Below are 144,179 nucleotides of genomic sequence, written 5' to 3'. Positions count from 1 at the left end.
AACACCCACAGATCAAAAGAAAATTTAGAAATTGTCTCCTTCATTAGTAAGTTAACTATCTTACATTAAATATCTTACTATTAAACATGGACCTTCACTGTCACCTACACTTGGTAACTACATGAAGTCAGATATTGATCCTTCCCCAGAGAGATGTTAAGTAGTCAATGTTAATCTGGAAAGAATCCTAGCAATTATCAATTCCAACACCTGACATTTTCAGATAAATAAACTGAGGAGCAGTTGATGGACACATGCACTAGGCTATGCAGATGGTGATGGATGGAGCAGGGGTCTCCTTGCTTTCTTCATACCACATTACTCTTTGTTAATATATTTTACTCTAGGCCCAGTGAAGGGTAATCCAGAGGGAAACATTGAAAAGACACTGAAAATTGCTGACTTGGGGAAACTTTTGAAGCCATGAATTGACACGAAGACACTAGACCCTGGGGAGCAGCTTTCAGGAAGGTAGTTAATTCCATATTGGGCACATCTGGTATGTTTCCCAAAGGATGGAAGTGAATATGTCTTTTTTTTCTGTAGGATTTACGAGTCTGGAGCTTGAGAGAAGTGGAAATTGAAGATACAGCTTGAAGAACAATCAGCTCATAGAAGATCTGCAAAGCCACAAGAGTGGAACGGATCCCTCAAAATCCACATCTCTTTTCTCATCATAATAATCTTGCAAATCAGGTATACAAACATTAGTTTTACTAGGTGTACAGTTGTGGGTGGGAAATTGTTGCTAAAATAATTTCAGAGTACTGGTAAGGATGCCTTTACGAACAAAGATTAAATTCAATAATTATTTTTTAAAAAATCAGTAGGATGCATTTAGAGCAATATTCAAAATAAAGTCGGGTTCCAGGGCTCCCATAAAAACATGACTTCCTTGACCAACAACCACTGACATTTGATGGTACCTTTCTATTTTAATTTTATAGTTTCTGGTTCACCTTCTCAAGGAAAGCAGGTCAGAAGCTTCATTCAATAAGCTTTCATTGACTTCCTAGTATGTGCTAGGTAATGGAGCTACAAAGATATAAACTATAGTACTTAAATGTAAGTCTTCTTTGTTTTTTTCAGCTAATTTTATTGAGTGCCTCCTGGTTTCCTAGACATTGTCCTGGCACTAATGTTACAATGGTAAATAAGAGAAACCCAACCCTCAAGTGTTTACGTTCCAGTAAGTTCCCAGTCTTGTTTGTTTAATGTATGTTCAATCAGCACAGAAAGATGGGTGCTCTTATGCAATATATAATTTTTAGGCAAGAGTAATAATTAATTAGGCAATAAGACAGTCTTGAGTTAAATAACCCTTATTCCTTAAAGAGTACATTGTTTAGTGATTTTGAGCATTTGTGTCCTCCAAATATAGGAAGAAGACTGTTGTTGAGTCAGCTTTACATAATGCTGACAAATTCTTGGTAAACATTTATGTACTTACAGACCATATGAAAATGACTCTTTGACTGCCTTTGGAAATATCATGTTGAAATTTCCAATATATTATATCCACAGTCACTTATTATTTTCAACCTAGATTTTTATCTTCCTCTTGAAATACGAGTATCTTTCAGACCTGTGCCCCTGAAACAAATAAGACATTATATGTTAATAATAAAAAAAGAAAAAGAAAAGAAAATGTATTAAAAAAAACAAAACAAAAACAAAAAAATAAACATGAGTATCTTTCAAATTTTAGTAGTAGCACAATTTTCTAAATTCCCTTAGGTAAAAATACTCCCAGTCTATTTTATGTAAAACCCTATCTTCAGTTGTGTCATATTTCCTCTTTTAGTTCTTGATTTTGGTCCAGGATCAAAGTCTTCTCCAGCCATTTATTTAATATTTTGACCAGATTTTCAGTGGGGAAAAATGACATCACTGTTAGAAAATATTTACTATTTAGTGCCTAATTATAATGACATATGTTCTTCCCACCTTGCCCTAAAGCCCAACATAGTCAAACATAATTCTTTTTGGGGTGCCTGGGTGGCTCAGTCGTTAAGCATCTGCCTTCGGCTCAGGTCATGATCCCAGGGTCCTGGGATCGAGCCCCGCTTCGGGCTCTCTGCTCAGCGGAAAGCCTGCTTCTCCCTCTCCCACTCCTGCTTGTGTTCCCTCTCTTGCTGTGTCTCCCTCTGTCAAATAAATAAATAAAATCTTAAAAAAAAACACATAATTCTTTTCCCAGAAAATATGATATAACACATATTGTATTACTTTGACGTAATAGCCAATGGAAAATTAGGAAATAATGTATGTAAAAAGTACTTAAAGGAATAAATACTAAAGCCAGTATTAAAATTAAACAACAACAACAACAACAACAACAAAAACACTTTCCAGTTGGGACAAACTTTATTGGCAGTTGTTAAGAATACAAAATAGTTACAAACCCCTCCCCCACATAAGGTCCATGTAACCAGGCCAGTGGAATGGGAACCCTTGACTTGATGGTGGCCACCTTGGGCCCAGCACTCTCTAAAGAACATAAGCAGCTCCTCATAACATGGAGGGAAGGAGAAACACCTGAACAGAGGCTTTGGCTACATCCCATTCCAAGCCATTTGGCTTCTATCCAAAGCACACCCCAATCTTTCAAGAAGAAGGCTTCACAGCTTGGGGTAGGGTTAATAGGGGACTGGGCCAAATCTGTCCCTCTCCAAACCCGGGTGTCTGCCTCAAGCCTCAGTTTCCCCCCTCCCAGTAACTAGCTAGCTTGGATCACCAGTGTCTGTTAGTGGCCTATCCTGACCCAATGTAAGTAGTTACCAGAACATACCATAGTTTAGCCATTGTGGGAGCTGTAGGCCCTCACAGGCTGCTGGAATCGCTGTGGGCCGGCCCTAGCCAGAAAGACATTTTCTAGTCTGTCCAGGCTGCTATAATAAAATACCACAGACTGGGCAGCTTATAAGCAACAGAAATTTGTTTCGCCTAGTTCTGGACAATGGAATTCCAAGATCAGGGCGCCAGCACAGTTGGGATGAGGACACTTTGCCAGGTCACAGCCATCTTGTAGCCTCTCATAGTGGGAAGGGCCCCTCCCAAAGTCCTCATCTACTAATACCATTACCTTTGGGAGTTAGGATTTCAACATATAAATTTGGGGGAAAGAGACACAAACATTCAGATCATAGTAGAACTAAATAGTAAAACCCTTTCAATCTGCAAATTATACAGTAAACTATTTGAGGGATTATCATCTGATTCTGCTTCATGGGTTTGTTTTTTGGAGGGGGGTGTTTTCTGAGGGGAGGATTTTTCACTGGTCAAAGCATGTTGGAATTCATTTTCTAATTTTTCATAAGAATTATAAAAACTCTGAATGGATATATGCCTTTTCTTCTGTTCATGTTTTTGGTATTGGGGAGCTTTATAAGATTCTTACGTCAATGGCACTAACTTCATTCCATATAGCAAAATCTAGATTCTTCAGTGGGTTATTTTTTTTATTATTATTTTTTCTGGTGGTGGGGGAGAAGGGATTGTTTGTTTCCTGATATTTTACCTGTTTTTTTCTTGCAGAATTTCTCCAAAATTTCTCCCTTTGCTTCTTCTGTCCTTCACCATCGAATTGCCACATGCCACTTCTTTCTCGTCTACCAGAACACTCCTTTTTGTTTTATATTATTGTTGGTTTGTTGTATTTAGATGCAGGGTGGACTTACTCCTTTCAGGAGCCACTACTTTCTCCCTTCTCTCCTCACAGTATTTCTCAGCTTGCTTTTTCTTGCCCCAAAGCCTGGCAGTAAGACAGAGAATCACGGATTGCTCACTAACATTTTATGCTTTTGCTTTTAAATTTTCTAGCTATTTTGAGATATGAACATTCTCTATCTTTGAATTTCGTGAAGGCATCATTTTGGGGTAGGTTTTTTTGTTTTGTTTTGTTTTTAAACTTCCTTGTTGTTCTGTAGTACTGGGGGAGGAAGTATTGGGAGACAGGAACCAAAGCAGCTCCTGTTATCTTCAGCTATTCTGAAATCCCAGGAAATTCTTATCAACAGTGTTGAAACAATAGGATATCCTCTAGGAAAAGAAATGAACTTCAACTTCCTACCTCATACCATGTGCAAAAAAATTAATTCAGGGTGGATCATAGACCTAAACATAAAGCCTAAGGCCATGAATCTTCTGGAAGAAACCATAGGATATTATCTTCTTGATCTATGGGGAAAGATTGTTTAAGTATGACATAGAAAGTAACAACTATAACAGAAAAAAATATTAAGACTTCATCAAAATTAAAAGCTTCTCACAAAAGACTCAATTGATAAAAATGATCAAGCAAGCCACAGAATGTGTAAACACATTCATAATATCTCAAACTGAAAAAAAAAATTGTATCTAGACTAGATAAAGAAATCCTAAAACCAAATAATTAAAAAGACAGTTCCATTTTTTAAAATAGACTAACAGATATTTCAAAACAGATATATGAATGTCTGAAAGGCATTTTAAGCAGCACTCAACATCATTAGTTATCAGGGAAATATAAATTGAAACCACAATGAAATACTATAACACAAACATGAGAATTGCTAAAAATAAAACAGGGGTACTACCTTATGCTATGTTGAGGAACAACCAGAACACTCCTACATTGCTGGTAGGAATGTAAAAACAGTACAATCAACTTGAGAAAAGGTTTACCAGTTTCTTACATGATTAAATATACACTTACAATATGACCCAGCTATTGCACCCCTTCACATTTACCCAAGAGAGATGAAAGCATACGACCACAATAACTTGGAAAGGGCTGTTCATAGCAGCTTTATTCATAATGGCCAAAAACTGTAAACAACCCCAATGCCCATCAATGAGACAATGCACACATTTTGGTATGTTCATTCAATGGAAAATTTTTCAACAATAAAAAGAAATGAACTACTGTTAGCGTCAACAGCATAGAAGACTCTCCCAGACATTACATTAAGTGAAAGGTAGACAAAAAAAGTGTACATACTGTATGAGTCCATTGATTTGCAGCTCTAGGATAAGCAAAATTAATCTGTGGTAAACAGCAACAGCAGCAACAACAACAACAACATAACATTGTTTGCCTCTGCTTGTGAGGAGGGGTGGTAGCTCTCTGAGAACAGGTATGGGGGAATTTTCCAGCAATAGGGTTGCTGGGGCCGCTTGGTAGGGCTGTGGTTGCATGGGTGTAAACATTTGTCAAAACTCATGAAATTGTATGCTTTTATGTTTGGGGACTTTCTTCCCCTGAAGAGATAGATGGGAACTGACAATAAGTGTTATGGTGTACAATTTGCACACACAGCTCGTGGGGTGACCGTAAAACACCAAAAATACTTTAATTATGTCTCAAGCATGTTTTTTATGCAGCAAGCTCTTGTGCTAGCATGCATTCTATCGAACGATTACAAGAAAGCTGGTTGGAATAGTGAAAGGAATGTCAGCAGAGACCACCAAACTTGCTGCAACAAAAAGCGATTTCCCTAAAATCTCATTTCATGCTTTCAAGTTGTGACTGCTCAAGTTATCAGATGGAGCTTAGGAGTTACTCACAAAATTGATTCTTTTTACTTACACATCTCTCATCCACGGGGAGAGAACGGGAGGAACTGGGACGGGGCCTAGAATTCCAGTATCCACTTTAGTTTGGTTGGCACTTGCTTGATACTAAATGCTCTAAACTTGTTTCTGATGAACAATGGTGCATAGTACAAAACCCAACCGTAATTGGCAGAGAAAGGCAAGAAAGCCTAAAAGAAAAAAAAAAAAAGAAAGAGCCTAAGGCATTTATATTTTCACTACGCTGCCTAAGCAATTCAGAAAGGAAGGAATGAAGCCAGTATCTTGCTTTGAACAGCCCTATCATATCATCATTTCATGAGAACTTGGCATCATGTTATGAAAAAGCCAATGTCTACAGTCGTAACTTGTTTTAGTAGGTAATAATGTTCATGTATTTTTAAAGATAGAATTGCTCTGTTTCCTATGAATTGACTACTTCTGTTTTGACTACTTCTCTTTTCTCACATAACATAACTTAAGAGGGAAATCTGAGATTGCCCAAGGCCCTGCCGTACCTGAAGGAGGGTAGCTCAGCACAAAAGCAGGTCTTGAACGGCAACAACATGTGGTTGGATCAGTGTCTTAAGTCTGGCTCCCCAGAAGCCGATGCTGAGATCAGGATTCACTTGCAAATGATTCAGTAAGGCAGGATTCTGAGGGGAGAGGGTAAGGAAATGGAGGAGGTGGGTCAGAGAATAATGGGGAAGCCAACCCAAGATGTGACCACAGGCATGAGTCCCACAGCTGGATAAACTGCAGCCTCTTCCCATTGACAACCTGTGACGTAAGTTATACCTCAGAGATAGTCCAACCCCTGAGGTAAGGAAGTAAGAGGTGAGGAAGCCAGGCTTTCATACTCTTTCACCCGACAGTCATGGTCGGACTGCAGGCAGGGACCTGAGTAGTAAACTTCCAGGCACTTCTGCTCCCTGCCTCTGCGGGCACCTCAGTCCCAGTGGCCCCAGGGCAGTTCTCTGAAGAGGAGCCATGGCCAAAGCACATCTCAGGGCGTGCGGCCACCCCTCGGAGAAAATACGAAAGGGTATCCAAGGAGTCTGGGTGGAGCCTCAACGTTACCCACGAAATCCAGGATATTTTCTACAAAGACTGGCCAGGACAAGTGGTGACTAAGATGGGTGTGCAACTTCTTTTATTCTTAAGGAGTACTTCCAGCATTTACCGCACAGAAAAAAAGAATATATTTTATATATGTACATGTGTGTAAATTTAAGTACATCTAGATCTACTTTATTTTTTTTTCTTTTTAATGATTGGAAAGGGATGCCTGGTGGCTCAGTGGGGTAAGCGTCTGCCTTCGGCTCAGGTCGTGATCCCAGAGTCCTGGGATCGAGTCTCGCATCGGGCTCCCTGCTCAGTGGGGAGCATGCTTCTCCCTCTGCCACTCCTCCTGCTTGTGCGCTCTCTTAAATAAATAAAATCTTAAAAAAAAAAAAAAAAAAAAAACGACGGGAAAGCATTCTATTACATGTATTGATTAAATTTATTTTCCAATTCACCACTGACGGACGTTTCTGTTTATCATTTTAATTACTTTTTAAAAATAAACTATGTTCCACAAATACCTTTTATATGTGCATTTGAAAACGTCTCCACATACATGCACAGGAAAAATTGCTAATAATGACTACTTGCAACTTTTTTTCAGCGATACTGACGTAGACATATCAAATTGTTGGTGCCCTTTTTCGGTCTCAAGAAAAAATTCTTATGGTAAATTTAAAAACTTAAGCACTAGAGATTAAATTAAAGGTCTTTGTGTGTTTTGAAAACGTCTTTGAATGGCAATATCGTTAGCACGATCATCCCATAATAACTAAAAGTGGGCCTTGATTAAATTTTCATCTTTTAATCTCTCACTGCTTCTTATTTCATAGTGTTTAAAAAAACCTAAGGTGTGGTAGGCAAGGCTAAGCCCAAAGAACTCAGCACTAAGTCTGATTTGGATCAAATGAAGCAAGTCTCTCTACCTTGGTCACGACGGAGCTGTTGGCTAATCATTATGGAAGGCAGCCAGCCTTCAAGATATAATCAGTCCTTTATGGGAATTTTCATAGATTGATTATGTCCCCAGGTTAGTGGCAATTTTTTTTTTTTTTAACAAACATATGAAACTGCTAAACACAAATGTTCTTGCTCTGGGTGTATCAAAAGCTTTTAAAAGGTGTGTTCCTCTTGAACAGTATTAGACTCAGCTATTTCACTTACAGTAATTTTTTTTCTAAGGAAATAAGTATTAAGTAGGCAAAGATGTACTTACAGGAATGTTCATCCTGACATTGTTTATAACAATGAAAAAAAGAAATAAGTGTCCATTATTAATTATTATTAAATATTAATGATTAAATAAAGATGCAACCAGGCAATGCAAAATAAAAAAAACCTGCTAATAGTGAGATTGCTGAATGAAAGGGAACATACACTTTTATTTTTGAAGCTATTGCCCAAATGTCCACCAGAAATACTGCAAACCCTTTCACATCCCATCAACAACGTATTAAGAAAACCCGTTGACCAACATCCTCACCAAGATTCCTGATTAGATAGATCATCAATCTCCATAATTTTTGGTTTCTGAAATTTTTTAAAAGGTAAATTATTGTTTTAATTTACATTTATTAATGGAGTGGTTGGACATTTTTCTATATGTTTATCAGCCATTTGTCTTTCTTTTCCTTTGAAATGTTTCATCATATCCTTTGATCACTTTCTATTAGTTTTCAATCTCTCATTGATTATGCGTATTTATAGACTTTTTATTTTGCTCAACTCTTCTGTATTCTCTACAAATAAACCACTTTGATCTCTGTAATTTCATAATATCTTTTTCATTTCTGATACCTACTCAATACTTAACTGCCTCAAAAATTTTCTGGATATTTTCATAAGTTTATGTTTCTAGAGAAAAACTTGGTATTATTTTGAGATTTTATCTATGCAAGCTTGTCCCCATCTTAATTATATTTTTTAATCATAGGTTAATTTATGGATAATTGTCATGTTTAACATACCAGATTTTCCTTTTGAAGAGCACTGTGTCTCTGCATTTACTGAAGTATTTTTCAATTTTATAACTCTCAGTAGAGTTTTAAAGTTTTATTCATAGCCATGCCCATTCGTGTGAAATATGTACCAATGTATAATCATTTGATTTGCCTTTCAGAATAAGATATTTTCTTTTTTTACTGAAGTATAATTAACATTCAGTGTTATATTAGTTTCAGGTGTACAATATAGTGATTCAACAACTCTACACATTACTTAGTGCTCATCATGATAAGTGTACTCTTAATCCCCTTCACCTATTTCCCCCACCCCCTACCCACCTCCCCTCTGTTAACCTCCTGTTCTCTGCTCTTTCGTCTTTTTTTGTTGTTGTTGATTTGTTTTGTTTCTTAAATTCCACATATGAGTGAAATCATATGGTATGTGTCTTTCTGTGACTGACTTATTTCACTTAGCATTATACCCTCTAGGTCTACGCATGTTGTTGCATATGGCAAGATTTCATTATTTTTATGGCTGAGTAATATTCCATTGTATATATATTCCACATCTTCTTTATCCATTCATCTATGAACGGACAGTTGGATTGCTTACATATCTTGGCTATTGTAAATAATACTGCAATAAATGTAAGGGTGTATATACTGGTTTGAATTAGTGTTTTCATTTTCTTTGGATAAATACCCAGCAGTGGAATTACTGGATCATATGATAATTCTATTTTTAAATTTGAGAAACCTCCATACTGCTTTCCATAGTGGCTACACCAATTTGCATTCCTACTACAGTGCACAGGGTTCCTTTTTCTCCACATCTTCACCAATACTTGCTATCTCTTGTTTTGTTTTTTTTTTTTTTTATTTTAGCCATTCTGACAGATGTAAAGTGATATTTCATTGTGGTTTTAATTTTCATTTCCCTGATAATTAGTGATGTTGGGCTTCTTTTCATGTGTCCAGTAAGGAAGAAGTAAAACTTACTCTTTGCAGATGATATGATAGTGTATATATAGAAAACCCTAAAGGGGCGCCTGGGTGGCTCAGTTGTTAAGTGTCTGCCTTTGGCTCAGGTCATGATCCTAGGGTCCTGGGATCGAGCCCCACAACAGGCTCCTTGCTCAGCGGGGAGTCTGCTTCTCCCTCTCCCACTCCCCCTGCTTGTGTTCCCTCTCTTGCTGTCTCTCTCTCTGTCAAATAAATAAATAAAAACCTTAAAAAAAGAACCCTAAAGACTCCACCAAAAAACTATTAGAACTGATAAATTCATTAAAGTTGTAGGACACAAAATTAATATACAGAAATCTGTTGCATTTCTATGCACTAATAATGAAGTAAGTAGAAAGAGAAATTAAGAAAACAATCCCATTTATAATTGCACCAAAAGAATAAAATACCTAAGAATAAATGTAACCAAGGAGCTGTAAGACCTGTACTCTGAAAATTATAAAATGTTGATAAAAGAAACTGGAGATGACACAAATAGAAAGATATTCCATGCTCATGAATTGGAAGAACAGATATTGTTAAAATATCCACACCATCCAAAGCAATCTACAGATTTAATGCAATCCCTATCAAAATACTAACATTTTTCACAAAACTAGAACAAATAATCCTAAAAATTGTATGGAACCACAAAGGACCCTGAATAGCCAAAGCAGCCTTGAAAAAGAACAAAGCCAGGAGTATCACAATTCCAGATTTCAAGATATACTACAAAGGTGGAGTAATCGAACCAGGATGATACTGGCACAAAAATAGACATATAGATCAATGGGACAAAATAGAGAATAGAAAGCCACGCTTATATGGTCATTAATCTACCACAAAGGAGGCAAGAGCATACAATGGGGAAAAGACAGTCTCTTCAGTAAATGGTGTTAGGAAAACTGGACAACAACATAAAGAATGAAACCAGACCACTTTCTTACACCATACACAAAAATAAGCTCAAAATGAATTAAAGACCCATGAGACCTAAAACCATAGAACTCCTAGAGGAAAACATAAGCAGTAATTTCTCTGATATCAGCCATAGAAACATTTTTCTAGGTATGTTTCCTCAGGCAAGGGAAACAAAAGTAAAATTAAACTATTGGGAGTACACCAAAATAAAAAACTTTTGCACAGCGAAGGAAACCATCAACAAAACTAAAAGGCAACCTACCGAATGGGAGAAGATATTTGCAAATGATATATGCAACAAGGGGTTAATATCTAAAATATATGAAGGACTTATAAAACTCAACATCAAAAACCCCACTAATAATCCAATTAAAAATGGTCAGTAGGACCTGAATAGACATTGTTAATTTCTCTGAGTGTAAATGACAACACTTCTTCTTAACTTTGGCAATATCTACAAAGGTTTTTGTATTTTGTTTTTTGTTTGTTTTGGTTTTTTTGGCCATGCCAGCTAAGACCAAAAAAAAAAAAAAACCCAACACTTTTCATCTCACATATACCACCTCAGTAATGTAGAAAAGAAATGATTGGAAGATTCCACCCTAACAATCCCATTGTGCCATCAGCACTGAGTTATAGCTCAGTCGTCGTTCAACATTTCAATCATAATTTATTTAAGATAATAACGGGTATTCGTGTATTTACTAAAAAAATGAGTTTACTTGTCATTTCCTATGAATTGACTTCCTTTGTTCTCTGTTATTAAAACATCAAACAGTCAACGATTATGTAAATCCTTGCTCATTTTAAGCAGGAGTACTATATTGTAGAGATTCATAAAGCAGCTAATGAATGTTTATAACGGCATACAGTTAGTTGGTAAAAGATTTGTTAAGGTGGTCCACAAGAAATTTAAGAGAGACGATTCAGATAGGAGCTATCAATCATCTCACTCTGTTCTCTTTTTGGGGACATGCCCCTCCTCTTTCTATTGTGAACATGGCCTTTTCATCTGAAAGTCCTAACTTCTTTTTTTTTCCTGTAATTTATTCCTTCAGTTCATTTTTATTAAGAACCTAGTATATGCCAAGCACTATTGGAAACATAACAAAATAGATATGTTTTCTTCCTTCAAGTTACTCAGTGTAATGAGGGAAACAAACAGGGAATTAATATTTAAATATGTTGTGGTGTAATTAATCCTATACACAATACTATGAAAGCAGTTAGGGGGACAGAGCAAGGAGGGATGTAGGAATGTAAATTGGTGCAGCCACTGTGAAAAACAGTGTGGAGGCTCCTCAAAAAATTTAAAAAAGAACTACCATATGATCTGGTAATTCTGCCGCAGGTATATATCTGAAAGAAATAAAATCACTATCTCAAAGAGATACTGGCACCCCACGTTCACTGCAGTTTTTTTCATAATAGCCAAGACATAGAAACAACCTAAGTGCCCATCAATGGATGAATGGAGAAAGAAAATATGGTAAATGCATACACACACGTGCACACACACAATGGAGTATTATTTAACCATAAAAAGAACAGGAGAAAAAAAAAGAGAGAAGGAACCCCTGCTTTTTGTGATAACATGGATAAGCCATGGGGGCATTATACTAGGTGAAGTAAGTCAGACAGACAGAAAGACAAATCCTGTAAAAGCTCACTTAGTTGGGGAATCTAAAAAAGTCAAACCAGTAGACAGAGTACATTGGTGGATACCAGGGGCTGGGGGTGGAGGGGGAGCTGTTAGTTAAAGGTACAAATTTCCAGTTATAAGATGAATAAGTTCTGAGGATCCAATGTATAAAATGGTGACTATAGTTAATAATACTGTATTCTGTACTCGAAAGTCCCTAAGAGAGCAAATCTTAAAAGTTCTCAACACACAATAAAACTAGATGAGGTGTTGGAGGTGATAACTAAACTGATTGTGGTAATAATTTTATAATATATACTTGCATCAAATGATCATGTTGTACATCTTAAACTTACACAATGTTATATGTCAATTATATTTCAATAAAGCTTGGGGAAAAGAAGAAAAAGAAGGCTTTCCAGGAGAAGTCATGCTTGCGAATGAGTGGGTGCTATCCAGAGGAAAGGAAAAGCATCTTTACAGGCAGAAGAGGCAAAGGCCCAGAAAACGAGGGGCAACACACAATCATGAGTAGCTGGACATAGTACAAGGTAGAAAATGTGAAGTTATGGGGCTGGACAGAGACATACCAAATTTTTATTTTGAAAAGATCACATTTTGCCAATTAAAAACCAAACAAACATGAACAATATTCAGCTATCCAGTGTAAACATGACTCTCAAAAATCTACTGAGGAAGGAGATTCAGATTTCTATATATTGGTGTTTTGTCTCTGCAAGATAAGCCATGTGTATGGTCACTGCATTTCTGTAAGAAATGGATTACAGAGACTACAGTGCATTTTTCATGGACTTACTTTTTCATAAAATACATGTGAGCCTAGGGATGCTTAAGATTGAGAGAAATGGGGCGCCTGGGTGGCTCAGTTGTTAAGCGTCTGCCTTTGGCTCAGGTCATGATCCCAGGGTTCCGATCGAGCCCCGCAGCGGGCTCCCTGCTCAGCGGGAAGCCTGCTTCTCCCTCTCCCATTCCCGCTGTTTGTGTTCCCTTTCTTGCTGTGTCTCTCTCTGTCAAATGAATAAATAAAATCTTAAAAAAAAAAAAAAAAAGACTGAGAGAAATGTTGGGCAAGGGGCACCTGGGTGGCTTGGTCGGTTAAGCAGCTGCCTTCAGCTCAGGTCATGATCCCGGGGTCCTGGGATCGAGTCCCTCATGGGGCTCTCTGCTCAGCAGGGAGTCTGCTTCTCCCTCTACCCTTCCCCCTGCTCATGATCTCTCTCTCTCTCTCCCTCTCTCAAATAAATAAATTTTAAAAATCTTAAAAAAAAAAAAAGAAATGTTGGGCAAAATCATCCACCCTAACTTGAATATTGGTCCCTAGAGCTATTTCCGTTTTTTTTTTTTTTTTTTTTTTGGTTATTGGAATGAGGGTACAAAATGTGCTCATGTTTAAGATCTATGCCCTGGGAGCTTGTTCCTTCTCTTTTGAGTGCTCATAGTCAATCAGCTGAGGCAAAGCATCTGACAAGAAACTGCTGCCATACTCCATCAACGCCGCTCCTGATTACAAGCTTTCTTGGCAGTGCCCTTTTCCCTAGAAGGCACACCCAAGCTGCACGGTGACTCACTGGAGGGCTAGCTGGAGCTCCTCTAACACGACAACTAACGTGACACAAGTAAAAGGGTAGCAGGAAATGTGGCAGAAATGGATATTTTTGAGCTGTTGAAGTCTATCTACATCACCTATTTAATCCACTCCAAATGTTTGGTGAGTTCCACAAGCTGACCCAACAGGGAACAGTATTGTGGATTCTCCTGGGTGATTGATAGCTGTGGCTACAAATCTTCCTTTTTACATTGCCTTGGGACATTTTCTCCCGAAGTGATAACTACCTGGGAGGCATTACCAGAAATCTTTGCCACCAGGTACATGAAGTACAATTTTGGATCAGAGCATAAGAAACTGAGATGACATTGGGGCGCCTGGGTGGCTCAGTGGGTTAAGTGTGTGCCTTTGGCTCAGGGTCATGATCCCAGGGTCCTGGGATCGAGCCCCGAATCAGGCTCCCTGCCCAGTGGAGAGTCTGCTTCTTCCTGTGCCCCTCCTCCCCGTTCATGTGCTCTCTCTCTCTCTCATTCTATCTCAAATAAATAAATAAAACTTTTTTTTTTCCCTAGGCAAAGAACTTTATTAACCTTGTTTCAAACTTTATTCCCAGGCTTCTTCAGCTTAATTAGCTGCAAAGAATGAATTGTGTATAAGCAAAAACTGAAAAGAGCTGCAGTGTCCAAGGGGCTTGGGCTTAAAAATATTAGAGATCTAGATTTTATCAGATCCATGAACAAAATTTTAAAAAGCAGTCATAATATAAAATAGCAGCTCCCAGTAACTTCTTCAAGTTTTATCTTCTTCAGAAGCTGACTCAATTCAGTTCGCTTCATTCTTGGAAGCTTCATCAAAATTCTCCACAAGATCTGGAACTTCATCATCATCTTCCTCTCCGGTAGCAAGTGGTGCTTTTCCATCCACAGATTGTTTGGGCAGAGCTTCAGCCAGTCTTCTTAAACTAGTCAGACTGTCTGCACGGAGTTGGTTTAAGATACTGGGTGGCATTTCTGTCAGCTGCTTTGTCTCGGCGTGGCCTGGAATGGTGGAAGTGTTCGCTGCCAGCCACGCCTGAACTTTGGGGTTGTTAAAGTGGATCACTGGTCCTTGGTTTGTGAACATATTCCCTTCTTCAATACCAGAGATATTGTTTACCTCTAACTTCTTTAAGGAGAACTGAAGTTTTTTATCATCTGCTGTAGCCGTTCTATGAACCACCTCCTTCTTTCGGCGAGCAGTTCCTTTCCCACCAGTACGCACTTGTGCTTGCAGTTTGGCGAGTTTCTCCTGGTTCATGATAGTTTCTTTCATCTTGTTGGAGCGGAAATGGGACCGCATGGGGGAATAGGGTTGGTGCTCAGGGGGTCTCGGGCGGACCAGCTGAGATTAGGTGCACACATGCGGGGATGCAAGATGACAGCTAGAGGGAGGCCGGAAGTGATCAATATATAAATCTTTTTAAAAAGAAAGGAAGAAAGAAACTGAGATGATGAATGATAGTCCTGACTTACTTAAAATGTTGCAGCAGTTTATTTAGGTCACTGAGGACACCGTGACCATGGAATCTCTGCTTTCAAGACTGGCTCCAGAATATATGAGCGGAAAATTTACACACAAAGGAATGAAAGTAGTAAATAAATACATAGATAAATGTCCATTTTCATTAACAATTAAAATAATATAAATTAGGGGGCAACTTGGTGGCTCAGTGGATTAAGCATCTGCCTTGGCTCGGGTCATGATCTCAGGGTCCTGGGACTGAGTCTCCCGTCAGGCTCCCTGCTCAGCAGGGAGTCTGCTTCTCTCTTTCCCTCTGTCCTCCCCCACGCACTCTCTCTCTCTAAAAAAATAAATAAAACAAAGCAATTTTTTTAGAAACTGTATTAGGAAAAATGAAAATTATCTTCACTATGATCTAGTAACTTTTCTCCTGGAAATTTATTTTTGAAAAAGCAAAAGCTTTATGAATGAAGCTGCTAATCCTAACAGTACCCATTAGAGCAAAATCTTACCAAAAACTTACATGTCTGACTCCATAGGAGTGTTCAAATAAATTATGGCTCATCAGTTAGGTAAAATATTATACAGACGGAAATAATAATTATAAACTTATAGAATAAGGAAACATGCATTACTTGGTTACAATTATATGTCATATTTATGCATAAACATTTGTGAATATTCATGAATAAATGATGAAAATAAAAATTTAGTTAGGATACTTTGATTTATTGATAAAATTATTTTTAAATAAAACTGTATTTTGTTGTTTTACATTATATTTTAGAGATAAATGAGAATTGATAGCCTTTTGATTTCTATTTTTATGTGTTAGGTTCAAAATTTTCAGTCTCCTTCTCTTATGCAGTTGGTGAGGGGTGGGGGAAAGAATCTCAATTGTGATATGGCCATGAAGGACCCATGTGTGTATACATGGCCAGATACTTCAAATGGAGTAAAGCCTGAAAACGTAGGAAGGAAAAATTATATTCTCTTTACCTGCCAAATATAAGTCACAAAGAGTGCCTGAGGTCTTACTAGATTATCTGTGTCCTTCTTTTATGCCACAACACATACACTGAAAAAAAAAAAGTTCTCCCACCTGCCCAAATCGAAATGATATAAGTAAACTGTTTGTCAGTAGACAGAGTGTGTACAACCTGTTCTCCCTTTCCCTGATTTGCTGACAATGAGTCAACTTAGACAAATATGGAGGTCTTCATAAGAGCCTCGAAGAGACCATAAGCTTTCCATATTGCTCCTGATGGTTTCAACAAAGCCCTCTAAGATATGGACCTCATACTTGTGACTTTATGAATTCTGATTTGACAGTATGCACATAACTAGCTTTTCATGTGGTGGGACCTTGAGAAAAGTATTTTCAGAGCATTGAGGGTATCATTCCTGACCAAATGAAGCACTAAAAAAAAAAAATGTGTTAAATGAGAATATTTTCAGAATTTTGAGCAATAAAGTAATGAAACCTTTTTGGTCAAGGTCATGGGGCACCTGGGTGGTGCAGTAGGTTAAGCATGGGACCCTGGTTTCCGCTCAGGTCATGATCTCGGGGTCCTGAGATGGAGCCCTGGGTTGGGCTCTGTGCTCAGCGGGGAGTCCGCTTGGATTCTCTCTCCCTCTTCCCTCCACCCCTCTCCCCACCCCTCAAATAAATAAATAAATCTTTAAAAAAAAAAAAAAGAATTATAGTGTCTGTATTATTTGGAGAATAATACAGGCATTTTATTACAAGCTTTTATATACAAATGCCAGTCTTTTTTAGGGGCTTAAGGTATACAAAAGCAAATGTCATTGACTATAACAGATGACTTAGTCAATCTGGAAGCTATTCTTAATCAGTATTAATATGATGATTTTTTTTTTAAAGATTTTATTTATTTATTTGACAGAGAGAGACATAGTGAGAGAGGGAACACAAGCAGGGGGAGTGGGAGAGGGAGAAGCAGGCTTCCCGCCGAGCAGGGAGCCTGATGCGGGGCTCAATCCCAGGTTCCTGAGATCATGACCTGAGCCGAAGGCAGATGTTTAACGACTGAGCCACCCAGGCGCCCCTATGATGACTTAATATTACATATGGCCAAACATAAAAGGTCTTAATGTCTTTAAAAAATCAGTGCTTCGTTTTTTTTTTAAGATTTTATTTATTTATTTGTCAGAGAGAGAGCACAAGCAGGGTTAGCAACAGGCAGAGGGAGAGGCAGCCTCCTCACTGAGCAGGACCCAGGGATGATGACCTGAACCAAAGACAGACGCTCAACCAACTGAGCTACTCAGGCATCCCTAAAAAAAATCAGTGCTTCTATTTTAGAGGCACCAGAGTGAAGAAAAGTGTCTTAAGTAATACAGTTTTTCTTATGAAAAAATCTGAACAACCTTTCAAAAAATATAATGCCCCTTAATATAAACGAGAAAATAATTTACGATGGCCAACTTAGACAGCAAGGAGGCAATCTAGATATTGGCCACAAACTGAGGCTCAACATTTTGCAACTAAGAAAAAGACTGAGAATGCCACATGTCTGCTTGTCTCAAACTGCCCATGCTTTATCAGATGAGAACATTTTAGTACTCTGGAGAGTACTTCTTCTCTCGTTAATCCACATAAATGCTGAGCTTTAACTGGGAGCTCATTCCTTTAATTCTTGGGACCTTTGAGCACTCTAATTTTGACATTTGCAAGATGGAAAGTTCCAGCAATGAAATGACTATGGGCTAATGAACCATGACTCACCCAGGCTTACAGCATAGCTCTGTGGCTCCAGTCAGTGCTGAAACTAAAAATTGGAAGCTGATATGGTGGTAGCCACAGCCCCTGATCCAGGCTTATCCTGTTTATTATGAAGAATGCCCCTGGATTATTCTCCCAAACTGGGGAGGATAATGCCACTGTCTGCCAGGATTCCTTTAACTAGCTTGTAGTTAGTTAATGGATTACAAAAAAAAAAAAAATATGGTACTATTCATTCTTATTCTTAATAATATGGGAACTTGACAAATCCCCCCAAAATGGGAATAATAAAGAAGATATTAATGAGTCATCATCTTATCATCTTACTGGTAATCCTCTTGCATCCAGCTTTTAGATGTATGCCTGTATGCTCCTTCTCACCTGTCTTAAGCTTTAGAAGAGTTTAATTACTGTGGAGTTTGAAGTACTGAAATGCGACTAAAGACATAAATGTTTTCTCTCTATGAGATCTAACCATATGTTTTTTCTTTAATTTGGTAACAATAGAAATGAAATAAAATGAGTTTTTCCATTTAATCGGGGTTTTTTTCACCATTTAAATGACTGTGTGTTATTTAACTTTTCCCCTCTATTTTCCTACACACCCTCTTCTCTAATTTAACTTTACCTAATTAGGGAGTGATTGCAACAAAATGCTTAATTTCTCTGTATCACAATTTCCTTTTGAAGCAAAGATAATCATAAAACTATGTACTTCTGCTGCAACAACAATTACAAATATTAATGAAGAAATGTATGTAAATCCTTGAAAACAAATCCCAAAGTTCTTCACCCAAGATAAGATAGCATATTATTCTTACAAAAGCACACCAAAATGCATTGGCTGCATGCTCTTATAACAGTTGTTATGCTTTGGGATGCAAGTAATCGAAAAGTATCAGGTCTAGTCAACCCAGGTTATTTATTAATTCATGCACTGAAGGCCCAGAAGGATAAACTTGAGGGATGATTTGGTCAAGGTTCACGCCCTACTTCTTTGTGATTGATTCTCTAGGTTCTGTCCTCCACATGCTGGCTTTATCCTCAGCATCCCCTCCTATATGGAAGAGTATAGCACTCCTGGGTGTATTCTACCTTGTTCACGTGCAGGGTGAAAGAAGGCATCTCTTCTCATAGGCATCAAAAAGAAAGTTCTGAGTTCAATTCCAATTGGTTTCTTCTTCGTGACATGTTTGCTTCTGATCCAATGCCGGGAGCCGTGTGTGGATTAGTTTCTGTCCGGATTCCGTAGCCATCCGAGAAAGTGTACTGTGGCCGAGGGATAAGGGATTGTTCTGAGTGCCTCAGAACAACCAGGGCTCACCCCGAGAGTTGGAGAGAGAATGACACAACTCAAATCACACTACAGCCGCACGATAAAGGAAGGGCAAGGTGGATACTGAAACAGCAAACGACTCTCTGCTATAACTCGGTTATAGCCATCAGTTCACATAAGTCACCTGAGTAAAAGGACTACTTAAGTCCGAAATCTGCTGTACCTACAGGGTAGCCCACTGATGTCACCAGATGGGAGATTAAGTAATAGCGTTACTCATGTTCTTGCTCTACTCTTCTATTAAGAAAGAAAAAAAAAAGGATTCAGGGAAATTCTATTAACCGAAAGCTGACCCATGTATTTTATATCATTCCTTTCATGCTACCTGTGAAATATTTAAATTTAAATCTTCTGTATCACAATAAATGACTCAGATAAATTTTGACAAACTTCGAAATATTTGCTACTCCCACTAATTTGGGAAAGAACTGTCGAGGCCTTAAGTGTGGAGTGTGTGAGGCAGCCTTCACAAAGCCAACTCAAATCGATAGAACATGTAAGTAAAAGCAATGTGCTTTCTAGGCAAACATCGTACCAAGATAAACCACCTGGTCCCTGCCTTCAAACAAGATCGCTGCCCTCAGCCTCTGTTACATAGAAAGTCTGGAATTGTGCCAGGCTGGGGCAGAGGCACGACACTAAATGCTTTAGCTACATTATCACAGACATGAGTCTTAAAAGAGAAGGCTTGAGAAGTTGGCCCAGATCAAGGGAACGTCACAGTCCCAGGAAATGATGAAGATGGACAAAGAGGGGCAGCCATGTACAGTTAGCTAGGAAATCTGGAGGGAAGAAGGGAGTCACTCAAAGATAAGTGGAAATGCCTTCCCAGTTGGTCAGGAGTGTTTGCAGTTTTCTCATGTATCATGAGATACATGAGAGTGTCATGTATCATGAGATACATGAGAGTGTCATGTATCGTGTCCAAAAATGGAGGGACCCGGTATTCTATAGTCTATATTTAAAGAGATAGACTTTAAAGATTATTTCTAAATTTAAAATTATTTCTTTCTCAAATGATACAAGTTTCATATATCCTAAGGGTTCTTACTGTGCTTGGATATTCATTTAATCTGAGCCCAACATATTTCTAATTTATATTATAAAAGGGTCTCTAAGAACTCAAATGTCCTTAGACTACTCAAGCGTGTAGATACAAATGGGGCACAGTAACATTAATACTGAAATTTGACTAAGTATTTGCAGCCATTTACTATGAGATTTCAGTCGAAGTCGTCCCACGTTTGATGGGGAGTCTCCAGGAGAGTTTCATACATGTTCTCCTCCTTCCTCTAACACACTGGTGTCTGTTAATGCAAAGCCACATACGGATGATGGCTTGCTTGCCAATGTTACCAGCATCCTTGTGGAAAATATCACTCTTCCAGGGTTAATGACATCCATTACATACAGTCTTTCTTGTGCCAGATCTATTGTGGAAAAGTTTGGTACCATTACTTTGTACAGAAAGCACAAGCCCCAGACTCAAACAGCCTGGCGTTCAAATCCAACAAACAAAGAAGAGGACTGTTATTTCATGGAGAAGAAGGAGGAAATTGGAAGGGTTTGTTTTGAAGGAAAGTGCATTGAAGAGTTCAGGGTGATGAGGGTTTCTCCATGGCTGAGTTGTAAGGTAGTCAATTTCATGTAGGAGATGCAATGTACATCTTTTTCTTTGGGGGCTTGTAATTGATGATTATTTCCTGTTGAGGATTCTTCTGTTGGGGATGTAGCTGACATCTCTGTAGGAGCCTGTAATTGACAAGTCTTTCAGTAATTGATGTTAAGTGGTAGGGCTCCCCTTTCTAGCCTCCCCACTCTATTTTGGTGAGGTTTCCCTTTATTAATTTTCACAATATATTTGGATCTGTTTTGTTTTGACAAGGAGAATAGAATTTGTAAGATGTTAGAATTTACCATAATAACAGATAGTATTTATTATTTGCCTACTGTGTGTCAGGAACTTTATGTACCCTGTATTTAATCCTTATAACTGCAAGGTAGGTAATATTTTACTACCTGCTAGCTGTGCGAGAGTTGGTGAATTGCATAACTCCCTGCACCTCTTCTGTCTCATCTATAAATTGCAAACAATATTGATGAAATGATACCTTACAATCAAAGTGTTTAGTACAATGTATGGCACTTAGCAATTACTGATAATTAGCTACCATTCCACTAAGAACCAGGGAAGATATTCCTTTGACGATAGGGCTGGGTCACAAATAAGATACCACATTTATCTCCTCATTTGCTCTTCTTAACTCTAGCTCCTTAAGTTACCTTGTGTATAATAATTTCTTGAGGAATGTACGGTTTCCAGACATTCTCAGATATATCATGCTTTCTGCTTAAGAGATTGAACCAGTCTTTATAAATAAAGCCTAGAGTTTTAAATTCTCGAAAACCACAAATAGAAAAATCAAGGTTATTTTAAAATTTCTGTTTGTGGCTCAGTTGGTTAAGCATCTGCCTTCGGCTCGGGTCAGGATCCCGGGGTCCTGGGATCGAGCCCCGCATCGGGCTCCCCCTGCTGTGCGGGGAGCCTGATTCTCCCTCTCCCTCTGCCTGCCACTCCCCCTGCTTGTGCTCTCTCTCTCTGTCAAATAAATAAAATCTTTTAAAAAATAAATAAAATTAAAAAAAATTTTTTGTTTGTGACAGAGGGACAAATTACCAAAGATCATCATAGCATGTTAGGTTAGAACCTGACTAATTGGGGTTGCATTTCCATTCTGTGTGACCTTGAGCAAGTTACTTAAACTTCTTTAAGCTGAGCTTCAGATGTCTCATCTACAAAGTGGGGTAATAATGCACCACACCTAGGTTCAGATGATGTACTTTGTTGATGCTGCTTGATACACAATAAATGTTGTTGCATAAATGTTAGCTACTTACAATAGATACTGTCACCATCGAAATTTGATACCTATAGGTTAAATGAGTGTATATAGTAACATTATCCAATGTCTGAGATGGTGACCTGGTTATATCTGGGAAGATACAACAAATTTAAAAGATATCCCCTATCCGTGCCTCCCCACTGTCCCTTAAAAAACACACTCTTGCTCATAATTTTATCCCATCATTGAAGGAAGAAAAAACCAAAAGCATGTAACCTTACTTCAGGGAATGACTCCACCCTGGCTGTTGACTTGCCATCAGTAAAACAGCATGGAGGATGAGTATCCAAATCACTGAGCAGTCCACTCCTGTGAGCACCCCAAGTGCCAGAGCTTGGACAAGGAGGTTTCATGCAGCATAATGGCAATCTGCTCCTTGCAGTTGCAGGAGAGATGGGGGAACAAATTAAAACCAACTCAAAAGGCATAACAATCAAGGGGCTTTCTTGTATGAATCAAATAAAATTTGTAGGGGTCCATTGAGTTAGCTTAAAAATGCCCTTTCTACATCATCAATTGAATAAAAAGATTCTTGTTAGATTTTTCTCAATTCCAGTCAAAGCTCCATTTAGGTAACAAATGATATTACTTAGAATCATATTAAATAATACCAATTTAATCAGAATAAAAATTGTAAAAGAAGAATGAGGAGGAGGGGGGAGGGGGAGGAGAAGGGGGAGGAGGGGCGGGAGGATGAGGCACACGAAAATTGTCCGTTAGAGCACCAAACACCATATGAGAGCTTAAGGTTTATCTGATGCTGATGCTAAAGATACAGCTAAACTCTGGAATGCTCCATTCAAAATCAGTTTTCCATGGCAGCTGTTTATTGAATGTTTTATTTGTGATAATATAATTTAGTTTTGGAATACATAGTACACACCATGGTACAAGAGGTCAAGCTAAGTTTCAATTTTTGTTTTGGAAAGAGTCAAGAGAGGATCAGGAAGAATATCTTAATAATGTCCTATTTTTGTGGGCACATTTAAGTTTATTTTCAAAAAATCCATGGAAACCCTTCTTGGAAAAATTTAGTCAACAAGTTCAACTTATCTTAAAAATATGTTCAGGGCCTGGAAGATTTTTAAAAATTTATGTGGGCCATATGTATACTATAAGTAAGACCAAATTGAGGTTAAATGAATTTATATGTCTATATTTAACCTGAAGTTGAAACTGACCAATAAAATCCATTAAAATAATATTTTGGCAGCTTGATTCAAATTGAGCTAATGATAAACTGGCAAAAACAGATTTTGTTGGTCCCAGGTCACTACGAAGTAGCCAAATGTCTGTTTTAAATAGTCCCAACTGGGGCGCCTGGGTGGCTCAGATGGTTAAGCGTCTGCCTTCGGCTCAGGTCATGATCTCAGGGTCCTGGGATCGAGTCCTGCATCGGGTTCCCTGCTCAGTGCAGAGCCTGCTTCTCCCTCTCCCTCTGCCACTCCCTCTGCTTGTGCTCTTCTGTCTATCTCTCTGTCAAATAAATAAATAAATAAATAAATAAATAGTCCCAACTGAATCAAAATTAATTTTTCTTAGACTCAGACAAAATACACTTCCTCTCCTCACTCTGAATACTTGAATGGCAGTTGGGGATGCTAAAATGTAACCAAAGTCTTCTTTTCTTCCTTTGACTTCCTTTCACAGCATTTTGGTCATGAAATCTAAGAGCCTCTGAAGAAAAACTTAATAACATTTGTTTTTCTTACCTCAGGCTCTCACTATCTTCACTGGAATTTCTTGATTTTTGTTTGTTTATATTTTCCTTTCCCGCTCACATTGAGCTCATCCAATGAGCCCACCAATATCCTGCCTCAAAAGTCCATTTATTTCAGAGCTTACGACTGCCCTGGTTTCATTTTCCACAGTGGTCAGTCACCACATTTACCCAGGGGTCTCCAATCAGGCAAAGGAGAAATGATCTAGAGTCAGAAATTGAAGACGGGAAGTAAAACCACCCTGAAGTGCCTCCTGCTCTTTTCTCATAATTTTCTGAAGGTCGTATTAAAGAAAACACCAACTTAGCTAATGAAGAATACGTTAGTAAGTCTGGTTAATTTACCATGGCTAACCATTGCTGTATTAATGAGTTTCAAGCTATAGACTTGACTCTCATTATTGGCTTTTATCTTTGCTGTGTTTGGTAAGACTTAAAAACTGTAAACCCAAAAGTTGTGTACATAAAGGTATTCATAGAATCATCGTTTCTAATAAAAAAATAATCAGAAACCTTGTTTTCTAACAAAATGTTTAAATTACAGTATATAATTTTTATAAAATATATATTATATTGTATACAAAATATATAGTTATGGGATATGTTATATTTACATGGGATTTTTATTCAATAAATTTCATTCAATAAATTTTAAGATATTAAAATAAAAAAATGTATTTCACTAAGATTAAAATTATGTACTATATTATATACATGTGTATATGTGTGTGTGTGTATATATATGTATGTATATATATATATGTAAATATATGTATATATTTAAGTGACCTGAAGGGAATAAACAAAAGAATAGTAGGTTACTTTCTGGAATTGCAGGTGACTTTTCCCTCAATTTTAAGCATCCCTTTGTGTTATTTTACTATAAATAAGAAAATAAAGAAATTGGGAGAAGCACAACTCACTTTATATATATATATAGTTAATATCATTTAAGAGGAATAATAAGTCACAAAAGTTTTCAGTAAGTAGATTGCATTTTCCTTACTTGCTTCAGATAAGCAATTGGTGATCAGGCCTGACGTTCATATTCTTGTATTTATTTATACATTCCATGATTTAGGTAATCCTGCCCTCCTACTTCAGGCTACCGTGATCCTGAGGATTTCTAAAACCTGGGTAGTTTCTTGATAATTTCCATCTGGAAACCAGCTCTTTTGAATTATTGACAGTTTAGCAACTGGAATATGCAAATGTAGAAGGAAGGCTCAGATCCTCCTTAGTCACTCATTCTCTTTTGACTCTAGGATTTGTTCTTTCCCTCCATCCGGTCTTGGTAGAGTGATACATTGTCCAGTCATGGAAGATGCTAGGCACAGTCTAAATCTCAAGTAGTATAGGGCCCTTCATTTTTGTGTGTGGTACTAAGGAATGGATAATATCCATACTTTTGAATCTGTTAGTCATTTAAAATAAAATTATTAACAATTCACTCAGCCAAACAACTGCTACACAATTGCTACAGAAATATTTATATCCTGTATGCCAAGTTCCAACTAACAACATCACAGATTAGGGAGAACTGAGAAAGATTTAATAAGAAAAAGATTGTCTTATAAAACTCCAAAAATAATTTTAAGCTCTTGTGAAGCAATTGTGTTACTATAGAAATAGCTTTGTTATTTCTGCATTATATTATTTCTATATTTCTCCATCTCCGTATTTGTGAAGTAATAGCTCTAGATGCAGCCCTCTTAGAAATGAAAAAAAAAAAGTAGGAAACTACCTGATTTAGCTCAGATGAAAGAAAAAAATTATAGTATTACAGATTATACTTATTTTTACTCTTTACAGGGATTTAAATATAAAAATTAAAATCCAAGATGGATAATCACAACTGCAAATTCACATTCTGTCTCTTTGTTCTGCCCTCTCCCCAAACCAACACTGCAAAACCAAAAGACTCTTCTCAGAAGACCTCATGCTACATCAGCTCTTTTCTAGTAGCTAGATATGCCACAAATCTAAATGTGTGCTAACAAGTGTTTGCTCACTTATTATTGTGCATCTCTCATTTACATGTTATTTTCCTTTAATGAAACATTTTATCCTATCCTAGTTCCTATTCTCACCTCAAGACCTGCTTTGTCATGTTTCTCCTGTCAGTGGGTTTGCATGGGTTTGGAAGCCTTATTCCTATATTGTTGAGTAGGTAATAAAGTTTCTGGGTAACAGTAACTCTAGGAATACTTCTTTTGGCTTTCAGAGTGCTCTATTTCCTGACATTTCTTTAATGGATAGTGTTTTATACCAACTGCCAGAATAAAAGGGCATTTTAACCTGCCTCTCAATGCTCTCTGACTTAAATTCCTTGGGGGCAAGTGTCTGCCCCAAGAAATGTGGGTACCCAAATACTGTGAATTAAGGTTAAAATACTTGGGCCAGGTAGGGTACAATGCTAAAGAAGCTCTAGTTGCACTTTCGGTCAGGTGCTGACCAAAATCACTCTTTTCCATTTGTCTATCAATATCTTGGTCACTAAGGTGGTTCGTACAAGAAAGGAAGATGATCTGGGAAAGTTTCACGCTACCCTGGAAGACTATATCACAAGGTGGGTTTTATACGTGAATAACGTATCATGATGTTTTAAATGAATGAGTCATAAGAGTCACTTAGGTTTTTGGCATTCCAGATAATAGAATTTCTCTGATCCAATGAGCATGGCAAACATTTCTTCTCCTTTGGATTTCTCCCTAAAAATGTTTTCATTCATTACTTAATTCACAAACCATTACATTTTAATAATTTCTTTCAAATGGAATAGAAACTATTACATGGGGTGGAAACAGACTATTGTACTATTGTAATAGTCTGTTTAGGCTGCCTTAACAAATACCATGGACAAGGTGGCTTAAACCATCGAAATTTATTCTCTCAGAGTTCTAGAAGCTGGGAAGTCTAAGATCAGAGTACCAGCATTGCTGGTTTCTGGTGATAGCTCTCTTGCTTTACAGATAGATGCCTTCTCGATGTGTCTTCACATGGCAGGGAGAGAAAATGCTCTGATATCTCTTCTTAAAAAGGCACTAATCTCAGGCACCTGGCTGGCTCAGTGGTAAAGCACGTGACTCTCAATCTTAGGGTTATGAGTTCAAGCCCCATGTTGGTCATGAAGCCTACTTAAAAAAACAAAACAAAACAAATAAAAACACTAATCTCATCCTGAGGACCCCACTCCTAAACCTAACCACCTCCCAAAGTCCCGATCTCCAAACCCCCATCATACTGGGGGCTAAGGCCTCAATATATGAATTTGGGGAGGAAACTATTCAGTCCATAGCACCTATCAAAAACCATAATTTTTACTTATGCCATCTTCATCTTCTCAACTTTATGAGGCGTTATTCTCATAATTTTACATGTTTCATGTCTCTCAATATTTTACATGTTTCATTCTATGAAATCCAAATCTAACTCAAACGTTCTTATACATGAATAAATGTCAACCATCTGGCCCTTTTTCATAGTAGACATCCGGCTCTTTATTTTATTTTTTAAAGATTTTATTTATTTGTCAGAGAGAGAGAGAGCACAAGCAGGGGGAGCAGCAGGCAGAGGGAGAAGCAGGCTCCCCACTGAGCAAGGAGCCCAATGCAATGACCTGAGCTGAAGGCAGACACTTAACCAACGGAGACACCCAGGTGTCCCTGGCTCTTTATTTTTAAGCAAGAGTATATGTCCATATTTTCTCCTACTGTCTTTTTTCTGAATATCTCAGTCAGAGTCCAGGCCGATAGAGTAATCTCACCAGTTATTTAAAGGAAAAATAATTTAACACACGGAATGGCTGACTAGATAGAAAGTTGTTAACTAGTTAACAGAAGGGTAAAAAGAGAATTGGAAGGTACCAGGGGGGTACAAAGGCAGGCAACAGCTCATATCCTTAGGCTGTTGAAACAAAGAAGAAAGGTTGAGATTATTAAAACTTAGAAACTTGGAGGAGGACCCCCGTGAAGATGAAACTTGTGAGGAAGAGGAGCTTGCAGCTCGACTGACGGCCATGCCTGTGAGCTGGGAGAAAGCTTCCTTGGGCCTGATTTTCCGACGTCTACAGAGTGGCCTTCTGAGTTCCCGGTGCCCAGAGCACTGAGGTACGAGGTGAGGGAGCTGGTTCTGTAAGTGTTGGAGAAGCTGCAATGCAAACCGATTGCAGTTGCCTGCAAAAGGAAGCCTTGGAGCCACCAGGGTGAGTTGACCCTGCCTGGAACTGATACACGTTGTGCTCAAAGTGGGGCCAGAACTGAATTGAGAAGAGACTTTAGTGCTCCCTTGCACACAGAATACAGAAAAAGTCAAAGCCCCAGAGTTTTAGAACATAAGCCAAAGGTGACATGATTTGGGCCCAGATTTCCAGAGTTACCGATCTACCCTAAGGGCCAAAAAAATTGTTTAAAAAAAAGAAAAAACTACTAGAAAATATTCCCATTAAATATTTCATTTTGAGTAAGGCAGCTTCAGATGGAGCATTCCCAATGACTCAGATTTTTATGTGCTGTAAATGGAAGCCACTTAAAAGGCATGATTATCAGAGAATAAAAACACTGCTAATAAAATACCATTTTCATGTGTGAAAGTATTGAAATTTAAAAAGCAATACTCAATCTAGTAGGGTTAGGTAATAATAGTACTCATACACTGCTGGTAGAATCTAAAAAGTAAATTATATATATATTTTTTCAGAAGCTCAAAATGTTCAAACCCTTTGATCTTTGATTCAGTCAGTGTGGTATGCACCCTAAAGTAATGATAAGAATTATATACATTGACGTATGTATAAAGAAATATCTTGGTGTGCTTTATAATAAAACCTGAGAACTGTAAGAATGTTCAGTAAGAAAGATGTGATAAAATATGACCCTACAATTATATGATAGATTTTTCTTCAGCCCTTAAAATAGATTTGTGGGGCCCCTGGGTGGCTCAGTTGGTTAAGTGTCTGCCTTTGGCTCAGGTCATGATCTCAGGGCCTTGGGATTGAGCCCCACGTCTGGCTCCCTACTTAGCACAGAGTCTGCTTCTCCCTCTCTCTCTGCCCCTCCACCCCACTCATGCTCTCTCTCTCTCTCTCTCAAATAAATAAATAAAATCTTTAAAATATACATGTATATATTTGTTATATCCTATATTCCTATATATTAATGCTAATGTACAGTATTGAATTAAAAGGTAGGATAAACAGCATACGCACAATGTGATCTCATTAATAGAAACAAAATATGCACTGTGAAAGTAGAAACTAGAAGACTATAAATCAAAATTTAAAAGAAACTGTCCTTGATTTTCTGAATTCTTGGTGATTTCAATCTTCTCATTATGAATTTAACATTTTTCAATTTTCTACATAAGCTTTCTATTTTTATAATTAAATCTATTTAAGTGTTAGTACAAATTACTTTGAAGTGATATTTTTTATTTTTTTAAAAGATTTTATTTATTTATTTGACAGAGAGAGACACAGTGAGAGAGGGAACACAAGCAGGGGGAGTGGGAGAGGGAGAAGCAGGCTTCCCGCTGAGCAGGGAGCCCGATGCGGGGCTCGATCCCAGGACCCTGGGTCACGACCTGAGCCGAAGGCAGACGCTTAACGACTGAGCCACCCAGGCGCCCTGAAGTGATATTTTTATACTGTTCAAGAATGAGTGTTCTGATTGATAACTACAGCTCGTATAGAAACCTTGTCTTATTACTTTTTATTCCATTACAGAAGACAATGATGAGCTATCCACATAAGTATGGTCACATTAATAGAAAGAAAGGATTTTCAAACTTCTAAAAAGAGAGAAAAAACAGTATGGCTAACATTTAATTGATGTACCGTTGCATGCTTTATATTAGTACCATAAACTACAATACTCCCATTATTAAATTTCAACTATATTATGATTAATGTTTTACCTGTCAGAAATTTGTTATAAGAACTTTCTACCATGCATGGCACACAGTTTTGTTATATGTACAATATATTTTCCTTGTCTTTTTTTTTAAGATTTTATTTATTTATTTATTTAAGAGAGAGCACAGGAGAACACAGAAGAGAGTGTATTAGTAAGTTCCATGTAAATGTCAGAACTTCTCTTTAGGCTGTGTGGATCTTTGAAATCCTTTATTTTCTGTTGTGGAGGCTCTGCTGAGATTAAGACAAGAAAAATAAGGGCGCCTAGGTGGCTCAGTCAGTTGAGCATCTGCCTTCGGCTCAGGTCATGATCCCAGGGTCCTGAGATTGAGCCCCACGTTGGGCTCTCTGCTCAGCGGGGAGTCTGCTTCTCCCTCTGCCCTTCCCCGCTTGTGCTCTCTGTCTCTCTCTCTCTCTCTCTTAAATAAATACATAAAATCTTTAAAAAAAGAAGTCCCATGATCCCTAATGCATTGTTATTGTTGTCTCAAGTGTATATAAAAAGAGGCTTGAAAATTGAGACAGCCGAGCATGGATTTTTTGAGAGAAAGTGTTTACAGCATGAGAGCCCCTCATAGCTGCTCCCCTTCCCACCCCCAGCCCCAAAGCACCATGCTAAGTGAGAAGGGTTAATTGGGGATGATCTGTTGACCTTGGGGGAATTGAGGGATGCAGCGTCTTGACCCAACTCCTGCTTGAGAAATCTAGAGAGAAGAGGCTTACCGAGCCATCTGCGGCAAAGAGCAAAGGGGTGGGGGAGGGCTTGGAGCATGGTCTGCTCTTCCAGAGCTGCAAGTCCTGTTTTTCATAGACCAGATGAGAGCTATATTTATAGAAACTGAGCTTGTGTCACCTTGAAAAGGAGTTATACAAGAGCACTCTCTAGAACTGACCAAACAGATGGAGTCAGCGTGGAGTGGCTACCAGAAGCGGGGGGCTGAGGCAAGCATCAAAAGGGGCCAGCTGAGATATATGACCCACCTCAGGAATCTGCTGATGGGGTTTCCAACCGGGGAACTTCAAAGAACCCACCACAGATTGCTCAGGGGTGAAATAATCAGCATTTGGAATCTGCCACACCCAAGGACTCCAACACAAGATTATAACTGCACCAGTCAAGTAGAATCTATGTGCCCTTTAACCTCCTGATGACCCAACCCTTGAGTCAAGGTGGCTTGGTGAATGCAGGGGAAGAAGTAAAAAAGACAGACAGGAAGGAGGAAGGAAGGAAGGAAGGAAGGGAGGAAGATAGGTGGCAGACCAGTACACAAATCAACAGCACCTTCCTTCTACTGCAGGTTTTCCTGAGGCAGGACTGAGCTGGGGAAAAAGAGAAGGTTTAAATCTGGTAAGAGATTGACGATAATATATTGGATTGGATTATACTTTCTACTCACTGAAAAATGACACCGTTCATTAATTCTGGAGCGTTGCTGGGAAAACTATGTAATTTCCATCCAAGGATTGAAGTGAACGATTTGAGAGATGAAGTCAAAAGGGGCATTTAGGGAGAAGGAATAAAGTCGCTTTATGTTTGTCCTATTCCCATTCTGCTGAAGTCACAAACTGGTTACATAAGCATTGTCAACGAAGCGTTTAAAAAATTATGGAAATGATTTTTTTTAAGGGAAAAGAAGCTTCTACTACAAAATATTGGAGTTTATTTCAGAAACTTTTTTTTTGTCGAACACAACAGGAAATGTTATCAGGGGAGACATATTTTTAAGAAAATGTAGCTCTTTGCTTTCAGAAATATTTGCTTACAATACCACAGCTATTATTGAATTTATACCCATATATGTGATGGGAGATGAGGCTCAGCCATAAACCAAGCTAAGTTACAGAAACAAACTATAACCTCCTCACACAAAATGAACCACATAGACATCTGATTTAAATAGCCCAGGGGAATTTTCTGTTGGATGGCAGAATAGACCCGCCAGTGTATCCTATTTTCATTTGGAGTTTGAAGAGTATGTGGATTATTTAAATCCAGTAAAATTCATTAAGCCATGGATACAAACACTGAATATAGAAGAACTAAAGTTGTTGGTTTTTTTTCCCCCAGTTCTCCAGAGAAGAAAACTGAGGTGATCATGTAACTCCTGAAGACTTAGAAGGAGGGAGGCTGTGATTCCAAGGGCTCTCATCTTGGAAAAAGTCAGCAAATCAGGACCCTTGAAAGCAATGAAGGAGCATGTGTCTCTGAAGAGTAACCTAGTATCATGTTGGAATTCAAGCCTGGGGTCTCTGATGCTTTTAAATAGAAGAAGAAAGGATTGGGACACCTAGGTGGCTCAGTCGGTTAAGCGTCTGCCTTCAGCTCAAGTCATGATCCCGGGGTCCTGGGATTGAGCCCCACATTGGGCTCCCCGCTCAGCGGGGAGTCTGCTTCTCCCTCTGCCGCTCCCCCCTGCTTGTGCTCTCTCTCTCTCTCTGACAAATAAATAAATCTTAAAAAAAAAAAAAGAAGAAGAAAGGATTTGTATTTGACACTGAGACGTGAAATGGTCAAGACACATAACAGAAGTGCTGATTATAGTGGCAGTAAGATTAGTAATAAAAATTATTGAGTAATGTGCCACGAACCTTATAAACGTCATCTTAATCCTCTCCACAGTTGTACAAAATAGATATTATTCTCTCCATTTGGCAGTTAGTAACAGAATCTTGGGCAAAGTAACTGAATTAAATTTTCCAATAGCACATGGCTAGTGAGTGGTGAATCATGGATTTAGGATTATTTTTTCTTGTACCAAAATTCATACCCTTTATACACTGTACTGGCTTTTACTGCATTCATTTATGTAACTCATTCAACAAAGAAGTATCTCTAACCTTTTCATTTGTCATGGAGAGGGAGCAAAAGGAGAATATTTGGGGAAAGCGAAATTATAGTTTAGGAATTTTGGTCCATACTATATTAGAAAGATTAACAAGAAGACTTAAAAAGGAATGTGCTGTTTTACCCTCTTGATATTACCCTGCTCACGGTTTAGGTTGTTCTCCCTTCTCTCCCCCACCCTAATGTGTCCTCATCTGTGAGGGGATCTGTCTTTCTACAACTTCTCTCATCACTTTATTCAGCTGCAATTCGCTTATGTTTCATGCATGGGGTTCAATAAATATATTCCAAGATTATCATTTGAAGACATTCCTATAGGAAAGGAATGTTCGAGCAACTATGTACATGATGATGTTGTTCTGATCACACAATTAATAGATATTTGTGCCTTTGATCAACTAACTTAAGGAAAGACCTACTAAGCAATGAGCGCAAGTATAGGAAGGGAAGGGAAAGGATGAAGGGCAGGAAATAAGACTTAAAAAAAAAAAATCTGTTGTGGGGCACCAGGATGGCTCAGTCCCTTAAGTGTCTGACTTCGGCTTTCAGCTCAGGTCATGATCTCAGGGTCCTAGGATTGAGCCCTGCAGGTGGGCTCCATGCTCAGCAGCAGGTAGGGGGAGGTGTCTGCCATCCCTCTCCCTTCACCCCTCCCCTGCTTGCTCACGTGCTCTCTCTCTCTTTCACATAAATAAAATTTTTTAAAAAAAGAAAAATAAAAAAATCTGTTGAATTCTAAACAAAGTGATAAGTGCTTTACACTTCATTTCATCAAACTCTGTGCTCTTAATATCAATATCATCTTTAACATCAGAGTAAACGGAGGCTCAGAGAGGAACTTGCTTAAGTTCACATAGTTAGTAAGCAGGGGAGGCCGGGTACAAAGCTGAGTCTGTCTGACTCCAAAGCATTCTTTCCACTACGTGAGAAATGTGTATTCCAAAGGATCTGTACTCAACTTTATAGAAGGTCAGGAAAGGGTCATGGAGAGCATATAAAGCTAAGAGTTGTTTCTAATTTAAAACATAATAATAAAATTTGGGGAGGTTTAGGAAGAGTCAGTAGGAGACTAGGAATCTGTCTTCAGCTAAATAAAGGACCAGGACCACATACCAGGAGCAATGACACAAAGCGTTCTCCTCCTCCTCCTCCTTTTTCTTCTCATTATTATTAATCATTAGAGTTTGTGATAATGATAAGTGGTTGAGTCACAACGGTCACTTCTTGCTTTCCTGTTCTAACATAAAGGAACCCCATAGTTATATAACTGGATAGTAATGCCCCTTCTTTATACTACAATGCTTTTAGTTTTATCAGCATCCTAGAGGAATAGAATCCCAAGGCCCGGGATGGAAGGAGGACATGGGTATTGATTCAGATCATCCTAAGTGTTAATAAGCATAAAGCCTGAAGGTGAGGTATACGACGAGAAAACATCGAAACTTTAAAGCAAAGTCAAATCCCAGCTATTGCTAGGAAGATGAACAAAGGACACAAACTAGACAGAGCACACCAGAGAGGGAATGTTTAAAATAGAGTGAAGGACACGGATTTTAGTACACTGAACTGAGCCTGCAAAACAGTTGTTTTCAACAAGGCTGAGATGTGCAACTGACAGAGTTTGCTGGAACAGTCACTTTTGGTCCCCTGCCCCGCCCCCCCAGGTGACACAGGAGGAATGCCAGGACCCACTGCTCCCAAGCTACTGACAGCACCGCACCTTGAATGTGTCCTCATGACTCAGCAGTTGAAATCAGCTGTCACATGTACCACAAGTAATTTTTTTAGGACTAAAAACAAATTACTAGAATTTTTTTTTTTTTAAGATTTTTATTTATTTATTTGACAGAGAGAGAGACAGCGAGAGAGGGAACACAAGCAGGGGGAGCGGGAGAGGGAAAAGCAGGCTTCCGGCAGAGCGGGGAGCCCGATGCGGGGCTCGATCCCAGGACCCTGGGATCATGACCTGAGCCGAAGGCAGACGCCTAACGACTGAGCCGCCCAGGTGCCCCCAAATTACTAAATTTTTGAATAATTTAGTTTTTTTCTCGAGAAGACGTTTTACTGACATAGAACCTGCACAAAGAAATGTATGCAAATCAAAAGGCTCTACAGCATGATGGTTTCCAAAATGAACGTACCCAAGTAACCAATACCCAAATCAAGAAATAAATGTTATCAAATCTCCCACTTGTGCCTCCTCCCAGTCACTGCCTTCCTCCTGGTAACCACTATGTTGATTTCTTTCCTTTTTTTTTTTTTAGAGAGAGAGAAAGAGAGTGTGTGCGCACAAGCCAGTGGCAGAGGGAGAGGGAATGAGAATCTTAAGCCGGCTCCATGTCCAGCACAGAGCCCCATGCGGGGCTTGATCTCACAACCCTGAGATCGTGACCTGAGCTGAAAACCAGAGTCCTATGCTTAACCGACTGAGTCACCTAGGCGTCCCCGCTATGTTGTTTCCTAACACTGTGATTAATTCTGCTTTGTACTTGAACTTTATACAGATGCAACCATCTAAAATGATTAATTTGTGTTTGTCTTTTTTCATTCAACATTGTTTTAGAATATTATTAATGTCCTGAGTGTAGCAACAGTTTGTTCTTTCTTATTGTTTTTCGATATTTCATTGTATGATTATACTAGTTTGTTACATTATTAATAGATACTGGTTTTCTTTTGCTTTTTTTTTAATAGTTTTAATACCAAGAGTGCTGTGGTCAACATTAGTGTACGTGTCTTGTGGTATATTCTTTAGAGAGGCATTGCTGAGTCCTAAGATTTACTGGGTTTGACTTTAATAGTCCCAAAGAGTTCTCCTAAAGTGGTTATGTACTGATTCCTGCTCCACACTGCAGTGCTTGAAAATTCCAGTTGCAGAGGCACCTGGCTGGCTCAGTTGGTTGGGTGTCTGCCTTCAGCTCAGGTCATGATCCCAGGATCCTGGGATTGAGCCCCACATTGGGCTCCCTGCTCCTTGGAGAGCCTGCTTCTCCCTGTCTCTTTACCCCTTCCCCTGCTCATGATCTTGCTCTCGCGCTCACGCTCTCAAATAAATAAATAAAATCTTTAAAAAAAATTCCAGTTGTTCCACATTACCAGAAATGCTTAATATTGCTAGTCATTTCCATTTTAGCCTTTCTGTTTAGTATTGCCAGATAAAATACAGGACTTCCATTTATCTGAAATATTTGGAAAATACTTATACTAAAAGATTATTCATTATCTGAAATTCAAATATATCTAGGAATTCCATATTTTTCTTTGTTAAATTTGGCAAATCTATCCTGATGCACGTATCGTGGTTTCTCACTGGTGTTAATCTGCATTTCCCTGATGATTAATAGGTTGAACGTTTTTTCCCAAGTATTTTGGCCATTTGGGTATCCTCTCTTGTGATGTTCCTGTTTGACTCTTGCCCATTTTTCTATTAGGGGGCTCAGCTTTTTCTTATTAAAGTTCTTTCAATATTCTCTATTCATATTCCTTATAAAATAAATAAGTTGTAAGTGTTTTCTCCCACTCTGTCTATTGCCTATCCAGTCTCATAATGGTATCTTTTAATAAACAAAGTTTTTGGTTTCAATATAGTCCAATTTCCTCAAAAGTTTTTCTTCTCAGATAGTGGCTTTTATGTCCTGTTTAGGAAATCTTTTTCATCTCCAAAGGACATGAAAAAATTATTTTAATTTTTTTCCAGAATTTTTGTTGTGTTACCTTTCATATTTAGATCAATAATCCATCTGAAATTGATTTTGTGCTTTGATTTGGGGTAGGTAGTCAATTTTTTCCCAAACAGGTAACTTTTTTAATCTAAGACACAAATTTTACTACAGTAAATTTGTTAATAATGTTATCCACATTTATATTTAATTATACTTTTTTGGATGAGAGAGAAAGGGGTAAAGTTGCTGCTATTTGCAGGATATTACAAATAACTCTAGATTTGCCCAATGGAATATTCTGTACATGTCTATTTTATTAATCACATGTTGAGACAAAGGGGGCTTAAACAGCATATGGATCTTCAGCATTTTTTCAAAGTACTAGAAAATTTCTCTCGCATTTCCTTTCAAATTAATCACGGACTAGTTGTTTACAAAGACTTTTATGTCTAACGCATCTTTATTTCAATAAATCCTGAAAAATCTAGAAAAAAAATATTTTTACCTGAAATTCTAAAATGTATAGAGATGACTCTCCATTCTAGAGATTACATTCAGGGGTTGCTTCAAGTTAGATGATCCTGGTATACAGTTAGAAATGGTGTGTTGCACTCCTTGTAGTCCAAAGTTAAAACGAAAATGGCAGTAAAGTACCAAAGAAGGCATTATCCACATGGCCAAAGACAAATGGAAAAAGAGATAATAAAGGATAAGTGATTTGAATAAATATTTACAAATTAAAAGTAGATAGAGGATTGGTCACTGACGTGGGAAAAATGAGGAAGTTACGACCTCAAAACTAATGAATTTGCCCCACAGACATGCTAAAGACTAGCACTCATGGCAGCAGATACTACAAGAGTGTGACAGACAAAGAACCATATCCATTTAACAAGAACAATTGGAGAATAAGAAAGAGCACTTGGGATTAAAAATAAATAGAAGTAAACTTGATAGATGAATGGAGGTAAATTCAGGGAAACCTCATAAGGGCATAAAGTAGACAAATGGAAGGAAAATAGGAGAGAAAGGTAAAATTAGAGGGTCAGTCCAGGAGGGACAACATCTACCTAAAGGAAGCTCCAGAAACAGAGCAGACAAGCTAGCAGGGGGAAATGACCAAATGATTACCACCACAACATCTCCATCCTGTGATGTTGGGGTTAACGTAGAGCATGAGATCATCCATAATACCTGGCTTGCGAAAATATAAACTGAGGCCACTGGGGGCTAGGGAAGGTTTCAGAGAAAGGCGCAGGCCTTTGGAATGCCAAGACCTACATGACCACTCTGCCATAGAAATGTTGTGGGGAGTTGCCTTCCCTGAAGCTTTCTTAGCCCAAACAGCTGCCCTGTGATCTAAGAGATGTATGCATTGTCCCCTAGGCTATGTTGAGCAGAACTCTGTAGAACACGCAGATTAGCACAGCAGATTAGCATATTGTACCTTTCCTGTAAACACATCCTCCTAGTTCCAGTAAGACCCCTTGTCACACATCATGTGCTTGCAAAACAGTGATAAAGACTTGTGATTATCCTGAAAGACCAATAAAGGGGGAAGCAAAGAAGGGCAAAGGGTCTTCGTCTCTGAGCATCGACCCACTTACCTTCTCCTCTCGTTCACAGCAAAGTCTGGAGTCATCCTTCATCCGTCAGTATGGGGATTGCTGGCCATTCCTGGCAAGTGGTGACCAGGACGTGACCATCTTGCAACGGACACCATATTGACCACCCGAAAAGGAAAAGTCTACACGCAATAAGTTGGCATCGGCTCAAGGCCAAGTTCTGGGAAGTTTCAGGCTTGGGTATTTTTATGGAATTAAAAGTTCTCTAAGAACTCCCAATATGGGGAAAAGCCTCTCCCTCGAACAGAGACACTATATTAAGGTTTTAAGCCAACTTTTAAAGGCTAACGGGGCTACTGTAAATGAGAAACAGCTCCTTGAGGGGAGCAGGGCCTCCGTAATTTCAGGGTTTATTAGAGGTTGTTACTGAACAGAGCCCCTGGTTCCCTGACGGAGGAACTATAGAAGTATGGGAGAGAATTGGAAAGAACTTGAAACGTTGCCATAAACAAGGTAAAAAGGTGTCCCTTCCTCTCCTTACAAATGTGGGATCTAGTCAGGTCTGCCCTGGCCCTTTTACATCCTGAGGACACCTCAAACATCTCTAAAGAAGAGGGGAATGTACAACTCCTTCAGCTCCCTAAATTAGCCCTTTAACTTCTCAAGTTAGATCCAACAAAGAGGAAGAGCTCCCTTCCCCCACCCACTAGGAAATTCCACCACCTTCCTCCCTTTTGGCCCCCACTTATTCGATCCTTACTGGGGGCTACTTACAGGGGACCATTTCCTAGGGAAGTTGGCTGTAAAGACTACATGTGTTGGAATGTTGCTTAAACCATGATGGATTTTATCTTTACTATTTTCCGTCAACGTCCTCTACTATTTAAGCTACAATATTGGATAATTTCCCCTTGTAAGACTTCTAGTGTTTTCCATGGGTTAAAAAACGGCGGGTCTTCAAGGCAAGGTAAAATAAGGCATGACCTTCAAGGCACGGTATTTTGGTCCATACACTGGCACTCATCGTAGGCTAGAATGTGACGGGGAAGCGGCGGGAAGGGCAGTCCTCCCTCCTACCAGGGCCTAATATCAGTGGCAGTGGTCATATTGATTTTGTTTGGGGGGGGACACCTCAGGTCACTTTGACACCAGGAACCTCTGACATATCCCGCTTGGAACGTCACCCAGGAGTCAGAGGGATTTTCTAGGTAATAGGCCTTCCCTTTTCTTCAATTCCCAAGGACTCTGTCTTGGGTGCCTTTTAACCCATTGGAAACAATTCAGATTGCAAAATTTAGAAAAGGATTGATCTCCTGTAACACTGCATGGCCTCTCTTCAGTAGGAAAAGGTAAATGGACTAGGGTACCCATTGCTCATGCCTAGGCCTTCATTGCTCTACACCAGGACCCCAACCTAAGGGCCTTGCAGAATGTGTTCGTCCTACTGTAAACTCCCTCCTGACATATTGGATAATTATCTGAATAGGCCTCCTGAGTAAACACAGGTTACTGGAGGAAACACAGACCCTCCCAGACAAAGGGACTCTTGACTCCCTTCTCTCACTGTTCTTAAGAGATGTGGGGGCTTCCCCCTCATTCCCCAGATTAATGGCTATAATTGGAGCCAGCTGTGATTAAGTCTACCTCGGGACAGGGACTTTAAGGAATATTCTCAAGCAGCTGCCAAAACTCCCTTTGTTTTAGGGAAATTCCCTGTCTTCTCTGGCCAGACATGAACTACCTATTCCCCCTTGTTGGCAGGAAAACATGGCATCTTCTCCTCTGGAGCTGATGAGCTTTAGAACCAGGAACCTTTTCTCTGCCTTCTGGCAGCACTTTGCCTCTTCTGCCTCCCTCCCCTTTCTGTTTCTGGACCACCTTGGGTGTGACCTTCATAACTGGCTTCTAGACCATCCTTGGTGCCTCAGGGACCATGGCTCCTTCTCCCTGCACCTAACACCACCCACTACATTTCCCCACCAGTGTCTCAGGCAAAAATTGACAATGGGGAGGATCCAGGTGGAAGATAAGTCGATATTTGAACTAAGTTAACTTTGTCAGTTTAATTAAGATAGACATGTCTCTGAGCATTGACCCCCTTGCCTTCTCTTTCACAGCAAAGTTTGGAGGACTCTTTCAGCCATCGGTACAGGGATTGCTGGCCATTCCTGGCACTAGTCTCCAAGACTGAAACCCACCCTCCCCAACACATTCACTCCAAGACTTTTCACTGGGAAAGTTTAAAACCTCAGGGATCAAAAGAAGATTCTAATCGCTTGAGGAAAGTATAGAGTGGGTAACCATTCAAAAAGGAGTATTCAAATATTGATGAAGAATAACTGGAAGGCAGGCAGGGAGAAGGGGCACCCCCTGCCCTAAGAGGAAACCATCCTTAAAAGGATTTTACACCACCCTGGAAGGAGCCCTCCACCCTTTCCCATGCAGTAGATGGGTGACAAAAGCCTGATTGGATGACAGGTGCAGGGAAGGTAAATCAGATTAAAACAGCCCTCCAGCAAGTCCATAAAAACCCCTAGACTTAGAAACAAACTCCAGGGGCAGCGCTCTCGGGTCCCCTCCCTCCTCAGGAGCTTTGTACTCTATCATTCAATAAAAACTCTCACCCAATAAGCCTTGCTAACCCTTGCTTTGCTCCCCTTCACTGTATCTGCTACTTCTTCATTCTTTCGAAGTTGTGTGAACCATGGGCACCACCAAAGGAAAAGAAATCCTGTAACCATATCAACTGATGTTTTTTCTACCAGTAACATTGGATGCTGGAAGACTGTGAGGCAGTCTTCAACATTCCAGGGGATGATGATTTTTTTTTTACTGTAATTGTATACTAAGCTAAACTATAAGTCAATGTGAGGATATAATAAGAATTTTACATAGACAAAGCTTAAAAAATCTAGAAACTCTTAGACAATATTTTTTACTAAAGTGAGTCAATTAGAAATAAGGAAAGCATGAAATTAAAAAAGGTGAGAGATTCAAAACAGGAAAATGAAGGGCAAGTCCGGCAATGACACCAATGTATCAGGCCTAGAAACAAGTGGAAGGGGAAATCCAAGGGGGCACATGTAACTAAGATAATTTGATGTGTTTGAACTTCTGGTAAATCTACTGATAGGTGTTACATCTGGTGCAACATTTGGAAAAATATTACATTGTTATATTGAAAACTAACCAGGAGATAAAGCCAGGCAGTTAAGTCCAAGGCACACAAAATGTACAAGATTGGAAAATCAACATGAAGAGTTTAGATTTAGATCTAAGTGGAAGGGGAAATCCAAGGGGACACATGTAACTAAGATAATTTGATGTGTTTGAACTTCTGGTAAATCTACTGATAGGTGTTACATCTGGTGCAACATTTGGAAAAATATTACATTGTTATGTTGAAAACTAACCAGGAGATAAAGCCAGGCAGTTAAGTCTGTCTCTTACTCTTATGAAAGTCTAATACTATTGCTTATATTTATGTACAACTATATTATGTACTACCTCTATGTATTATACTACTACTGTTATTACTTGGTTATGATAAATCAAATAATACAGTAGTATATGTATAAATATAGAAGAAAATGCTTTAAAAATACCTGAAAAAATACCTGAAAGCAACACGCCCGGGTGGCTCAGTTGGTTAAGCATCTGCCTTCAGCTCAAGTCATGATCCCAGGGTCCTGGGATCGAGTCTTGCATCGGGCTCCTTGCTCAGCAGAGAGCCTGCTTCTCCCTCTGCCTCCAGCTCCCCCTGCCTGTGCTCTCTCTCCAACAAATTCTTTAAAAAAATTCCGGAGAGATTTGCCAGTGTGTTCCTCTGATATATGTAACTGATGAATCACTGAACACTACATCAAAAACTAACAATGTACGAACATAATAAATAAAAGAAACTTGGCTGAGAATATTGGGGCAAGAAATTTTACTCAGTACTTAATTTTTTGTGCATATGTCAATTTAAAACATTAGATTAACATTAAAAAAAAAATCCTAGCTGTTCTTCTATAGCATTTCTTCCAAAAAATTAAAGCTAAATAATGTTACCTTTGCCTTTTCCCTAAAACCTGCTGCATTGCATTCTATCTGGTTCATCTTGGTTAAAAAACAAAGCAAAGAAACCCACTTTTTTCCCTAGGTTTTAAATTAAGTATTTTGGGAGTACTATTCAAATAATAACCTACATTTCCTCAAAATGCATGTTGGCGGAGACCAAGAGTGGGGGGAAGATAGAGGATTATCCTGATCTCAGCTGCTTTTCATCTATCATGTTTTAAAATGCATAGTGACATGTGTAAATCAAAGTTAACATATCTATCTTAAGAGCAATAAATTGAAAAGTAATAGTATCTGAAAATTTCAGGGAGACAGGGATGTTATTGTGAAATAGTTAAATGTTTTTAATCTAAATGCCTAGAAGGGAAAAGTTAATGGCTTATTGAGATCAAAGCATGAAACAAAGGCAGAAAAAGCTTATACCCTTTGCCTTGAATGGTTTGACACAACGTCTTTCCCAACATTTCCTCAGTTATTTTCAAGAAATTGTTAATTGTTCAAAATTTGAAAAAACTTTTAAAAAGGAGTTTTGATCTTATACAAAAACATAAAGGCAATATAAATCAAATTGTTGCTATTCCATGCCAAGTAGTACTCAGTGGCCTAAGGAGTTATTTTCACTTATCATTGGCTCAAACTCATATTGGTTGACTTGGCTTGGTTTCTAGAATTTCCTGGATTTATGTGGAGGCGCCACAAATCCATTTCCGTTAACTGAGCCATACTCTTGAACTTTTGTAGCAAAATGTCATCTGTGGTCAGTTTGGTTAGCTACAATTCAATGGCGCTAAGGCTAGTAAAAACTCCACCAGAAGAGAAAACATTAAGATATGATCAAATCTATAACAAGTCTCAAAGTATTATAATCCCTGGTTCTATCCAAGGACAAGAGAATCTGCAAAAAGAAGTTAAAACATACAGCTACACGTGAACAGCACAGGGCATTTCCTCACCATTTGACCTGGCATCCCTTTGAGCTGAAATGCCCATTGCATTCTTAGTTTTGGAAATGCCAAATGTATGGACGTGTAAACAAAAGTTGGCATCTCTTATACAAAGGAATTTGACCATCTCTACCTCACTTTGACCTATCTTTTTGCTACAACCCCGTCTTTTCTTTCCCCTGACCTATGCCTATTGTCTCATTTGTAGTCCACACACTGATCAGTTGTTTATCTAAAGTGTCTGGGAACCCACATTGGTTCCAAACATTGTCTGCAGATGAACAAGAAGTGTATTTCACACATTTGTATTTGTATATCACTTCAGGTGTAGGAGGGTACTGCTATGATTCATAAAATATCGATGTATTTAAAATGGTTTTTGGATTCATGGTAAAAAATTGTCATGGTTTGTTCATCTTTTAAGCAATTGATTCAAATGTTTTTCATGCTTCAAAAGATTCTTAAACTTCTCTTACTATTTTCAGACTGTGCCACCATAAGAATTACCTGTTTAAATGTAATGAGAGAAAGGTCAATATAATATCAGGAAGCACGTAATCAAGAGAAAAAAGGCTGATTTATTACTCACAAGGGTGGTTTTAGTCTCAAGTAGAACTATATTTGATTCTGTATTTTAGTCTGTCTCAGTCAAAAATTTCAACAAATATCATATTGCTCTAATTATGAACCCACACTAAACTAAGCAATCTAGCTCAACTTTTATCCAGAATACCCTGAGGAAAAGAACCCTTAACTACTCACCACCTTTATACACATCTCCATATTTCTCAGTCTTACAACAACTGATCATAATACAAGCAAAAGAGTACTTTAGACCCAAATCATTCAAGAAGTCATATTAGAAAATTAGTTTCAAAAGACTGGAATTTTTGTCAAGTACAGAATGACTTTCATGAACAATATCTTAAATGTAAGTAGGTAAGCAAGTTAATAAATAAAACATTCTAATTATCAAGACACAGTGCAGTAATACACTAAGTAAATCCAAGTTTCTATACTTGAAAAACAGGGGCGCCTGGGTGGCTCAGTTGGTTAAGCATCTGCCTTCGGCTCAGGTCATGATCCCAGGGATTGAACTCCACATCGGGTTCCCTGCTCCGCCGGAAGCCTGCTTCTCCCCCTCCTTGCCACTCACCCTGTTTGTGTTCTCTCTCAATCTGTCAAAGAAATAAAAATCTTAAAAAGAAAGATAGGGCAATACTTAAGATAAAGCGGGCATATACTATTCTAGGCATGAAGATACTGCCAATCAAAGACCAGAGTCAACAATGTTTAGAAGATTAAAGAGGATAAGCAAAGTTTACCAGGAAGATTTGGAATTTGGTAATTTGACCCCCACTGCTTAGCTCAGGGACATGTGTTCTAAGATCCCACAGTGACTTCTAAGAAGCATAGAAGCATTGTACTTGAAGTACCTGGGTAAACAGAGGAGTTAATGTTCAATCCGAAATATCCTTTCACCTTCAGGGTATACAAACAAAGCTAAGGTGGGGAAGAGGGTTGTTTGTCTTTAGGTTAATGAGGAACCTACTCAACCTAGAAAACCAGATGTTCAAAGTTGGAGAAGGAAAGATAGTCATCAACGAAAATAGATTATATGAGGGGAGGAAAAATATTAATATTTAACTAGAAAAAAAGTTTTCTTCAAAACAAAAATTTTGAAAACTGAAAGTGAAAAAGAAATATGATTGGAAATTTAGGAGGCTAGATTTTACCGTCTCTATACACTTACTCAATTGTTCACCCCTAATACGTGTGTTATCTACCTTGTCAACATTCTTGATGTGACTGAACAAAATGTTGATAGCGTGGCAATTTTTAAAGAGGTACACAGGAATTCAAGGAAACATTAAGCCAAGCCTTGCATACTTAGATTATAGTAAAGGAGGAAGTAGGTCAAAGAGCAAATGAATGTTGCCCCGCTAAAGTGAAAAGCTTAAGAAGAAAAGCAACTGAATTAGTTATACGAAGAGAGTTTAATTAACAAGACATAATGTAATAGAAAACCGTAACTATTTAGACAGGACATTGTGAAAATGACATCTTTGGTGGCAGTGTTGAGTATGGGCAAGCATTACTGATAAGGAGTGCATAAAGAGATATTTAAGTTACTAAGTGTACAAGGGAGTTTATAACTGAGCATGAGAAAAACAGTAATAAAAGAAAAACAAGGGGGCATCTGGCTGACTCAGGAGAGTGTGCGACTCTAGATCTCAGGGTTGTGAGTTCGAGTCCCACATTTGGTGTAGAGATTACTTAAAAGTAAAATCTTTAAAAAGAAAGGAAAGAAAAATCTTTTTGTATAGTTAAATGAAGATGAGAGAATATGCTGAAAAGAACTGAAACCATAGAAGATACAGATACCATTAGAATCAGGTACAGAGTTGGGAGTTAAACTTGCTCACCAAAGTCCAATATCCATAAAACTAATACGTATTTTGTAATGCTAAAAAAGAGATAAATTTAAGTCAAAAACAAATAGTGTTCATATAGTATAAATGTACTGATACTCCATAAATATGGAGAATTTTCCCCCAGGAGTTTAAACAGGTTTAAGTATAAATATCTTCAAAAATGTTTAAACAAGGGGTGCCTGGGTGGCTCAGTTGTTTAAGCATCTGCCTTCAGCTCGGGTCATGATCCCAGGGTCCTAGGACTGAGCCCTGCATCAGGCTCTGTGCTCAGTGGGGAGTCTGCTTCTCCCTCTGACTCTCTTCCCCACCCCCAGCTTGTGCTCTCTACCTCGCTTGCTCTCTCTCTCAAGTAAATAAATTTTTAAAAATCTTAAAAAAATGTTTAAACAAGTCAACTTTCAGAGTGATCTTTTAAATATGCTTGTTACTTCTCCATTAAAATGCTTCACTAGCCCCCATTGCTCACAGGAAAAAGAACAATTATCTTCAAGGAGAACATAAGACAAGGATCCAGCCTCATATCTCCCTTCATATCCCCCCATATGTATCAATGGTTTCAAATATGTCAAACTATAACTATGTACAGATCTTTAAATGTTTATTCCTGTCACATCCCAGGGCTTTTGTGCTTTTCTCTCTAAGCTCACTTGTTCACCTGATGATCACCTATTTACTACGAGAGTCTGAAGAAACTCACCTTCTCAAAAATTTCTGATACTGCAGGCAGAATTTTGTAGCGTTCCCTTTGTAGGCTCATGGTTCTGTTATAATGATTAGTTTGTAGATTTGTTATATGTGTGTAAATTTAATTAAGTCCCAAATAAATAATAGAATTAGAGAGTCATGTCTCATTCATGGGTTGGAGTCTCAATATAGGTAGGATGTCAGTTGTCCTCAAATTGATATATGGATTCAAGGTAATCACAATCAAAATTCAGACAAAAAAATGTTTTTTGGAAATTATTTCTAAAATTCTTAGGAAAATGCAAAAGATTTAGAATAGCCAAAGCAACTTTGAAAAGGCAAAATAAAATTGGAGGGTAAATACTACTGGATTTTAAGACACATTAATCTTTATAATTAAAACATACTATGTTGGGGCACCTGGGTGTCTCAGTTGGTTAAGCCTCAGGTCGTGATCCCAGAGTCCTGGGATAGAGCCCCGCATCGGGCTCCCTGCTCCACAGGAAGCCTGCTTCTCCCTCTCCCACTCCCCCTGCTTGTGTTCCCTCTCTCGCTGTGTCTCTCTCTGTCAAATAAATAAAAATCTTTTAAAAAATAAAACATACTGTAGAAGTAAATAGAAATAACTGTATCAATAGTACATAATAGAAAGTCCAGAATAGACTGACCTGTATATAGACAACTGAGCTTTGACAAAGGCATTTCAGTGGACAAAGAATAGCTTTTTTTTTTTTTAATTACTTCTCTCACTAGTCAAGCCTGACCAGTTAGAAGAGGTTTCTTTTCTTTTTTTTTTAAGATTTTATTTATTTATTTGACAAAGAGAGCACAAGCAGGGAGAGCGGCAGACAGAGGGAGAAGCAGACTCCCCGCAAAGAGCAAGTAGTCTCCGAGCAAGGAGCCCGATTTGGGACTTGATCCCAGGATGCTGGGATCATGACCTGAGCTGAAGGCAGATGCTTAACCGACTGAGACAGCCAGGCACCCCAAAGAATATTTTTTATTTTTTAAAAAATAGTGTTATCGCTCCCCGCCTCCTGGGTCCGCCAGCCACCACCATGTCCGCCTTGGCTGTCTTCATCCTTGACGTCAAGGGCAAGCCCCTGATCAGTCAAAACTACAAGGGTGATATCGCCATGAGTGAGATCGAGGACTTCATGCCTCTCTGCTCATGCAGCGGGAGGAGGAGGGCGCCCTGGCCCCACTGCTGAGCCATGGCCAGGTCCACTTCCTGTGGATCAAACATAGCAACCTCTACTTGGTGGCCACCACACTGAAGAACCTGAACGCCTCCCTCGTGTACTCCTTCCTCTACAAGATGGTCAAGGTATTCTCTGAGTACTTCAAGGACCTGGAGGAGGAGAGCATCCGAGACAACTTTGTCATCATCTATGAGCTGCCGGATGAGCTCATGGACTTTGGCTTCCCACAGATCACGGACAGCAAGATCCTGCAGGAGTACATCACGCAGCAGGGCAACACGCTGGAGACCGGCAAATCACGGGTGCCGCCCACCGTCACCAACACTGTGTCCTGGCGCTCCGAAGGCATCAAATACAAGAAGAATGAGGTCTTGATCGATGTCATAGAGTCTGTCAACCTGTTGGTCAATGCCAACAATACCATATGTTTACTCTAGGGAAGTAAAAATAATTTTCCCTCTACCCTTCTTTTTTTTTTCAAAAATTTTATTTGTCAGAGAGCGAGCACAAGCAGGGAGAGTGGCAGGCAGAGGGAGAAGCAGGCTCCCTGCTGAGCAAGGAGCCCGATGTGGGACTCGATCCCAGGACACTGGGATCATGACCTGAGCTGAAGGCAGACACTTAACTGATTGAGCCACCCAGGTGTCCCTCCTTCTACCCTTCTGAGTTCTTGGCTAAAACTCCTATAATTAAAGACAGATTAATATGAGGAAAACAAACAAAAGTTTATTAACATGCATACTTCACATATACATGGGAGATATCCCATGAAAAAATGAGTAACTCTCCATGGTGGCTTAGAACTCCAGCTCAGATACCATCTTCAGCTAAGGACAAAAGAAAGAAAGGTGCTGTTAGACCAGTTATGGAAAGGTTACTGAGAGAAACATGGTAAACAAGGGGAAGTTTGTTAGGCAGATTTAAGTCAGTTCTTTCTCCATGGATTAAAAAAACCTTCTTGTGATTTAGTCATCCTCTTTTGGGCAGATAAGAAGATATCCTTCCAAAAGGAGGTTTCCTTTATAAATATGTATTTCCCTTACAGAAAGGTAACCTCTACTCTGTTTTCAGAGCTTTGCTGTGTCTCCTCTTTCTCGAAGTAATGAGTTCAGAATAATCCTTATGCCAAGGACTTACATTTTAGTGAGGCTATTCTGCTACTCTTCAATACCATACAATTCAATCATGCTACTCCTAGGTATCTACCCTAGGAAAAAGGAAATATATGTTTATCTAAAGACTGGTACACATACACTGTTCATTGCAGTTTTACTTGTAATAGCTCAAAACTGGAAACAAGCCATATGTCCATTAATAGCTAAATGCATTAGCAAATTGTGGTACACACAAAAAAGAACGCTACCTGGCAATGAAAGGAAAGACCTATTCTTACCTTAACAACTCTGATGACTCTAGAAATAACTGTGCTGAATGAAAAGCCAGACATAAGAGAGTACATACTGAATAAGTCTAGAAAATGACATGACATTCTATAGTGACAAAGTAGAACAATGTGTGCCTGAGGAGGGGAGGGGCAGAAGTGGTAGAAGGAAGGAATTACAAAGAGGTAGGAGAAAATGTTTGTGGATGATGGAAAAGTTCACCATTTTGATTGTGGCTATGATTTCACAGGTGTGTGCGTATGTCAAAATACCAAACTGCACACTTTAAATATGTGCAGTGATTGTATGTCAGTGATACCTCAATGAAGCTGTTTCAAAAATAAGTAGTACCTATGGAAAGCTCTTCCGATGATTTAAAAAAAAAGGAGGGAAATCATAATGAAATAATACTATTTCTATATCCCTGTGGGTGGTATAAGGGCAAATATAAATTAAAAATAAGAAACTTAATGCTCCCTGTTGAAAAAAAAAGGAAGACACTTCTCTCCCTGCTCCCTTTTGTTCAGAGTCTCTTTCTCTGCCTTCTTCAGATGTATATAAATCTTTGACTAGGGCTTGAGCCTTCTTTCTGCAATGCACATATGGAGAGAGAAAGCACCCTTATGTCCCTCAACCTGTGAGAGAGTAAAACAGCTCTGGAGCCTCAGCTCAAATTTATGGGCAGTGTGTTTCTCTTCCAGATAAAGCCAACAGAGGAGGTTTCCCCAGTTACCAAGATAAAATTCAGATGAACTGTATGTGTGGCAAAAGGTGTTATCCAGTCCTCTTACTTAAGGACTAAGGATTGTTTATATTGAAAACATGTACGTAAGGGGTTAGATCTGCTTGGCTGTGTAGGGGGTGAGTTTCCTTTCTGTCTTTGCAATCCCTTTGCAGATGCCGTGATGCACATCACATTCTGGTTTAATACTTATTCAACAATAAAATTGGTTTATTTCTCTACTCCCTTTGTGAAGGGGTTTTCTGCATTGCATAAGATTTTTGTTTTTAATATTTCTCCCGCAGTGGATACATTCACTGTTTTAAGTTTGATTTTTTAAGTTTAACTTTTTAATTAGAATCAAAGCGAACGTAGCCATTTATTCGGGGCTTTGTCTTCCAAAGTTAAATTATAAAGCGAAATTGAGTTGTACTGTTTTTTTATAGAACATAATTACCAAAAAATAATCAGGTCTGTTGTAAGAGTGTGGTGACAGTCTTGAAGATAGATAAACACATTCCCTTTATCAGTTAGTTGCATTCCTTTATAATCACTAGAGTCACAGAACACTGTTACCTATTTCAACTGTTTCCCCACCAGTGTTTATTCTTAATATAAATATTTTATAAAAGAAAATACCATAGAGAAGCTGAGTTTATTTTAGTTCAGTTAATCTTTCTACTTCATTTTTTCTGATATAAATCAAGTTCTGTGTAGAACCAGGTCTTCTGAACCATTGTTCCAAAAATGATTAATGTTAATAAGTTATACCTGATGGATTTGCCTAATTGCACACAATTACTATACGCATCTCATGGATTTGACTTAAATTCCAGGTGAATTTTGCCTTAGAGAGAAGATTGGGAAGTAACTAAATTCAGGTAACTGAAGTTTGAAACTCATTTTTTAAAACAAGCAAAACCTCTAGTAAATACATTTGAATTTATTTTTAAAGCAGTTATAAAAATAAAATGGAAGTCTATTCTTTGTTTATATACATATATTCAGAAAATAATCTCTCACCATTGACAATAACCATGTACTCAGTTTTCTAGTGGTAATCTATACCAAATTCCTGATTGAATTCCCTGATAAGATTAAAGCAAGTAGGAAAACAGATTCCATGATTTAGAATCAATAGCAGCCCTTCATAGCTAAATATCATAGCTAATGTCTGTGCCAAAACAACCAGCCAAAAAGGAGAAAAGAGAAACATTCAAGCAGTAATAAAATATACATAGTCCCTCAATTTTGATGACATTTTAAGTTCCTTTAAAATCTGAGTCTGATTCTTATTATTCAAGAGACAGAATGTAAGTGTTAAAGCATTAAAAACCAGATGAAATTATTTCTCACTGTGACAGATTTCACCACAGTTAACATTTATTTAACCATGAACTTCCAGTGACTATCCTAATTCTCTACCTTGCATTTTAATTAAGCTAGAGCAACGTCTTTTACCTTTCTGAGTTAAAAGATTTTGAGGTATTTCAAACTGTGACTCTTCTAGAAATAATATCCAAAATTCTAAATAAAAAGAGTAACAGAATAATTAATGTACTTCATTGCAGAACAAAACCAGTGCAACTCCAAACAAGAAAATTGATGTACCACGTCTGACAAATCTAAAGGTCATGTGTCAACTTCAAGAAGCTCTGGTAAAACACTTGACATGCTCTGATTATTATTTAAAGAAACATGATGTGTCCCAAACATAATATCAAATCTGTGACATTTCTTTTTCTCTGCTGTGTCACTGTGATTTGAATATGTTTCTTTTCCCCTTAAACAAAGTCATCTGTATTTATGGATATCAGGATTTAAGTAAGCATTATATGCTAATTTTGCCTTATTTTCTTTAAGTAATTATGTTGAGCTAGTATAGTCACTTTGGTGGTTTTATTTCACTATTTTTATTCTAGAATGTTTAACATACTATAAAAATGGTCTAAGAAAAAAGTATCAGTAACCGATCTATAACTATTCACCCTATAAAATGAAAAAGCATTAGTGTAATTCAGACCTCAGTAGCGTAAAATTGCCCAAACAACACAAATCTAGTCTACTATCAACCTTTTACACCCAAAGACAAAACTGGTAGAAAAGGATACATGTCTTTATTCTCTTAAAAATGCCAATGTTGACAAAATTACAAATTAAATTAAATTACATTTAATTCCTCAGAAATGAGAAAGTATAAGTTAAAGTTCCATCAGGTAATAAAAATATTGTCTAAGTGGTATTTATACTATTACTATCATTTAGGCATCTAGAGTAATAACCATATCAAACTTAGAAGCCAGATCTAATTTTGTGAGGCCCGAATTACATGTCATGATTCAGTCCATGTTTACTCTTCTTCCTTACAGTGGTGCCTCAAAGTTCCTTGTTGCTAGCTTTGTAAAGTAAATGTAGTTTGGTTATTAACTCTTGGGAATTTTGCATAATGGTTTAATACCTATTCTTTCATACAAGTTTAATCAAAGGATTTTGCCTTCAGTGCTTAGTAGAGATTTTTCAGTAAAGAAAACATAGTATCCATTGATAGCTATTGTACTAACACTCATCTCATTTTACAACTTCTGCTTGATTATTTTTATTTTCTTCTGTATGTTTTTCTTCTCATGGTTAGTAGTAGTAATATACATTATAATAAATACGATTTATTTATTTTTTTAATTTAAATTCAATTAGCCAACATATAGTACATCATTAGTTTTAGACGTAGAGTTCAATGATTCATCAGTTGCCTATAACACCCAGGGCTCATCACATCACGTGCCCTCCTTAATGGCCATCACCCAGGTACCCCATCTCCCCACCCACCTCTCCCTCTGCAACCCTCAGTTTGTTTTCCTGAGTCAAGTCTCTCAATAAATATGATTTAGAACAAGTTTTTGTTATTGTTGTCATTTCTAATAAAATCATATATTAACTTTTTAAGAGGGACCAAGGAAGTCCTGTCAAAACAATCTTTCAAAGTATCCTCTGTCCCAGGCTTTAACATGAGTCGCTGCCTGTATCTACACAATTATTTGCTTTATAGGTTAGCCCCAGCAAATAAGAAAAGCCCAGTCCAGTTAGTGATGGCCACTCAGCAAGTTGCGAGCTCTGGAATAACAAAATCATTCCAATATTGTACCAGGCTAAATACAGTTTTTAAGGTAAATCTAATACAAAAATCAAAATCGTGTGGCAAATTGTGAAGTCAGGATAATACTTCTCTTAACTTTTTTTTTTAACATAATGGAGTTATAGATGAACATGGGAATCCAGTAGAAGTAGGGCTCTGCCTCACCCATGCCGTGTATTATCTCTGTTGCTGTGAGCACATTACTGAACATCTTTTCTCTTGTCTCATGTATAAAATGGAGGTAAAGTAGGACCTACCTCACTGAGAGGCACTAACATTAAAGAGATGATATATAAAGCCTGTAAAATGGGTCCTGAAACATAATCAAAACCAAAATATTATCATGTGGTTTTATTATATTAAATATATATGTATTAAGATGTTATCTGTTATGCATTATAAAAATTATGTATTAAAATTTAATTATATGTATTATAAAGACAATATTAATTGTATGTTATATATAATAGGCAATATGTTTATAGAAATATATGTTATATTAAATATTTATTATATTAAATATTTATTATATTAAATATTTATTGTAAAATGTTATTCTTAATGTTATTTTAATCATTGCTATTTCTTTTCTCTCTGTAGTACCATGTGTCCTGTCTAGTCACAATTAAGAACTAATTGTGTTTGCAATCATGTAAGATGTTTCAACGTTTATTGTTATGTGAGTTTTATATTCATTAAACTTAAATTGTTTCTGATTGAAAATATTCTTCCATTACAGTAACTTTTTAAGAATTTTTCAACTTCAAATACCACTTGGTAAGCAAACTCCATACAAGGAACACTGAAATAAAGGGGAATAAGACTACAATACTCAATATATGAAACAATGATGTATGAGTCTTTTCTTTGATAATTTTCATCTAAATTCAGCTATTATTATAATTATTATAACACATGTCTGCTGTTTTTATCGTTGGGTTTATAATGACAAACTGGTTCTGAATATGTACATATGTGATAATCCTACTTTACAGTATATGTGGAGAGAAATTCAGAATTGCTATTCCATTTTACCTTCTTATTTTCAATGCCTTGAACGTATTCAGTGTAATTACAGAATCATAACTTGTGTTGTCATCTTAAGAGTGATTAAACGTGCATTTAAAACTCTCCCTGAACAGGAAGCCTAAAGTGGAATAAATGAGGAAATCTTGCCTTTTAAAAATATTTATATAACTCCAAACAAAAGGAGTGGACCTCTCCTCTATCTTTTTCGTTAAACGAACAATGTGCCCAGGAAAGCCGCACGTCTGAGCGCGGATAGAGCACCTTCTCTCCGCAGTGTTCGCAAGGCAACAGGAAATGAAAACCAATGAGAAGTAAGCACGAACTTCTGGCAGGAAGATTCTGTATCCGGATTCAAAACGGCATGAAGGGCAAAGATTGAAAGAAGATAGTCACAGAGAACATTTTTAGCTGAGAACAATGCATTATTTTACATTTCGACCAAGCTACACGGAAAGGACTAAACATTACAAATAATACATTTTGCTTAAAAGAGATTCACTTTTTAAAAAAATCGAACAGATGTACTCCTGAAGGTTGGATTGGCATTTGCTTTTTGTAGCTATCATCATTTCCAACATAGAGAAATTGGCTAATTAGAAGAATCTCTCCATAAATACAGCATTTGTAAGTTTATTTTCTTCAGCCTATTAGAGGAGAGCACCTATGGGTATCATTGTGATGTTTTATATTAAATCTATCCCTCAATCTATGTTTAATCTCTTTCACATATATCTAAAAGCAGGAGTGGGTAACATTCAAAGTATTTGGGTACTGGTAAGGCAAGGGCAACAAGAAATCCTAGCAGCAGCTAGTAACTGACAGCTTAGCTTTTCGTGGGCCAAATGGATGGAGCATTCCTTCAGTGCCACCATTTTCAAATACAAAGGAAAAAACACCTTTCCCATGAGCTGATCAAGATAGGCATGTTTTTGCGTGAAAAATTTGAGATCCAAAAGGATCTTTGGTTTGTTATTGCATCAACTGTTAGATTTCACAGGACTAGGAATAAAATTCAAATATTGAGTTAAAAAGAAGTATGTTTCAGCTGTACAATACTGAGAAAGAGGTAAGATAACAATGCATCTGCAAAGCACTTGAAACTTTCACTGAGTTTTAAGCACCACAGGAATGCACAGAGCATTATAACACATAGCACATATTGTTAAAATGTTGTGTTGACATCTGGGGAATTGTTTAATTTGAAATATGGGCAGAGAAAAACAGCTAGGATTGCAAAGAACCTGGAAACCTTGTGATGAACAAACCCTAAATATCTATGATGAGAACAAGAATATTTAGGCAACATGTTACTAGCTTCCAAGGATTTGAAAGAATAACTCGAAGAAGAGGGAGCAGGGTTGGTCTATGCGATCCCAGGGGATATAACTAGAACAATAGGTCTTTTTCCATTTCCGAAAATACTTTGCTGCTCAACACAACAACTTGATAACATTTTGAGCTGTTCAATGAAAGGTTGCCTCGGGTAGCTAGTTTTACAATACTGAAGATATTAAACGGAGCCTGGTCAATAATAATGAGGGATGCTGCCCAAGGATTCAAGCATTAGATGAGGAGTCTGACAAGATGATTGCATTAGAACGGTGAGAGTTTATTGCAGGAAGATTCCTTACAGCCCTAAGACTATTTGATTACATCTTAACAAGTAGAGGGGTGAGCTGGAAGCAGGTTTGACACTCCAGGGAGCTGATTGGCTTGGAGGTGCATTTCTCCTAATGAAGGCCTCTTGCAATACACAGCGCTGCTTCTGAGAAACCAGCCGGGCCTGTTAGTTCTTTCCTCTGCATTCCTGTTGAGCTTGTAGCTACACCCATGAAACCATTTTCGGAGCGTCCTGCAGAGCCTGTTTCAGCTGTTGCTAAACAAGAAACAGGGACAACCATCATAAAGGAACAAACACACGAGGCTCGTAACAATTTGTCCTTATTCAGAAATAGGTTCTCCTAGAGAAACTTACTTATACGGTCCTCAGAACCACCTCGATGGCTTCTAGAAGAAAAGACAGTATAGGTTTTCGATTTTGATTTTAAAGTTTAGAGGCAGCTGTACTATCATACAGTCTGCTTGGAATTCTCAAGAGTCAACTTTTGGTGGTAAGTCATATAGGAAATGTTTTTAACCTTTGTATTCATTTTCTTCCTTCTCATTCTAGGAAGCATGTGTTAGTATGTTTCTGTGCTTGTCTGCATATGCAAGAAGCCATTGCTTTGTGTCTGGTGGTCTTGGTCCCCGTGCATAGTAAAGAGGAACCAGAGTTGAACTGTACCATTTGCATAGTGAGATTGATTGAATCGATAGGTATACCTCCCCAAAATAGAAGCTCCTTGGAGTGCTCCATAATGTTTAAGATGGTAAAAGAGTCTTGAGACCCAAACTTTGAGACTTGCTACTTTTTAATATACTTTTTAAACAGTGGCATACTATTCCATTGTACAGATACATGACAATTTATTAAACCAATTTTCTATCATTGGATTTTTGGGTTGCTTCTATTTTTCATTTTAAAGCTCGCTGAAAATGAGTTCTTAGTACAGACACCTTTGTACACATTTCTGATTATTTAAGATGCATGCATAGCAGTAGAATTGCTGAAGAGGTATATACTTACACACTTGTAAGTTTATATACATTTATATGTAAGTATAGACAAAACTTGATATTTTTCCTAGCACCATTGTCAGCATCCTTTCAAGAACTCTCTGTAATTCAGCATTACTGACAACGCACTGTCCTCTCTTTTCACCTTTCCTCAATCTCTTTCATCTGTTTGCTTCTCTAAAGTTCCCTTTTTATTTCCTCTGCCTATACCTGACACTTGCATAAAGGGTTTTGCAAGTTGTTGTACTTGACCTTCAATATCCACTCCCATTTCCCCTTTTTCTAGATAACTTTTAAATGTAGATCATTTCTCTAAAACTTGTTCAAGCACCTAGTCTTTCCCTCCAATTTTCTACTGAGTCTCTCCAACAAAAGTCCCATTCAAAACTCTCTTACTCTTTGCATGGTCAACACCTTCTCATCCTTTAGGATTCAGAGCTTAAATATTCCCTCCTAATGGAGATTTTTCCTGCTTTCCTATCCCCAGGTTGTTTTCTTCATTACAAAGTGTAATGATTTTAATTTATTTGTATCTCACTGGTTTTTTTGTCTACTTCCCCACTAAACCATACAATTCTTGAAAGCAAGAATATAATCTATCTCGTTCAACATTATATCTTCAGCACCTGAAATAGTGCCTGGCAGGTGCCATAGTCCCCCCTTATTCTCTGTTTCACCTTTCACGGTTTCCGTTACCTGTGATCAGTTGTGGTCTGAAAATATTAAATGAAAAATTCCAGAAATAAACAATTCATAAGTTTTAAATTGCATGTCATTCTGAGATCTCACACCCACCCGTTCCACCCAGCGCAGGACGCGAATCATCCCTCTGTCCAGTGCACCCACAATATAAATGCTACCTGCCCGTTAGTCCCTTAGTAGCCATCTTGCTTATGAGATTGGGAGTCATGCTATTGCAGGGCTTGTTCAAGTAATGCTAATTTTAGTTCATAATGGCCTCAAAGCACAAGAGTAATGATGCTGACAATTTGGATATGCCAAGGAGAAGCTAAAAAATGCTTTTTTAAGTGAAAAGTTGAAAGTTCTTGATAAGGAAAGAAAAAGATTGTATGCTAAGGTTGCTAAGATCTACAGTAATTTTTATTATGTATATTGCTCTAATTGTTCTATTTTACCATTAGTTATCCTTGTTAATCTCTTACTGAGCCTAATTTATAAATTAAACTTCATAACAGGCATGTATGTATAGGGGAAAAAATCAGAGTATATATAGAGTTGGGTATTTTCCTCAGTTTCAGGCATCCACTGGGGGTCTTGGAACGTACTCCCCAAGGATGAGGGGGGACTACTATATTCATTAGGTATTTGTTGAATGAATGAATGCATGAATGTTCCTGTACAGAATGGAATCCCCATATAATCTCCCTCCACAGTGGTGGATAACTTGATCTGGGCATTTATATACATGCCTTGAACCATATTCCTTTATCTATCCCCTTTGCTGTAATGTCTTCTTGAACTTATAAATGCTCATTGTAAAAAATTTAGACAACATGAAAACATAAAGAACATAAAAATCATTTCAATACAAGAAAAATGTGTCACTTCATCAACTGCTCTCACAGTACTTTGTCCCCGTTGCTATTATAGGAATTATCACAGCTGTAAATGGTCTGTTTCCTCGACTAGATTCTGATCTTCTTAAGGATAGGAAGCTTCTCTTGGTATCTCCAGACATTGCCTGCTCAGATTTTCTAAATGAATATTACCATTGTAAATGTGACTCCACTTTTCAAAGCAAATCATGACCATGTCATGCATCATTGACAAAAAATAAGAGATTAAGTATTATGGGTTGAATCGGATCTGTATGCCCACGCCACCAAAAGAAAAAAGAAAAAAAAAAAAAGCTGAGGTCTGTCTGTACCTCCAAATGTGACCTTATTTAGTAACGGGGTCCCTGCAGATGTAATTAGTTAAGTTCACATGAAGTCATACTAGAGCAGGGTGGGCTCCTAATCCAAATCAACTGCTGTCCTTATAAGAAGATGGCCCCGAGAAGACAGAGACACATAGGGAGAATGCCAGGTGGTTACAAAAGCAGAGATTGGAGTTATACGGCTATAAATCAAGGAACACCAAAGATAACCAGCAAACCACCGGAAGCTAGGAGGAGACAAGGAAAGATTCACTTTCAGGTTCCAGAAGGAGCATGGCCTGCCCACCGCTCAATTTCAGACTTGAAGCCTCCAGAACCGTGAGACAATAAACATGGGGTGTTTTATTTTATTTTGTTTTAAATCTTTTATTTATTTATTTGAGAAAGAGAGAGAGAGCATGAGCAGGAGGAGGGGCAGAGGGAGAAGCAGACTCCCTGCTGAGCAGGGAGCCCGACGTGGGGCTTGATCCCAGAACCCTGAGATCACGACCTGAGCCAAAGGCAGCCACTTAACCGACTGAGCCACCCAGGCGCCCCAACATGGGGTGTTTTAAACCACACAGTTTGTGGCACTTTGCTATGGCAACCCTAGCAAACTCATACAATAAGCTATTATTATTAAACACTCTGCCTAATCATTTAGGGCCAAGGTCAAAATTTGCATGCTTTTATTGATTTGCTGGCATCAGAATAAAGGAAGAAATCAATTAGATGGTGTTTTTCATTCATTCTTTCTTTCTTCTGTGGTTGTTTGAGCTCAAGAAATACAGTTGCTACTAACTGGGAGTTGCACAATATGAGGGGAAGTTCCCTTCTCTGAGTTAGACAACACTTTCATTCTTGTAATCTCAAGGAGATAGTACTTTCATGGTACAGAAAGAAACTGGTCAAGGGTTTTACATGCTCATTCACTTCTTATTACACACTTATAAGTGCCGTGATCTATGACTATTGATATTTTATCCGCAGTGTTTCTAGCCTTCGGTTTGAAGTGGAAAATATAAGTGTCTGAAGAGTCTTACATCTTAAACTGGCATTTTTTGCTCAGGTCAGAGAGTGGATAATTTTTTTTTAAAGATTTTATTTATTTATTTGACAGATAGAGAGGGCACAAGTAGGCAGAGCGGCAGGCAGAGGGAGAGGGAGAAGCAGACTCCCCGTTGAGCTGGGAACCCAACGCGGGACTCAATCCCAGGACCCTGGGATCATGACCTGAGCCGAAGGCAGACGCTTAACCGACTGAGCCACCCAGGTACCCCAGGAGAGTGGATAATTTTGAGGGCTTTGGTGGGATATCCTGCAGTGAAATAACTTTGGAGAATTTCTAGACTCTACTCCAGAAAAATGAATGTTCTGAACTTTTACCACTTTCTTAGGAGACAGAGTGGCAAATGTATACTTGATGAAAAGGAAATTACTCAGTCTCCTTAGGGCTTAATATAATCAGTTCTTGTATGGGATAAAGTCTTCGGTGAATCATGAAAAAGAGGTACAAATTTCTTCCTAAGTATTTCAGGGAGGATTAGAATGAGCTTGCTTAGTCCCTGAGCTAAAGAACTTCAATCACAGGAATCTACAAATATGTGTATCCTTCCTTGACACATATATGCAGATATTTATAATAAAAGATGAGGAAAAGTTTGTCATAGCATACTTAAACACTGAGCACATAAATATATCAATATTCCTTCTTCCACAGAAGGGATGAAAGGTAGAGCATAGGGAATATGCTCAATGGTATTTATAACAGTGTTCCATGGTGACAGATGTTAGCCGTGCTTCTGGTGAGCATAACATAAGGTGGTAGATCTGTGAATCACTATTCTGTACACCTGAAACTAGTAAATTTTTAAAAATTTCCTTTTCCCATAAGAAGGAAAAATATCACATGAATGGTAAGCAGAGAAGGACTGGAAGCTTTCCCTTTCCATATGCCAAATTCCACAGAACACTTAATTTATAACCTTCTATTTAAGTTTCGGACCTATTAATGATGACTTTGTATCTTAGAAACACACTTCAAAATAAGCAGGATCTAATTTAAGATTCATGCTACACAAGATGCCACAACATTTCCAATTTAGAGAAATGAAAAACAAAACTGTTGGACCTCTGCAGAAATTACTTAATTTTAATTTTAAAATACTTCCAAAATCAAAAGCTAATGTTTTCTGTATTTTATGTTGGCATTGTATATTTAAATTATATTCTTTCCAAGACTCCTGCAAATAATTGGCCTTGGAGCACATGATACATTTTTTTTTAAACATAAGAAACAAAGAAACCCAAGAAAACAGCAAATTTTCCTGTTTGCTTTCCATGCACTCAAGATGTGTATCATCTTTTGAGTATGATATTGTGTAAGGCCTATTTCTAATGCTATGCCTCAATAACTGATTTTGGTATCTATCAAAAGGCATGATAAAAAGTGAATAAATTAACCCTTGGAATTTTCAAAATAATTGAAACTAAATGCCATAGTAAGAATAAAATATTTTAAAAAAAAATTGTATGTAGAAATGAATCCTCCAATTTTGTCCTTTTTATTAGTATACAGAGTTCATTGATTATAAGGGATATGTATGAAGGCAAGCTACTTGCCAAAACTATGGAACTAAAAATATTGGCTGACTTACAAAATTAAAAAAAAAAAATCTTGCTTTACAAAATATTTGAAAAACAAATGACTTGGAAATAAGAAAGAAAATGAGGTAACCCCACCTAATATGCAGTCTTTGTTCCCAATTTAGTGATTTACCTTTGTGATCACATGGTATTGTCTTCATGCCTGGTAAGCCTTGTCTGGGTACAAAGCTAGCTTTCTATAGGATTTACTTCTTTCACTTACAATTTTAAAATATTTACTTCTGATCTAACTTGTTTATAATGTAAAGTCAACTGAATTTGGTTTCTTTAAGTTTGATCTTCAAGGGTTTATGGGGAGATTCAGTCAGGGAATAGGGAACAGAGAGGTTGATTACTCACCAGAATAAGACATGTCAATGGCTCATGAACTAAGTCATCAGTGCAAATAACCCCATGCCTGACATAGTATTAGGGCTCAGTAACTATTTGTTGAATGAGTATAGGTACTCTGCTGGAAATACATACATAACTACACACACACACACACACATATATATATATACACCCACACTACGGTTCCTAGGACTGGTTAAAATGCAGTGTTTCGATCAGATGGGAGAACCCCAGAAGAGCCAGGCTTTCATTTCAGAATAGCACCTGCTAATACCTGAATGTTAGCAACGGAAATGCTCAGCATTCTCTCAATAGTCACTTAGATCGTCACAAAAGTGCCTTCACAGTTTACAGAGACACATACACTAAATGTATTTTAAAAAGAGGGGCCCCTCAAATGTGAGAATATTGTTTCATACAACAGGAATCGTGAGAAAATATCTAGTCTTTTATACCAACGAAGTTTTTGATGATGAGATCTGGCAATGGGGGTATTGAGTTCACCTTAAGGAAATTAGTATCACTATTTTGCATCCCTAAACGTATTAAAAGGGAAATTTCCCTGTTGGCTGTGGCTTAAGTAATTTTTTAAGAGAGGGATCAATGAAAAAAATATGTAAAACCCCTGACTAGTACTCCTCAAAACTCTCAGAGTCATCAAAAACAAGGAAATTCTAAGACACCGTCACAGCCAAGAGAAGCCTAAACTGACATGACAGTCAAATGTAATGTAATATCTTAGATGAGATCCTGGAACAGAAAAAGGGCATTAGGTTAAAAGCTAAGACAATCTGCATAACAGAGATTTTATGAATAACTGTGGACAATATTGGCGCATTGGCTATAACAAATGTACCATACTAATGTAAGGTGTCAATAATAGGGGAGACTGGGTGCAGAGTATAGGGAAACTCTGTACTATCGCCATCTTCCTGTAAATCTAAAACTGTTTGAAAAAATGAAATTTATTTTAAAAAATTGTGCAACTGTTTTATATATATATATATATATATATATATGCATATATGACACTATAGCAAGCTATGCATCCAAAGTCTTACTTATGTGACATTCAATTCATATAACACACGCGCGCGTGCACACACGCACACACACATGCACACATGCGTGCACACACTGGGGCTGTGAGATGCTTGGGTTAGAGAATGCCCACTTGTTTCCTAGGGTATGAGAGAAGTTGCTTTTTAAACCCTAAGACTTTTTATTAACAAAAGAATGGCTTGTAATTTTTCTTCAACATACAATTCACTGAGACTGGAGGAGCTGTTGTTTTATAATCACAGAAAGCTGCACAAAGGCTCGATCACCTGTGCCTTGTGAGGCTTCTCTTTGCAAGCAAGAGATACCACGAAATGCCCAGGACTGGCGAGAAATTTCACAAGAACTGTTACTCCATGCACGTCTGTGGGAGTTAAGGAGAGTAGGAGAAGAAAAAAAATTCTTTTCCCTCTATCCATTTTAGGCTTATTGTCTGGGGACCTGTAAATTGGTTCTGACAAGGAGAAATTAGCAAGAGAAGAACAAGAAGTTTATGATCACGTGTATTGTACATACACTTGGGAGAACCCAGTGAGGAGTAACTTACAGGGGCAGTTAGAACGGGGTTTATGCGACACCTTAACAAAAGAATAGTCATTTTGTAGGGAAGCGGCAAGACAAAAGAAAAAGACTTTGAACTTCTAGGGGTAGCAAATTGTGGAAAGCAAATATATGGGAAAGTAATAAGAGAAAAGGTGTGGTGTTCGCAAAGTTCGTTATGTTTCTGCATCTGGTGCTGCCTCTGGGCTCCCAAGGGTCTAGAGTTGTCTTCGGTGGTTAACTTCTGTTCTTCCTGGTAGAAAGGAAGAGAGGACACCTTTATAAATTTATGTCTTGTTTTTAGGCAAATAAAGGACATAGTTTTTCTTATGTCTACTTGTTCTCAGTTACCTTCAGCTCAAAATAATCCTTGTGCCAAAGGGGCATATTTGGGGATGGCATAGTCTGCTACCCTTCAAGGCTTCTTCAGTATTGCAATTCAGGAAATGTATTCCTTTATTTTATTAAGGTCTTTGAATGGATTTAAAAAAGGCATTTTATTCTGTAAGTGTACAATTCATATGTTTTGGATTTAAATGAAGAGAGAAATGTGAGGGTTTTTTTCCCCCCAAACTTGGCCACAAAAATAATTTTACAATATCATTCACCCTAAGAGGCTTGTATGAGTTTTCTTTTTCGTATGTATTTAAGGATTGGGGAAAAAAAAACAAAAACAATAATAAAACAAGGCCTCTCCTGATTAGCATATGTACTATGGAAGAGCAGATGTTATAATGTACCCTAAGGACAAAAGAAGCTGCCAAAATTGAACACATCAGTTTTAACAACCCTGGAACTCACTTTTGCCAAATGTTTTAAGTACAGGAAATGACTTGAGCTACTCTGTATTTCTTTTTATTTAAGGCATGACTAAAGGTTGAGTCTTTCAGAAGATCTGAGGCAAATAGCCAATTAGAGCTCTACCCATCATCTGCAAATTTCTCTCTGAGATTACTGTGCCCAGTAACCCAAAGTTATGACTTCAATTACCCAAGGCAATAAGTTGATGATAAGACCCCCTCATGCTTTCAAAGTTATTTGCAGTGATCCAGACTATATGGTCTAATTTATAGGGTATGAATAAGCAATTAGGGAAAACATAAAAAAAAATTTAAATATCTCAATATGATACTTAGTTTCACATATTTCATTCTCTGGATTATAAACCTCATATTTATGTTTTCATCCAAAAAATATTTATTGAGTGTTTTTTATCCAATTCACATTTATAATTATAAATAACTCAAAATTCTAAAAGGGCATGAAATTAAAAAAAAAAAAACCCTCAAATAATCCAGAATCATTTTAATGTACGCATTTTATCAGAATAGAAATTTGCCCAAAGGAAAAATCAACAAGATTTTCAGATGAATATTGTATATCTATGCACATATATTTATGTTTGAACAAGTAAACCATCCTGATGGTTTATTCTGGCCTAGAACTGAAGATCATATGTTTAGTTTCAGTGTGTGACAGATAACTTTCTTTTACAGTCCCTGACAACACCCTTAATTCCAGCCATATTGGTCACAAATTTATTATCGCTGATGGAAAAACAACTCAAAGTACAAGCAGATTGGGCCAGTAACATCATTTTTCCCATGTGAATAGCAGCTCTTTTAAAATGTGCTCACTTATATCTATTTGTCGTGTACCCAGATTATATTACCAATATAATCCTGTATCATATAAATAATATATGGAAGGGGGTGGTTTTCAAGTGGTTATATATGAAATGTATTTAGAGTAAATGGCTTCAGCTAATTAGAAAAACAAAGAAACTCAAGAAATATGACTCCTTTGTTCTGGCAAAACCTTACCCATTTCTCAGAACACAGCTAAGAAATCACTTCCTCTGGGAAGCTTAACTAAATTGCCTTCCATTTGCTCTCATCTATAGATAATTTGCTCTTTTTTTTTCTATTGTGCTATATATATATTTTATGCGGGGCTTGAACTCACGACCCCGAGATCGAGACCTGAGCTGAAATTAAGAGTTGGACACTTAACTGACCGAGCCACCCAGGCACCACTACCTTTACATGTGTGAGGTTTTTTTTTAAAGATTTTATTTATTTATTTGAGAGAGAGAGAGCACAAGCAGGGGGAGCAGCACAGAGAGAGGGAGAAGCAGGCTCCCCACCCAGCAAGGAGTCTGACATGGGGCTCGATCCCAGTACCCTGGGATCATGACTCGAGCGGAAGGCAGCCACTTAACCAACTGAGTCGCCCAGAATCCCCCCTTCATGTGTTTTTAATAAGACTCCTGTACTTTATCCCCACCTATTGTATTTTATTTATTTACATATATGCTCGCCCTATTAGATCATGAGCTCATTATATGGAGAAACTCTTATTTCTTCAGCTTCTAGCTTAATGCTTTGTACATGGAAAGCATTCATTGAAAATGTGTTTACGCCTATCACTATGTGAAAGAAGCCAGTTTGATAAGTTTACATATTGTATGATCCCAAATACATGACATTCTAGAAAAGGCAAAACTTTAGAGATAATAAAAAGATCAATGGTTGCTAGGCATTTGGGTGGAGTCAGGGGAGGAATTAATAAGTGGAGGACAGGAGATTTTTAGGGCAATGAGACTATTCTCTATGACATTATAATGGTGGGTATATGACATGCATTTGTCAAAACACATAGAATTGTTCCATACAAAGAATGAGCCCAGCGGAAACTATGGCCCTCAGTTAATAATAATATGTCAATACTGGAACATCAATTGTAACAAATGTATCACACTAATGCAAGGTAATAAAAAGAGAAATGTGCAAGCTAGATGAGGGGAAGGGTGCATGGGAGCTCTATACTTTCTGCTCAATTTTTCTATAAACCTAAAAACTATCCTAAAATTAAGGTCTATGCACTTAACAAGGTGTCGAAAAACAAAATGTTTAGGGGTCATACAATTTTGTCTCCAGGTTAATTTTTTTCTCAACTGCAATAGAGGTTTTTTTTTTAAAAAAAAAAACTCTAACGTCAGCATATTAAGATTAATTTGGCCAAGCTGTAGTTTGAATTTCTCAGATTCTTTACGTTGCTGACACACTGCCTATAATTATTACTTGGCAAGGCAAGTATCTCCTTAGGGAATCTTCCCTGGATCTAAACATGCTATTCTAGTTGTCAGCAGCCATATATCCTCTATCTGCTAATGTTTAGAGTACGTGTACATACAAAGGGCAGGTTTCATGTTTAGTAAGAGTAGTAGTAATTATTTGAGAATTCTACGTGGAATTCTATCACATTAATTTCTTACACTAATAAATTGTATTCAAGTAGTATACTTTATTTATTTTTATTTTATTTTATTTTATTTTGGGGGGGAGGGGAAGGAGAGGGAGGGAGAGATTCTTTCTTAAGTGGGCTTCACGCCTCGCACAGAGACTGTCGCAGCGTTCCATCTCATGGGATCATGACCTGAGCCAAAATCAAGAGAGTCCCACGCTTAACCGACTGAGCCACCCAGGCACCCCTCAAATAGTGTACTTTAATCTCAAATCTGTAAGCCTAGTCTAAACTCCTCTTTCAAAACAAAGTTTTAAAAATATTGCCCCAATATACACTTGCAGTTCTTATGTACTCAATATTATGAAACTCCAACTGACACAATTAAATCATTGAAGATTATAATTTATCTAGACTCTCTTATCCTTCCAACAAATGCTTTTTTTTAAAGCAGGTTTTTACATTTATTATTTTTTTTTTACCGCCCTCCCCCTTTTCTTGCCCTATATTCTAAGCTGAGTGATCTATCGTCAACTGGTCAACAAACGCTTTTTAACTACACAGGGACCATCAGGCCATGTGTGAAAAGCTGGGAATGTAACAGAATATTCTTCTTATTAAGGAATTCACACTCTCTTGAGTAAAAGGGACAAAGGAACAGAGAATTATAATACAGTGCAATTATTTCCACAGTAATGGGTAAGTTTAAGATTATTGGTTGAATAGAATTATTCATAAATCTATTGCTTTTATTGTCAGTCTGAAGATATTGTGGAGTTAAAATAGACTGGGAGGGAAAAATGATTAGAAAAGGAAAGACAAGATGAAGGAAGACTAAGGCTATCAGCATGGTCTCTGATTTGGGAAAGTGAAGGGATAGTGCCACAATTCACAGAGATGCAGAGCATGAGACAAGGACATGATTCTGTGGGCACTTGGACAGAAGGGGAGATTGACAAGTACGGATAGAACTTTAGGTTCAAGAACTGGGCTTTAAATTTAAGAATGCTCTGCATTTAGATAAAGTTGGTGCCATGGGAGTGAATGTGCATATTCAAGGGTCTGTATAATGCCTGAAGATAAGAGAAGGCATTAACACTTAGAAGCTGACCCCCACAGGTTAACAGAAGAGGACCTTGCAAAGAATCCTGAAAAGACTAAAAAATTAGAGATCAAAACACATAGAGTGCAAGGTCATGAAACTCAAGGCAAGAAACCGTTTCAAGAAGTAAGAGATAAAGAGGGTCAGGTGGGGAAGAGAAGTAAAGAATGATAAAGACCAAAATGTCCATGTGTACTTGGACATGGCAGCATGGATATTGTCATCATCTTAAGAGAAAGTTAAGATGGCTCTGCTTCCTCCCCCTACTCTCAGGGCCTTGCTCAGTGTCCAACATCCATTGACTCATTCAAAAAATATTTACTGAGGGCCTATACTGTCTCAGGAAATGGAGTTCTTTAGAAAGACAAGGGGAACTCTTTTAGGTGCTTGGGATACATAAAAAACAAAACAGATCAAAACCTCTACCCTTGTGGGGCGTTCGGTCCAAAAGTAGGGAAAACAGACAATAAAGAATAAGTGAAGGGAAGCCAAATTTCAGTGGATTGAAGAATGCCTATGAATGATGAATTTGAGGTAATGAATGCACAAAATATCCAAATAAATGTCAGATGTATTAGAAAATGTGAAATCATATCAAAATAAATTAGCTAACCATGACAGCAAGGGATTTCTTTCTCTCTTTTTAAAAATTCCACAGAAAAGCAAATTGACAAATGTTTACATGCCATGGGACTGATGCTGGTAGAAAAAGAGGAACCAAAAGTAGGGGGAAAGGAAAACAGATAAATGGTGAAATAGTACTTTTGGGAAGAGAGAAAGGACTAGATTTCGAAGTGCAAATGGGGAGATCAGAATTATGCCAAAGTGCCATTGCGAGCATGATCTGGAAGCAAGGAGAGAGGACAGAGAGTCACAGGTGGGTTGGCAGTAAAGAGAGAAGAGAGGGCATCCCACCTGATGAAGGGGAAGTATAGAAATAAAGGGGTTAGAAGGTAGTTCTAATGCTTACGTTAGCCACGCTAGGGCATGAGAGGGAGAGCAACAGAGAGAGCCACTCACCATGACAGTTTATGATTTGCCCGCCCTCATGGTACCCTAGCAGCCTGAATTTGAAAATGAAGAAGTGGGACAGATTTGTCAGTGTAGAGCCAATAGATGGACAATGGCACTAAGGTAATTGGCAAGAAAGTAATATAAGTAATGGGCTGTAGAATCTAGAAAAGATGACCAATAGAGAAAAGGCAAGAGAGACCTGTGAAGCAAAAAGTAGAATGGCCAAAGATCTGAAAGTCCGATGTCTGAAAGTCTCAAAAGATTATAAAAATACATTTTGAATAATGAATGCCTAAGTAATGGGAAAATTTCAAAAATACAAACATCTGAATATTTACTTGAAAAAATAGTTTTATAGCAGATTCTTTTGGACAAATATTGATTTAACTCTCTTCTATCATATCTTAAATAATTTCCAACATTTTATTAGGTTTTTGAAATTAATTTGCCCAGGAATTTAGGTATGCAGAGAGCAAATGGTGGGCTTATTTGGACGTGCTGAAGATTTAGGTTTAGAAGATTTAGAAGATTTTTGATCTGCTGGTTTAAGTGAAGTTTTATAGAAAAAGTCAGAATGATAACTGGATATGGTAGTGGTACAGACTCGTTTGCTCATTTGTCAGGGCAGAGACATAAAAGCAGATCTTTAGTAGCAAAGTCAAATGCAGTGCAGACATGTGCTAGGGAGACATTGGTTTCATAGTTACCAGTAATTCTCAGGGAGATAAAGGGAGATGAGGAAAGGATCCTTAAAGAAAAATAGTCTTTATTTTTTAGAGTAATTTTAAGTTCATACCAAAACAAACAAAAAGCAAGCCGTGATGATGAAACTACGTGGACACATTATTATAAACCAAAGCCACAGTTCACATCAGGGTTCACTCCTGGGGTTGTACACTCTGTGTCTTTGAACAAATATATGATGACAAGTCTCCACCATTATAATACCATACAGAGCAGTTTCACTGCCCTGAAAAATGCTTCATACTGCCTTATTCATCCCTCTCTCCCCACTTAAGCCCTAGCAACCACTGATGTGTCTACTGTTTCCAAAGTTTTGCCTTTTCTAGAGTGTCCTGTAGTTGGAATTATGCAGTATGTAGCCTTTTCAGATTGGCTACTTTTACTTAGTAACATGTATTCAAGCTTCCTCCATGTCTTTTCCTGGCTTCATAGCTCCTTTCTTTTCAGCCCTGGTAATGTCCCATTGCCTAGATTCCAACAGATTATCTATCCATTCATCTACTAAAGGACATCTCGATTGCTTTCAAGTTTCGGCAATTATGAATAAAGCTACTATAAACATCTGTGTGCAGGTTTTTGTGTGAACCCGTTTTCAACTCCTTCGGGTAAATACCAAGAAGCACTATTGCCGGATCTTATGGTAAGAGTATGTTTAGTTTTGTGCGAAAGCATCAAACTATCTCCCAAAGTGGCTGTACCATTTTGCATTCCAACAACGAATGAGAGTTTCGGTTGCCACACATCTTTACAAGCATTTGGTGTTGTCAGCATTCTGGATTTTGGCCAATCTAATAGGTATGCAGTGGTTATCTCATTGTTATTTTAATTTGCATATCTCTAATGATATGTGATGTAGAGCAATATATGTTTATTTTCCATCCATCTATCTCTTTTGGTAAGGTGTCCAGTAAGGACTTTGGCCCATTTTTAATTCAGGTTGTTTGTTTTCTTATTGTTGAGTTTTAAGAGTTCTTTTGACCAGTAACAACACTTTATCAGAGGTGTCTTTTGCAAATATTTTCTCCCAGTTTGTGACTTATATTCTCATTTTCTTGAAAGTGTCTTGTATAGAGGAGTAATTTTTAATTTTAATCAAATCCAGCATATCAATTCTTTCTTTCATGGATTGTACCTTTGGTGTTGGATCTACAAAGTCTTTGCCAAACCCAAATTCATCTAGATTTGTTCCCATGTTATCTTCCAGGAATTTTATAATTTTGCATCTTACATGTAGGTCTGTGACCCATTTTGAGTTAATTTTTTGTGAAAGGGGCTGTGAAGGACTGTGTCTAGATTTTTTTTTTTAATGTGGCTGTCTAGTTGTTCCAGCACCATTTGTTAAAATTATTTCCTTGCTTTATTGTCTTGTCTTTGTTCCTTTGTCAAATACCAGTTAACTATGTGTATGTGGGTCTATTTCAGGTCTCTCTTTCCTGTTCTATTGATTTTATTTGTCTTTCTTTCATTAATACTACAGTGTCTTGATTAGTGTAGCTTTATAGTAAATTTTGAAGTTGGATAATGTCGGTCCTCCAACTTTGTTCTTCTTCAAAATTGTGTTGGCTGTTCTGGGTCTTTTGCCTCTCCCCTCTGCAGTGACCACACTTCCGGGCCAGGTGGGGACAGAGGTTCTGGTTCCGGGGTCCCCTCCCTGGTTAGCACAGCTACCAGCCTGCTGCATCCACAGAATCCCATAGCAGAAACTGCCTCCGTGTGACTATTTTAAGAGTGTGGCTGATCTTCAGTGACATCTCTTAAGAGCAATGGGGTTTACTTGAGGAGGGTCTGAGATGCCGTGCCATGTGATGCCAGAAAATTTTGCACTCATAACCTCCCTAGATGGTTGGTGTGGACCAGAGGGTGAGGGGGCACCTTCAATATAGAGTGTTTCACAGGGCAGAATGACACAGCTCGGTCCATCCTTCCAAAAGGCTCATCTCTGTGAGATGTGTGTCCAGGTGGTAAGACATTCTGTAGCAGAGCTGAGCACTTGTGAAGATGTGGAAAACAGCTCTGGTTCAGCACACATCTTTACCAGCTCCAGAAGGAGCATAGTGTAGATGGGACGTGGACAGGTCCTGCCTTGAGAAGGGCTGCCCCTCATCTGTGGGAAGGGCTTCCCGAACAACACCAGCTTTCTCTAGTGTCAGCTGCTCCCAGCTGGACAGATGCCACACGGCAGCCCCAAGTGTGAAGAGGCCTTTCACAATGGAAGAAGTCATTACAAGTGCAGCAAACTGGGGGAAGTTTTTGGCTACAAATACAAGCTTGTTTGGCATCCATGAATTCACAACGGAGAAAAGTTCTCGTGAGTGTGGGAAATTCTTCAGCTAAAGCTCCAACGTCATGCATCACCCTGAGCCAGGGTTTACTACTATAGTGAATGTGGGGAATCTTTTAGCTTCGGCTCCATCCTGAGCAATCACCAGAGAGTTCCATGGAGCAAGGCCTTATGAACGTGCCAAAAGTACGAAATCCTTTAGACCAACCGGGGCCTCATTTGACGCCGCAGAGTTCGTATTTGAGAAAGGCTTTATACACGTATTGAATATGGGAAATCTTCTAACCATAAATTTGACTTCATTCAACAACAGAGTTCACACTGGAGAAAAGCTTCCTTGTTCAGTGTAAGAACACAGGAGGAGAGCCTTTGTGAGAGAGCCATCTACCTGAATTGAACTCCATATATCTGAACATCCATACTGGGAGATTCCCTGTAAATACTAGGAATCTGGGAAGCTTTAATGAGCAGCACCAGGCCAGGGCACTTGCCAGATGAATGTCACAGAGTTTCTGTGGCTTATGCCATTCCACCTCTCCCACCTAGCAGGTCCCTGATGTGTATTTTAGTCACCCCAGTGTAATAAGGGAAGGCAGATGTTTCTTTTCTCCCTCCCATGCCCTGGAGAAAACCATGAATAGTCTGAACCTTTAGGGGGCCTCCTTCTCTTCTCTCTGACCAGTTAAGGCATAGTTCTGACACAATTTTGGCCAAGAAGACCCAGTCTGGATAACACTGGCAACTTGCTAAACCTCTTAGTTCTTTCAGTTTTGATTTAATTTGCATAGCTGACAAAGGCCACCTAGGAACGGTTTGTGGTCCTCTTTTGTGGCCTGGATCCCAGGATTTCTTTTTTTTCTTTTTTCTTTTTTCTTTTTTTTTTTTTTTTTTTTTGCAGTTCCAGAAGTCACCTTGAGGAAGGGGAGGTTGTGGTGACAACCTTCAGTGCTTTGGGGAAAAAGAAAAATCAGTTCCCTTGTACCCAGGGCACATCATATAACACCCAGCTGTTCCCCAGGTACTGCAAAGGAAGCATGTCCCCTGATGTCCAGATTTCCATTTGCTGGTGGCACTTGCCATTAAGACTACAGGGGCCAGATTGAAACAGTGTGTGTAACTAATAGGGTCTGGAGAAGACTGCACCACAGCAGAGAGAATGTGCTTCTGGAATGCATCCCCAGATGTTCTAGTGACTACAGCTGCATGACATGAGTGTGTCCACTTCATACTGGTGTGTTTCCTGGACTCAAGGGTATTGTCAGAGCAAATAAGGGTTTATTGGCTCCTATAGCCTCTGGATTGTTCACCTCAAGGCCATTGTTGTCCAGGAAAGCAAAAGTAGAGAAAAGGGGAATCCCATAGTCCAGAAATGTGACTTTTCTCACTCAGCTGGAGTTGTTGACCCACAGAAATGATCTTTATTGCTTGCCAATATTACTTGTCACTAAAAGAAGGCTGTCCTTTGCAAGGCATGAAGAGAGAGATGGTTAAATAAATATAGAGTTGCCAAACTTTCTGGTTTCTGGGAGGAAAAAAAAGAGATCTAAACTTTTTTTTTAAATTCAATTAGCCAACATATAGTAGTACATCATTAGTTTTTGATGTAGAGTTCAATGATTTATTAGTTTCATGTAACACCCAGTGCTCATCACACCACATGCCCTCCTCAATGCCCGTCACCCCACTATCCCATCCCCCCACCACCCTCCCCTTCCACAACCCTCAGTTTGTTCCCCGGAGTCCAGAGTCTCTCATGGTTTGTCTCCCTCTCTGATTTCTTCCCATTCAGTTTTCCCTTCCTTCCCCTCAGAGAAAGACAATTATCATATAGTTTCACTCATATGTGGAATATAAGAGATCTAAAGTTTTATGGAAACTTTATTTTTAAGTTTTGTTGAGGTATACCTGATATGCCATAAACTCACATATTTTCAAGTGTGCGGTTGGATTACCTTTGACATACGTATGAACCCATGAAACCATCGTAATCATGTTAATGAACATACCCATCACCCTTATATTTACCTTGTACTTTTTTATCATCTCTCCCTGCCCTTACCAGCCCTCCGGACAATGATTGATTTACTTTCCTTGACAATGAATTAGTCTGTATTTTCTAGAATTTCATATGATCAGAGTCATAGAGTGTTTGCTTTTTGTTTTATTCTGGTTTCCTTCATGCTACATAATTACTTTCAGATTCCTAAATGTCATAGTTCATTATTTTTATTGCTGAATATTGTCCTATTGTATGGATAGATAGAGTATCTGCTTATCCATTTATCTGTTAAAGGACATTTGGGCTTTTTCCACCTTGGGGCTATTACAAATAAAGCTGCATATTTAAAGCATACAATTTGATGTCTTGATACATGCTTAAACCCTTGAAATCGAAAGTTTCTTTTTGCCCTTTTAAATACATCCCTTGTGACATATAAAATTATTAATATAAGGACATATCCTACCTTTTGGAATGGATATTTTTGTATGTATATATGAATGGAGAGGAATGCCCTGTGAAGCTCCCTGAAGTCTTCCCCAGTTTTCCCACATTATCTGTCAGCTCATGACCACTCTTCATTGCGTCTGTCTCCACCACATTACTGGATTATTTTACCTACAATCCAAGATATCATATTAATTAATGCATAACCTCTTCAAGAGAATGCATTTCTAAAATGTAATTTCATAAAATTAGTAACATCACACAAAATAAACTATTTAAAATATGACAAAAATTGGGGGTGCCTGGGTGGCACAGTAGGTTAAGTGTCCAACTCTTGATTTCAACTCAGGTCATGATCTCGGGGTCATGAGATCAAGCCCCATGTTGGGCTCCACACTCAACAGGGAGTCTGCTTAAGATTTTCTCTCTCCCTCTCCCCTCTCCCCCTCCCCCATGCTCATGTGCATTTTCTCTCTCTCTCTCAAATAAATAAATTAAAAAAAAAAGACAAAAATTGGATAAGGTAAATGGGTAAACAATTCACAGACTAAATAAGAAAAAAACTAAAAATGATCCAAAAAAAACCCATGAAAAATATCTAATCTCACTAACAATAAAGATTTACAAATTCAAATAAAAACAATTGTCTAATTTTGTTTGCCCACATTTGGCAAAGGTTTAAATGTGTAACAATATTAGTTAGCAAGGAAACGGTCTCATATTGGTGGTAGGAGTGTACATTGGTATCACATTTTTGGAACATTAATCTGGCATATCCTCTTAATCTAGAAATTTTACTTTTAAGAATTTAACCTAAGGAAATAACTTAAGAAGTAAAAACAAAGTAAAAATGCAAGTAATGTAAATACCCAACAACAAGATATTAGCAAGTAAAAGTAAATTTTGCCATATTCATGGAATAATATTTTGTCATTTAAAATAATGTTGTTAATAGGAGAACAAATAGGATAGCATTCCAGTTCATGTGCCAAATTTTACAAATCTTATAAATAACCTTACTTGCTATAGACAAGAATGATAAAATGAGTAATATATGAATATTTTATTATGGATCACATCATTATGTAAATGCAATTGAGACTGATTTATTTACATGTTTAAATGTGAACAATTTGTTTCATATTGTTAGCGAAGTCATGCACATGTGCCATTTTGTCAATGACAGTATAATTCAAACAATCAATATTCAGTTATTATATCCTCTTTGTAGACCTCATGAATTTAATAGAACAAAGAGACATTTGAAATATAAGATCACAAAACTATGTTCAAAAAATAAATTACAAATTTATATGTACCAAAACAGGTATAAAACTAAATTGGTAAGAATAACAACAACAACAATAAGGACAATACACTATTTATAACATGGAGCAACAGGAAGCATTTGCTGACATTATTCTGCAACTGATCCATTATCCCTTAGTCCTCTTAAATTTTAAATACGATGGTGATATTATACTTAGGTAGGAGAATGTCTTTGCTTGTTGGCATGAAATATGGAATGATGGGGCATCACGTTGACAACTCTCAAATGGTTCTGTTGAAAAAAGTTCCTTGTACTATTTTTTTGGACATTTCTCTAAGTTTGAAATTATTCAAACTAAAAAGTAATTTTAAAATCTTCCCGAGTGAACTCACTCATAAATCACACATGTAACAATTCAGCTCACTAGTACAATTGGCAGATTACACCTCTGTACATAGTTTTATTTATAACAGACTGAAGCCTGAAGTATATTATTTTACTCCACAACTTGCCATTATATTTTCACTTTCAAAGAATGAATAAACTCAGGGTTTAGGTCACATACTGTTTTACCAGATGTAAATATAACCATATATATGCATTATGAATAGATTTATCCTATCTTATACTCTCCACAGGCAAAGTTAGAATTTGTTAGTTTATTAAAAAACAAAAATGGATATTTTGTTTACTAAAAAATTTTGTCATTTATTTTATGCATTTTACTTGGAATGTAAATTTCTAAAAAAAAGGGGATTGAGAGAGAATTATTAATAATGAAAAATGGCATTTGACTATCAAGAAATACATTTGCCACTTCTAAGGGAGTTGTGTGGTTTTTGAAATGGAATGGAATTTGTAAAATACGAACTTGAAAAAGCAAGTTATTAAGCCAGACTTTTTCCTTATATGCCTTTCTCAAATCCAGAATTATTTTACTACTTGCCTTTTTAGTTGGGAAAATCCACAAGGTTAGTTTGGCATGAGAAATTCTAATTGAACCGGGGCTGGCTCCTAGTAGTAACCATCTTGCCTCATTAAGAGCCCCCAAATAATTGGTTCAATATTCAAGCATAAAATTATGCTGAAGATGGATGTCAGAGTCATCCCAGCACAACTTCTGGAATTTATCTGGGCTAACCCCTTCCCCAACCCCACCCCCCCAACCCTCATCTTGACTTGTCTTGTGAAAACATAGCCATTTTTGCATTTCTGGTCTTCTCTCACATGTCACTTGGCAGGTCTTCAATCACAGAAGAAAATGCTTAGACACTGAAGAACATCAGTATTTGGATTAATAATTAACTCATGTTAGAAGTGTTCAGGTGATGCCTTTCAATCTTCTAAGTCACTTGTGATCTTCAGACCGTGTTTGCTTTGTTCTTTCTAATTCAAGTAGTGTTCTCCTGGATAAAGAAGAATACAACAAAATAGCATCACAGAAGCTATGAATAGGCAGGTATTCGCTATCATCTGTTACATCAGCTACTCTAGCTCCTCTCTACCTTTATGTATATATTTATATATTTTTTATTTGTATATATTATATACATGGGACATGAATATAAATTCATCTCTATATACAATATTTACATAGTATATGGTATACATATAGTATATTATATTAATATATAGAGATGAATTTATATTCATCTCTCTATATATAAATATATATGTTACTGCTTTGTTTTGTTTCACATATTTTATTTTTTTAAGATTTTATTTATTTATTTATTTTAGAGAGACCTCAAGCAGGGGGGAGCAGCAAAGGGAGAGGGAGAAGCAGTCCCCCCACTGAGCAGATAGCCCAACGTGGGGCTCAATCCCAGGACCCTGGGATCATGACCTGAGCTGAAAGCAGATGCTTAGCCGACTCAGCCACCCAGATGCCCCTTGTTTCACATATTTTATTTTTTTTTTGTCCGTCAATATCAAGTTTTTTTTTCTCTATTAACATATAATGTATTATTTGTTTCAGGGGTACAGGTCTGTGATTCATCTGTCTTACACAACACAAAACGATCACCATAGTACATACCCTCCCCAATGTCCATTCCCCAGCCACCCCATCCCCCCACCCCACTCCACTCCAGCAACCGTTTGTTTCCTAAAATTAAGAGTCTCATATGGCTTGTCTCCTTCTCTGGTTTCATCTTGTTTCATTTTTTCCTCTCTTCCCCTATGATCCTCTGTCTTGTTTCTCAAATTCCACATATCAGTGAGATCATATGGCAATTATCTTTCTCTGATCGACTTATTTCGCTTAGCATAATACCCTCTAGTCTCATCCACATAGTTGCAAATGGCAAGATTTAATTTTTTGGTGCCTGCATAATATTCCATTGTGTATATATACCACATCTTCTTTATCCATTTATCTGTTGATGGACATCTGGGCTCTTTCCATAGTTTGGCTTTTGTGGACATTGTTGCTATAAACATTGGGGTGCAGGTGCCCCTTTGGATCCCTACATTTGTATCTTTGGGGAAAATACCCCAGTAGTGCAATTGCTGGGTCATAGGGTAGCTCTATTTTCAACTTTCTGAGGAACCTCCATACTGTTTTCCAGAGTGGATGCACCAGCTTGCATTCCCTGTTTCACATATTTAAAGAAATTTTTTATTACTGCCCCCATGATTTAGAAAGCTCAGGCCATTAGAAAGCTTTGATCTTAATTCTCTTCTTCAAATCTCATGCTTTCTTTTCATTCTTCGGCAGATCTTCACATAGTGGACCTTTCCTCTCTCAGCTCCAGTGTGGCTTCTTCAGAGGCCTCCCTTCACCACTGGATCTTGCAGGATCCTTCCTCCGCCCCCCCCCCCATGTCACTCTACCCCAGACCTGTTTTATTGTTTTTTGTATCCCTCGTCACTACCTGTAATAATATTTTCTATCTACTTCAACTAAAAGGTGAGCCCCGTGAAGGCAGGGATAAGACTGTCACCCAAGGGCTTATTACAGACCCACACACAGAGCAAATATTAAATAAGCTGTTGAATACAGTGCTAATACTCAAAGCATCAACTGGCATAGTAGGAAACGCAGCAATTAGAACAGATGCCAGATGTGAACAACTGGAGTTGCTCCCCCCAGTGTACGGACTGCATATTAGCCTTAGTTAAATGAATAAGTGAATCTAAGCTTATGTCATCCGCCCCCTGTCAGGAACTTATCACTACTTTCCCTGTCACCTTCTTAAGAACACCTTCCAAATCCGTGCCTCTCACGGTGATCACTCTGGGTGGTAAAGCAGAACTTGATTATTGCAAGCCTCATGAATATGTCCAACAATATTTCTTTATACTGAGCTCTAGCCATGGGATCTCTCTCATGTTTTCTCCATTTTCCATAAGCTGGCTTTTGAAAGGCTAATTCCAGCATTTCTTCCTTCGGCCAATTTGAATACCGAGACGTGGAATTTATTACAAAAGTCTCAGGATACAAACCAGTTCTTCCTCTTGGATTAGAATTCAGCACAGTTGTACTTTCCTCTTTGCGTTTCATTTATCTTCAGAAACTCCAAACTGACAATAAAGAAGCTCAAGTATTTTTCACAATCTTTGCTCTTTCTGTTGAAAATAGACAAAATATACCAGTCTCATCACTATCGAGCCTTCCCTGTGTGCCAAGTGATGTCCACCTGCTCTACTCACATCCATTGGGTAATAAATTATTTAAAGTCAAGACCCATTTCTTCATTTTTAAAAATCCCTTCAAAATCCAGCACCAGACTTTGACTAGAAGTAGCGGCAGTAACTTCAAGTTAAATAGAGTTGAATATACCTTTTTATTCATACAAGCTGGATTCAGTATGCACTACATAAAATTAATAATGTCATGCTTCTCTTTTTCCTTCTTTCTTGGCTCAATTTCTCTTTTAGATTCTTGGAATTGCAATGATACATATGCTTTCTACTCCCCTGTCCCTGCTCTCAGACCTATTTCTGCCATCTCACTTCATAGTAACAATTAAGATCATGTTCACCTATTTATGGTTAAATTTAAATTTCATTTTATCCATTATTCACAATCACTTAACATTTCCTAATTCTTTCTCCTCCTGTTTTCATTTAAGAATTGCCAGGAAACCATTTCAAAGTATCTGGGTTTTTATTTTATCTAATCATTTCCCCCTTCCTCTAAATGTTTTTGCTAAAATCCAGTCGCTTGAAACGTGTTCCAACTTTGCCAGGAACTCCCTGGGATCAAGTAACGTTTAATGATCTGCCTAGTACTGTGCTGGATCATTTCACGTATATCTTATCACTTGACTTTCCTGTTGATATCGTTAGAAAAACAATTATCCTCATCTCAGATTTTATATAACTGACCTGAGAAAGACTAAGTAACTTGCCACTGGTTGAACAGCTGGTAAGTGGTAAAGGGGGATACGTGTCTACTGCTTTTTCCACTTCGGAAGGCTTCCGTACCACTCTTCTTTCTAAAACTCGGTCCAGAAGGATCTTGGTAGTCAGCACCACCTAACCATGCAGTTACTCAATGCCCAGTATCTTATTCCTACTCTACAATTCTAAAATTTGCCTAAATATGTCAACAGTGCCTGCTAGAAATGTCATTCATTTCAACACAAGTCAGAAAAAAAATGGTAGTATATAATGGTCTTCATGAAATCTGGCAGACTTTCAAATGTGTATCAGAACAATACAGTGACAAGGCATGGGATGGTGTCATATGGTCAGCTATGCCATTTCTAATGGTGTCAAGTCATACAATTCACTAAACATCTCTAAGTCTCACTTTCCTCTTCCGTAAATCAGAAGAAATATTAGGTTCCAACCTCACAGCACCATTTTAGGGAATAAATGAAATAATCTGTGTAAACCTCTAAGTATAATGCCATTAATGAGAAAAGTTAATTTATTAACTTGATGAATGTTAACTATCATCATCATCATCATCATCATCATCATCATCCTCCTCATCATCACTATTTTGGAAACATGCACCAAGAAAACAATGCACATCTATTTAACCAAAACAAGCCACTGTGACCCTAAACATTGTAACAAATGCCTCTTATTCTAATGTGAGGTTCTGGGTAATTTTCAGTGCCTGTAAATCCTGTAATTGTCTTCTTCAGGAAGATAGCTATATAGCACAAAATGTACTCACTGGAACAGTTGATCTAGCTTTCAGATATGACCCAACCAATAAGAACTATGCGATCTGGGATGTCTGGGTGGCTCAGTTGGTTAAGCACCTGCCTTCGGCTCAGGTCATGATCCCAGGGCCCTGGGATCGAGTCCAACATCTGGCTCCTTGCTCAGCGGGGAGCCTGCTTCTCCCTCTGCTTGCCACTCCCCCTGCTTGTGCTCTCTCTCTCTGTGACAAATAAATAAATAAAAATCTTTAAAAAAAGAAAAAGAACTGTGTGATCGAAGAAAAGACACTTACCTTATTGCTTTAATCTGCTCATATATAATAAAGGAATTGGAACATATAATAAATAGCGAAGACTCCATCCAAACCAAAGAGATTATCTCTTGGCCTGCTCCATTTTATGATAAATAATTAACATCTGTGGTAGCAAAGAATAAACTATTCTCCAGTTCCAGTTCACTAAATTCATTTCTAGCTCTCAGAGAGAGTTATTACATCATTTTAACTCCAAAAATAACAAGACATAAAAGCATTTCTCTCTAGTAGAGATTAATAAAGTATTTACCCCCCAAAAATCAATGCAATGCCAACTAGATACAGTAGTGCATTCTCTGGAATAATATAGTAACCTGCCATGATCTATTAACTCATTAACTTTTACAAAACCCTTATAAATTACTTAAGTGGTATGTAGCAAAAACATTTTTGTTTCAGAAGGAGAAAAATAAAACCTACCTGTATGTAAAATGAGGAATTTGCATATTTTGCCCAAATTTTCTCATAACATTGAGGAGAAATCTGGAAGAAGAAACTGAATCTGTGAACTTCCATTCCAGCGTGCCTAAGAAAGATGAGAAATAGTGAGATAGATAGATGAGAAATATAGGGAAAGGAAAAATCTTTTTCCTTCCTTTATTCAAGTCTGGACTGACCCCAAACCCAGATGAGGCAGATTTCCAAAGTGTCCAATCTTCTAAAAGAAGTTTACTAATAGTGCTATTCTCTTCATACAGTGAAACTGCAAAAACTGAATTTTTCTTCACAGTGAGTCACTGGGAAGACATCTGATCTTATCTGACTATTAAGCTAGTCATTTGTATTGCTCCTATTATTGAGGGCTGCCCTTCCCAGACAGTCACTGTGCTTCACAGAGAGACCTTGATTCCCAAGCAAGGGGCTGAGACACCCGTTCAAGCAGCTCTGTGCTAATGTTTCCCTCCTTCCCTTCCTTCCTCCTCCTTCCCTCCTTCCTCCCTTCTTTCTCTCTCCATCTTCCCTCTCTCCCTTCCTTCCTTCCTCCCTCCCTCCCTCCCTTCCTCCCTCCCTCCCTCCCTTCCTTCCTTCCTTCCTTCCTCAGTCTTTGTCTCTGTCTCTGTCCTCTCTCTTAAACTCTTCTTTCTAAGCCAGACTATTCCCCTAATTTCACAGGATACTTAGGTTACTTGCATAGTTATAGTTAAAACCCATAGGGCCTATCAGTAGGAATTTTTCTATAGTTAGCTTGTACTGTCATTTACACAGTGTTATATAAGATCTCACCTTGTAGGTTCAAAAGTTGACAGCAATTAGGAAAACTAAATTCCAAAGCAGAGTGCAAGCAAGCTAGCATATTTATACAAAAGTAAAAATCGTGAAAAGACAACTTCGGTGTCAGGATTCAGTTAAAAAGCCTGATAGTTTGAGTTCTCTAGATATGTCCAAAGACATTTTAAATCAAAATAAAACAAACTATAACATTTCTTAAAAGGAGTATCTGGAAAAATACACTTATCCTAACTTCCTTGATTATTTGTGGTCTTTTGTAAGTCATGGAGCAAATGAAAGGGTGAAAGGCTGCTTTGATTAGCTGTAGCTCCAGAAGTTCTAGCATGTTCCCTGATCAACTAGAGAATGTTCATGAAATGTACTCAATAAATTGTAAAGCACTTAACTATTGCTACTTACTATTTTTAGATTATCTTGAAGAAGTCAGTTCATAAATATAAGATAGTCCCAGGTCAATGACAATAACTTGAACATAATTTTTTTCAACCTAAAAGTTAACCTAGTTGTCCCCATTTGAAATAAATGTGTCTATTCATAGGCTTCTGACATAAAGATGGCCAGTTCAAATCCTACATCCTAACATACATTATTTGTTGCTTTTATTAGATCTAATATAGCAGAGATCTACATTGTAAATTTCACAGTATTAGCAAGTGTTATATCTAGCCTCCATATTGTTTTCTTTCTAATGATTTTAATTATGTTGTTATAAAGCAACAGTGCTCTCTAGCAATATTTCAAGAGCAGAGAGCATGTGATAAGTGGGATGGACAGACGTGAACCACTGCAGCCTATGGTCTTAGCTCTCTCCTCCTCTGTCCTACTATCCACGTAGCCTCCTCTCATTTCCCACTTCATCCAGGGTTCAAGTAGCTCTGAGAGTTGGGTCCTGTGCCCTCACACACAGAGGCTCCTAACCAAGAAAGAAATGACCTGCAACAATCACCTCTTCCCTGTCCTACTCCCACTCTTTGTTTCTTGTTTACAAACATGTCTAATCCTGGGTTAGAAAGAATACAGGAGAGAAGGAGAAGGAGAGAGACAGAAAAAAGGAGGGAGGCAGGAGATTAGGGAACAGAGGACAGGCAGCTCCCTTAGAGGAGCTCTCCACTTTATACAAGCCATAATGTTACAGGTGAGAACACTGAGCATTTGATCTGCAAATTCCCATGCAGCTTATTCATATCAGCCTATAAGAGGGCATATTCTCTTGACTTCCAAGTCACAAATCCTTAAAGTTTCCAAGTCTGGATTTCTATTGTATATTCTATCTCTCAGTACCAGAAATAGATTCACTGATTGTTTCTTCACTTTAATCTATGAAGTCCATTACGTTTACTACCTTAAAAACTCTAAGAATTTATGAAACATAAGAAATCACATATTAAAAGAGTCTCTTCAAAGTTTAGGCAATGGGATTCTGAAAAGTGTCCTCTATTGTTACCAGGTACTGAAGACCAGACCTGTGGTGGCATCACCTGAAAAAATTCTCATCACTAATGGCACATCAGCAACATATGCACATTCTAGACTCCAAATCCCACCCCCACCCCCCCACCCCCCCGCCAACAGAGGACTTTGGTTGTACATTTGAGTGTATTGAGACTTAGGTCAGTTGTGCTGGTAGTTTTCAGAAGTCTCCCTGTCTTCTGATAAGACCTCCTATTACACAACCACGAAAATGAATGAAGTTGTTCTCTCCCCTATGTTTAGGAGGATCTAAAAATGATAAGGAATCCCTTACATGGGGGAAACTTGAATTTCATTCTCCTCACCATACTGTGAAATGTGATTACTCTTCTCTGACCAAGATGGTTAAATTGCCACAGGGCCAGTCCTAAAAGATTTTCTAGAACACTACCCAAAAATTCAGCAAGAATAAATAACCTCCCACAGGTGAACAGCTCAGCCAAGTACAAAAAAATTCCCTTCCCTAAATTTAAAACCCAAATGTACAAGCGCTGACATCCAGAATTATATACAATTTTTTTTCATTGTTATACAGAGTACTGCCAGCTCAAAACAGGAAACAATCCAATGCAAATGTGAATGGGTGACGTCCCCAGAGGTTTCACTGACGTTCTTCCACTCGATTCTGTCCTGTCAGGTTGGTTCTTGTGGTTCGCATCATGATGGTGTCTTACCAGTGCTCTAACTCCCCTCTTCTTCCCAAACCCCTAAATTCTATAACAGTAAAGCAGGATAAATACAGTTGATCAGTTTCCCTTGCCCCTGACTACAGCTCATTCTCCAAGCACAACCTAAAAATGGGTTCAAAGGTTCTCAGGGTCTGGCTCTTGCCTTTTTCTCCAGCCTCATCTTCTGCATCCCCACCACCATCCCAAACTCTTATCTTTCTTCTGACTCTTTGAATACATAGCCCTCCCCTTCCTTCTAAGCCCTAGAATCTTCAGCTCTCCCCTGTTTACACTACCCTTTCTCCTGCTGTCTGAGAAGGAGAGGTTTCGGGAGAACTAGCATTTTCTCCAGAAGACTTGCCTCTCCCCAGTCACCTTACTATGTTAAGTCTCTCTGACTCTCTCTGCTCCCACACACCCGCTTGTGCCCAAATGATCATCTGCCTCCCCAGCCAGGTTAGGTTACAAACTCCATGGAGGGTAGGACCATGTGTTTTATTGACTGCATGTCCTTTTGTCCTAGTGCAGGACATATCTTTGGTGCCTAAGACACATTTGTTGAAGAAATCATACAAATCGTATAAGCACAGCATATTAAGTAGAAGTTACTTCAGAGCAGTTATTTACAACAACCAAATTTCTTTTCCTCTCCCTCCTTGTCACAGATTACCGACACAGGTATAATCTTGACCACTCTTCTCCCATGTCTCTTGCCTCCCAGTTCTTATCAGTCACAGGAATGTGTGATGCCTTGTCAATCACACGCCACAAAACTGGCTCAATCCTTACTGCATCTAGAGGCCTTCCCAATATAGTTTAGTCAATAAGCAGACTTCCATTTCCAAATTGGAAAACCTATCTGTTGTGGGCTGAATTGTCACCACCTGCCTCCCAAATGCATCTGTTGAATCCCCCAGTATCTCAGAAAGTGACTGCATTTGGAGATAGGGCCTTTAAATATGTGATTACTTTAAAGGAGGCGTTCAGGGTTGCCCCTAATCCAATCTGACTTGTATCCTTGTCAGAAGAGGACATTTGAATAGGCAGGGAGACACCAGGGGCTCGTGCACAGAGGGAAGACCAGGTGAAGACACAGGGAGAAGGCAGCCATCTGCAAGCCAAGGAGAGAGATCTCGGGGAACCAGACCTGCCGACACCTTGATCTTGGACTTCCAGCCCCCAGAACCGTGAGAAATTGAATTTCTCTCATTTAAGTCACAGAGTCTGTGGTATTTTCTTATGGCAGCCCTCACAGACTAGCTGAAACTCTGCCCTTATCATCGTTTTCCATTTTGAACTAGGTCTTTATATCTAAGTCCAGAAAGAAATATGAACATTAAGGAAGAAGAACTTAATAGTAATAATTCATGGGTCACCAATATGTGCCAGGCACTGTCCCAGGTGCTCCATGGTCTGCCAACCTTTTCTCCACCTAACAGCTCAGGGAACTCAGGACTGCAGAGGTTGAGTAATCGTAATCAACCCAAGATCATACAATTAGCAAAGAGGAAGAGACTGCATTTGAATATACATCTGTCCAAGACAGCCGAGTGGTCCCGAAAGAGCAAAGGCTTTGGGAGCTGCATGATGGGTTTGAACTCAGGTTTGTTGCTAAATGGCAGAGTGTGACTTTGGGACAGGTCATTTGCCTTCCATGAGCCTCAGTGTCTTCAACTGTAAAACGAGGATAATACTATGTATCTTGTAGGATTAAATGTGATACACAAAAGAATAAGAACATAGTATAGATTCAAACATAGTCAGCTCCTCTATTCTAGCTCGTGCAGGGAAAGTCAAAACAAGAATCCTTGACCCCAGCATTTGCAGAAACAGCCTTATTTTCAGCAGTGCTTTTTGGTTTCACAAAGAAAAAGTCTATTTCTATATTGATTTATATGCGATCAATTAAAAATTAAATAAGCTGATATCTATCAGATGACTGACTTGTCTCTATCTTTAACCTGGCCCATGACTAGTTGCATCTTGGGATATCTATGCACAACCTGGGCATGGGTTGAAGGAAAATCAAGTGAAGGCTCGTTGGTTTTAGCAGGTCTGAACTGAGCCAACAAAGAAAGACTAGTGTGTGTATGAAAATATATACTTGATTAGGAATTCTGACTTGAAGTTAAGTTTATTTTTAACTTGCCTTTCTTAAAGAAATCACTATTCAATCATGGCTAAAACTACTGCTCAGCTACAATCATCTCAAAAAGTTTAATTAAAAAAAATAAAAAGAAGTACCACTTAGTACCACACCTTGACTCAAAACCACCTCCTTCAATTTTCTAGATAAGTGACCTTGGCCAAATTCCCTAATGTCCTTAAACCTATTTTCCTCATCTGTAAAATGACCACAATAATAACTACGTCACTGTTTGGTTGTAAATAATAAATGCAATTATATATGTATAGTGCTTAATGATAATAGCATTTTCAGAGCATTTGCTATCTGCCAGTCACTGGTCTAAGCACTTCACTTGAATTTATTTAACTCAGTATAGTCTTTACAACAACTTTGTGAAATAGGTACTCTTTCATCCTCATTTGACTGATGAAGAAGCTGAGATTCAGAGAAGTTAAGTAACTAGTTCAAGGTCACAGCTAGGAGGCGGCGGAGCTCAATTCAGAGGCAGGCAGTTTGTTGCAGAGGCTATGCTTTTAGACTTTATCAGATGAGTAAATGTTCAATACCCAATACCTGCAATTGTATTGAGAGAAAAATCATCCCTTTTAATCTATTATTTAATTTTGCGTTTTATCTGTTTCCACTTAAAGAGAATTTTGTTCGAAGTTACTAAATAAAGTAGAACCTGTAAATAGGAATGCTTTGCAAAATTACGTGAATGATGGTTTGTTCCAGATTTAACTTAGTTTCACCTAAGAATTATTTTTTTAATTACACAAATTACATTGATGATAAAATTATATAGCTAGTGTCAATGAAACTAAATAATGCTATCAACACAGAAGCTGAGAAATGTATATCAGAAACCACGGGGAGATGTGTTTACTGGGTAAAGAGTACTTTTTTTGGTTTTAGAATATACATATATAATGTTCTATAGGTATTTTTATGTCAAAATGTACATTTAATACAAAATATGAAAAAAAGTATCAAGACACTCTGCTTCAAAAAATACCATACCAATGTATTTTTTCTAGTCTTGTAAGTTGTGTAAAAAGGGTAATCATAATATATGGGGGATCTCATCATCTAGTTCAAATTTTCCATCTTCTCTCAAACACATATCTCATATTTATCTGTACTTTTCTTCATTCAACATGTATAAGCACACACTTTGGGTAGCCCTGTGCTGGATGCTGGAGATACCCCGAAAAAAAGACCCAGTTCTCCCTTCAAGGAAAACTGACACACAGAGTTAGTCAGATCATTAGAATAACGCGATCAGTGTTTTCACTGTAGAATTTTCATAGCTGAGTTGAAAGACAAGAGAAGAAATTAGGAAGGGAAGCATCCTCAGGTGAGAAGACAGAAGATGGCAAGGGCCCGAGGCTTGGCGAGTGGGGTAGGTTTTAACTGATTCCACTTCCTAGACTCTAAAGAGAGGCTACAAGAAAGACACGGGGCGTGGAAGGCTATGCCCTCTTCCCATGCAGTGCCCGAGAGTTTGGGTATTTTACGGATTTTGAAAGTGAGAATGTCCAAACATGACTAGATCAATAGGTTAGAACTTTTCCTGGGAGGAGTGTGGAAGCTGAATTGGATTTAGGAAATTTGTGGGCAAAGTAATTCAGGATGTGAATTCAATTGCTATCACAGGAGAAAGTTAAGGGTCTGAACAAAGATGGTGACAGTGGAAGCTGAGAGGAAAGGGATTAAAAGGTACTAACTGCCCTAGATTCCAGTTCTTCCTATGTACTATAAATACATAAATAAATAAATAAATAACCCAAACAAACAAAAAACTGTTTCTCACCTTTTCTTTTCTATCTCACATGTATTATTTATGAATAATCCAGAAGTAATTAGTTAGAACAGATATTTATTGCATGACTTTGTGCCAGACACTGAAAAAGTGCTTTATATGTATTACATAATTTAATTTTCACCAAATTCTTATAGGAACTGCTACTCTACTAAGAAGAAGTCTGAGGCACAGAGAGTTGAAGAAACTTGCCCAAGGTCAGACTGCTGGTCAAGTAAGATCCAAACCCATTTTGTGTGAGTCTGAAGCCAACGCTCTTCTGTACCCACAGACTGCTTCGGGTTCCTCTCACTCTCACAGACTCCTGGCCTTTTAAGCTGAATCAGTCCTCCTGTCCTTCCTTAGAGGAAAAACTGGTTTTTCCTCTGATCTTTCTGACTACTGTCTGATCCATTTCTTTCCATGTAATATCTTGAACTCCTGTGATACCCATTTCTCCCCATTTTCTCCTTAAATTTCAGCCATTTGGTTTCTGTGCCTTGTAAATTTATTCACACTAATTCTTTTCTTGAAAAATCCGAAGCATTCCTCCATCTGTCCTTTCCTTGTGCTGCTTAGAGTAGTCTGTATAATTAACCACTCCTTTCTTCTTGAATCTATTTTCCCCCATATGTGCTGTAACACTTTGCACTCCCAGCATGGTCCGATGTTCCTCTAGTGGTTCCTTCTCTGTTAGTAGTTCCTTCCTGCTGAGGAGCTCATTCCTTTTCTTCTCTGTTCTGTGCATGCCACTAGAGGTATTGGGTTTTTGTTTATTTCCTTTTTTTTTTTTTGTCCTCTGCTGTTCTCTTTCAATATGATCCCTCAACGCACTCTTCATATTATGACTTTTAATTATCATGATAGAATGTAAATCTCTTTTCCTGTCTTAATTTCTCAACATTTTTTGAAGACCCAATTTCAAATCAACTTGGAAGTCTTTCTTCCGGCTTACTGACAACGTATATTTCACACAGCCCGCCCAAACGCCTTCAGTGCTGACCCAGTCACCTGCGCCCATATCTCCAATAAGTAGCAAGGAAGTACACAAAGGCTTCATTCGGCTGTTAGTTAAGCCTTTTTGCCTGACTTTCATCTCCCCAAAGGCTTAGGTTTCATAATACATGCCAACCAGGTATTAAGCTTACAGAACTAAAATTGAAGCCTGCAGGTGATAACAAGAAAAAAAAAAAAAAGTGATTAGGTCAGAAGAACAGCCCTGGCTGAATGCATCTTGGATACACAGCTTACACTCAAGTTCCTGGAAGACTGAGAACCTCTTTCCCACACTGGCAACTCAGAGCCTCCAAAGCTAGTATGATTCAATGAGTAAGCATTCCATTGAACCAACAGTTCACCAGGCTAACAGCGACTCTGGAAGTCCTGTGCAAGTAAAGATGACACACAATTGACACTCGGATCGCCGAGACATGGGAATTCAGATGTAAACTTAGATTGAGACAAAGAGCAACACCCCTAAGGTTTTGCTGTTTGCTTGTTTTTGTTTCTTATTGTGGGGGCGGGGGGGGGCGAGAGAGGGGAGGATGTTCGGGTAGGAGGAGGAAACCAAGCTCCCGAGCCCCTCCTCTGCCCTCCTCTTATCCCGGTGGTCTTTAGCGCACTGAAGGTAATCTTTTTTGTTTTGTTTTGTTTTGTTTTGTTTTGTTTTTCCTGTCAGAGCCCTGCCAGCCGCTCAGTCAGAGGCCAAGGGGAGGCTCTGACCCGGGCTGCGAGTCAGGAAGGCAAAGATCGCGAAGCTTGGCTTCTCGGAGCGCTCAGGGCCAGGTGACACAGCAGTGGGTTCCCCGGAGCGGGCTTGACAGTTTCATCCCCGCCCACTCGCAGGAGAGCGCCCGGCAGGGCTGGCTGCACGCGCGCGCAGGGGGCCATAAAAGCTGCGGCCGCGCCGAGACGCCGAGCTCGCCCACCGCCCCGGAGCAGCGGCCGCACCATGCACGTGAACGGCAAAGTGGCGCTGGTGACCGGCGCGGCGCAGGGCATCGGCAGAGCCTTTGCGGAGGCGCTCCTGCACAAGGGCGCCAAGGTAAGCGTGGCGCCCGGCCGCGGAAACTTGTCTTCCCACCCCGACCCTCGTCCCCCCACCCAGCCACATGACTCCCCGGGGAGCCAGGGCGCCGCGCCCCGGGCTGCCCACCTTGCCGCTTTCAAAAGCTGCTGAGGCTGACCGTCTCGAGCAGACCTCCGAAGCTGCTGGGGAGAGACCCCCAACTTTAACTGCAGAATCTGAGGTCCAAGAGGGGAGCGTCCTGGTGTTTATTTACTGTTCGTCTGTTTCACAAGCTGCTCAGGACGTCGATGCCTCTCCTCTTGTCTATAGGTAGCGCTGGTCGATTGGAATCTTGAAGCAGGTGTAAAGTGTAAAGCTGCCTTGGATGAGCAGTTTGAACCTCAGAAGACTTTCTTCATCCAGTGCGATGTGGCGGACCAGGAACAACTGAGAGGTAAGAGAGGGGGAATCGATCCATCAAATCCGATCCATCCATCGGAACATGCCTTGAACAAGCAACGACCTGAAGGCAGCCCGGGCCAGAGAGCCAGCCTCGGTGCAGGCAGATCGGCTGCCTCCTGGAGAGCAGCCACTTAGAAGCTCCAGTAGATAGCTTGGACTGTTAGGTTTCCTACCCACATCCCGATAGCTATAAAGACCAAGGGGGGAAAACCGAGACTGCTTGAGAAATCTTTTATTTTAGTCATTTGGCAGCACATAATGTAATCAAAATTCCTTTGTGTAATCAAAGACCGTGCTGCTGCAGTAAGTATTAAGTGACTGAAGTTGCAGATGGAACTTGGAAAGTTGGAAGTAGGCTAAGGGACTGTGGCAAACAACTTCTCCCAGAACGCTGGAAGATGCAGAGTCCAACGACGACCAAATGTGGCAATGTTTCCTTTTAAACATACTAGAATGCAAGATCAAGGATCATCATCACAGACATGCTAGATGCTTTCAACCAAATGTTCTCTCTGGTTTTTCCCCTCTGAAATGGTACTTTAAAAATAATAATAGCTGTACTGCAGTGTTAGAATTGCAGAAGAAAAATTTCTATCAGACTTTCCTCAACACTTTCCTGTTTCCGGTCTACTCCCTTAAAATAGAACAATCTACTTGTGAGATATCAAGGACAATATTGGTGTGTACAATAAACAGATTTGGTCATATGGAGGCCTGATAGATTCGCATAAAAAAAAAAAACACCTTTTTCTGGAAAAAAAGTAGAAAAATAAAATACATGTATTTCACAAAGTTTTATTGGAAGACTAAATTGTTAGGCACATCTTTAATGAAGGCACCAAAAATCTTCCATAAAAGTCATTCTAGTACTCCTGTTCTTAAACGAACGCTGAACATGTGAATTTCTTTGAAATGTTGGGATATTCTGTAAGAGGGTAAAGATGGAGTGGTACCTTAGAAGGGAGTGTTCCCCCACAGCTAAAGGAAATTGTTTTAAAGGAAATTATGTAATTAAATCTGAAAATGCTAATAAAGACCTATAACATGAATTACAAGCACAACTAGAAGAGATCTGTGAACCACAGTGCTAGTGGAACATATTTTGCCAGATGACAAAGTTCTGTTGATTGTGCATGGTATTTTGGATCAAGGATAAAGTCATGCCAAATCCCAACATCCATGCTGATGAAATAGGAAACAGTATAGATCATCTGAAAGCTATTTCTGCCTGAATTTATGTAGTTTCACATGTGACATTTAACCTTAATTGTTTTGCTTCCCAGTATTTAAAATTAGTATCTTGGCTGTAAACACATTCCTTAAGGATAAGTGATTGTGGAGGAGGAAACTCAGACACATAATGGGTGACCAGAAGAAGGCATGTTGGTCATGAGAAATCCACATGTTGTCTGAACATCAGCATTTATTTGCATTTAAGGAAGACATGGCCTTGACTCTAACAATTTCAGGATTTAATGCCATCTACAGCTTTTGAAACTGTTTAGGCTGTGGCCAAGAGAGACTTCTTTGAAATCACATAAATATGGAAGTGAAAAGTTTCTTAGAGATGATCTAGACATAATTCATATTACAAATGAAAAAAATACAACATGGAGAGTTTGGGTAAATCATAGAGTTCCCCAAGCTTCTAAATGTCAGCAAGAGCTTAATTGTAAGCCATTTGAGCCCAAAATTCAGTATAGGCCAGAGAGAAGATGATGTATTAGATATTGATAAGGGCAGAGTATAAGGAATGCAGCAGAGACCAGAATGAGGAAAGAAAATTTAAAAAGCAATTAGACTTATGTACTTAACAACCTAATTTCCTATACGATGGATGTGAGTTTTGAAAAGTAGAACATGTTTCAGGTGGAATGCAAAAAAAAAAAAAAAAAAGTATTCCTTAGATGTTTTCTGCTAGAGGACCTTTCTGGAATCAATTTGAGATTTTAAGCAGTTTAAAAATTCCATGAAAAAGTAAACAGTTTTTATTTTGTTGTTTTCTATTCCAGTATGGTAGAGTACTGTAAATAATGGCTTTTGCAATATTTTTGGCAATTAACTTGCATAGTAATTTATCCATTTGGGAACTGATGAATCCATGCTGTCTTCAATATGGTGGTTGTTAATAATTCTAGATTTTATTCAATTAAAATAAAGTTTGTGTGGATTTACTGTTTTCAAGGAACTCATATATTGGCCCTAAGACCAGAGAATACATTTCTGTCATTTGGAAGAACAGCCATGAATGTTATCTATAGTCTCAAGTAACAGAGCTAGAACCAATAGTAAAGGGCCCAAGGAAACAGTTTAAATCTATAGAACTCTTGTCAAAGGCTGCTTTGAAAAATAATGTGTTTCCTGATACAAAAGTGGTAAAACCAAGTATGAACTGGCTAAGGAGGGTTTGCAAGGCCTGGACTGGGTATGTGGTTGGACAATGTAATGAATGAACTTCAGGCCTCAGGATCTATGCAGACTTTACCCTGGTTGAACATAGTTTTTACACAAACTAGTAATACAAAGTAGCAATAATAGTGACAAAAAGAAAAGAATGAATAGTAGATATTGAAGTTACAGTATCCAGATCAACTGAATGAAAAGTACACTTTTACTTGCTGGAGTATGAGACTCCCTGAAATGATCATAATGGATCTGAATACACAAGATGACTTGTGTTTAATATACACTTTATGAAGATAATATGGCTTATTAAAAAAGGATGTTTGTCATAGTCTAAGCCACAGAACTTCAGTAATTTCTTAAGGACAGAATTTTAGAGTGTGCGAGCGTGCACGAGTGGGGGGAGCGGCGGAGGGAGAGAATCTTCCATCAGACCCCCCCTGAGTGCAGAACCCCCAGTGGGGCTCAATCTCACATGAACTGAACCCAAACCAAGAGGCGGATGTCCAACCAGCTGAGCCACCCAGGCGCCCGAGATTATGCATTTCTAACAAGTTTCGTGGTAATGCTCTTGAGGCTGCTGGCTCGCAAACCACGCTCTGAGAAGCAAGGCGTTAAGTCGCAGTCTAAGAGTATAATTTTCATTATAAAAGTAGATAAATGAAAATTAATTTCAGGGCACAGGGTAGGATTGAAATGTACCCATGGAATACAAGACTGTATCTATAATGTCTTCTTTTTTTTACTTAGATACCTTTAGAAAAGTTGTAGACCACTTCGGAAGATTGGACATTTTGGTCAATAATGCTGGTGTGAATAATGAGAAAAACTGGGAAAAAACTGTGCAGATTAATTTGGTAAGCTATTTTCGCCATGTTTATTGTCTAAACTTATTTAATAAACTGATGCTTTTAAAGAAGAAAAGGTTCTTACATTCACGGAATCAATATAATGACCTATAACCTAGAAAAAGGGACGTTGCAGAAAGCTAGAAAAAAGCATTTCCTTTTACAAATGGGAAGACATTTGAGGCTTCTAATTATGCAAATAATTCTGTCTTAAAAATCTTAAAAGGAAATATGAAAAAACTCATAGTTTATGGCATAACTTAGGAGTTAGCAAACTATGGTCCACAGGTGAAACTAGCCTGCCACCTGTTTTGTGTGACTTACAAGCTAAAAACGGGTCTTACATTTTTTAATGGTTGAAAAAATGTAAAAAGAATATGAAATATATCAATATATGGAATTCAAATTTCAGTGTCTAGGGTTTTACTAGAGCACAGCTCCAGTCATGCATCTGCATATTACCTGTGGCTACTTTTTGCTGTAGCAGCAGAGTTGAATCGTGACAACGACCCTACGATGTGCACTGACTGAGCTATTTACCGTCTGGCCCTTTACAGAAAAATATTTGTCAATCCTGGCTTAACCTGTTTATTTAAAAACTAAGTCTTAATTTAATTCCAGAAATGTAACAGAAAGCAAGGCTGAAGTGACTGTTGGACTTTGTAATTATTAGGATTTTTATCCTGAGAGTCGGGGTGTGTGTGTGTGTGTGTGTGTGTTTATGTATAATTTCTACAATGTTTGATGATCATTTAGCTCTTAAATTACAAAACTGTAGAATTAGGAAATAAAATTTCTTTTTTAGCCTCCATATCACAAGTTTGTTGGTTATCCCATTTTATAAACACACTTCACATAAGATCTTGGGGTTTAGTAAAACTTAAACCTTAGCCAAAGGAAACTGTAAGAGCTAGGCTCTGCATGGGGTCACCCTGCCCTTGGTAAGGTCATTCTACTAGTCTTGCAAAGCAGGTATGTGTCAAGTACAGAAGGACCACTTGTGTGTATAAACATACAGGGAGTGGCCCCCTACTTCATGATATCCTCCCGGGAGATGATAAACTCCTTAAAAACAGGATGTGTTATGTTTTTTCTTTCTTTCTTTCTCAGTAATCAACACAATATCTTGAAGATAGTGCTTAGTCAATAAATGTTTGACTTGAATCTACATTCCCATGAATGATTTCTTAACTGTAATAACTTTATGGGAGTAATGAGAATTACACTACCTCACGAAAGAGTTGAATCACTTTGATAAGGGTACAGAGTTTCTCCCCAAACTTGACAGATGCCTGAAGTCCTTTAATCGAGAATGAAAGGTGTTCCTTCCAGTTCTTTTTAAAATTTGTCTCAGGGCACCTGGGTGGCTCAGTCGGTTAAACATCTGCCTTTGGCTCAGGTCCTGATTCCAGTGTCCTGGGAATCAAGCCCCACACTGGGCTCCCTGCCCAGTGGAGAGTTTGCTTCTCCCTCTCCCCCTGCTTGTGCTCTCTCTCTCTCTCACTCACTCACTCTCTCTGTCAAATAAATAAAAATCTTAAAAAATAATAAAATAATAAAATTTGTCTCAAGTGTTCCTAGATAGCATCAGATTTCAAAATAACTTTAAAATTTATATGTCAAGTTTCCCCCGAAGTTTTTCTGGGATATGTGTGTGTGTTTAGAGACCTGACCTGTCAACATTTATGTTAGATTTGTCTCTTGCTAACAGTATAGCGTGAGCTTTTTAAGTCACATCTGAGCATATCTGCATTTTATATTTGTGAATTTAAGCCACTTATATTTATCATTACCCTTTATTGGGATTTATGTCTTATATTTTTGTTCATATTTTATTTTTTAATTAATTTTTTAAAGATTTATTTTAGAAAGAGAGTGAGTAGAGGGAGAGGCAGCAGGAGAGGGAGAGGGAAAGAGAAGCAAACTCCCTGCTAAGTGCAGAGCCCGATGTAGGCCTTAATCTCACGACCCGTGAGATCATGACCTGAGCTGAAATCATGAGCCGAATGCTTAACCGACTGAGCCACCCAGGCTTTAGTTCATATTTTGAATTTACTAAGTTTTTTTTTTTTTTTTTTGCTTTTGACCTTTTTCCATTCCTTTCTTAAATTCCACTGGATACCTTTAATTCTTCTATGCTGGTAAGAAAATTGTACATTTTATTTATTTTTTTTAAGATGCTATTTGAGAGAGAGAAATAAATAAAAATTTATTCATTTTTTTAAGATTTTATTTATTTAAGATTTTATTTATTTGAGATCATGCACAGGAGTTGGTGGGGGGAGAGGGAGAGGAAGAAGCAGACTCTCCCTGAGCAAGGAGCCTGACTCAGGGCTGGATCCCAGGACCCTGGGATCATGACCTGAGCCAAAGGCAGATGCTTAACCGACTGAGCCACCCAAGCGCCCTGAAAATTATACATTTTATTAATCTTTGGTGGTTGTCCCTGACTTATTATGAACCATATTTCATTGCATCCTTTGGTTGCCAGATGGGAAAAAAATGAATGTATAACCAATTGAGAACTTCAGGAATATTTAAGAATATATTTTTATAAACTTAATGGCACTTTCCACAACCACATAAAGTGACGAGAATTTCTTTGCATCAAGCTCTGCTAGTGAAAAAGCACAAATCACACAGCAATTTTCTCACTACTGGTATTTTTAATAGTTTCCTCAGTAATATCTACAGATATTTTATAGACAAAGATCACTAGGTTATAAAGTTCTTATATTCATTGCATTCATAATGGACACCTACTGTGTCTTTTCTCTAAGAAATCAGCTGTCAGGACGCCTATGTGGCTCAGTCGGTTAAGCAGTTAAGCATCTGCCTTAGGCTTAGGTCATGATCCCAGGGTCCTGGGATCCAGCCCCGCATTGGGCTCCCTGCTCAGCGGGGAGTCTGCTTCTCCCCCTCCCACTGCCCCTCTCTGCACTCATGCTCTCTCTCCCCCTCTGAAATAAATAAATAAAATCTTTAAAAAAAAAAAAAAGACGGAAATCAGCTCTCAGAAAACTGTGCAATGATTAGAGTTAATACAAAGAACATAAAAATAATGACGAGATTATCACAAAGGTAATAGGATTAGAATTATCAATTATCAATTTTCGCCAGGCTGGCTGAGAGGGCATGTTTGCTTTCACATGGCCTGGGCGAGTAAACACTTGCTGCAGGCTAGAAATTCTTACATTATCTGCAAATAGAAAATTCTAGAAGACCAGGAGAATTTTATTTGACTCCTTTGGTTACAACTCACTCTCTTAGATCCTTCCTCATTGAAATTATCTGGCCTTTATTTTTCTTTGGACTCTGCTGACGTAGGCCACTCCTTAGCTTAACTCCAGGAACTAATGACATTTATTTAATTTTACATCTAGAGAGCAAGCTATAACTTTTATATATAAGTTGAAAACATGTTACTTCCCCTCCTCCCTGCAACACCCAGTTCAGTTCAAGAGTAGATCCCCTCCTCCCTGCAACACCCAGTTCAGTTCAAGAGTAGATTAGAGTCTGACCTATCACTATCCTTCCAACTTGATTATCTCTGTTAGTATAATGCAAATATTTGTGTTTGGTTTATATATTTTTTATACTCTGGATGTAATTTGCCTCCTTTTATGATACCATGCATGTTCTTCTATGTTCCTGTCCCTATCAGAGTAACCACCTAGTTAAAGGACCTCACCACATATTTCTTCCTCTTCTGGAATCTTGTATATCATAATGATACCATTCTTATAGGGCTTACAAATTTTAAAATTATATTAGAATTATTTTTATACCTGTGCAATTTATGCCAGTATGCTATAAGCTCTTTCAAGGCATAAAATTTTTGTTTTGTGTACAGAGTAGATGTTCAATTTATATTTATTGGATACATAAACTGCCATTCTATGATATTTTACATACATGGATATTCATTTTTGTATTTTAATACAATGTTTGGATTATTTCCAAATCCATCAGTGCTGCCAAGCTGTATCATCTGTCCTACTTTTACTCCTTACCAAACTTGCCATTTCCTTATCCTTAACTCAGCAGATCTCACCATTCTTCCCACACAAGAGATACATTAAACCTCTTCCCATTCTTTTGTTTCCATTAGGCTATTCTGTGCTTCCTCCTTAGTCTGAAACCAACTGCAGTAGCTTTATTTATAGCTACCCAGAGCTCATTAGGAATGTTCAGGAAAGACTGAATCTTTGAATACCTGTCAAAGGTTCCTCTGGCAACTGGGCGGGTGGAGGTAGACTTAACTTTGAATATTGATAAGGCCATTCTGTAATATACTTTTTTTACTTTCTGATCTTTAATAAGCCTAAATAATTCATTCTCATTCAGGTGGGATTTATAATCTAATTTGGACATGTAAATAACATATTGAATCCCTTAGTGTACTCAAATAAAAACTAAAAAAATAGATGGCTTATTGTGGTTGATTATTTTTTTCAGAAATACAAGGGTTCACTAAAGATTTGCACTGGTAAGGATATACATTTAGATTCCATCAAAACTAGATGACAGTCCTGAATTTAGAATTCATGAACTTTTATTTCATTTCTCTGGTCTTGAATTTCCCAGTTGTAAAAGGATGAAGATAATTTCCTTACCTGGAAGAATGGTTAAGCTTAAATAAACCCTAACTTACATGAAGTATCCAGCATAGTGCTACTACATAGTATCACTCAATAAATTACATTTCTCATCCAGAATGTCAAAACTTACATTTTCGTCATTCTCACAATCTCATTTCTATATGAAGTGGATTCTTCTGCCCTACTCTGCCTCTAAGGAAGAGTTGTGGAGATGGGTAGAAATGTTGTCAAATGTACGCCCTTTTCTTGGCTCCCAAGGATGTTGATTACAAATTAAATTAGTAACTTCTCTCTGTTTTGTTACTCCTACTCCGTAATATTTAAAGATCTAGTTGAACTGTTATGGTTAGGCAGAACTTGCTAAATTTTAAGTAGCTTCGCAAGGGGGAATACAATAATATTCATCACATAAACAAGCAAAAATGGAAAAAGACTGAACACAGAGAAACAAAAGATAGAAAAGGATTTCAGAAAAAAAAAGTGGTCCTCTATATTAGTACTCCTCGAGAATTGGGCTGGAGAAAAGACAAGAAACCTGAAAGGCAACGTTTCATAATTTAGATGACAGGATTTTTAAAATTAGAGTGTAGCACAAGAACCAGAAACTAAAAGGAACCTCAGAGGGGAGGAAGATAAGATAAGGAAAATGATAGATTAGGAAATTTCAGTAAGGAATACATGCATGTGTGCTTTTTGTATATAGGTTATGGAAATATATATGATATATAACATATTGTATATTATATATAATAATATATATTATATTACATATATACAGTAAGAAGACATGATGCCTGATAAGAGTTAAACAAATATGCTATTACCATTTATCCATTTATCTTTGCTACTTAAGAATTATTCCCAGGACAGGGGAATTTATGAGTGGTTTTTAACTTACAAGGTACTTTAATCTGTGGAAAAAACTAATTTAAGATTTGGAATACAGCACAGTTATAATTTTGGTATTACATATAAAAATTATTCATAACCAAAACTATTGAGTAAGCATGTGTTAATTAGATCATTTTGTCAGTAAGTGCATTTTTACTTACACTATGTGAAATTAGCCATGGGATTTTCTTTTTCTTTTTTGAGAGTTGAGTACACCATCTTTTGAAGGTCAAATACAAAATTGAGAGTACCTTTGTGATAGACTAAAATAATACTATAGATCCCTGCTATTCTGTGTTTGTAGCTAGAATACATCTATAATTTTCATTTTCTTCCCCTAGATGCTTGATATTTTAGTGACCCACTCTATGTGATACATAAATATTGCCAAGAGACAAGAAATAGAATATTAACAAAAACATTTTATTCTGTGGTTTCTTAACATTTCCTTGCATCTATTACCTGGGATAAGGAAGAGATTGTTGTAGGAGAGGACGACATATGCCCCAGCCAAAGCATTAAACCCTGTTTTGTAGATTTATTCCAAGAACACTTTCATTTGAAAAGTTCCTCAGTTCTTAACTTGGTAATAGATGGGAAAATAATCTTTTGTCCTCCTCCACCAAAGACCTGGAAATAAATCTTCCTTTTTTAAAAAATTAAAGCTTAAATATTCCCAAACTTTCTATCTGGCTGCATCTAGTAGATGTTGAAAACACAAAAGCAGGGTGTCAGCAAAGCTATAAATACCTGAGAATAAAAGCATAGCGCCAATATGCGTAAACAGAAATTCTGTCCAGACTTGCTAGAGACTTAGGCAGAAACTACCAGAATCTAACTGACTTCAGTTATTTCAGCCATGTACATTTTTTCCTTCTTATATAAACCATTTAATGTTTTGTATTTTTTCTTTGTAAAGGGAATCATGTGGAGATTTTCCTCATTCTCCCTAAGCCTGCTTAATATCAAACTGACACATGGCTTAAGTGAATAGAATCTTTAATTTACTTTTTTGTTCTAGAACTACTATTAGGTAGAGTGGCAACGTTGAATGTGTGTCAAGAAAACTCCAAATGGACTTTTTAAAATAAAAAGAAGGTAACCACCACTATATGCTCTCAGTTTCAGACTCATTACTGTTGTGTCATTTTCTTTGCAGTATTGTAAAGAATGCAAAAAGTAGGAATTAAGATATCAAAAGAAAATGTTCACCTTCTCAAAGTCTGAGTTGGAAGGGAGAGGAGTTCTGAAATCTAAAAGGGAAAATAAGGCTTCAAGTAGAAGTTTTGTACCACAGGTTGTTTTTGGTAGTGGCAAATTCTCCAATGTTAGAATACAACAGGGACGCCTGGGCGGCTCAGTCGGTTAAGCATCTGCCTTCGGCTCAGGTCATGGTCCCAGCGTCCTGGGATCGAGCCTCGCATCAGGCTCCTTGCTCAGCTTCTCGCTCTGCCTGCCGCTCCCCCTGCTTGTGCTCTCTCTCTCTCTCTCTCTGACAAATAAACAAATAAAATCTTAAAAATAAAGAATACAACAAAAAAGTTGCCTACGCAGGGAGGTGAGTAACCAATCAGAGTAAAGTCTCAAAAAGACAGTGCGAGAGTGATGAACAAGATTAAGTGACAGATAGTACAGCAGACCCTGTGTCCAACTGACCGAAAAGTCGGGGTCCTGAAACTGAGGAAGAGAATTATGTGATCTCACACAACACAGAGGTCATGAGAGCTAGATACTGCCACACAGTGATCCCAGAACCCAGTTTCTTTTCATCTCTCCAGTCTGCCTTCCTTCGCGGAGCTTTCATCTTAAGGGTACTAGCAGTGTAACTGTGTATTCCAGCCACCACGCCCATACAGAGGGATGGAAAAGGACTAATGTAATCATTTCTTTCTGGTTTTCTTAAAAGCAACAGTCTTTTCGGCCACATCCTCTTCCACTGCCCTTCCCTGACCCGGACCCCCTCTAGCTGACTGCTCCTCAGGTCTCACTGGCTGGAAATGGGTCACATGTGGGCTCCTAAACCAGTCACTAGCAAAGAGAATGGGATTTCTGTGACTGAACGAAATTAATCAGTGTCCACACTAAACCTGGGGAGATCACCTTCCTCATGAGTTACTTGGGGAAGAAGTAGATACAAATGCCAAATAGACTTTTTATTAGAAATAAAAAAAAAAAGGACATGAAAACCGTGTAGGAAATCAAGGGTTTCCACTATTATATATTCCAAGATCCAAGAGAATTAACCTGGATCTGAGAACCATATGCTAAGAAGGGTAAATAAGTTTTTACCCAATATTTAGAGAAGAAAAAGAATACTGCATGTATAATTCTCGAAGATGCCGAGATTTGAGGTCAAGTGACAAACACTGTAGGAATACAACTTTTTTTCATAAAGTCTCAGATTGGGCAACTAAGTGAAGTTTTGCAGAGATGTGAGAAGCTCTGCAACTGTAGGCAAACAAAAGAGAAGCTAGTCAATGGCTCGCTTTAAAAAAAAGCAAGCAGCCGCTTGAAAGCCTTTCGGTGATAGTATTTGCAGAAATCTCCCTGGGTGTCTGCAATCGCCATAAAAGCTTCACTCTGGGATATATTATAAAGTATAACGGCTATGTTGTTTTTCCTGTTTATGCCTCTGGCTTAGGTTTCTGTTATCAGTGGGACCTACCTTGGCTTGGATTACATGAGTAAGCAAAACGGAGGTGAAGGCGGCATCATTATCAATATGTCCTCTTTAGCAGGTAAGGACAAGTATGACATTCATAACAATTTCCTATTGGTAATTTGGACCACAAAGGTAAATCTTCTGAGTATATTTACTATCAACTCAGGTTGGGAATTGAAAATTCATTTAATTGCTTTGTTTTGTTTTGTTTTTACTGCCTCTATGGAATTTTCTATTGCATAATATCAGAAGTTTGAAGTATATGTTTACCTCTATTACTTTAAATTGTGACTTTTTAAGCTCCCTTACTGTGGCACTGAGCAGTAATGCATATGAAAGCATCTTTGACAAAGTAAAAAAGTGCTAAAACACAGCACAGTATCTCTACTCCCATGTGATTTTAGAAGGAGTATATAATTTAAAAATATGGCATATATAGTAGTTGGGATCTGTTGTAGGGGAGGCCAGGCTTTACCTATAGTTTCTTAGGGTCTCTGGCTGGGCCTGAGAATTAAATCGACATAAGACAGATGAACAGGAAAAAAGGGTATAGATTTTTACGTGTATGTGAGAGCCCCCATAGGAAAACCAAGCCCCAAGAATGGCTAGGCCTAAGCGTTTATAAACAAGGTTGAACAAAGAGAGGTAATTGTGGGAAAGCCACTAAAATATTTAGGGGGCCTAAAGGAAGATGAGAGTTATTTTAACAAGGTCTGTACAGATTTCCGTTGGCCTCAACTCCCCATCTCTGGTGATAAGAATGTTTCTTTCCTACTGGTATAGGAAGGACATATTTTACATGGGAGTTTTATCACCTGCTTTCAGGAGGAAAAGGAGAGGTCGGAGTGCCCTTCTTGTACCTGCTGTTTTTCAAGTGCCTTTAGCTCCAAATAATTCTTATGCCAAAATGACACATTTTGGGGTGACCTATTCTGCCACCCCTCAATGCTAAACTGCATTGATAGTTTACACCCAAACATGTAATGGCTTAAATATAGTATAAGCTTATTTCTCACTCATATATCAGTCCCGGGCAAGATCCTTGTTGCCAGGAGCCTCTTCTATATGCAGTCATTGGGAAAACTAGCTGGCTGAGCTCTTTGACATGGAGCTTCCATAGTTATGCTGGTGGGGGTGGGGTACGATGGGGTGGGGACTCCTTTCTCTGCAACAGAAATAGAGAGCACGGGGTAGGGGGGCAAAGCTGCCTTTCTAAACCCCTCTACCCCCAGCCTCACTTGTGTTCAGGTTCCAGAACAGAATTTGACCTCATGGCTCACCTAACTACAAGAGGGTCTGAGAATGTCATCTAGCTCTGTGCCTAAGGAAAGAATGGATTCCAGTAGACAGCTAACAGTCTTTGCCACAACGTGTAATCCAAACTCTGTTTTATTCAGGGCAGTAGGATTTAATACCACCCGGTACCATATTACTCAATAGTGGCTATAAATCTTTGGCAGAAACTTTTGGAGCAACTTAACCAGATGACTTGACTTCTAAAATTCTAGGGGAAAAAAAAAATCACCAGTGCTTCTTCAGTAGTTCAAATGAAATTTTGAAGTTTTAGAAGTCTGACCAGTATTGACAGTGAGTCATCTAAACTCTGCATGTCCCAAAGTAGGGAGACTTCCTTACATTACCTGGTTTCAGTCACGTCGTAATTTCAGAACAGGTGTTCAGAACAGGTGTTCCCCTCCTCTCCCCTGTGCCCCACCTCCCAGTTCCAGTTGTATTTCAGGGGTCAGGTGTGCAAGCACCTGTGACCACATCAGAGCTCTGATTCTCAGCTTTGTTCTTTCTCCTTCCTCTGGGCTTCATTGTCAGGTGATCCTCTTTAAACTCTTCAAACCAAGGGAGGCTTAGAAATCTCCTTCTTGAGAGGTTCTCAAAAAACAGACTAGCATTTTGGTTTCTGGGTTGCTTAAAGACAAAATGACATCCCTAAAGTTATTATAGAACCAATTCTACAAGTTTTTGAGGGTAACTTGGTTATTTTTCCTAATGTTACGTCTACTTATAAATGATAACATTTCAATTTTGAGGATGTGGTAAAAGGTGAGAGCATGGGCAAGGCTTAGATATTTGGCCCAAGAGAGAGCCACATTTTAGATTCTGGGAGTCTGAAACCCTAGAGGCAAATTGCCAAGGCTATATCTGCACCATTTTGAAATGAAATTATAAGGGAAAAAATACATAAATGCTTGGAGAATTAACAAGAAGTATTTGATATCTTAATAAAAGTAGAAATGTAGAAAAACGTGGGGTGGTGATCAAGAGATAATCCCATGGGTTGTGTCTTGAAGCTAAAGGGCTAACAAGGATTGAAGACGCATGAACCCTGTCCAGGGAGCCCCTTGCCCTTCTGTCACTGGAGGCATTTCTTTCATTCCCAGGAAGTCTGGAAGCCTTAGAGCTAGATCAATTTTGGACTCTGTTTGAGACATTCTGTACCATAAGAGGAGGCTTAAAAAAGGGGGGGGGGCTTACTTGCCTCAGAGCATAATTAAAAAATGCAATGTACTACTGCCTTTTGGCCAATAAAAATATTTAAAGATGTCATCACACTTAACATTCATTGAGCACTTACTGTTTACACAATACTATTTTAAGCATCGTGTGTATATTACCTCATTTAATACAACCACCCCATGAAGTAGATTCTGTAATCTCCATTTCATAGAGAAGGAAATCAAGGTAGGAGAATTTGAGTATCTTGCACAAGCTTACACAGCAAGGCAGCAGTAAAGCTGAAATTCCCATGCAAGCAACCTGATACAGGACCTCTTCTGTCTTAATCACCAGGTGATCTAACTCTTCTGTCCGTGAGATTGTTAATCTGGCTCTCCATCCCTGAGTAGTTTAGCCCAACTGTGAGGTAAAAGAAACTGACTTCCTATAACTCCATGAAACCAGTGAAATGTGCTAGTTATCTTCAGGTCTTCTGGGCACTGCTTTAATCTCAAGACCACATAACTAAACTTCAGTGATATCTTAAGCTTTTGCCCCATTTGACACACAGAGTAAAGCCCTGAAAACATCTGAGGAGGTTACCAAAGTCACAAGTCAAAACACGTCATTGAGAAGCGCAATTTAAGGATTACAATTAGACGTCCACTTTGCTTTCTTGGCTAAGAGCTTGCTTTATCACACTACCCACCCCTGGGTATTCATTCTCTTCTTACCTGTTTCAGAGTCAACATTTGGAACTGTGTGTGGATCTTTCTCTAATCATGCAGATGAAACGGTGAATAAATACAAATTCAGTGATAAGATCGTTTTGGTTTCAAATTACCTTTCTGGCACTCTTACAATTTAATGAATATCATGGCATTCCAGACTGCTTCTCCACCTGACATTCCTCCCAACCAGCAGGGTAACTCTACTTATAATGGTTACGTAGCTCATCTTTGTCCATTCTGTTTAATGTGGTGCCTTCATCCTTCTGTAGAGACGTAGCCTCCCTCCATAATGCCTGACCTCTATACCTGATGCCTTTGTACTGTTTCTTTGTCGTCACTGGCCAACCTAGGCAGGCCCTGCCACCTCTCTTCCCACCCCGGGCTTTGGCACTAATGTCCTTTCATCTCACAAAGAGGATGAAGATGCATTGCCTTGTATTCTGTCCAATCCCCAAGAGCGTCTCTTCTTCCCACAATAAGATTAGTTTGATAAACACTTGGGATTTTGTAATAGTAGAAAAAGATCAGTGAGAACCTCTCTGGCTTCACATTTTCCTCAGAAATGTTACCAACAGTTTTAAACCCTTGAAGTCATTGCCTGTTGGGAGAGGCCAGATGACCAAAAAAGTCTTTGAGGAGTTACCAGAGTCAAAGTATTTTTCCCCCAGCTTTATTGAGGTATAAATGACAAAATCTAGGAAAGATATTTCCAATGCTTGCTTCCTCTGTGTTTTCCAGAGGTGTTTTCCGAACTTCCTTTCCTCAGATTTGTTCCTATTTCCCCCCTACTGGTCCCTCTATTAAAGGACTAGCTGTGGGTGCTGTTGAACTCCACCAGTCTTCCCTCACGATCTCTTACATAGATTCACTGGAGTCCTTCACTGTCAGTAAAACCTTAAGTTGAAACACTGGTTTGGGCAGAGAAGTTAATGAGTAATGACCACTGACGCAGACCAAGTATCAAATGCAATTAATAAGTTTAACAAACAGGAGTCAAGTGGAGAGTGATTCCTCCGCGTATTGAGGGAAGGGTGTGCGCCAGCTGGGAGCTCCAGAAGATGTTCTGAGCACTGTTAACAACCTAGACTCTTCTCTAGGAGTTTCTGTCTATCAACACAGTATATAAAGCTGTGCTCGTGTTGACATAGTCATCCTTAACTATTAAAAAAAATAGTTGAGAGGAACAACAACAGATCAGCATGAAGTCTGGTTTAAGGCGGGTCATTCAACAGCTGTCCTCTGAGCACAAGACATCGGTGAGAGTCAAGTGTGCTTCTTATGTAGTTCGTTGCTTCAAACAGTGGGAAGGACGAAGTAGTTGTCACAGGAAAAGCAATCTGCCTGCTAATCCTGCCTCTACCTGCCTACATACCCAGCTGCTGAGGTCCTGGTGTTCACTGGGAGCATTCTCTGTGTCTCTGAGACAGGCACTCAGGGGCATTTTGTGAGAGATCCCATTAGGGTCTTATTTACTGAGATTAAAAACCGTAAATAAGAAAACTTATTTTCTGAAAACATTAGGGTCTCAAGAAAACAATCATAGATTTTTTTTTTTTAGCATGTCTTAAATATCAACCCAGTATCATACTCACTTGAGCTATATGTTTCATCTAAGCTGATATAATTAGCTTGTAGTTTGTGTTAAGGTGGATGTCCTAAAGATACCGCTTTAAGTAACAGATTCAACTTAATCAAGCATACATTGAGCATGTACAGAAAGGAAAAGGGGGATATGGATGTAACTAGGCAAAATTTCTACCTGAAGAGCTGTACATCAGTATCTCTTATCAGCATGGCAGAACCAAATGGTTAGCGTGACATAGACTTTTTAAACAGAAACATGATACTGAATTTCAAGGCACTGGGTCTCCCATGGCCTGAAGAACGGTAGTTGGACTGGAATGTCACAAGAGAGCAGAAATTTCAGGTGAGCTAAAATATTCATCACCTTCTTTCATCTCTAGGCTGAAAGTAAAAAGAATCACGTGGTACCACCCTCTGCAAATATTCCTGCTACAAGGAAGGGGGCCTAACATATTTAGCAACTTCCAAGTCACAGGCATTGTGCTAAACTATTGGCTATATGATGTCACATTTACCTCTTACCAAGTCCCTACAACTTATAGTTGAACAACTATATATAACTTGGAAAATGTGGTGAGAATTAGCAGTAGTAATAACAGCAACTTTTATTTTGCCGTTATGAGTGTATGTCATAGATTAGGTGATCCTACAGTATCTGGATCTTTATTGGTCAGATGTCAGCTGTTAGGAATATGCGAGCCACATTTCTTGTTTTGTACTGGCAACGTTCTTCATGGTGTCCATTTTGCTGTCTTATGGCGTAAAATTATTAAGAAGGCACAGACTAGAGGGATCAATAAGAAAGATGAAATATTGATCAGTTGGCCTTTTGAGGAATGGATAAAAAGATTTAGGGCTTCCTAGCCAGATTAGGAAATGAATAAGTCTTCTGGAATCTAACATGCATAGATATTACCTAGGGATTTTGTTTAGATGTAAATTCTGACTCAGTAGGTCTGGGAGGGGTCCTGAAATTGTGGTGCTGGTCCTTGGACCACACTTCGAGCAGCTAGCTTCCAGTTTGCAGAGGGAGATTCACTGAGTGGCTACAGAAGCCCATCTCTTGTTTCTTTTGATCACAGCACAGGCAATGCCTGAACTTTTAGGAAGAAGTTTGGTGCAACTTTAGAAGCCACTTTCTAAGAATTAATAAAGTTAATTCTTAACAAACAAAATTACCTTTCTGGAAAGATTTTTATTATAGAAGATGTCATGGTTTTAGGAAGGCTTAGACCACTTTTTATGTCATGTCACACTTTAAAACATGATTTGGGGGTGCCTGGGTGTGTCAGTCGGTTAAGCATCCGCCTCTTGATTTCAGCTCAGGTCATGATCTTCGACTGGTGAAGTCAACTCCCGCGGAGGGCTCCCCACTGAGCTGGGAGTCTGCTTGGGATTCTTTCCCCTCCTTCTCCCTCCACCTCTCCTCCTCTCCCCCTCCCCCTCCTTGCTCGTGCTCTCTCTCTCTTTCTAAAATAAATAAATAAATCTTTAAAATAAATAAAATAGGTAAATAAATAAAACATGATTTGTTAATGGTAAACATGATACCTAGGGGAAAAAAAGCAGCATCAGATAAGATGTTCTGTTATGTGGAACATCACATAATGAGGAAGTGCCTCCATTACTTTGGTCAGCTTTCTGCACCAATATAGATAAACAGATTCTCACTAGTTCTCCCTTTCCCTTTGTCTTAGAGATGTGATAGTTAAAAACAAAGGTGGGTACATGGTTTCCTTCTTGATTGTAAAGAAAATGCGAGGGGTTCAGATTCCTGCTTTTTGGCATAGCTGCTGAACTACAATTTATCATGCAAAGATTGGTATGCTTAGATTCTCAATTTATTTTCCTAAGTTGAATTTCTTTAGTGCTTCTCTGTAATCTATTTCATATGGCTTCTGTCTACTTAAAAGAAAACCTGTTTGGGGATCCAGTACAATTCCCGTCCGAACAGATTTCAGTTTTTTGCACAAAATCCTTTTGGAGTTTTTTTACATCCTACGGGATGTAGAGATTAAAGCTATCTGTTGCAAATATGGCCAGAAAGAATATTAAAGATGGAAGAACAAATGTGGAAATGGAAATTATATTTTTCTAAATGACTTCCTTGTATGTTCTGTAATTGCATATGTAATTTTCAGGTATTTAAATTTTTCTTTGTAATTATCTCATCAGTCAGTGGCTATTTGGTGGTGTTATCCTGAGCAGTTGTAGAAACGATTTCTCTATTTTGTGGCTAGAATTTCTCCTATTGATTTTTTTCTAAATCTATTGTTATGATAAACATAATCCTGTAACTAACTAGACATGTTATATTTTAGAGAGAGTCATTTTGGGATTCTGTAAGTGAACTTTGCACCATGCTGGGTCTAGAGTATTAGAGATAAAAGTTTTAGAGGGTTTAGAGATAGAGAGTTTTAGAGATAAAAACTCTATTCTTGACCTTAAATTTTAAATATAAGGTATCAATTTTTTTTTTAAAGATTTTATTTATTTATTTGACAGAGAGAGCGAGAGCAGGAACACAAGCAGGGGGAGTGGGAGTGGGAGAGGGAGAAGCAGGCCTCCATTTTTAAACACTAATAAGAAATGTCTCACAATATTAAACAAAATGTCATTTCTTTGGAGACTGCCATCTCATTGCCACAATCCTTTGTTTTGTTGTTGTTCTTAAGTCCTTTAACATGAAGACCCTCTGCATATAGGTATTAATTTGTAAGATGTTAAAAACCCAAATTAAGTACAGCAGCTGGTCCTGTAGTCCTAATACTGGCAAAAGTCCCTTGAAGTTGGATGACGGGCACTGATCTAGCAGTTCAGCCAATGAATTTCTACTCTCCCATTGCACCAGGGGTCTTCCCATTAGTCTGACACGTTTCAATAGAGTATATATTATTTTATTTATTTGAGAGAGAGAGTGAGTGAACAAAAGCAGGGACAGAGGCAGAGGGAGAAGCAGGCTCCCCACTGAGCAGGGAGCCCGACACGGGGCTCGATCCTGGGACGCTGGGATCATGACCTGAGCCGAAGGCAGATGCTTAACCAACTGAGCCACCCAGGCGCCCCTCAACAGAGTATATTTTAAAGACTACTTCCCTATACCTTGTACTTGAAAGGTACTAAACACACAGATCTTAAATGAATGTACTTCTGTAAATCCTCTTCAATTAGGATTAGTAGCCCACAGTTTGCCACGGTTCAGAAACCAAAGAAAGTTAGGACACTGGACCAGGTTTGTGGCATTTTAGTTCAAAATGTACATTCTCACAAAAAGATATAATGTGGATAAATAAGTCTATAAAACAAGATTTGGGGATGTTTCCTCTTAAGAAAAATATTTATATAAAATAATAGCAAATAGTAGAGTTTATTATGTGCCAGGTGCTACTTGAAGTATTTTATGTAAATTAGCTCATTGGAGACTCAGCAGCTACTATGATGGCTCTGGTTCACAGAAGAAGAACACCTTGGTAGCCAGCACTTCTTCAAAGGTCACATAGCTCATTGTGGTGGATTCAAAATTTGAACTCGGGGGGCGCTTGGGTGGCTCAGTCAGTTAAGCGTCTGCCTTCAGCTCAGGTCATGATCCCGGGGTCCTGGGATCGAGCCCCGCATCGGGCTCCCTGCTCAGCAGGGAGTCTGCTTCTTCCTCTCCCTCTGCCGCCCCCCTGCTTGTGCTTGCATGCATTCTGTTTCTCAAATAAATTTTTAAAAAGATTTAAAAAAAAGTCCTCCCTGAAAAAAAATTTTTTTTTTTAAAATTCAGCCATCATGGCACCCAAAGTCCAAACTACTATGCTATATCATCCCTCTTGACCACTTTGATTAAAAAGACATTTTTGAGTGGTTAAATAGTATAAGAAAGTGTTGGTCATGAGATGTTTGATTGGAGCAGTGAGATGGAAGCCCAAGTAGAGTGAGTTGTTCAGCAAATGAGAAGCAAGGAGAGTTGAGACAGTGAATAGAGTAACTCTTTTCAGTACTTTGTGTTGTCAAGAGATATGGAATTGTAGCTGGAGGAAAATGTGAGACCAAGGGTATTACTTTTAGATAAGTGATACTGAGACATGTTTCATATCTCAAGAGGAATGATTCTCATTTGATTCTGCACTTGATAACAGTGACCACTGTAGGCTTCTTAGAATACTATCTTTAATTTCTATGACACGGTGCTTAACTTGTTTTCTTCCTACCTCTACTGGTTCTTCCTTCACAGTTTCTTTTGTTTGGTCATCCTCCTCTACCAGAGACGGCTGCCATGTCTGGTTGTGCAGGTTGTAAACTGCAGGAATTTGGGGGCGGGGGAGGGCAAAATTTACACTACCATGTTAATGGTGTTTCCAGAGTCATAACATACACACCCTGCACAATTCTACCTGCTGACCCTGATTCCCAGCCTCAGAATACATTTTTATTTGAAGCACACAGAAACAACATATATTAGTGTTTTAGGGCTAAGGTAAGTAACAGAAGTACAGTTAAAAATACTGAAGCTAGACCACAATAGCAATAGCATTGTGTGTAAAAGAAAAGTGGCTCTTGAGATCCAATAGAAAATGTTGGATTTCTGAAATATTCAGAACAAAATCATTGTTAAAAAGAAAAACAAAAGCCTTAAAAAAAAAAAAAAAAAGCCTTTCTCTACCCATTTAGTCTTCTTTTCACAATAGCAAGCTGAGGTACAGATGGTAAATTTCCACCTGGACTGTCCATTGGCAAGCTGGGGGGAAAGCGCTGCGGATCACTAACCCACCCTACCTGTTTGAAACATAAGAAGCAACAGTGAAAATCTATATGTATGGGAAGATAAAGAAAAAAATCTCTAAGTTAACTATGACTTGCTTAAGTAATTGAAAAAAAAGAATTCTCTTAATCTGTAATACCCTAAAAGTGGAAACAATCCAGATATCTATCAACAGGTGAATGTATATGTAACTGATGGGTATATCCGTACAGTGGAATACTATTCAGAAAAAAAAGAAAGGAAAAATGAGCTATTGATACACACTACAGCATAGATAAAGCTCATAATAATTATCCTGAGTGAAAGAAGTCAGACCAAAAGAGTTTACAATATATGATTACATTTGTATAAACTTCTAGAAAAGGCAAACTACAGTGACACAAAGCAGATCAGTGTTTGCCTAGAGGGAGGGGGAAAAGCAGAAGGAAGAGATGACAAAGGGGCACGAGGAGACTTTTAGGTGATGGATATGTTCGTTATTTTGATTGTGGTCATGGTTTCATGGGTGTATACATATGTCAGAACTTATCAAACTGTACGCTTTAAATATATGTGGTTTATTGTGTGTCCGTTATACCTCAATAAAGCTGTAAAAAAATAGAAAAGGACACGATTTCTGAATGTCTGATATTGATTTATACAGGCTTTGATCTAATATCAGAAAGTGAAAGCAATGCATAAATAGACATTTTGCAGGATAGCAGTGAAAATGTCATTATAATGTTAACAAGATTCATAAAACCGAATGCCACTTTAAAAATGCAAACAAATTTTTCACATTCTGGTCGCCTTTACAATTGTGTCTTTAGAGGAACGTCTGTGTTTTGTGCTTGCTTCTTAGATGGAACCAACCTAACACTATTTGATTTATTTCACTTCTGTGACACTTTGAACTAGCTTGGGTTCAGAAGTTCAGTACCTTCGCACAAGTAACAGAAATTCATTCCGAATTCATCTTTGACAACATTTATGAACGGTGTCCTTGTGCTTTTTTGTTTCTGTGGCTGCGTCAGCTTATCTCTAACTAAGGTTCATTCTGCATTTCCTGCAGTCCGTGAACACCATCCTCCAACCAACTGCCTTTGTCTCATAAACCTTTAAGGAGAGGCAAAACAACGACTAACTTAGAAGAGCAAGCAGCAGCAATGTCTGGCTGCACCTACTTATTCCCTTTGTCCCCAACCCCTAACACACCTGTGTACCCTGTGGAGGCATCATAAATTCTTGTTGACTGACACCGATGAACTTAATTAACTTACACATTTTACTTAAGCTAAGAAACAACAAGCACGACAACAACAAGAGAGCCACATGGTACAGTACTTTGAAATCACCGGGTGGACGCACTATGTGTGATCTACCATCCTCAGGGATTTAAACTGCTCTTGAGCAAACATACTTTATAAATTGAGACCTGGCAGGCACCCAGGGAGTGGTTAAGGTCTGCATTTATTGCTGAACTTTGGCACAACACGCTCGACTGATTGGTGGTGTTCTGGGACTAGTTAGCTGGGTGGAGATGAACGTGTCTCAGCAGAATAATTTAGTATTATTAACGTGACATTTGATATTAATAACATTATAGTAATCAGAGATCACTGTTGCTTGACTCAGATATCACAAATTTAAAAAATGTTAAAATGAGTTAATGGGGGAAATTTGTTAAAAACTGAAATATACGAATGGCTCTGGTTTAAAGTGTCACTGTAGAGAACTGATAATGATGAGAAATAAACTTGATAGTAACAGTTCAGTAAAAGGTTTTTGCTGTTGTTTTGTTTCTTTTGGTGGGTTGGGCCAGGAGGTAGGGGAGAAAAGATGCTGTGTGTGCTACAATACTAGTATTTCTGCAAGCCATGAATTTAATCATACATCCGAGCAGTTACTATTGTGTATATGTGGAAAATTAAACCAATTCTAAAATTGCTTGAATTCTGTTAGAGTACATAATTATGAAATGAAATGAAATAGGATCATACATTCTTATTTCTGGTTTTCTTTTCTTTTCTTTTTTTAATTTCTGGCTTTCTTTACCTAAGTCATGGGCAGGAAGATCTAGGCATCTCCTACAGCTCAAAATCAAAAGAAGTTACTTTGACTTTTCTTAAACACTTTAGAGGCACCATTCAGTACAATAGGCGATGGGGAAATGCATACTAATTTATAGCAAAGACAAGTCATCTCCAAGTCTCACTTCAGAAACTTGGAAGCCATTTGGAAGTCTTACAAAATGAAGAATAGACACTTTTTAAAATCAAGACTTAACAACTGAAAATTGGTGGTAACTTACTGGGTTTAAAGGTGATTCTGTTTATGTTTCAGATAATATTTACTTCTCTTGACAGAGGGTCAGGGAGACAGAAGGACTTACATATCACTCTCGGCTTCATTCCTAGGCTGTAACTCACATACCATCAATTCTGGCCAGTATAGTAGAGATCATGGAAGGAAAAAATGTCTGGTAATTATTGTAGTGTATTTTGTAGAATAAGCTTCAAACGGAATAGGCATGAATTACTCAATTGCATAGCAATTATTGGATTTTTATCTGCTTATTTTTTTAGTGAAATTGTTTAAATTTTTTGTTTGTTTCAGGGCTCATGCCTGTGGCACAACAGCCTGTTTATTGTGCTTCAAAGCACGGCATAATTGGATTCACACGCTCAGCAGCGGTGAGGACCTAACAACCACAGTATCTCTTGTTTTCTTTCTGTGCATATATGAAACATGAGTTCTATAAAGCAGAGGGGAAGAAATTCAGAATTCAGTACATCTGGGTTAAAGAGAGAAAAGTAAATTTTCCTTTAATCTTTGTTATAAAAGATGGTTTTCAGATCACATCAAGGAGCAAGTGAAGAAGAGATCTTTTAAAAATGAAGTTGGAAGGGGCACCTGGGTGGCTCAGTCGTTAAGCGTATGCCTTCGGCTCGGGTCATGATCCCGGGGTCCTGGGATCGAGCCCTGTCTCGGGCTTCCTGCTCTGTGGGAAGCCTGCTTCTCCGTCTCCCACTCCCCCTGCTTGTGTTCCTGCTCTCTCTATCTCTCTGTCAAATAAATAAAATCTTAAAAATAAAAAATAAAAAAATAAAAAAATAATAAAAATGAAGTTGGTCCTAAACACAGATGCATTATGGAAAAATATCCTAAGGGTAAAAAAAAGCGGGGGAGACACTCTTTATTTTTAAAATTGACTCCAAATTTAAAAATTATTAACTTTAGGCCTCCTTGAGTAGAATATGTAGTGTGTTTTAGGTATCACTTATCACTGGAGATATGATAAAAAGGCGAGCACAGAGGGATGGGACCAGAATTTACCAGAGAGAGTAGTCAAGGATGACGTCTCCATGGGGCCTCGGGTGACAGGTGTACAGAGGAATGCTTGCCTTTTTATTAACCGAAAGGAGGCATTTTGAATGGAACCTGAGGAGCAAGGGGAAAGTCAGAAGCCGGAGCCAGACAAAAAGCAGCTTATGGGCCCCAGAAATGAGCTTTGATTCGAAATGCAAGCATCAGTGGGTCTTTTATGCAAAGGAGTGACAAGATCAGGTTTCCATTTTCAGAAGACCATTCTGGCTGTTGTTAAGAGAATGTATTAGAGAGGACAGGTGTAGAAGGGGATAAAAGAGTTGGGGGAATCTCTGCTGTGATTAATCTAGGTGAAACAAAGAGAGGGACCAGACAGAAAAAGATAGAGAAGAGATGGGGAGAAAGAAAGTAGATGCATGAACGGTAAATGTTCAGTCAAAAAGGAAGATAAGCAGCTCTCATGCTCTTAATTCAAGTTGATTGGAAATTTTTATTTACTTTGCAGAGATTTAATCTTTAATTCAACTTTTAAGGAACACATAAAGCTATTACAAAACAAAATAATTCTGATGAACACTGAGTGGTATATGCAACTAATGAATCATTGAACATTACACCAAAAACTAATGATCTACCATACGTTGGCTAATTGAATTTAAATAAAAAAATAAATAATTTTTAAATACCAAAAATCTCCTATTTACAATGACAAGAATGTAAATCTGTACAGTCAGTTCTCATGATTTGTGGTAGTTAGCTCTATCAAATCACTTGCCAGCACTGCAGTAGAGAATATTGAACTGTTGCTCCTCGGGGAAATACGGGATTTAGTTCCTTTGAGCCTCTGGTTACAGCATTTTGAGCAACTAATCCATACATAGTCTAGTCTTATGTATATTTTTATGTAAAGTCAGCCTATTTAATATGTATTGTATTTGATATGTATTAACATGGCCAACAGCATTTACACCTTATGCCTGCATGAAGCTTATCTAACATATGAATTTTCTCTGTAAGGTACATCACAGCCTTCCCTCACTTAAGAACACTGAACAGCACTTCACCACTATGCTTGGGAGGCGTTTTACATAGCAAAGTCACCAACAAAAGGCACAAAAACATAGACTAAATATATCACAAAGAGGACATTTGTTTATAGTATAAGAGCTGAAACAAGAACATCTTTTTGATCTTAGTTGGAACATTTGCTCTGTGCTTGTCCATAAATGACCACAAAAGATCCATGATTGTTGATTTTGGGGGTTACAAATGAATTTTAGCAGTAAGTTAATGGAATCCAAAAGTAATTGACTACATTTTGTTTTATCAACAGTTCAAATAAAATCAATAGATTGAAATTAAGCCAAAGAATGCTAGTCTGAAAATACTTAAATTGCCTTCCACATAGTGCATATTATCAAGAGTATCTTTATAATCAATCAGAGTCCCAAACGTTCCACTAACAGTATTTTTTAAAGAAATAGTCTCTTGATATACAATCCTAATCTTTAAAAGCAAACTTGAGAGATATTGATTCTGAGCCTCGGCTTTTTACGTTTAGCTTCCTGCAGAGTTCAGTAGATAAGAGCAGCTTAGATAATCAAGTATTTTCAGGAGTTTCCCAGCAATATTGATTTTTAAAGAATTAATTAGCTGAGGCTTTCCAGAATTAATTTGATACTTTAGGTATGTATTCTTTTATTTTCTTTTTTCTTTTTTTTTTAAGATTTTATTTATTTATTTGACAGAGAGAGAGATAGCAAGAGCAGGAACACAAGCAGGGGGAGCGGGAGAGGGAGAAACAGCCGTCCTGCTGGGCAGGGAACCTGATGTGGGACTCGATCCCAGGACCCTGGGATCATGACCTGAGCTGAAGGCAGACGCTTAACGACTGAGCCACCCAGGCTCCCTATTCTTTCATTTTCTGCTACCAGTCAACCTTAACATTGTCATTGTTAGATCACTAGAAGGATATCTGACTAGTATTTTTCACATCAGAGTCTTTGAAATGGTTTTAATTATCAGTGTGTCCCATGGTATACATTTACAAAGCAACTGAAACCTGCAACCTTCTACTTCTAATCCACAGATGGCAGCTAATCTCATGAACAGTGGTGTTAGACTGAATGCCATTTGCCCAGGCTTTGTTAATACACCCATCCTCGAATCCATTGAGAAAGAAGAAAACATGGGACAATATATAGAATATAAGGATCATATTAAGGATATGATGAAGTTCTATGGAATTTTGGAGTAAGTAAAACTATACTGATCTTCCTTTATATGATGGAGCAAAGTACTATCTAAACATAAGTCATAAAAAGGGAAAAAATAACCCTTTAAATTTGAGAAACTAAGGGTGCTTCAAAGTGTTGGTTTGGCAGACTCTCTATTTCTCATTTTTTTAATTTTATTATGTTATGTTAATCACCATTCATTACATCATTAATTTTTGATGTAGTGTTCCATGATTCGTTGTTTGCGTATAACACCCAGTACTCCATTCAGCACGTGTCTTCTTTAATACCCATCACCAGGCTAACCCATCCCCCCACACCCCTCCCCTCTAGAACCCTCAGTTTGTTTCTCAGAGTCCGTAGTCTTTCATGGTTCGTCTCCCCCTCTGATTCCCCCCCTTCATTTTTCCCTTCCTGCTATCTTCTTCTTCTTTTTTATTTTAAACATGTAATGTATTATTTGTTTCAGAGGTAGAGGTCTGTGATTCAGCAGTCTTACACAATTCACAGCGCTCACCATAGCACATACCCTCCCCAATGTCTATCACCCAGCCACCCCATCCCTCCCACCCCCATCACTCCAGTAACCCTCAGTTTGTTTCCTGAGATTAAGAATTCCTCATATCAGTGAGATCATATGATACATGTCTTTCTCTGACTTATTTTGCTCAGCATAATACCCTCCAGTTCCATCCACGTCTTTGCAAATGGCAAGATTTCATTCCTTTTGATGGCTGCATAATATTCCATTGTATATATATATTCCACATCTTCTTTATCCATTCATCTGTCGATGGACATCTTGGCCCTTTCCATAGTTTGGCTGTTGTGGACATTTTGGCAAACTCTCTAAAAAAAATATTTTTTTCTGGGTTTCCAGATAGAATGTTTATACATTATGAATTCCAAGAAGCAGTGCATCATAATGCCTTTGACCATCATCAGATTTTTTTTTTTTAAAAAAACGTGGTGTTTAGTTAGTGGAAGCTATGATACCTAATTTGACTAAATTCCAAGCGATATTCACATTTACCTTTTGCGAAATTTCATATGGCCCCGTAGCTTCGACCGTTTTCATAAGAAACAGTTGATCAACACACATGGCTGGTGAACAGTGTTTGAGTTCAAGCAGTTGGTCTCACAGCCGAGAGACATAACCGTCATGACGAAGGAATCAGACCACTTGGGATCAAATCCTGCCTCTACCCCTGACCATAAACTTATCTGTCAACCTTTGGGCACCTCAATTTTCTCACCTGTAAAATAGAAATAATGCTAAAATAGGGTTTTTGGAAAGTCCATGAATACATTGCTACGTGGAAGGTTCTTAAAACAGCAACAAGTAGATAATAGATGTTCAGTAAACTTTATCTGTAATTCCTCACATTTCTACTTTAATACCATTTTTATCTGGTAAGTCTAAGATCTACTATAAGATAAAGATGAGAAGATAATCATTTCCTGAACAATAAATATAAATTCATAAATTCTTCCTGTCAGAATGACATATGATTCAGTTGATATCTAACTGACTAAAATATGGAGGTAGCCATAGCTTCATGATATCCATTTCCCTATTACTAACATATAAAGGTAATAGATTTTTCAAAAACAATTCAAAGTGTAGTGATAATTATGCCTCATATTTAGTTTTAAAAAACCAATGTTTCCTTTATTTTTAGCCCATCAATGATTGCAAGTGGATTAATAACACTCATTGAAGATGATGCTTTGAATGGCGCTATTATGAAGATCACAACTTCTAAGGGAATTCATTTTCAAGACTACGAAACAACTCCATTTCATGCAAAAACTCAGTGAACATCTTATATATCAACTATAACTGAAAATAAGAACAAATGACTTCTATTAGACCATATCTTCATTTGAATGTAGCTTTTTAAACCAAATGTAATTGTGTTATTGTCTGAAGCTTTCCTCCATGCATTTGATATTAACTTTATCTCTAAATGATTAGTTAGGTATTTGGATAAAAACAATCAGGAACTATCAAAAACAGGGATGTGAACCAAAGCTAACTTTTGATCTTTATAGTCTATGTAATGATTAAAACAAAGGATATTCAAGGAATATTCTGCCTTTCAGAAAAACGTATTTAAATTTGTGGTACATAAATATTAATGTTTTTCAGAATATCATTTTAAAGGAGATACTTGAATTGTTATTTAAATCAAACCAGATGTAAAAATCTCATTTTGTTTTTATGTTCTCACTTGAAAAAAGAGAAGCTACCTACAATGGCAAATTTTTAGTAACAATAACTTTTACTCATATGCCATCTTTCAGCTGAACATTTCAGCTCTTTAAAGATGTGGCATATTTCGGGGCCAGTAGTTAAAAGAATAAACTACAGTGTGACTATATCCCAAATGAAAAACCTGATGTATGGGAAAATGACAGAAAGTAACTGAGATATTGATCCATAGTTCAGCCTCCCATCTAGGAAAACCATTTCTTTCTGTTTTTGCTTACTTTAAGAAATTTAATTTTCTCCAGAAATCTCAGGAATGAAACATTTAACAGTTATAGCAAAAATGATAGTGTTCCTAAAATATTATATTTAAGATCACCTCATTAAGGAAAAAAATACAAATATAACATTTTTCAGGTTACTTCATTTGTACCAATTTCCATAGTGCCTGGTTTTTAATAAAACTTTTCTTTTTCTAATCTCCAGAATTTATTTAGTGTTCTATGTATAGCTATTGAGGACAAAAACTAGTTTTGTCACAGCCTCAGTTGTAAATGTTTCTGTGTGCGCAAAGTCGTAATAACAAGAGGTAAAGTTAGCCTGTGATGTTTTGCTATTTTCCCTGTCAAGTGTTTTAAGATAGGATCAGTAAATGCAACTGCTTTGGGTAACATTATTTGCAAGCAATAATTAATGCCACTGATAGTGAAAGCACAAGATTTCCAAATCAATCATTTTTTCATAGAATATTGTATAAGTGATTCACTCTGCCTGCTAAGTCCAAAGCTCCCACCTTGGAGCAAATGCTGTCCATGTGAGAGATTGATGAGGATTTTTCTAGAGACACTGGAGTGTTATATCTTGCTCTGTTTTAATTCTGCCATAGAGAACTACTGACTTCACTTTTAAGGAGTAATTTTAATATGAATAATTCTTGTCCAGAGTTTCACATAACGTATTTGAAAAACAACAAGAAATGAGCATCTGTGAATGTCTGATAGAGAAGAGTTGTAACCGTGCACCAACTTGTTCATACATTGCGGCAGTAACTAGTCGGGGAATAATACAGGCATGTGGAAATGTCACTTATCTTACATATTTTCCTACTATAATGTTCAATGCTGTAGCTAAAACTTCTCATTTATGGATCATTTTTTGTAAACTGGCAGCCTTCAGTATACTTTGTGCTTTGAGTGGAATTTGTTTCAAATCAGTGAACTCTGAAGACATTTAAAATCAAATATTGAGTAGAACTGAAAAAAAGTGACCTACGTTGTAAAAGTTTATCTTACATTAAAATGTATCTGCTATAAATAGCTTTAAATAAATCTATAATGTTATATGATATCTCTGTATAGTGGTTGGGAAAAAAATAAACATTAAATTTGGGGGAGAGGAAGCTTTAATTTCTTTAATTGCATTTTTTCAGTGAAAATCCTAATGTAAATAATATGTTTTTTTTTCAAATGTTCTTTTCTTAATAATTGGGGGGGGGGTCCCAGAACAGCCAAACTAAAAGTATGTGGACACTGAAATAAGATTAAGACTTGATAATGGCACTGAAATGTCCAACAAACTTAAATTTTGTATCCAAATAATTTTAGACACTTGTGCCATTTAAAATATAAGTGATTATGTGATGATTTCTATTTTTGTTCTATCTGTTCATAAGTTTAGGATACTGAAGAGGTCTGAATAATGTAAATTTTTAATAAAATTCAAATCATTTCACATACTATCATTTGAAGTGGAGCTTCTTTCTTACATTTGAATTTCTAAAGGTGAAATTACTCGTGCACGGGAAAAGGTGACTGGCTTCAGGGTCACAAATTCTGGCATCAGTCTTCCATCTCTTTCCTTTTGTTAGCTTCCCTCCTAGGCAGCTCTGTCCATACGATGGCTTTGGGATCAACAGGCTGATTTTCACCAGCTTCCAGTCTGGCAAAAGAACTTGTTTCTTTCTTTCTTTTCTTTTCTTTTTTTTTTTTTTAAAGATTTTATTTATTTATTTGAGAGAGAGAGAGAGAGAGAGCATGTGCCAGGTGGTGGGGGGGTGAGGCGCAGAGGGAGAGGGAGAAATAGAGTTCCCGCTGAACAGGGATCCCCACGTGGGGCTTAATCCCAGGACCCTGAGATCAAGAACTGAGCCGAAGGCAGATGCTTAAACGACTGAGCCATCCAGGCGCCCGAAAAGAACTTGTTTCTGACAGCAGAGCTCATTGGCTTTGCTTAGGTTATGTACTAAGTACCGAGATGGTCCTTGTGTTCAAAGATCATTCTCCTTGACCAGAACCAGATGACATGCCTCCCCCAGAGGTAGTGAAAAAAGTGGTGGGGGACAGGAGAGGTGGGCGGGAAGTTGACCTGAACCCTCTGGACTAAGACAAGGAAAGGAATAATTCCAAGAGGAAAATTATGCCGCCATTACCAGCACATGGGCGAACATACTGAACTAACAAAAGCAATAGATAGCCACTATAGTGGAAGACAGAGTGAGCGAGGATTAGTAATATCTTAATCTCTTGGGTAGATTCGCGAAGACTATTATGGTTCCTCTAACATACCTAAACCATGTTTCAAAACTCTGTGTGTCACATTGGATAAAATGTGATGAAAGAGAAGGGAAGAAAGTGAGTAGAAAATACAGCAGTTATCGCATGCATATATAACTGTACTCATTCTCAATCTAAGATCTTTACTATTGTGAATCACAATAAGGTTCAAAAAGGTTCAAAAGCTACTTATTTTAATAAATTGACTACAATCATTGTCCTTAGACTTTATTTTTGAATTTCTGACTATACTACCATTTTAATTCTATGGTTCCATTCAAATGTTTTAGCAGCACTTCTAATTCTTCTTACTAAAATTTCATCATCAACATATAGTTACACTAAATTTTAACAGATTTTTATTTAGAGACACACAAAGATAGCACAAGCAGGGGGAGGGGAGAGGGAGAAGCAGACTCCCTGCTGAGTACGAAGCCAGATGCGGGGTTGCATCCCAGGCCCCTGAGAACAGGATCTGAGCCAAAGTCAGATGCTCAACCAACTGAGCCACCCAGGCGCCCCTTTAACAGAAATTTTTACATTTAATTTTAAACCATTAAAATATCTTTTTTCACCCAGTTTTCAAGTAACACTTCCACACATAAATCCTCTCATTCAACAAATATTTCCCGAACCATTATTTTGTTGGTACATTTATATGTACATGTTTCAATAAATTGTGTTCTATGTAGATATTAGTAGAGACATGCATTGATTAAGGTCTGGTCTGGCAAAGAGCATTCAAGTCTGAAGGAATCTAATATGGGGACAGAGTTTCAAAGGTACTGGAAGAACTGAAGAGCCAAAGAAAAAGGATGGGATGATAAAGCAACCAGCAGGAAGGCACTACCACCTGCAAAGTGGTGGGACTCAGGATATTACCAGAACCCAGAAGCCACTGGGAAGGCTGCCAAGCAAAGCTAAGCCTACAGGGCAGGAGTTGTCTGGTGGGAGCTGGAACCCTGGAGAAGGCAGCCGTAGCCAGACACGCCACCTTAAGAGAGGGGAGAGGGAGGAAATGATGCTGAAATCTCCTATTGGCCTGTGCTTCAGTATTCTGTTCTCAAGTCAGGAAAATGGAGTTTGCAGGATCTGCCCACTGTGATACGGGGCTGAGCAGTATAGTGGGAGGGAATGGATTTGAGAATAACCAGACAAGTGACAGACACAACATACATTTGATATTTACCCTGCTGCAATCATAGATTTGAGCTTGCTACTTAGCACCCACTAAAGCTTATTTTTAAGAGGCATGAGTAAAGATAACACTCTAACTCCATAAGATAAAATGGGCAGTGGTCTGGGGTCTAGTTGCACAATAGCTAATGACCCCGCAGACATCTTGCAGATAAGTAACAGCCCATGCACTTTTGCATAGAGATGTACAGATTTATTACTAATTCCTATCACTCATCCTTAAGATCATTTGTCTTATTTGTTTTATGCTGTGACTTTAGCTATGTGCTTAAGAAATACTGTTGCAAATATAAAAAAAAGAAATACTGTCTCACCATCACAGTATAGAAGCTAAAGAAGGATTCAATGATACTAAAACATGCTGATCATCATATTAAATCCTATCAGATGTTTGGGCTCAACTGGTTTAGTTTAAATTGTAAGAGAGTGAGGTGGTAAATTCCCAGATTTAGGTTGCCGTAAAGCAATTGCATTCTAATCAGACACCATTATCTAAAATCTAAATGTATAAATTTAAATAAATAAATTTTATTTAACTGCCCTTAAATTCATATATGTTTTTGTATGTATAGATAAATTACATATACATAAAGAGATGGATGATATAGGTAAATAGATAAATAGATGATAGATAGATAAATAGATAGATGATAGATAGATAGATGATAGATAGAATGGAAGAACTAGAATAGATCTGTGGCTTCCAAATGTTTTGCTCCTGTAATCACAAAAGAATTTTTAGAACTATGTATACTTTATAATCATTGAGTAAGAGTAGCAGAGGATTCAGATAAACCTTGAAATTCATGGCTTATCATAATTAAACTTTTTTTCTTGGCTTGCACAGGAATCCAATGCTGGTATTCGGTGAACAGCTTTCCAGAAGTGGTTCAGGATCTCTGTATTATAGCTCCACTGTCTAGGGCTTTGGGGTCATTCATTTTCAGCCAGTAGACTGGGGAAGAAAAGTGGAGAAGGTATATCTGCTTCTTAAACATTTCAGCCTGCAAGTGACATAAATTATTTTTACTCATAACCCATTGGTGAGAACTAGTTCCAAGACCTTATCCAAATGCAAGCAATGCTGGGAAATGTAGAACCTGTAGACACAAGCCTCCCAAAAACAACTCTACACAATAGAGAGGGAGCATGCATTTTTGATGAGCAAATGCATCTTTTGTGTTTTTGCCATACCTAGCATCTCGATAAACCCCTTATTCCTCACACTGAATACACATACTCCCACTCAAGGGAAACATCCTAAAATCCCATGCAGTTACTACATGGAACTCAAATCCAGATCTCCAGTAGATACACAGTCCTCTCCATTAGGACATGTGGCTTCTTATGAGCTAGTGACCTATGAACTCAAAAGACAATTTATCTAACTTGTGCACGCACACCGTGTGTAATGATGACCAGAGGGAGAAAATCTACAATAAAATCTCTCACTTGGAAAAGGGGAGACCAGGATCACTGGTAAATAGCAGTGATAACAATCCTACAAGTAAGCATTGTGAGGTCTCTCTCCTGGAAGTGAGGAATTTCCTTGTCCACTCTCTGAATGGACTCTGGAGCTCTAAATTATGGTGGAGTTGCAAGATGGAAGCAGCCTGAATCCTTAACTTGCCCTCTTGGAATGCTGCCCACTCTATACCTACGTTGAATTCTTGTGTCTGACAGGAATAAATTCTATTTGGTTAAGCCCCTGCAATTATGGGATTTCTCTCCTACAGCACTGAACATTAGCTTAGTTAATGCAGTTGATACTGAAGTGGAATGCTGCCAAAAAACAACCAGACCCAACCTATGTGGCATTGGCTTAGTAGGTGGGTAGCGGGTGGTGAGGCTAGAAAAATGGAGGACCATGTTAAGCAAAAGTAAAACGTTTGATAATGATACTGCTTCTGTGCCTACTGAGGCTGATTTCTAGGTGAAGAGGTTGGAAGACAGAATGCTAGCGGTGTGTTTTGTTATTTTCTGGTTACATTTAGTAACGTATAGAAACCAGAGGTGAGCTCAGGCTGGAATTGGCTAGTTTGTGATAAAAATGGGGGGGGGGGATAAAAAAGGAGAAGAAATAATTCAGAAATTTGGAGCCTTTTGGGTTGGAAAGTTTAACTGGCTTTAGACTCCAAATACAAAAGGGTAAGACTAAGAAATGTTTTCTGCATTAAAGATGCATTAAAGATGCATTAAAGTATAGGTCTGTCCCCGATGTTTATAGCAGCATTATCTATAGTAGCCAAATTGTGGAAACAGCCCAAGTGTCCATCAACTGATGAGTGGATAAAGATGTGGTATATATACACAATGGAGTATTGCTCAGCCATAGAAAGAATGAAATCTTGTCATTTGCAACTACATTGATGGAGCTAGAGAGTATTATGCTAAGCAAAGTTAGTCAGTCAGAGAAAGACATATGATTTCACTCATATGTGGAATTTAAGAAACAAAAAAATGAGCAAAGAGAAAAAGAGAGGCAAACCAAGAAACAGACTCTTAACTATAGAGAACAAACTGATGGTCACCAGTGGGGAGGTGGGTGGAAGATGGGTGAAATAGGAGATGGAGATTAAGGAGTACACTTGCTGTGCTGAGTACCGGGTATTGCGTGTAACTGTTGAATCACTATATTGTACACCTGAAACTAATATTACTAATATTACACTAACTGGAATTAAGATAAAACTTAAAAAAAGTATAGGTCTGTCACAAATTACGAGTGTAGAGTTCCATCCAAGGCTGCTTATCTCAATGTAGCTGCCATTATGTTGAAAGAAGAGAATGGGGGTAGGAGGTGCAGAAAAATATATCAGGCTTGAGAATTACGACTATTATGACAATTAAATATATTTGAGATTTTTTCATGCAAACAAAATTGACTAGAGTAAATAGATCAAAATCTACTAATTTTTTGAAGAATTGCTCAGCTAAAGAAATTACATGCCAGATTGAAAAAGCCTTTAAGTGTTTAAGACTTAAAATAAACCTTGGGTTTTGAAACTTGGATTGACAAGACAGAATGTGTAAAATTGACACAACTTTCCAGGCAATTTGGTACCATCAATTCCCACCACCACCCCCCCGCCCCGCCAATGGAGAACAATAGACCAAGAAGAACGTTTTTTTGCCTGGATGCCTTCACTGATTAATTCTCCAAAATATTTGAGGAAGAAGCAATTTCAACTTTATATCCACTCTCCTGGAGTACAGAAAAAGAAGCCCAACTTACAACCTTGATTTCAAAACCTGCCAAGGACATTATTAAAAAAAAAAAAAAAAAAAGAATAGACCGATCACACTTTTCCCATAATGAACATAAGTATAAAAATCCTTAAAGTTAACACACAAAAAAATGCTTCCACATCAAAAAATAATAGAAAACAAGTTGAAAAAAAAAAAAAAACAAGTTGGGTTACTATTGTAATTGAATTTGGTCCAACTTTAAAATATATTCCATGAAAATGATCATATTAAAAAATAAAAAAGAAAATCATATGATTATCTTAATATATGCAGAAAAAATATTTGATGAAACTCAACATCTATTCTTAATTATGACAACAAATATGTATGAAACACTAGTAATAGAAGAGTGATTTCTTAGTCTCATGAAAAGTATCCACCAAAAAAGTACAGCATATTAATAGGGAAATATTTTAAAAAGTCTTTCGCTCTGTAATTGGGAACAAATCAGGAATGTTCTCTATCTCAGCTTTCATTTGAAATTGAATGATCTATCCAGTACAGTCAGGCAATGAAAAGGCAAAGGAAAGGAAAGGAAAAAAATAAAACTATCATCATTTTCTGGGATATGACCATCAATGTACAAAATCCAAGAAACTTAAATTACTAGAATTAATGATTTATCAAGCATGTAGACTGTAAAAAAAAAAAAAAAAAAAAGCCACAATTCTTTGTAGTTTCTTTCAACAACAGCTGGAGTCTGTTTCTGCACCCCAATATGGGCTGGCCTTGTGATCTCCTTTGTCAAAACAGCACAGGAGAATCATTATTATGTGAAGTCTGATGGGGTTTTTGCTTGCTGCTACTTTTGTGCATGGAATCTTGCCTCCTCATGAACAAGCCTGATGTTAACCTGTGGATGGATGAGAGACCACAAGGAGGAGAACCAACAACACATGCTAATTGGCCAGTTTCCAGCCACTCCAGTAGCCAGCAGCAGGTGCATGAGTGAGCCCCATTCAAGATTAGCCAAGCCTAACTCATGCAGCAGAACCACTTAGCTGAGCCCAGCCCAAATTGCCAACCCACAGAATGGGGAGATAAACAAATTGTTGTTTTAATCCACTAATGAATGGCTCTTTGTTATGTGGCAAATGCTAACTGGTATAAGAAGGCTCTGAAAACAAAGATGGTATAGAAAAATATGTGAAAATCTAAAAACAGAGAAAAAAATATTTAAAATACAGTAAGCTCAATAACAAAAATTACCAAGTAGCCTCTGGTCTTGATGGGCTTCAAGGAAGAAAGAAAGAAAGGAAGGGAGGAAGGAAGAGAGGAAGGGAGAGACAAAGAAAGAGAAAGGGAAAAAAAGGGGGAAGGAGGGAAAAAGAGAAGGAAGAAAGAAAGGAGGAGATAAAGAAAAAGAAAACTAATGGGGTGCCTGGGTGGCTCAGTCGGTTAAGTGTCTGCCTTTGACTCAGGGCATGATCCCTGAGTCCTAGGATCAAGTCCCACATGGGGGGGGGGGGTCCCTGCTCAGCAGGGAGTCTGCTTCTTCCTCTGACTCTCCCCTATCTTGTGCTCTCTCTCTCTCTCTCACTCTCTCTCTCTCAAATAAATAAAATATCTAAAAAAAAAAAAAAAAAAACTAAAAAAGCTTGACTGAGTAATAATAATACACATCTGATTGATGACAAAGGAAAGCTCCCCAGCAGTCAGAATTTTAAGGGACCAAGATGCTGGAGAGAAGAAAAACTCACCAAAATGAATGTGGTGTTTTTACTACTTCTCCTTGGAGACACTGGACAATTTTTAAATGCTTAGAGATGCTGACAAACAGTAGATCATGGCTAATGGCTACTAAGTTGCAGAGAAGCAAAATAGAACAGAAGTAAAATGTTACACGGAGGCGCCTGGGTGGCTTAGTTAGGTAAGCAAGGGTGTCTGTCCAACTTGTGATTTCAGCTCAGGTCATGATCTCAGGGTCATGAGACTGAGCCCACGTCAGACTCCATGCTCAGTGGGGAGTCTGAGATTCTCTCTCTCACTCTCCCTCTGCTCCTCCTCCCACTCCCTCTCTCACACTCTCTAAAAATAAATATATCTTTTAAAAAAGAGTATTTTAAAAAATGGTACATGGCTGGAGGAAAAATATTGGAGTTTAAGACAACTAAGTAGCGAGGATCTGAGAGAGCAGGATTATAGAAAAAAAGGAAGTACAGAAAGGAAAGCCCAAAGCTGGGACTGAGCTTCAGCACAAGCCATTCAACAACCCATAAGCAGCTTGGTTTGAGAGGCAGACAGGCTAATATAAAGTGGCTACTAAAAAACTGGAAAACTAAACATTGTTTTCACCAGCATCACATGTGGGGAAGAAAACAGTAAGAGTCAGCCCCAATTATGGTGGGGAGGTAACAAAAAATAGTCTCATTTGGGGACAACAAAGGGCCATACTCTACAAGTAAGGACAGACCAGAAATAGAGACCAGGCCCTACAAGGACTAAAACCCAGATTCAAGTCATCTTAATCCCTTATTAGATTTAGCTGATACACTAATATTCTACTTGTCTACCATAAACTAATGAAAACCTTCTCTGGAGAAAAATAATCAGCTAGAGCTTCTATAATTGTTCATACACAATTTTTAGCATTCAATTAAAAAATAACAGACAAAAAAAAAGTGACAGACACACAAACAGTAAAAAAATATTTTATTTGAAAAAATAAATATTGGAGTTATCAGAAATGGACTTTTAAATCATTGTAATTTAAAAAAATAAAAAATAAAATAAAATAATTGCAAATTATATGTTAAAAAATTAGATGACCAAGATTGGGAATTTTGCCAAAGAACTAGAAACAATAAAGACTTTTAGTACTGAAAAGACAATTACTGAAATCAAGAAAATAGATGAAATTAGAGATTAGACATAGCTGAAGATACTCGTGAATCTGATCTGGGAATCAGAAATAGGCCAGCAGAGAATCTTTTGGCTGCAACAAAAAGAGAAAGGGAGGACGGCAAATACAGACCAAGGGGTAAAAGAAATGTGGACTTAAGACCATCTAACAGAGGTGTGATGAGAGTCCCAGGAAAGAAGAAAAGAGAAATTGAGGCAGAAGCAATATTTGAAACTAATTTTTAAGAATTTCCCTAAAGTAATTCAAGCCGCTGATTCAAGAAACAATATGAATGACAAGAAGAAAAGCACAACTGGGCGCCTGGGTGGCTCAGTCGTTAAGCGTCTGCCTTCGGCTCAGGTCATGATCCCAGGGTCCTGAGATCGAGTCCCACATCGGGCTTCCTGCTCGGCGGGAAGCCTGCTTCTCCCTCTCCCACTCACCCTGCTTGTGTTCCTGCTCTCGCTATCTCTCTCTCTGTCAAGTAAATAAATAAAATCTTTAAAAAAAAAAAAAAAAAAAGAAGAAAAGCACAACTTGTCAACTGATAGTACAAACCACTGAAAACAAGTGACCAGAGAAAATCTTAAAACCAGCCCGCGGGGTGAAAAAGAAACATTATCTTCAGACAAAAATAAGATTGGCAACTGACTTCTTAACAGAAACTATGTAGGTCTGAAAACAATGAAATGATATTTCAAAGTCCAAAAACAAGCAAAAAATAAATAAAATAAAAAATAAAAAATCTTTCAAAATTGAAGGTGCAATAAAAATATTTCCAGAAAAAAAAAAAAAGAGAATTTTTCACAATATATCTCCACTCAAAGAAATATAAGCAAGGGTGGCTCAGTTGTTAAGCATCTGCCTTAGGCTCAGGTCATGGTCCCAGGGTCCTGGGATCAAGCCCTGCCTCAGGCTTCCTGCTCAGTGGGAAGCCTGCTTCTCCCTCTCCCACTCCCCCTGCTTGTGTTCTCTCTCTCACTGTGTCTCTCTCTGGAAAATAAATAAATGAAGTCTTTAAATAAATAAATAAATAAATAAACAAACAAACACCAGAAAGGATCCCCAGATGGAGGAAGAAAAATACAAGGAGCTGGAAGTGTAATGGTAATGGGGGTGGGGGGGAGCATGATAAATAAAAATAAATATTTTACTAAGCAATAAAAATAATGACTTCCAGAGTTTAAAATATATGAAACATAAATGTCATGAGGGTGTAAATAGAATTAGTGTTCTAAGGTATTCATATTTCCAAGGATTTGGTAAAAACCACTAATTAATATTAGATATTAATAAATCAAGCTAGCATAATATAGAAGATAATGTATAACTAATAAACTGAGAAGAAATTCTAATAATAATTAGCTGATGAGTCCAAAGAAAGAAAGAACATTACATATAATGGTGGACCCAATAGAAAACAAGTAAGTGCATGAGTGGTCAAATTGTAAATTAAATCATCCCACACTTCTCTTTACAAACCCCAGTGTCTCCCATTGCAGTTAAGATAAAATCCTCCTGGGTGCCTGGGTGGCTCAGTTGGTTGAGCGACTGCCTTCGGCTCAGGTCATGATCCTGGAGTTCCTGGATCGAGTCCTGCATCGGGCTCCCTGCTCGGCAGGGAGTCTGCTTCTCCCTCTGACCCTACCCCCTCTCATGTTCTCTCTCTCATTCTCTCTCTCTCAAATAAATAAATAAAATCTTAAAAAAAAAAAAAAAGATAAAATCCTCCTTCTTGGATCTTATATGTTCTCACTTCCCTTGTTTCTGACTTCTCCATATACTCACTGGCTTCTCTGGCCCTTGAATGTATCAAACTTTCCCCACAAGAACCTTGCACTCACTCTGCAGCCTAGAGCACCCTCTTCCCATGTATTTCCAAGATTGGCTGGGCTGTAATATTACCGCCTCAGTACATCCCCCCATGGCCGCCACTCTAATTTAACCATTCAGCTCTCCTACCTTAGGCCATCACATCACACTTATTTTAGTTTTTATCTTCGTAGCATTGATTTTCTCTGAATTTACCTTGGTCATTTATTTTTTCAATTCATTATGGTTTTTCTGCTCTAAGACAACTTCTACAGAAACAAGAACTCTATCCATTTCTGTTCTCCATCTAATCCCAGCATATAAAAGAGTGCATGGGGGTGCCCGGGTGGCTCAGTCGGTTCAGTATCTGATTCTTGACTTCGGTTCAGGTCATGATCTTGGGGTTGTGAGATGGAGCCCCACATCGGGCTCTGTGCTTAGCGAGGACTCTGGGAGTCTCTCTCTCCCTCTCCTTTTGCCCCTCCCACTCATGCCTTCTCTCTCTCTCTCTGAATAAATAAATAAAATCTTAAAAAAAAAAAAGAAAAGGAAAAGAAAACAGGGGCACCTGGGTGGCTCAGTTTGTTGGGCGTCTGCCCTCAGCTCAGGTCATGATCCCAGGGTCCTGGGTTTGAGCCCCACATCAGGCTCCCTGCTCAGCAGGAAGCCTGCTTCTCCCTCTCCCTCTGCCACTCCCCCTGCTTGTGCTATCCCTCTCTCTCTCTCCCAAATAGATAAATTTAAAAAAAAAAAAAAAAAAAAAAAACAAAACAAAACAAAAAAACCCAGTACATGGAACATGATGTGCATCAAGTAAAGATTACTGAATTAATGAATGAAATGTCTGTTAAATGGCTAAAACATTCTAGACTGTCTTTAAAAATATGTTTCCCAAACACCAGAAGTTAATATTCCACTCTTCTTTGTATTGATCAGATGATTTCTAGGATATTCTGTTGGAGTCTAAGTACCACATTTTAAGAGGACTTCAGAAATCTGGAGTTTGGATTTTTATCTTAAGTTCAATGGGAGAAATATGCAAAGCTTCACATACTTGGAGTTGTTTTAAGGAAGGAGGAATAGACAAAGTTTTCTCCAGGGAACAGGGCTGTGAATGAGTCGAGGTACAAAGGATGTGGTGTAAGGTACCATCAGAATGAGGATACTCCAAATGAAATACATGTGCCCTGAAAGCAGAAAATGTGTTGATCATTGAGATGGGTGAAGGCTAATACTAAGCCCCTGCTAGGGATCTTGTACATGGCATCTCTGTACAAGTGGAAAGCTGGCCAAAAGAGCTTTAAATTTCTTTGAACTTCGTGTCTATTCTATAGTACCACATAATGGTCTTTGCAGTTAACTTTATACAAAGTCAATACCATTTATGGTAACACTTTCCTTAATCATAAAGGATCACTATGGTATTCGTGTGTTTTTCTGCTTCCTTTCTAACTTTCTTAATGTCTGGTTTCTTGTATCTATTTAATGTCTAAGTGTTTTGGTAGGAGGCTTTCCAGAACTGTGTGGCCTTACTTCGCTCTTCTGAGTTGCCGCCTCATCACACGGCCACCTAGTTGTCTACCTCCAGGCTCTGGAAAGGACCTTTTTAAATGAGTCACAGTGGCCTCCTAATTTTGGAGAAACCCAATGCTTATTTTATTGAGATTTTGTTGTAAAAGGTTTACAAAATGTTAGTTGATTAACCGTCTGCTCCATTCTTCCTGCCCATGGGGTGGGGGTGGGGGTGGGGAGGTTTCTTTGGCAAGGAGGATATCTTGAGCATCAGTTTTCTTAAGTAAATTTTATCATCCTTATCTGATGGCCGTTAAAGTGATATGACAAAATTGATCTTTTTTTGTTGTATCTTCTTCCCATATCTTATCAGTGAAGGGATTTTATGTATTTACGGATTACACAAGCAGACACCTAGGGTTTCATGATGGTGAACATGCTGCCTGTTATAAAATTGAGACAGAAAATTCAATCTTTCTAGCCTGGGCTCTTTTTGTTTTTGCTATCTTTTTTTTTCCCTCTGACCCACTTCTGCTGCCTAAGATCAGATTCTCATAACATCTTACATGTGCTAATATACTTTTATTTGTCTCATAATTACTCTCAAGCCTCCCGTGTCTGTCCTGGTCAATTAACCCTAAATACTGTGCTTGTGTAATCTAATCAGGTCACTCCCCAGCTCAAAACTTCCTGCCTCCTACTTCCAGAAGCATGAAGTCTGGAGCTCCAGCCAGACATTCCAGACCTTTCACAATCAGACCACAATTTGCCAATCCTGCCTTATCTGAGCTAATCCTTATCAAATTACAGCCTTCCCCAAACCCCACCTCTGGCTTTCGCTTATTCTGTTTCTCTTTTATCCTCATCTCTGAATCTGCCCCATACGAGAGGGAATAGGAATATGTACAAGGGGGATGGTTAGGATAGGATTCCTGCAAATGGAAGAGAATTAAAATTGAGGGGGTGGGTGATGAGGGTGAAGGGAATTTTAGGCTAAAGATACTAGAAAGAGATTTAGATAAACTTTAGAGAAATATGTTGTTCAAATTTAGCCAGGTATAAAAGCATAAGGAATAGGTTTCTGAATTTAATTGTCTGCATACAGATGTTTGTAATCAGTGTTGATTCAGATTCAATTGAACAATGAATAAGCTTTTCATGTTATAATCATAACACCTAAGACAGAAAAGCAGGCCTTTCCATGGCTCCCCAAACCCCACTGGGTGTTCAAGTTAAGTGCTAGTTGCTGGCTAGTTGACTTGAACTGTTTAGTGGTTGGGGGTGGTGGGGGTGGTATCAGTCAGGATCCAAAACTGTCCCATCCATCATAGGACTTGATCCGGGACAATGCTTTGTTCATGTGTTCTAAAACATCACAAGTCAGTGGGTTGCTGGGTCGCTGTCCTCAGTATCACTTCACACACAATACAACAGAGCAGTGATTGATCTCTGCCTCCCGTTATCTTTATTCATCTTATTACAAGTTATGGTGAGTGAGTAATGAGGAATGCTGAACTCCAAACAATCCTGTTTTCTGTCATTGCTATAAAACATTCAAAACTTAAAAACACATAAATAAATAAATCAGCAGAATAACAGGAGATCTCTTTACACATACACACGCACACAAAACACACACACAAAAAACACTACACAACTTGATGAGTAGAAAGCCAGAAAGGATGGAAATGGCAATCTCCAATAAAACTTTCTCTTTTAAAAGGCTACTCTCTTTTAAAGGTTTCTAAGGCAAATGCTAGCATCTTTTTTCATTTACCTCTTCTTGGCTTCTTAAGCATTTTAGCGTAGAGAGAAGAGGCTGAGAATACCCATACTAATTCTCAACCACAAGCTTCCCTGAATCCATCTGTTTTGGTGTTCTCCCCCTTAATATGGAAAGAAAAAGTAAGTAAATAGTGAGTCCTTCTTAAAACTCCCTCTTGTTTCACTTCAATATAGTCCATCAACTCTGTCGTATTGCAGTTTGCGACAAATCTTACTTTAACTATGTTTTAACCTGCACGCCAAAACAAGGAATGAAACACTTTTTTGTTCTTCCCTCTCCCACTACCTAAAGAGACGAACTTGATTTACTTTATTTTTTAAAAAGATTTTATTTATTTATTTGTCAGAGAGAGAGAGAGAGAGCGCAAGAAGGGGGAGCGGCAGGCAGAAGGAGAAGCAGGTTCCCCGCCGAGCAAGGAGCCCAATGCGGGACTTGATCTCAGGACCCTGAGATCATGACCTGAGCCAAAGGCAGACACTTAACCAACTGAGACACCCAGGCGTCCCACAAGCTTGCTTTACTTTAATTTGTGCTCTATTATAGTCTAAAGCAGTCCTTTCCCCAACAGAAGGGAAAGTTAAATAATTTTCTTATTTCACTCATGTGGAATTTAAGAAACAAAACAGATGAATGTATGGGAAGAAAAAAGAAAGAGAGAGAGAGAAGCAAACCATAAGAGACTCTTAACTATAGAGAACAAACTGAGGGGTGATGGAGGGAGGTGGGTGGGGGATGGGCTAGATGGGTGATGGGCATTAAGGAGGGTACTTGTTGTGATGAGCACTGGGTGTTATACGTTAAGTGATGAATCACTAAATAAAAAATAATAAATAAAAATAAAAAATAATTTTCTTAGAATTCTTAAGTAGGATATTTACAAATTTTTTAAATTTAATTTAATTTTCAATTTAAATTACATTTAATATTACACATTCCAAGGATATCAATGGATCTACCTTTCCATTTTACATACATTTACTGAATAGCCACCTTGCTTCAAGAACAGTCCAAGAGATCGAGGAGCCAAGGATGAGTAAGTCAGGCACATGCCTGTCTTCAATTGTGTTTGGGAAACAAACATAAAAACTGTAATAGCTTTATGTAGAAGGCTGATAGGAAAATTATAATGGAAACTTTGCTTGAGTGAGTCAGGGAAGATGAAGTTTCGTAGAAAAGGAGAATTTTGAGCCCAGCCTTGAAAGATTTTTAAGAGTTTGGGTGGAAGATGTTTTAGCGAGAGGTGTACTGCATAATTATTCTAGCAAACTATAATCAGCTCTCTAGGAGTTTAGCATAAAATTTAGGATTGGAAGCTAGTGTAAAGCATCCCATGTGTCGTTCTAAGAGGTTTGTGCTTTGTGTTGGCAATAGGGAACCTTTCAGGGACGTTAATAAGGAAAAGCATGAAAAGGGTTGTGTTTGAGAAGATATTCCTGGGATGTGTTCAGAATGGAATAGACAAAAGCTGTCCTGGATGTCCAGATAACTAAATGGGAAAATATTGCAAAATCCCATAGGAGAGATGACAGAGGCCTTAATAAATGTAATAATAATGGAGATGAAAAGATAAGCACAGACAGAAGCACAGTCGCAGATCAGAATCAGTAGCACTGCTTGGGGAAGGAGGGAGAGCCCCGGGACCACTGACAGATTTTCTGTGCGCCATGTGCAAAGTTTAAAAAAGCAGCATCAACATCATCAGTGACATTTATTGAGGGCTTACTCTGTTCCAGACACCGTGTCAAGCTCTTTGCTTCAAATCTTGTAACAATCTTATAAGACAGATACCATTAGTATCCCAATACTACAAAATACATGAAATTTAAACTACCTTGGGGAGACCGCTGACGTGGAACTGGAGTACCAGAAAACTTGAATATTTTTTTCAACACATGTCGAAGTTTATTATTTATTTTCTCGATAGTCATATGAGGCAGTGGTCAAATACTAAATTCACGTTATTTTAATAAACAGAAAATTGACCTGGAAAGAAATGGCAGCTCAGGAGTGAACTCTGGGTCTCAGGGTTCCCACGCTGGAGAGCTTTTCTGGCTCTCAGAAAGTTACTATTAGTGGAGAAGATACTGTGTCCAGTTTGTATGTCACAAAGGACATTTCTGCAGAAGAGGTCCTAGGAAAAAACATATTTGAGTTCAGACTCTTAGTTTCAAGTGAAAGTGATTCTGAGCACACCAAGGTATCTTACAGAACTGAAGGACAGGGATGCAGCTAGTGGCAGGAGCAGCTAGAAAGGTCTCCAAAGTATCACCACTGCCCTCTTCTTCTTACCTATTTGAATTTTTTCTTTCTCTCTCTCCACGGACTGGCTTTTGTCAATGTAAGATTTTATTTTTTCTGAGGTTTTTTTTTTTTTTTGCATAGAGAGGACAAATGTTAGCTATTGGGATTTTTTTAAAATTAATATTCAATTTATTAAAGTGAAAAAATTCTAGAATTTAGTTTCCCTTAAGCTTCTTTAAATTAACTGTAAATTCTATTTACAAATTAGTAAAATTTAACAATCACTTTCAGAGTGGTCATTGCTGTCTCGGTTGCAGAACTCACTGAACAATCAGGCTCCTTACAAATTAGTTAATTTAATTGCCTTTAACATTTTAGACTGCATTTATAATTAACATATTTGTTGCCTGATCTGACCTGACATGACAAGTGAAATTTTCTCAGGTACTTTCTCAGCTATTTAAATTGCTCTAGTAAACTTCATAAATTAAATTCATAAATGTGATGAATCTGCAGTTCTCTCACGCATTTTAATAGTGTTTCCAATCTTAGAAAAATTCTCTTCTGGTTTTAAACTAAATTACAAGTTCAAATCAATCATTCAATTATACTTTTATTTTTTTTAAGATTTTGTTTATTTGAGAGAAAGACAGCACGAGTAGGGGGAGGGGCAAAGGGAGAGGGAGAAGCAGATTCTTTGCTGAACAGGGAGCCCCACCCAGGACTCTGGGATCATGACATGAGCGGAAGGCAGATGCTTAACCAACTGAGCCACCCAGGCACCCCTGGTGATCGCACTGTTATGTAATACCTCCCCCTTGGAGGGCTGGTGTTTTTTGACTTCCAGTAAATTTCCATGAGAAATGACACTATCTCATTTCCAAGATTAGGTTACAAAAAACCCGGCTTCTGTCTTTGGTGATCTCTCTTCCTCCCTTGGTTGCTTGCTCTAATGTAGCCAGCTTCCATGTAGTGAGCTTCCCTATGGAGGACCCATGTGGCAAGGAACTGAGGGAGGCCTTCAAGTAACAGCCAGTGAGGAACTGGGGCATTCAGTTCAGCAAGCCATGAGGAAATGAATCCTGTCAACAACAGTGAATGTAGAGCGAGTGAATGTAGAAGCAGATCCACCCCCGACCTGGGCCTTCAGATGAGATCGCATCTCCAACTAACCCCTTGATTACAGCCTTGAAGAGACATTAAGGCAGAAGTGTTTAGCAGAGCTGCACTTTGATTTCTGATCTACAGAGACTGGGAGATAATAAATGTTTGCTGCCTTAAGTCAACAATTTTTGGAGTCCTTGTCATAAATATGTATAGTCAAGATTCTCCAGAAAAACAAACTAATGCGTGTGGGTGTGTGTATATACAGAAGGAGAGAGAGCGGGAGCTGACAAGTCCAAAATCTGCTGAGTAGGCTGACGGGCTGTCAATTACAGCAAGAGTCGATGTTGCAACCTTGAGTCCGAAGGCAATCTTTGGGGTTGGGGAGTGGAGTGAGGGGGGAGAGTGGCAGAACTCATTCCTCTTTGAGGAACCTCAGTCTTTTCTCTTCAGGCTTTCAACTACTTGGATGAGGGCCATTCACTTTATAGAAGGTAATCTGCTTTACTCAAAATCTACCGGTAAATAGTAATCACATCTAAAACTTACCTTTACAGCAACAACTGGATTGGTATTTGACCAAACAGCTGGGCACCATAGCCTAGCCAAGTTGACACACAGATCAATCATCATAGCATCAATAGATAATTAATATATATATATTAAACATTATAAATACTTAACACCAAATATGAACATATCATTCCTAACCTAATACTAAAATATTAATTTGATTTACTGAAAATTCCTCTATATTTAATTTTAAACCTCCTCAAGGAGACAATTTTATTCTTCGAAGAATAATTGCTCTCACCATTGCAGTGTGTTAAAATCGCTATTGACCTGTTATTTGGGGCTAGAATGAAAGACCTGGAACAGTAGACATACAGACTGACATCAATCTTGTCACTGACAACACGGTCCAAGACATTCTTTTATTGAATATTTCCACCTGAGTTAAATAAATGGAATTCTGCCACCTGAGACTTTAGCTAACTTTTTTTTTACCACTTAATTAGATTTTGTTTTTTTTAAATATATTTCCTTTTAGATTTAAATAACATCTATTGGAACTTCCATATTTTTCATAACTTTAACTCAAATATCACACCAGTGGGTGCACCCTGACTTCTCCTACCCACAGAGTAGAAAACATGGCTACTAACTGTTCCCATACTTCTGCCTTTATACCTGGCATACTAAAAGATATTGACTTCCATTTCTTGGTTTCCATACCTAAAACTCCTATAAAGATTCCAGTTGGTCTAGTTCAGATATGGTGTTGGTCACTAGACCAGGACAGTCTTATGAGAGAGGGATTATAGAGAAGGTCCTATAGCACCATGAGAATGAGGGATGCTGGGCAGACAATCCCCTCAATTTCTGGTGCATAGGAAGTAAGACTCATGATGTTAGATGTATACTGCTTTAAGTTGATGAACAAAAAAGATTTGCATGCTCAGCTCTAAAAAGGAAAGATTTCATAGTAGCATTCTTCCCAATTCCTCACTTGCTGGACTTCTCCTCAAAAGCCACCTTTTACTCTCATGTCCCCATCTTCACAACATCTCACCCAGGCCAGCCCTTTGGAGGCAGCAGGTAGAACTTCACATACTTTCTCCTTTTTCAAAACTGGAATTTTGCAGTATGTAGGTGAAAAAAAGACACACAGCCAGAGCCAGAAAGGCAAAGGGCCAACTATTTCACATTCTAAACTTCACAAATGATTTAATTTGCACACTAGCAACATGTTCTTTTATGTAAGCCATTTTAAGCATTCTAAAAAGTAACTTTCTGGGACCATGTCTAAGTGCAAATAGGGTATGATCCTATAGATAAGAATTCTAGGCACCAGAGGAAGGTAAAGAGATATTTTTGGATATAGAGACTCTGATAGCAATAAAGTTGGAGGTTGGAGCATGGCTGCTATAGGCCCATGTGTCAATACCAAGCAGAAAATTAGTTATTTGCTGCTTTCTGCCACTTGGGTTGTCTCTAAGTATTTGAATGTAATGATATGAAAGTGAAAAAATGGAAAACACCTAAAAAAACCACTGTAATGAAGCAGGAGTGATACAAGAACATCAGATTAAAACTCTTAATTATTGATTATTGGAAGACATAGTAGCAACAGAACCAAGATTAGAGACGAAACTAAAGGAAACCAACCCCTGGATAATTCTTCAAGCACTGAATTGGTTCTTTCCTCAGAATTCTATTTTTTAAAATTGGATATTCATACATGCCTTCTCCTCAGTCTCAGGGTGAGCACTGTAAATCTTACACTAAACCACATGGAATTCATAACCTTGGCTAGGTATCATCTTGGTCCTTTTCCTCTTAAATTAATTGTATGTGGCATCTCAGAACTTCCCTATGTGGCTGGGGGCTAAAAGTGGTATTTAATCATACAGTACTTAGAATCTCTCACATGGCTAAGTGTGTATATCCAGTTCTAAGAAATGAGTAAAGTTTTGGTTACTCTAGAGTAAAAAGAAACTGCCAAGCTAGATATGAGTCACATACAATTTTTCTGTTTGGCAGTGAAGTCTATTTCTCTGTTTTTCTGTACATTTTTCAAAGCTTGAAAGAATAGACTCCGCTTAAAGGGGTTTGGGGGATGATATTTAGTTACATACTTAGAATTTATTCCACTTTTACCAACTGCACTCAGATTTTACTTTGGAAATGTCCTTCCCTCATTGTGCTAGAGCCATGAACTCTGAATGGATTGACTCCATCCCAGCTCCAAGCTATATTATTTTACCCCAGATAAAACAAAGATTGTTTCAGCAGGGGCTGTCACCAAAGCCCAGATAAACCAGCATTTGGTTTCTTCCTGGGCCCAGTGATTGGCTTAATCAGAGTAAATCTCAAGACTTTTGTTAAACGATTATAAAATGTGACAGTCTCTCTCCCCTTGGATATGAGTCAAATAACATGTTGCCCTGGCTGCTATTGGCAGCCATTTTGTGGCTACGATGGAAGCCAATCTGAGGATGGAGCCAGAATACAGAGAAGGGCACAGCCAAGAGAATCATAGAAAACTGAGAGACTGCCTTAATCAAAACATGCCTGGACTTTTCAGATATGTGAGCCAATAAATCTGGTTTATCACTTATGCTAATTTGAGTTGGAGTTCTGTTACTCATAACCAAAAACATCTCAACTAATATATAAAGCATCTGGGGGAGGTGGATTTATCTAGAAAATGAATACTAGGAAATAGTGAAGGTTAAATTCATCATTATTTATTCTCATTCACTGTGGCATTTCATGGATTCAAGAATATCAGATGGAAAAAATTGAAAGTTAATCAGGACCAAGCACCCTTTTAATTATATATATATATATTTGTATTATATATATATGTATTAATTGTATGTGGCATCTCAGAACTACATATATATATATATTATATATATATTATATATATATATATGTAGTAGTTGATTCAGTCCTATTAGAAAAATATGCCCCAAAAGGGGAGTGAGCCATTTGAAGTTTCCTTGGTCTAAACATTTTCTCTACTAATTATAGAAAATACCCCAAATTGGTCATTCTTACAAAAGAAGTCTTTGAAAGATCTTAATATTCAAAATCATAATCTTAGATGGGCAAGATAGGAGCAATCCTTTTTTATTAAACAACTCATCAGGCATTAGTTTATCAGATTAGCTCCAGCAGAAATAAGAACCTTTGGGAAATGGAATACACATTTTATTAGGCAGAAGAAAGGCATGAAAGAAGAGAGTTCTGCCTACAGACGAAGGACAGGTGGGGGTAAGGAAAGAGTAGTAACGTAACAAAAATTGTTCTAAAAACTGACCTCACTTTAATTTTTCCAGAGCCATTCTATGCAGAGAATGTTGATAAATTATATCTTAATGTTTGGACTACTTATTTATATGAGTATGAACCCTGACACCAACAATTGGCAAAGTTGTAAGAACATGTCCTAGAACTAGAAGTGGTTCAAGCCAGAAACCTGCAATAAACAAACTGAACGGATGCTACACTTCAAATTTTACAGTTTGCCCTTCTACTCCCTTCCCCAGCCCCCTTCACTCTCCCTGATCCTGCCAATCAATGACTTTCTTGGCAATCTGTGCTTATAAGATATTTGCATGACTTCGCTCCACTTTCCATCCAACCTGGAAAGGAACCAATTTTGTGAAAAACTTCTACTTGTCTCACTGGAAAAAAAGCAATGATTAACTCCTAGAACTGCATCCACACATAACTGAAGCTGGTTCAGCTCTTAGTTCACACGCTCTGCTTTTCCAAAAGAAATGGAGTCCTTCTTCTTTCCATTCTTTAACTGCCATTTTTCCCCTAACACATTAAATATAAGATTTTTGATTTGAGGGAGGTTTCTAAATATTTATGGAAGCAGCTTGAAAGGAAGTCTTTATAAAACCACTTTGGGTGCACACTATTAAAGCTCAAGGTTGAGGCCATCTGTGGCCAATGAACTTCTGAATGTCGGAAGTGTGCTATAAAAACAGCAGGATTTTCGCTAACACCAGTAGAGCTTGCCTCTATGACTGGAGTTTGATAGTACTCTCTGCTACATTCAGTTTTTTAGAAGAAAATCCATTGCAAATTAGGTCAGGTGTTAAAAAGCTTTCTGCTATCACCTAGGTACCTACATCATAAATCTGAAGAGAACCTGGGAGAAGCTTCTGTTGGCAGCCCGTGCCATTGTTGACATTGAAAACCCAGCTGATGTCAGTGTCATATCGTCCGGGAATAACGGCCAGCGAGCTGTGCTGAAATTTGCTGCTGCTACCAGAGCCACTCCTATTGCTGGCGGCTTCACTCCTGGACCCAGATCCAGGCAGCCTGCCGGGAGCCGGGACTTCTGGTGGTTCCTGATCCCAGGGCTGACCACCAGCCTCTTACAGAGGCGTCCTATGTTAACCTGCCTACCATTGCTCTGTGTAACACAGACTCTCCCCTGCGCTATGTGGACATCGCCATCCCTTGCAACGACAAGGGAGCTCACTCAGGGGGTCTGCTGTGGTGGATGCTGGCCAGGGAAGTTCTGCGCATGCGTGGCACCATTTCCCGCCAACACCCGTGGGAGGTCATGCCTGATCTCTACTTCTACAGGGATCCTGAAGAGATTGAAAAGGAAGAGCAGGCTGCTGCTGAAAAGGCTGTGACCAACGAGGAATTTCAGGGTGAATGGACGGCTCCAACTCCTGAGTTCACTGCCACTCAGCCTGAAGTCGCAGACTGGTCTGAAGGCGTGCAGGTGCCCGGGGTGCCGATGCAGCAGTTCCCTACTGGAGACTGGAGCGCCCAGCCGGCCCCTGAAGACTGGTCTGCAGCTCCCACTGCTCAGGCCACTGAATGGGGAGGAACAACCACTGAATGGTCTTAAGCTGCTCCTCCACAAAGGCAAACAAAATGGAAATAGAAATGGAAAAGGTTGACGGAAAATAAACAGTTTGTAAAAACAAAAAAAAACACTTTGGAAAAAAAAATATTTTGTTCTTCCTACAGAAAAAAAGACCTTAAAAATATGTTTTGATTTCTTTCTGAGGGAGAGAGAAAGAGAGAGGGGGGTACTAAAGTGTAAAACTACCACTTGACCACTTGGTAGTGAGCTAATATTTTATAAAAAAATTATTAAGAAAACTCTTTGGTGTGTAAAATCAAAATATTAAGAAAAACCAAAGCTGTGTACAATTTTTTCGAAGTGACAAAAATCCTGCTCTATATGTCTGGCTTATGGTTTGCTTTCAGGAAAAAAAGAACACCATTCGAGCCTCATTTGAACACTGGTACCGATTTACCAGTAGATTAATGTCAAATCCTGCTATTTTTGAGATTCTGACCTTTTACTTTTATTTTGTTTAATCAGGAAATATTTAAAATTACACTGTTTAGGCTTCTAGGTTTCACATGAGCTCATTTGCCAGCAGTGTGTCCTCCTCCATAGGGGTTCTGGCAGAAGTAGACAAGCCTGGTAGAATATCAAAGTTTATCAAGCCACAGGATCTACCAAGTCTTAAGTTTTCTCATTACTCTGCATCCCACACACCCAGTCCCACCCTGGAAATTAGTAATACAATCCAGAAAGAAACATGGGAGTTACTAAGTCGAATAGAGTATAGCCGAGAATCCTAGGCTCAGAAGAAGGATCAATTTAAATCTGTTTATAAATCGCTAATAAAACATTTGTGAGTATGACACCAAAAAGCTAAAATTGAGAAAGTTTACTCGCACACCATTCCCACAATGGCCTCCATGACCAGTTGATAATTATACTTCATTCTTATAACCAAAGAATCTGAATCCAATGTCTAGAAAATATGTGAGATAGTTATCAGAAAGAATTTTATTCTTATCTCCCCCTGAAAATCTCTACCTCAAAGAGAGAAGCTGTGGTTATCTAAATGACAGTGTTAGAGTACAATGTTTCTTAAAATCTTAAAGTAGATTCCTCAGTATGACTCCTTACCTTCAGTATCCTGGAATATTCCCAAGAGGTAAAAGCAAACAAAACAACAGAAACCACAAGATTCTATACAGAGAAAATACTGAATATATTTATATTTTTAATGTCAAAATTTTCAACATTAAAGGATCCATCATAGTTTTTCATTTGTATCTTTCCAGCTACCCAGACACCAGTAGACAACTTCTAAAATTAAATAACTTTTATGAATAATATACATAGCACGGCCTCAAGCTTTAGGTTTTGAATATAAGGTATAAGAGAAATGAAGTAGACACATGATCTTTCATTTTCCTGCTTTGCATCAGAGCAGTTCTTTGATGACCCATGGACCTACCTCTTTCTGTTTCTCCTCTGCCTCTCCCACACATTTTCAGGGAAATGGACCAAAACATTCACTGAACATTAGAAAAATTAAGCTGTAGAAGAAATATCTTAGGAATATAGCTGTGGGTTTTATTTTCTTATTGTAGTAAAAATAATAGTATCTTGAATTTAAAATGTCTTTCTTTTAAAGCATTTGAGCATATTGCTTTTGTTTTTATTGTTAATATATTACCCAATGTTCCCTTGACATACTTAAAACTACTTGACTCATTGGTAGAGCTAAGACTAGAACCTAAGCCTCCCACATATGTGTCTAAAGTTCATCCCACTAGGTTATATATTAGCCAATTCATGAGGTACCCACCTAAATAGCAGAACCCAAAGGCCTCTGAATAACAGCAGAAGGTCATGCTAATTAAGGCTACTTTTTCTTTGGGTGTGAGCTCTGTTGCTTTGTGATAGAGCTAATTTTGATTTTTAAAATCAGCTCCTTGCTTTTTCCAGCACAATTATTACCTAAGGAAGGAACTGTCTGAGCTGCTGCCTT

The 144,179-nt window shown here is 38.2% G+C and overlaps 2 protein-coding genes, 1 long non-coding RNA gene, 1 other non-coding gene and 1 pseudogene across 8 annotated transcripts; 3 read left to right on the top strand and 2 right to left on the bottom strand.

The window, feature by feature from the left end:
- Window positions 1–14,271: 14,271 nt before the first annotated feature.
- LOC118535801 (transcription factor BTF3-like) lies at window positions 14,272–15,022 on the bottom strand. 2 transcript variants are annotated; one of them, XM_078068219.1, is made up of 2 exons: window positions 14,620–15,022; window positions 14,272–14,562 (listed from the first exon to the last, which is right to left on the bottom strand). In XM_078068219.1, the coding sequence occupies exons 1-2, from the start codon at window positions 15,002–15,004 to the stop codon at window positions 14,516–14,518; spliced, it is 432 nt and encodes a 143-aa protein (XP_077924345.1). In that variant the 5' UTR covers window positions 15,005–15,022; the 3' UTR covers window positions 14,272–14,515. The 2 variants fall into 2 exon arrangements, with proteins under 2 accessions (XP_077924345.1, XP_035948300.2); XM_036092407.2 differs by having other exon boundaries at window positions 14,272–15,022.
- Window positions 15,023–76,030: 61,008 nt separating this feature from the next.
- LOC118535776 (uncharacterized) lies at window positions 76,031–89,747 on the bottom strand. Its single transcript, XR_004917338.2, has 4 exons — window positions 89,560–89,747; window positions 80,528–80,633; window positions 79,805–80,014; window positions 76,031–76,076 (listed from the first exon to the last, which is right to left on the bottom strand). It is a non-coding gene; the product is annotated as an uncharacterized LOC118535776 (long non-coding RNA).
- Window positions 88,951–120,279, top strand: HPGD (15-hydroxyprostaglandin dehydrogenase). 4 transcript variants are annotated; one of them, XM_078069449.1, is made up of 7 exons: window positions 88,951–89,448; window positions 89,743–89,866; window positions 93,028–93,134; window positions 101,259–101,355; window positions 104,471–104,523; window positions 113,382–113,458; window positions 116,182–116,306. In XM_078069449.1, exons 1-6 carry the CDS (start codon window positions 89,356–89,358, stop codon window positions 113,433–113,435), a joined length of 528 nt encoding a protein of 175 aa, XP_077925575.1. In that variant the 5' UTR covers window positions 88,951–89,355; the 3' UTR covers window positions 113,436–113,458; window positions 116,182–116,306. The 4 variants fall into 4 exon arrangements, with proteins under 4 accessions (XP_077925575.1, XP_077925574.1, XP_035948233.1 ...); XM_078069448.1 differs by lacking the exon at window positions 113,382–113,458 and adding an exon at window positions 118,012–120,279 and having other exon boundaries at window positions 88,952–89,448; window positions 116,182–116,345; XM_036092337.2 differs by lacking the exon at window positions 104,471–104,523 and adding an exon at window positions 118,012–120,279 and having other exon boundaries at window positions 88,957–89,448; window positions 116,182–116,345.
- Window positions 120,280–140,576: 20,297 nt separating this feature from the next.
- LOC118535830 (small ribosomal subunit protein uS2 pseudogene) lies at window positions 140,577–142,311 on the top strand (annotated as a pseudogene).
- LOC118535844 (small nucleolar RNA SNORA62/SNORA6 family) lies at window positions 141,264–141,414 on the top strand. The gene has a single exon (XR_004917373.1). It is a non-coding gene; the product is annotated as a small nucleolar RNA SNORA62/SNORA6 family (small nucleolar RNA).
- Window positions 142,312–144,179: the final 1,868 nt, after the last annotated feature.

This window comes from Halichoerus grypus, chromosome 3, assembly GCF_964656455.1.
Source record: "Halichoerus grypus chromosome 3, mHalGry1.hap1.1, whole genome shotgun sequence".
NCBI classification, from domain to species: domain Eukaryota; kingdom Metazoa; phylum Chordata; class Mammalia; order Carnivora; family Phocidae; genus Halichoerus; species Halichoerus grypus.
Note: the sequence above shows the minus strand (reverse complement) of the source record. Positions and strands in the feature narration are given on the sequence as shown.

Excerpts from the sequence above, each read along its gene's own strand:
- LOC118535801 (XM_036092407.2), bottom strand. The coding sequence starts at position 15,004 with ATGAAAGAAACTATCATGAACCAGGAGAAACTCGCCAAACTGCAAGCA.
- HPGD (XM_036092337.2), top strand. The coding sequence starts at position 89,356 with ATGCACGTGAACGGCAAAGTGGCGCTGGTGACCGGCGCGGCGCAGGGC. Across the intron at positions 89,867-93,027 it reads GGACCAGGAACAACTGAGAG|ATACCTTTAGAAAAGTTGTA; the intron begins GTAAGAGAGGGG and ends TTTTTTACTTAG. Across the intron at positions 116,346-118,011 it reads AAGTTCTATGGAATTTTGGA|CCCATCAATGATTGCAAGTG; the intron begins GTAAGTAAAACT and ends CTTTATTTTTAG.